Source organism: Notothenia rossii, assembly GCF_949606895.1.
Source record: "Notothenia rossii genome assembly, chromosome: 1".
NCBI classification, from domain to species: Eukaryota; Metazoa; Chordata; class Actinopteri; order Perciformes; family Nototheniidae; genus Notothenia; species Notothenia rossii.
The window spans coordinates 26,686,532-26,830,710 of record NC_136912.1 but is presented as its reverse complement, the minus strand read 5'-3'; the positions used below and the strand labels follow the sequence as shown (position 1 = coordinate 26,830,710).

General features: G+C 40.9%; 6 protein-coding genes and 1 long non-coding RNA gene across 15 annotated transcripts in view; 1 reads left to right on the top strand and 6 right to left on the bottom strand.

The window, feature by feature from the left end:
* Window positions 1-3,101, top strand: part of kpna7 (karyopherin alpha 7 (importin alpha 8)) — a 3,450-nt gene extending 349 nt beyond the window's left edge. The window contains exons 3-12 of the mRNA XM_079676363.1: window positions 77-162; window positions 572-740; window positions 905-1,004; window positions 1,197-1,279; window positions 1,402-1,488; window positions 1,624-1,800; window positions 2,012-2,245; window positions 2,371-2,553; window positions 2,635-2,781; window positions 2,960-3,101. Of these exons, the coding sequence (XP_079532489.1) occupies window positions 77-162; window positions 572-740; window positions 905-1,004; window positions 1,197-1,279; window positions 1,402-1,488; window positions 1,624-1,800; window positions 2,012-2,245; window positions 2,371-2,553; window positions 2,635-2,781; window positions 2,960-3,046 (1,353 nt within the window). The 3' untranslated portion in view covers window positions 3,047-3,101. The remainder of the gene's footprint in view (window positions 1-76; window positions 163-571; window positions 741-904; window positions 1,005-1,196; window positions 1,280-1,401; window positions 1,489-1,623; window positions 1,801-2,011; window positions 2,246-2,370; window positions 2,554-2,634; window positions 2,782-2,959) is intronic.
* On the bottom strand, window positions 3,055-4,321 carry LOC307036261. The gene is made up of 2 exons (XR_013807302.1): window positions 4,185-4,321; window positions 3,055-4,080 (listed from the first exon to the last, which is right to left on the bottom strand). It is a non-coding gene; the product is annotated as an uncharacterized lncRNA (long non-coding RNA).
* Window positions 4,322-5,141: 820 nt separating this feature from the next.
* Window positions 5,142-9,174, bottom strand: xpa (xeroderma pigmentosum, complementation group A). Its single transcript, XM_079676383.1, has 5 exons — window positions 8,782-9,174; window positions 8,582-8,687; window positions 7,871-8,036; window positions 6,742-6,859; window positions 5,142-6,448 (listed from the first exon to the last, which is right to left on the bottom strand). The coding sequence occupies exons 1-5, from the start codon at window positions 9,062-9,064 to the stop codon at window positions 6,294-6,296; spliced, it is 828 nt and encodes a 275-aa protein (XP_079532509.1). The 5' UTR covers window positions 9,065-9,174; the 3' UTR covers window positions 5,142-6,293.
* Window positions 9,175-10,123: 949 nt separating this feature from the next.
* slc24a2 (solute carrier family 24 member 2) lies at window positions 10,124-23,850 on the bottom strand (the record flags this gene model as incomplete). 5 transcript variants are annotated; one of them, XM_079666666.1, is made up of 9 exons in its annotated part: window positions 22,776-23,850; window positions 16,174-16,209; window positions 15,855-15,972; window positions 15,407-15,532; window positions 14,945-15,027; window positions 14,723-14,857; window positions 14,067-14,156; window positions 13,136-13,302; window positions 10,124-13,026 (listed from the first exon to the last, which is right to left on the bottom strand). In XM_079666666.1, the coding sequence occupies exons 1-9, from the start codon at window positions 23,694-23,696 to the stop codon at window positions 12,777-12,779; spliced, it is 1,926 nt and encodes a 641-aa protein (XP_079522792.1). In that variant the 5' UTR covers window positions 23,697-23,850. The 5 variants fall into 5 exon arrangements, with proteins under 5 accessions (XP_079522792.1, XP_079522794.1, XP_079522793.1 ...); XM_079666668.1 differs by having other exon boundaries at window positions 15,407-15,490; XM_079666667.1 differs by having other exon boundaries at window positions 15,861-15,972.
* Window positions 23,851-50,780: 26,930 nt separating this feature from the next.
* On the bottom strand, window positions 50,781-58,276 carry nansa (N-acetylneuraminic acid synthase a). The gene is made up of 6 exons (XM_079677529.1): window positions 58,039-58,276; window positions 57,227-57,442; window positions 57,044-57,143; window positions 56,557-56,711; window positions 53,068-53,334; window positions 50,781-51,651 (listed from the first exon to the last, which is right to left on the bottom strand). The coding sequence occupies exons 1-6, from the start codon at window positions 58,168-58,170 to the stop codon at window positions 51,442-51,444; spliced, it is 1,080 nt and encodes a 359-aa protein (XP_079533655.1). The 5' UTR covers window positions 58,171-58,276; the 3' UTR covers window positions 50,781-51,441.
* A 20,207-nt stretch (window positions 58,277-78,483) lies between these two features.
* clta (clathrin, light chain A) lies at window positions 78,484-89,600 on the bottom strand. 3 transcript variants are annotated; one of them, XM_079668913.1, is made up of 7 exons: window positions 89,331-89,600; window positions 88,652-88,680; window positions 87,983-88,100; window positions 86,110-86,221; window positions 83,158-83,211; window positions 81,075-81,110; window positions 78,484-79,576 (listed from the first exon to the last, which is right to left on the bottom strand). In XM_079668913.1, the coding sequence occupies exons 1-7, from the start codon at window positions 89,506-89,508 to the stop codon at window positions 79,405-79,407; spliced, it is 699 nt and encodes a 232-aa protein (XP_079525039.1). In that variant the 5' UTR covers window positions 89,509-89,600; the 3' UTR covers window positions 78,484-79,404. The 3 variants fall into 3 exon arrangements, with proteins under 3 accessions (XP_079525039.1, XP_079525040.1, XP_079525041.1); XM_079668914.1 differs by lacking the exon at window positions 81,075-81,110; XM_079668915.1 differs by lacking the exons at window positions 81,075-81,110; window positions 83,158-83,211 and having other exon boundaries at window positions 89,331-89,598.
* A 4,105-nt stretch (window positions 89,601-93,705) lies between these two features.
* On the bottom strand, window positions 93,706-140,045 carry gne (glucosamine (UDP-N-acetyl)-2-epimerase/N-acetylmannosamine kinase). Of its 3 annotated transcripts, XM_079679038.1 has the most exons (15): window positions 119,523-119,702; window positions 115,178-115,201; window positions 115,001-115,072; window positions 114,214-114,362; window positions 113,791-114,037; window positions 113,280-113,487; window positions 113,033-113,185; window positions 112,678-112,890; window positions 108,476-108,563; window positions 107,813-108,023; window positions 107,328-107,457; window positions 106,995-107,216; window positions 95,602-95,784; window positions 95,202-95,318; window positions 93,706-95,050 (listed from the first exon to the last, which is right to left on the bottom strand). In XM_079679038.1, the coding sequence occupies exons 1-15, from the start codon at window positions 119,559-119,561 to the stop codon at window positions 94,815-94,817; spliced, it is 2,292 nt and encodes a 763-aa protein (XP_079535164.1). In that variant the 5' UTR covers window positions 119,562-119,702; the 3' UTR covers window positions 93,706-94,814. The 3 variants fall into 3 exon arrangements, with proteins under 3 accessions (XP_079535164.1, XP_079535166.1, XP_079535165.1); XM_079679040.1 differs by lacking the exons at window positions 115,178-115,201; window positions 119,523-119,702 and adding an exon at window positions 139,879-140,045; XM_079679039.1 differs by lacking the exon at window positions 115,178-115,201.
* Window positions 140,046-144,179: the final 4,134 nt, after the last annotated feature.

The window sequence follows — 144,179 nt, the reverse complement described above, 5'->3', positions numbered from 1 at the left end:
TCAGTAGGCTACACAGAAAACCCTACAAGTATGTTAAAACTAGCAGAGCCTCTAACGGTGTTTCTTTCATTTATAGGTGGCCTCGTTAGTTATTGAGGATATCATTAAAGACGTGAACTCCAACTGCAGGGAGTCCCAAACCCGAGGGTGCCAGGCCGCCAGGTGAGGGATCACTTATAAATGTGTGTTGGAACCAGTGATCTGTCGCACAACACAATAGGGACACAATTAGTTTGCTAATCAGGTAGACACTTTTATGCAGATTTCCCCTGGGGCTTCTAATAAATTGTAACCCTAACCCACTATTATATACTTGCTGGGTTACTTGAATATCTGCCAGTCTTTCACCTATTTAAAGTAGGTGGGATGGGGAAAAACTAGAGCAGTGTTTCCCCAAAGCAAACTTTTAGATGCAAAATCAAACTACAATAAAGTATATTTGATGAGCATTTCTGACCCAAAAAAAAAACACTGGCTAAAAGGTCAATTAAATATAATTTTGGAACATTTCAAATGTATTCTTTAAACATATGCCTGGTAAGACGTATATATTTCCTCCATCCTTCCTCAGGAAGCTGCTGTCTCAAGAGCGTGACCCCCCTCTGAAGGAGATCATAGATGCAGGGCTGCTGGTGCGCTTTGTGTCATTCCTGAGTATGGCTGATGAGCCCAATCTGCAGTTTGAAGCAGCTTGGGCCCTTACAAACATCGCCTCTGGGACATCTTGGCATACTCAACAGGTGTGAACAGTGTTGAAATAGGAATGCTAAACTAATGTTAACAGTGCCATTTATCTAGAACAGGTTATCAGGATCCTTGATAAAATCTTGTGTTTAAAACAGACTTGATGTACTTAATAATATAAGTGGATTGAAAGTGTAACATAACTGTTTTTGTGTTTCAGGTGGTGGAACATGGAGCTGTACCATCCTTCATCACCTTGCTGGCTTCACCCATGTTGCACATCAGTGAACAGGCGGTCTGGGCTCTTGGAAACATTGCAGGTTAAATGCAAAATTAATGTTTTATATAGCTAATATCTTTGAGTTTGACATTGAATTAACACAACTGATACATGTTTAGAGTAAATGGTCAAATGTAATGGGGTTCTATCTCTTCACTGTCGAAAGGCTTAGTTTTTAAATGTAATTGTGGTGGTAAACTGAAACTCCATCACAAACTTAACTTCTCTACAGGTGACTGTGCAGCTTATCGAGACATCCTGATTGAGTACAATGTTGTCCCGGCCTTACTGGCACGAATCAGCCAGGACACACCAGTAAGTTGCAGGCTCAGATTATTCACTTGACGTGCATTTCCTTTTTTACCATTATACTTGAGTGGCAACTTCGTAAAGGCAGAACTGCTGCAGTGTTTGTCTAAATGCTTTGATTACTCCAGGTTGGCTACTTGCGTAACCTGACATGGACATTATCCAACCTGTGTCGGAATAAGAACCCGTTCCCACCCTTGTCTGCAGTCCTGCAAGTGAGTAAAATGCTGGATAATTTATTAACAGCCTTGCAGATTTATTGAAGCTCGGCTCAGAAGATCAACACACGGTCAAGATGGGTCCAGATTACTAGCGAGATGACTAATGTGCTGTAACTGTTGCCCCTTCAGATGCTTCCCTCTTTGATTCAGTTGCTCCATCTCAGTGATAAGGACATCTTGTCTGATGCATGCTGGGCAATCTCTTACCTCTCAGACGGCGACAATGACCGCATTGATATTGTTGTGAGAACTGGCATCGTCCCTCGGCTGGTGGAGCTCATGAGCCACGAGGAGACCGGTGTCATGGTAGTGTTCTTAAACTCACTATTCAACTCAATTTTAAAACTGGAATAAGATATTTAAGATCTGTTGCTGCACCATCAATGTGAGACAAGTCTCTTTCTGATCATGCAACACAAGTAGCACCTCAAATGTTAAAGTAAAGCTTTTGGTCAAACAATAATCTTACCTGCCACTAACTATGGTTCAGTCAATCAGTTTCTTGTCTGCTCTTCAGACCCCGGCTCTCCGCTCAATCGGGAACATAGTGAGTGGCTCGGACCTCCAGACCCAGGTGGCCGTTGATGCCGAAGTTCTAAAAGTCATACCTGTACTGATGAGGCACCAGAAGCCCAGTGTTCAGAAGGAGGCAGCGTGGGCGTTATCCAACATTGCTGCAGGACCATGTAGGCAAATCCAACAGCTGATCACATGTGGCCTGCTCCCTCCCCTGGTGGAACAGCTCAAAAATGTAAGATGAAGCGTGACCTTCTGATCCTTTTCCAGTCTAGACATCAGTGTGCACTGTAGTATTACTTGAAATTAGTAATTCTTCATGGTCTTGTAATGTAAACGGGGACTAATTGTTTTTCTTAGGGAGACTTTAAAACTCAAAGGGAGGCAGTGTGGGCAGTGACAAACTTCACCAGTGGGGGCACTGTGGAGCAGGTGGTCCATTTGGTGCAGAGTGGGGCCCTGGAGGCAATCATCAACCTGTTACAGGTCAAAGATGCTAAAGTCATCCTGGTCATACTGGAGGCCATCAACAACATCTTCATGGTGAGTGTGAAACTTGAACTTCTAATAGTTTTAAACTTTAGTTGGAGAGATGGTTTTGGTTACCTTGCATTGTCTTTTCAGGCAGCAGAGAAGCTCGGGGAGACTGAGAAACTGAGCCTTTTGGTTGAAGAGCTTGGAGGACTTGACCGTATTGAGATGCTGCAGAGCCATGACAATGAGTTGGTGTACCAGACTGCTCATACCCTCATAGAGAAGTACTTTGGTGATGTAAGTAGCCCATGATTTCAATATTTCCTACATTATTTGAGATGAGGATTAGTGAATGAACATTCTCAAAGTGTTCTTGTATTCTATGTTAATTTGTGAACTTCATTGAAAGTCTTTGAATTAATCTTATATGTCTGAAGGCATTTTCTAAATGTGACTTATTATTTATATCTCCTAGGGTGATGTCGTGGGAGTCAAAGTCGAGAGTACAGAGGAAGCATTTGTATTCAAGACTTCTGATGTGAAGAGAACTTTTGAATTTTAAACGTACTATTGTATGCTTTCTAATTCAAGTTGAAAAAATAAAGGTTGTATATTAACTGGTGAAGTATATTTGCTTTGATGAAGGTTGCATTGGGAATGCTTTTGAAACCTGTTTTTTTTAAAGGGCTATTAATTGATCCAGGGCAAAGTAATGGCCACTGTTATGGATAAAATGATCTGTTAAACTGACTTTCATTGACTTTATTCTAGCTGATTAAAAATAGTTTTAAAGTATTTAAGGGCATTCAATATATTCTTACAGAGGCACCATCATTGCTGATAAACATTTCATGAGCTAAGACTTGTGAAGCTAAAGAGTTAAGCAAGCAGTAAAAGGGACTTTTTATTTTTATTTTACCAGAAGTCAGGTTTCAGTTTACTTCACAAAACTTTTCCACTTGCAAGTAAAAAAGGAATGGCCTATGCTCACTCATAGCTAATTGGGGTAAAAACAGAGGTAGGTTTTTTTTTTATAATTTTTTTTTTTAAATGTTAACATTACCAAGTGTTTGATTTTACCACTGTCAAAACTGACTTTTAAAATGTGTGGAAACTTACATTTGAATGAATTAAGCACATGTTTTCAATGGCCTAAAAGTGTGTTGACATGCACATATAAAAGATTGTTGCATCAAATTTCAATACAGAGGCGAACAATGTATTTTGTGGTGATCAAAGCATTTAAAAATGACTTTTCTAAATGCCACGGTAACATCGACACACTGACATGTGAATCCGCCGCTGCGGTGTGAAGAGGAAACACCGGTACGTTTCAGGTTCTAGCTCCGAGTCGGCCCTGTAAACGCGTTGGTGTGAAAGGGGCAATAGAGACGCTTTTGAAAAGCTCTGATGTCCAAAAGGAGTGTTGCCTCACAGGAGGCTACACCGGACTCATCTTCAGAGTCTGAAGCACCTGTAAATGTTCAGAATACCTCCAATCAGGCTGCCATGCAGAAGACCACAAATGCCTCACTCACTCCATGTTGCCTCTGGTCTGTCTTTTCATCAGAATCCCCCTCAGCTTGTCTCTGGACTCTGTGGACGACATGTATTACGGCTGCTCCCACAAGATGCTGATCAAAGTAAAACATCACTACTTCCCTTGGAGCACAGGGGAAGGTCTGCACATGTACACAAACCTTTGTGCTGTTAAAGCCATGATGAATAAAGACAACTATGATCCGCTGTCTTTTAATCACTTCCGGGCTCTGTGTGCCTACACAGGTGGGTCGTATGGAGAGTTGAACCGAGCAGTCCGCAGGGGGAAGGCTTCCTATGGGACCTCGTTTGAATTCCACTGCCTCCACTTCCTGCTGTCTGATACCATCCGGCTCCTAAAACTCAACCAAAGAAGCTGCTTCACCACCTACAGGAGGAGCAAACTGCTCTTCAGTGGAGAACCTGGACAAACTATGCACTTCGGTTCATTCGCCTCCAGCTCTCTCAGCAAGGACCTACGACAGTTTGGAAAGGGGACCTGCTTTGAGATACGCACATGTTTCAGTGCCTACCTCAAGTCCTATTCAGAGTTTGATTCAAACGAGGATGAAGTATTAATTCCTCCGTATGAAATGTTCAATATTGTATCTGGACACTTCAGGACAGAACCATTTACACTGGAGACGGCCGGACTTTACAGCAGTCTCAACTGCCAGGCTGTGGAGCCTTTTAGAAGTTGAGACGGCCGGACTTTACAGCAGTCTCAACTGCCAGGCTGTGGAGCCTTTTAGAAGTTAACACTTTGTTTAATAAAGTTTAACTGTCACCAGATCAGCAGCCACATTTCTATTTTGCTTCACAATCTTGAGTTTATTAAAACAATGTCTTTCTTTTTTGTATTTATTATATATATTTATTATAAATATATATTTGTGCTGAAGACTTTTCCTTAAGTCCTACATTTTTATTTGACTGTTTTCATTATCTTTTGTTTGTATTTGACATTGTGGGAGGAGCCAGTGTTCTCAGTGAGATCTTAAAAACTCAATCCGAAGATCATTTTATAAACAGCCAGGGACATGCTGTCATGTTAAGCAAAAAATAGAAGCGCAAACCTGTCCCCGACTGAAGAAAAACAAGAAATAAAAAAGGACAAGTCTCAGTACAAATAATTATTCACTAATTTTGATGAATGGGATTCACATAAAGCCAAATCAAAACTAACTTACAGAACTCCTTAAGGCAATGTTTACATCACAACAAAAATCATTTAAAGGTCCCATGTCATGCTTTTCCGGTTATTACCCGTCCCCTGGTGTGTTATGCATGTAAACGGTCTGCAAAGTACAACCTGTAGCGAGTAAAACTCTAACGCAGCGTGCATTGAAGCTTGCCGGCGGGAGTGTCTGAAGCTCGAGCAACGACCAATCACATGAATCTCCCGCCTCGGACGCACAAGCACGCGGATTGATTGGCTATAGCTTGTACTGGCATGATTTGATTGGCTGACACTTCCGCCGAAGCTAAAGAAAACATTGCGCAACTTTTGAAGCGAGCAAAGTCTCTCTCTCTCGCTCTCGGCCACATGGCTCATGGGGGGGGGGGGGCAGGAGCTCTAACAAGCCTATACAGAGATGCTGTATGAGAAACCAATGTGATTTTGGAAAATTGCACAATATAAATCTATTTTAGTATACCTCAACAATGGAATTATGATCAGTAGAAATGGCCATGACATGGGACCTTTAACAAAAATGTAAACATGTTTTAAACATATGCAGTAATTGTGGTATGAACATCTGGACAATGTCAGTTATAGAGAATAGAGAGAGAACACTGATTATCTTTAAAAAATATATAAAACATGACCTGTGACCCAGTACGGGCAAGGTGAATAAAGCCACAAAGAGGATATTGAGTGAAGCTCAATTTTGACATGACAGTGAACACATAACAAAAAAACGAAATTCAATTTCTTCTCCAGTTGTATCAAGGTCTCCAAAACTTTACCCAAGACGGTATTTTCAAGTTCAATATTGTGTCTTTCCTGGTTGGTACATTGCCAGAGTAAATCTTCATATTCCACAAGAGAAACAGGAAGTGTTGCAATAGGCTGTGAACCAGAAAGGCAATTTGCTAAAAATATACAATTGTTCAAGGCAAGGTCAGCTGTTTAAAAAAGAAACCATTGCTGACACTGACCTGTTAGTGTCACACAAGAGAATGCATGTGTGGCTCCTTTGGTGTTTTATTAATATAAATAATACCCGTAACAATCAGTGTGTATGTGTTTATGTGTGTTTGAGCGTCTACATTTTCTCGTAGCTGAGTTCCTGTCCGCAGGTGGTGCAGGTTTTCTTGTAGAGGTCCTCCTCCTCATCCACTACCTCCTCCGGTCCGTATTGATGTTGGTGGACGCTGGTGTCTTTGGTCCACATGCTGCTCCTCACCGCCCGGCGCAGCTCTGACACACATCACACATGAACATTAAACATAAATACTATCGAGTTGATGCTCACAGATCATAATCTTTATGTGTCCACAGTCACTGGCCGTTTCTCAATCGCGAGTACACATGCTGCAGAGCAACTATTTCAAGTATACTACGTGATAGAGTGGCGCAGAATGCTGGGCATTTAAAATGCATTTAAACAGTCCTTCGGCGCCCCTCGATGAAGTAGTATACTCTAAATAGTTGCTCTGCAGCAGTTAGACTCGCGATTGAGAAACGGCCACTGACTCATACAGGAAACCGACCTTTGACTTTCTTGTTGAAGCGCTTTTGCTTCTGCACCTCTTTGTTCTCTTCTCTCGTCTCTTTAGCTTCCTCCAAGGCTTCCTCAGAGCCCCACACCTCCATACATCTCTTCTCCACCTGGGAAACAGAAATATACGAACTGTAGTTCATATAGACTCAGGAAAACATACATAAGGCATTATTTGTCATGTGACCAAAATGTTTGTGGCTTTGATTTAGGAATGCAACTAATGATTAACTGTATTATTGATCAGACTATCTATAATTTAGTTCTATATATATGTGTATTATTTTCCTGCTAAATAAATGTTTCATAGCCCAAGATTCAATATTCAGATTTATTGAAAAGTCATGCAATATAAAAAGAGTAAAGCTGACACAACAACAAATTCAACTAAAAATACTTTCAAAAGAGTTAATTAATTATGTGATGACTATTCGATCCTTTCAGTACTACTTTTCATCACAGCTTGATAATATTTTGTTATTTATAGATTGGTCTAAACATATTTTTTCTTCTTTTGGAAAATGTTGGGCAGTTCCCACATTTCCACTGACTTTACCAAGACAAATTTAATTGATATATTATTCTTAAATGATATGATTCATGATGTGATTTTGATCATAGTTGTAATGCAATATTTGCAATTAAAAATGTTAATGTATGTATAATGTATTATAGTTTTTATTTTCCAACTTGTTATGTAGACGTATTTACTTATTTAGAGCACTTAGAGCACAAGGAAAACACTGGATTCTTCCGGGTTCGTTCACAGAAAAAAAAATGATATCATTAAAATGATCAGAACATTGATATTGATAGAAAATGGACACATTTGCCCACCAACACACACACACACACACACACACACACACACACACACACACACACACACACACACACACACACACACACACACACACACACACACACACACACACACACACACACACACACACACACACACACACACACACACACACACACACACACACACACACACACACACACACACACACACACACACACACACACACACACACACACACACACACACACACACACACACACACACACACACACACACACACACACACACACACACACACACACACACCAGCAAGTACCTGTACTTTGAGGTACAGCTTCATGTCTCCCCAGGTTGGGTTGTGAGGGTTTTTCTTCAGGGTGAACCTGAGTGGAGGCTCTCTCTGGTCGAGGTCACAGTCCTTCAGCAGGTACTGCTTCTTCGCCTCAGTTCTGGAGATCAGCTTATGCTTCTCCTCGTTGTCTCTGAGGGCAAAAAGGAATCCACTGTTAATACCTGTGATCGGATTCAGTCAGGTGAGTTTAAATAAAAGTTACAATCTGAAGAAAAACTAGAATTAAATAAAAAAATAAAAAGCTGAGTACTTATTATCGGGGTACCTTGACAACATTTCAAAGACTATTGACAGTCAGGGGATGGTCACATCACAAATCCAACTGTTTTTATTTGTAAACGTTTCAATTGATTTCAGTCATTTCCACGTCACGACTTCAAATCAATTAAGTACTGTAACACGTCTTGTTTCAATAGCTTCTATATTATGTGAGGTAATCACTCTAAATGACTTTTGAATTGTAGTACTACACTGGACAAGAAGGAGTCACATCTATTTTATGTGATTAGAGGTTTTTTAAAGTTATTTTAACATTCTCGGGAATTCTGCAGGTTTTCTATCCTTATCCTAACACATCACCTGATATCAGTGCGGTGTGTGTGTGTGTGTGTGTGTGTGCGTGTGCGTGTGCGTGTGCGTGTGTGTGTGCGTGTGTGTGTGTGTGTGTGTGTGTACCTGCACTTGTCACAGACAGACAGGTCAAAGCTGTTGCTGAGGTATGAGTCCATAAAGGGTTTTAGACAGTCATCGCACAGCAGGTAGTCTGGCTCTATTACTGGAGCTGAAAACAAAACAACTCTTAATACACATATGAGTAATAAAAAAAGCATGCATGTACCCACTCAAGTCAACAAACAACACACAATCACACTCACCTGGCTGATGCACAACCTTCCTGACCCTCTGCTCTTCTTCTCCGTAACCCTCCTCCTCGATGAAGAAGCCGGCTCCAGAGTCGATGGTCTTGGAGACTTTGGCCGACGTTGCTCCCTCCACGGCGGACAAAGAGCGGCTCGCTAGTCGGGCTTGCCGGAGCATCAACGCCTGCTGTCGGTTCCTCTCGATCTTAGCCCGCATCGCTGCAGAAAGTTCGGGTTTGGGAGTGTGTGGAGAGGAGGGCCCCGGTGCACACACTCCCTCCGACTCTGACGGATCCATGCTGTTCTCTCAAACAGCGATCATCATTTAGAGATGTACAAACGGCGTGTTTTGTTACATTCAATTCAGCGTTAGTCTGTTTTTAAAGTTGCATGCTTCCGGTTGTGTCTTCTTCTTTTACATTTTGAAAGTTTTAAGAGCATTACCGCCACCTGCTGTTCAGGAATTAAAAAGACTAGAGACTTTAGAATATATGAAATTAAATTCCAACTTTAAAATGTTCTAATAGTTGTAGACGTTCCTGATTATTTACGCTGTGCCTGTCACTTTGAATGGAGGATTAATGGCTCGTAAAAACAGTTCTTTTTTTAATTAAAGGGTAGGCATACCTTCTTTTGTTCATCTTAAATATTTGTATTCAGATGCTAATGGGTGTATTCAAAACGTTTTCAGTTATAGCAGTGGTCCACAGAGCCACAAAGAAACCTTCATTACTTCTTTAAACAGTATAGACATTTTCATTCCGTGATGCAACTCATGCGCTATAATGCATACGTGCATTTTCAATGTAAGTGATTTGGGACAATATCCACAGCGTTTATTTTGTGTAGAGCTGACTAAAAACAGCGCAGCTGCTAAGCCTCGAATGGATTCATCATGTTCTTCTTCTTCCTTCCTGTGACACTAGAAAGCAGAGGTGAGTGAGTCCTGTATTTGTCATCCACAGGTGTTCAGTGAATCCCTGTTGCATCACGGTGATCATGGCTGAGTGCCACACTTGCTGCTGTGAGAGGCTTAATTGTGTCAAAGTAAAGCAGATCTTGATGATGACATTGCAAATCTGTGCGGTGTGGTGAGGGAGCTTAAGGTAAAGTGACCTGACTTTTAAAGTAGTGTGTTCGATTTAAAATGTTTAATGACCCAAGCATTGATTATATTGGGTATTTTTCTGTATTAAAGCAATAATATAATAATAATAAAAGCAGTATATCAAGATCTTTGAGGATACTTTAAATTATATATACATTCTGACGTTTAAAACCAACTCATGAAGGTGTAGCATTAACCTATCCCAAAATTCCCATGAACTCGAAATGGCAACAAAGAAAATTTGAGGTTTGATTTATTTGATCATTTAACACTTTATACAGAGTTGAATGATAAATGTTTTGTTTACAGTAGGCCTATAATATACAATTCAAGTAGTACATGAATGTTTTCCATACTTGCATATAGTACACGGAAATACAAAAGCATTTTACCATTTGTCATGGTATTCAAACGGGTCAAGGATGAATAATTCTATATATTTCTAAATGCATTCACTCATACATTCATTTCTCACATTCACAGGATCCATCAAAGCAAGGGAGATACTAAGTGTTGAGTGTGATAATAGAAGTTGTGTTGAGGTTAAACTATTTGTCAACTATGGTTAAACACAGAAGCATATAGTCTTAAATTACAGTTTACACATCCTTTATACACATAAACAAACAAAAAAACACAAATGTTTTACTTTGCAAGGTATATGGATTGTTTCGAGGAAATTCGATTGAGAATTTCACTTTCAATTGAAAAAGAATTAGTTAAAATAAACATGCAAATACAAAATGGATTTTGGCTAACACTGTGACACAACATTTTAGTGTTAACCCGTGGGATCCATTCATTTAAAAATGAAATAATTTGTTGGAGGAATCTGAAAATAAATATAATTAAATGTTTGCGTTGATAAGAGGTTGTACTGTTAACACCTGAAACTTTTAACATTGCTATGAGAAATAAAAAGCAGAGGAGGATGTTATTCAGAGATGACTACAGTACCTTTATTGACCATCAACTCCAAGGCTCATGGAACATGTTGAACATAGCTGGGAGAGTAAAATATTGCCTACATTCACATATGAGACAAAGAAAGCAGACAACATTAGAAAAACAATGATGTATTTTGATGCTTTTAGGAGGGCAATTAGTTCAACTGATTTGGGCAACGTTGATAGTACATTTGTTTGACAATGAGACCTTAAATTGGTCAGTAATAATACAGCCTCGGGTCAGTGAGAATGTTCCCCTTGTATGTTAAAAATAAAGAAAAAGAAAACCTCATGAAAAAATCCACCTACATTTAAAAAAACAAAGAGAGAAAAGAGGTAATGGAATCTGATTATTTGAATCACAGAAATGTTTTCATTCTGATATTCTTGAATTGTTTAATTTCTTTTGCAACCTCTTCAGTAAATGTGCATTTCGATTAGTGGTTTAATTTATTAGAGGTTGAGGGAAACACCCATTTTAATATAAAGATGCCTAGATGTCAACCTATCACCACAGCATTTGCTTTTTGCTCACCTTAAATCTAATAAAGAGGGAGTAGATGAGAACAAAATAGCCTGAATTTTTGCAACATGTTTTGTTTTACATAAGATATGCCTACTTGATGTTTCTTATAATAGTTGGATAAAAGAAAAATATTTCAGCCTCTATGCCACACACTGAACACATTATGTTCATGCTATGTGAACATAGCGGTGTAATATATTATACAGTACAAGTGTTGTTTTACATCAATCCAATACAGGACACATCCAGTGATACCTGGTGATATTGAACACGCATTTTTACAAATACATAATTAGAAGAAAAAAAACAAGAAAAAAAACGTTTGCGTTCATCAAGTAAAATTAAATGAGAAACACTAATCTTTAGTCAAACGCCTGTTGTCCACACTGCATCATCTACTGGTAAATGTGACACCAGACCTGGTACATTTCCATGAGGAAAATCCTCCTGTTTTAGTCAGGATACTGAAGTAATCTCTCTAAAGTGATGCATGTAAAGGCAAACAGAACAGAAGATATGATTAATTCTAATATAAAATTAGTTGGGCTGTGTTGAGCTTAATGGGTCCATGCTATCTATTTGGACCTATTATAGATTTTCATGATTGGGAAGTAATGTAAGCATTTATGCCAAACATTTGAATATACTGTGTTTTTCAATATATCATCTCAAATATACCGTGTTTAAACAGACTCATGTTATTAACCCGGGGTATATCTCTGTCAATCACATTGCAAAGTCATACTGGAGGTGAAATGAACACAGTTAAAATCTAAACGTTAACATTTCTAAGCAGCTATCACACTCATGAGTTGCCCCGGCCCTTTCTTCTTAGTTTTGCTCATGACAAACAGGATCTCTCCAGAGCTTTGCTCCCCATCGAAACCAAACCAAACCAAAACAAAAGGGTTTCTATAATCTCCCACATGAACAGTTCATCTGCATTGCTTGACTGGTTGCATGAGTAGCGAGGGTAGTTTTTATACTGCAACATGGTCCTCTATTTGAAGAAAACCCCAAAAACAATCTCTGGTGATCGTATGGAAATTCCCATCCCAGGTGGCGTTCACATAACTTGTTTGTCAGGTTCAACCAGAAAATGGAAAACTGAATGAAGTCACATGGAACAAACAGAGACGAGTCACTCATACTGGGCTGCATAAAGTGTGTCAATGACGTACAGGCTCGTTCTGTACGCCATTGCTGGATGGCTGTGATGCACCGGTGTGAATTTGCAGCCTTGATTTCAGTCAGTACCCCTGCCTAACTTGCGTGTGTTTGGATGTGTGAGTGTGTCTTCTATTATTTATGTGAGACAGATAGACAGTTTGTGTCTGTGCGTCCTTCCTCTCCTATAGTAAATCAGGGTAAACTTGAACCCCTTCGCTCTTAATTTCAGCTCTCTTGCGTTAGGTGGAAGTGGCTTCTCTCAGACGGTGATGGGGCAGGTAATGATTTTGTCCTCCAGCATGACGCTGAGGACCAGGAACACAACGTACAGCAGGAACATGAGAAGGCCCAGAAACTTGCTCATTCTCCATTTGCAAGCCGCGATGGAGATGATGACAAAGAGGAGCATGAGGAAGAGTAGGACGATGGCGCAGAACAGTCCGTTGCTGCTGACCTGGATCGGTTTGAAGTCGTTGATGATGTGGTAGATGAGCCAGGGGAATGGCAGACTAGAGGGAGATAAGGGAGTTTATTAAGTTAGGAGAGAAACATGTTAAAAACAGATATGACTTTGGACTATTACTCTGAATGTTTTTTCTTGTTGTTTTCTGGACTCACCCCACAGTGATATCAAAGATGTTAGAGCCGACAGAGCTGGACACGGCCATGTCACCTAGGCCTTTTCGCGCCACAATCACACTGGTGATAAGGTCCGGGATTGAAGTGCCGGCTGCTAGTATAGTCAGTCCCATTATCTCCTCCGTAATCCAGAACGTTTCTCCAACCTGAAAGGAAGAACAAGTTGCAGCTGCACAGTTACCAAAACTGCATCATTTTCATGTTGGTCCAAAGATTCTTGTTCTGTGTTGCTGGTTGCTGGTTTTTCCTGAAAAATGTCAGACTAGGCGGTTACCTCCGGGGTTGAAGAATGAACTTGGATGTGCTAAAAACTGAAGTTATAAAATGGGCACTTGAGGCTGATTCCAAAAGGGTGTCAGTTTCCACGGACCACTATGTTAAAATGCCCGACTTTGCAGCAGAAATTCAGATGTAAGCAGCTTGTTTAAAAAAACATATTTTGTGTTCTGGAGCTTATTGTCCCGTTCATGACAACTGTATTTATATCATAAATAAGGGCATCATCATGGAGTCTTAAACATTACTGTTAGTGATACATTTAATTAAATGTAACCTCATTATAAATAAGTTGACTATATCCAACAGATATTATATAGATATTATATATTATTATATATATATTATATTATATATATTATATACCGCGCTCTGCATTTATTGGCACAGAAATGGCACGTGCGTCTCCTCAGTGACCTTGCATACAACATTACCTTATGCTTCAGGCCTGTCTTTGCATCTGCGCTGTTAAAATAGAGCAGTACAGGTTGATCTGGCTATGGATCAAGGCGGATCAGCTGGGATTAGCTGCCGTGATCACACATTCAACACCCTGAATGCTGAACTGACTCATAAGAAAGGCCTCAGGAAAAGGAGAGAGTTGTTGTATGAGAGACAAATAGAGAGAACGTACCTGGTGAGCCCACCACACCATCAGGTAGGAGAAGAAAGCAATCCAAGAAATGGCACCGATGAAAGTGACAGGGAAGAATCTGGCCGAGGCCTGAGACAACAAGAAAAAAAAAAAGGTTCAGTTTATCTAGCGCACACTCAACAATTGCCCCCCCTCGATATACTTCACACTTAATATAAGGTCATAATAAAGCATTTGGATGCAAATGTATAGCCCAAGAGGTAAAGAAAAACGACAACAAAAAACATTACTGGAACCTGCTGTAGCTCTCATATTTATTGAGCAGGTCATGAATGTATGTAACTTAAATTAAAGTGGTTTTCTTATATAAAACATTTGTTTGTGTATATTGGTTTTGCCATCTTCATTTGGCCAAAATGACTTGGAAAATATTGGCATTTTGTCATGGTCAAACATTTGTAATCGTGCATTCCTACTAGATTAGTGTTTTTACATTTTCTCATGCTTCAAAATTAAACTAAATTGTCAACACAGCAGTGGAACAGTTCTGTATCCAAATTAACATTATGCAAGTATGTCGTGTGGATGTGAGATTTAAAATAAATTATTGCATCATGAGTTGCTCTTACATACGTGTACACACATAAACATGATTTTCATTGTTTGTTTGTGTGCTCATGTGTGAGTGGTGTCACCTCTCTCCTGACGTCGGGCAGTGTGAGCCACAGTGGCAGGATGATGGGCAGGAAAACCAGGTAGGTGATACGTTTCCTGTTGCTGTCGGGCCAGGCCAGGCTCAGAGGCTGTTCATCGCCATCATCTTCATCACCCTGAAGAAGGAGTTTGTTAATTCAGATCAACTGTGTTTATAGTTATTTAAATATTTAATCATATTTCAATATAACATTCAGCCATACGTCTTCTTCTCCTCCTGCAACACCGTTACTGGGCGGTGTGACTTCCACTGCAACGTTTGAACTGTTTGGGATGTCTTTATCGGCTGGAGGAAAGAAAAGGAAGAGAAAAAGGAACAGAGCTTAATTATCAGATAATTAATTGGGAGTACATGTGGTTTCTATTGACGGTATTTGACCATTTATATTGCATAAAATAATCCACAACTTTCTGTTAAAACATGAATACATGAGCAAATAACGGACAAAGATATAACTTTTGATGATAAAATGATACATTTTCAGTCAAAGCTATCTATTATTATATTCGGGCATGTTATACTACCACACTGATTAAATATATCGAAAATTTGTACCAAAATAAAAAGTGCAAGAGGAAATGATGCTGTAAGAACAGTCCTCTGACTGCTCAGTGTCCATTCATTCGGTCCGAGGAACACAGATTCATACGTCGCTGTTACTCACCCACACCGTTAGCAGTGACAGCATCTTCTTTACACTTCTGCTTGGCCATTTTGTGAAGTATTGATGCTTTCTCTTTGAAACGCCCTAATTCAATGGAAGGAGACTCAGTCAGTCCAGCTTGTTCTGCTGAACATTTAAAATATATTTTTAATTAATACATGCTTTGTGAAATGGTGGGTGTATTTCCACAGCTGGGACTATTTTTAATAGGAAAGAGGTAAAAGAAAAGTGAAAAGAGGTTAGACAAATGAAGACATTCCATAGACAGTATATTCCCTTCAACCGAACCTTGTCTTAATCATCATAATCTTTACTAAAGCTGTTTATTTATGAATACAATATCAATTCAATTGTAGCGCATCCTCTGATTTTGACATTTTATTTTTTTACAAGATATCATATTGCATTTCAGTATGTGTGTGTGTGTCGTGCTTTTTTCAAGTCTTACCCTTACCTTCGTCACTGAGAGGGTCGAGAGTGTGTATCATGAGCTGAAAGATACTATTCCTCATCAGTGAGTTGTGTAAAGAAGCACAGCTTCCCTCCCTCTGCAGCCTCGGTTTGGCCTGTACAAATACCAAAAATAATACAGAGAGAAACGATGAATATATATTCTGTGAATGACTGTAAAATATGTATATTTAAAAATATATCTAGAAACCGCTTTAAAATGTGTCATGACTGATTACGACACATTAATAACATTTACATAATATGACCCGAACCCGACATTACACAGAGAAGTTTAAACACAAACACAAACTCACCGTCAGCTTGTTCTCATCATTGACAGGTTCATTCACCTTTAAAGACACACAGAAAGAAAACAATATACAGTATAGGTTTTGTCACAAACAAGCGGGGAGGAGTGTGCAATACTTTAGGTTCAGCAGAAAATATCATAGCATAGATGTAAAAAATACAATAGTGGCAGTGCAGTTAAAGGTGGGGTAGGTAAGTTTGAGAAACGGCTCGAGATACACTTTTTGTTATATTCCATGGAATGCTCTTAACATCCCGATAGCAATGAATATCTTAAGTGCTTTGACAAAAAATCCATAAAAAGATGTCATCTGTGGAAGCCGTAGTACTGTAAAAAGCACGACCAATCATTTTAGCGGGTCCGGCTAAAATAACTGGATGGCCTACCTGCCTGTCAGCCTTCCATCAGTGCACAAACTTATCTCGTGCCCTCATTGGTCATGTGCGCGTTTGTGTGTGTCGGAGGAGAGGCTCTGTAAGGAAGTGGCAGATTTTTTCCAGCTGTGTATTTTCAAATTCTAGCCACTTGAGCTGGTTTCTCCAAAATGACCTACCCCACCTTTAAATGAACCAGAATAAACACAGATGTGTTAAGCTAACTTGAAACTGAATGTCTTCAACACCTGATCACTTGTCAGATGTTCAGCAAACAGTGATGGAACAACGAAAACACACATAAACTCCTTTTTAGGAACAGTATTATAACATTAAATCTAAAGGACCTCTTACTTACAGAGGGAGCGAAACAGTGCAAAAGGTATGGGGACTATGTCGGACACAAAAACTAGGATTCTACACAAGCACACACACATGTGAACACACACACACACACACACACACACACACACACACACACACACACACACACACACACACACACACACACACACACACACACACACACACACACACACACACACACACACACACACACACACACACACACACACACACACACACACACACACACACACACACACACACACACACACACACACACACACACACACACACAGGATGACTAAGATAATTTCAACCCAGCCATTTCTTCAGAGGACATATACAGCACAGTGGTGTCACCACGTACAGTGAAGAAACACACATACACACACAACACACACAGAGTCCACTGGCTGGGACAGGAGTCTGTGGTGGTGTTGTGTGAGAGCACAGAGGTGTCAGCATGGGGAGGGTCTGGTTTGGGAATCAGGGATTTGGAAATATTAAAAAAAACAGATGGGAACTTAAGACTGTGTGGGTAGATATCTTGTAATCAAAGGTTATTGTAATCTTTGTTTGAACAGTTCAATAAAGATGTTTGCATAAGCTGTTCTCTGTCACCGTACAACCATTCACCATGCAGGTGTCTTTCACCACATTGACATTCTGCCCTGGACAAATATATCATGTTGTTCTAAAGACACGCCCAGTAAAGAAGCTTTTATTCTATGTTAAGAAGGTCGTGAATCAAATATGAATGTTTGCTCCGTGAGAGAGGGGCAGGAGTACACTGTAACACGTAATCAATGAATCAACTCATACTTCTATTTTGATTATTTTACCATTGAGTCCAGACCATTTTTTTTTGACTGATGATCAGAGGTTATTTTCAATAAATATATTTTGCATTTATGTAATTACTGGACATAATCAAGAAAAGTAATGTCTTTGTTCTTATCCCAATAGGACAGGTTTGTATGGATATTTACAGTGCCAGATATTTTCAGATATCCAAAACTGCACTATTTATTCTGGGGTTATTCATCCTTGTGTGCCTTATATTTGCACTTATGTAGTGCTAAACTTGATACAGAGTTAGCTTACACAAATAAATACATCACACAGCAAATGCCACTGCTCCCTGTCTATTGATACACTGCCCAATTCCCATCATAAGGATACATGTCACATAAAGACAGCCAATACCTTAAGATGTAGCTGACCTGACTCTTTCAAAAGCACAAACACAAACAATGACCAACAACACGCGGAGGGAGGTGGAGGGTTTCGTTGTTGATGCGTTTTTCATGATGGAGGCCACAGAGTTTGAGCAGATAATCCCTTTAGCTTGCATCTGACAAGACACCTGCTGCTGTTACGGCAGCTAAAGCAAGGCTAAAGATAGTTTTCTTATAGTTTCACTTCTATAATGTGTTACATGTTAGTCCAATCCAGATTTGGCTGCTGTTCATGATTTTCGTTAAACACTCTATGCACATACTGTAGGATTCACCTTTTACACAAAACCAACTAAAACACATGAGAACATTTCTTAATCATTCTTTAAGCAACAACCTTAAAGTAAACCTGGTTTCTTTTCACAAAGATGAAGGAGTTGGTTTTCTTTATTAATATAATGAATAGAAACATATTGAGCAGTAAATAAGTCATTTAAAGGAAGAAGTTGGAGACACTTGTCTGTAATAATCATGTGATTGCTGAGGCCAGCATGGCATTAGTTGTGGTTGGTTAGTGCTCAAAGGGTTCCTTACAACCTCTGCATAACCTGCTGACATTGAAACTAGATTTAGTTTGGTGCTGTCTTTTGAAACAGGTTTTTATACTGCATGACATACTGTGTCCTATTTTGAGAAGCTGCTGATCTTTGTCACCTTTACCCTAAGTCACTCCGCTGCGGATGTGTTGTGTGACGTAACACCTCTCCGCATGTTTCCTACAGGATACAGCCACGATTAATCACCTAAAATGTTTAGGTTCTTGTAGCAGGTTGCAAGAATAAAGTCAAATACTGTGTAGGCCTACCTATGGTATAACCAGCCTGCAGCTAGTAAACTCGCCAGACCTGAACAGTAGATAACAATACACTAAACAGTATAGTTCCTGCAAGACTGCTAAAACATATTTTGCAAATACATTGCTCGTGTTTACAAATTGCATTGATTATGAAGCTGCGTGTAGTCATGTATCTATCAGTTATAGAGAATTATAATGTTTTGCTCCAGCTAGCATTTATATTTTGTACATATGTACACTTTATACCAGTTGTAGATTATGAGGCTTCATTACAATATTATCCGTTTAAATAATTAATTAAAACCTTCTCTTTTGGGTCATTTTGCATTATAGTCATCTAAACTATGTTAATTACTACTTAAGCATATCGTTTAAGCAGTTCAATCTATGAATCTGAGCAAGTAAAGAGTTACTGCATGCAGATCAGGGATTGTTCAAGTCATAAAGTATGGCTTTTGAGACCTAAAGATGATCTGTTAAGGAGAAGAAGAAGAACATGAAAGCCTCAAGCTTAGCTGATTTGTAACCTTTGACTGAGCTGCTATTTCAGTTCAGTGGTCTTATCCCAAGTCCAGACACTGAAAGAGTCGGAAATCCTAGAGATTTACACCAAACTTCACTTTAATCCTAATAGTCCCCCCTGGAAAGACTGAGGCACAATCAGATCACTACTCAAATTCACATTTTTCTTCCTGACTTGCTCTCTTTCCCTCTCTCAACACCACCACCCCCCCCACCTCCAGTGTACACCTGATTGTCCGAGCTGTAGGATTTAGCCAGGATTAATCACTACTTTTAGACTGGTACTTTTCAAGCCTGCGTGTGAAGTCCTGCACTAACCTTCACAAGTCACCATGCTGTTTAACATTTCTCCTCAGCCAGCAAATACCAACCATTTTGTTTGTTAAATATAAAAACTATTTAGCTACATGACTTCTCATTTAAAACATAAATTAGGGAGAAATTCTACTTGAATAAGTAAGCATGGCTCAACAGAACAACTCATCATTTATAGAAGCATTTTTATGCAAAAGTTTGAAAATCCATCTGATAAAACAATCTAAATTTTAAGCATTGAATATTAAAAAACCTTCACTCATGGGCAGCAATAAAGCTACACTTATAACATGAGAAGTATTAACTATTGATAATTACAGCATCCTTCTTTGGACAGATTCTTATGCAAGTAAATGTTAAGTTTTATTGATTATGAAGTTACAGATGCAGAGACTCAATGTTCTGGGCTGTATGTTTGCTGTCGTCACCGCAGGTAAGCAGTTAATAAGGGGATCAGAGGGGATTGTCCTCTTTAGTCCCATCACCAAGAAAAACCCTCCGACATTTTCTCTCTCTGTCTACTCAGACACACTCTATGTTTAAAAAACAAAAAACAATACATATATAACTTTGCTTAAACTGAAAACCAGACTACAGTTATGAGCACTACCGCAGGCTGAGGAGAGAGCCAGCAGTCGTTTTGCTCTCAGTGATCTGCTGATTCTTGCTCCCCCTGGGAGCATTTGACTATTATTGGCGGCTCTAATGGGATTAAAAGGCATTAACCTTGGGGGATTATTAAGCAGCTACCAACACATGAGGGCCGGACGGTAGAATGAGAAAAGCTGTTCTTGGGTTGAAGTGAGGAGGCCTGAAGTACAGCTGATTCCCAGAAGGGCACACATGTCAAACAGACCTTTAACAACACTGACGAGCACCCAAAAATACTATGCTCACGTTTAAGGAAAATCATCAAATAGAGAACTGGATAAAGATATTTCACAGTACAGATACTACTGAAAGCCAGGGGGAGAGGTGCTAAATTAGCTATTACCAATCTATTATAGAAAAAAGACTACAGAAGCCAAATATTCATATTATATATAAGTGACTGCTTGATATAAAAAAAAGTCATGGTTCTGGGGTAGCATTTTTTTTTTTACAGTGACCTAAGCATTTAACGGGAGGAGATTTAAATTAGATTGGACCATCTTGTGTCCTGGTGACCATAAGCTCATCTTTCCCTGAAAGCTTGAACTTCTCCTGGCCTGGATCCCTACCATTAAAATAGTTGTCCCCTTCTAAGAACTGTTTTCATCCAGTGTTGTAGAATTTGTTTCCGTCAACATTTCACTTCACACTATCTGAAATACATAATAATCTGTTGATAATGTTTCGGGACCAACAAAAGCCAGATAATGTGCACTCGCTGTATACGCCCCCGAAGAACTGGTGATGGGTGATGTCCGTCTACGCTAAGGGCAAGCTGCTCTAAGAACAGCCTACTGCAGTTTTTATTAATTTTGTCACCTGAGAGCCGTATGTGATAACAACATCAGAGAGCAACACATCTGCCTCCAACTGCACGCACAGACAGGAAAACACGGAGAGACAAATGTGAAAAACAAAAAACCTCTTCAGTTTATCTGTGGGTGTGTGAGATAAACCATTTTGTATCATCATTTCCCATCTCTTTCTTGAATCTGGAACAAACAGCCCAAAGTGCACTCCAAGCTATTCCCAAAGCACACTTTCCCGTCAAGTTATTGATTAAGTGATTGCACTGTGATCGATGTTTGTGTAAGTGTGTTGTCATTAGATCAACTTCCTGTAAGAATTAGTCAGCCTTTCAGAGAAAGAAACACTATGACATTGTTAATTAATTCAAATATATTTCTCATGGCTAATTCTTGCTGCCTATCATAAAACTGTGGTGGACTGCAGCTGTTATAAGATCCATGAGTAATCCATGTTTGGATACATAATCACTGGTGCTCTTCAAAAACATAATGATGTTTAATGAGCTGAAATAGGGGACACACAACAGCAACGACCTTCTTAAAGACTAAAGAGACCACTTCACTCTAATGTCAGGACAAAGTCAAGGGGAGCTGAAGGAGGGAGCTCACTGATGAGGTTTAAGAGATGCTACAAGGATTTCTGGACTAATTAGGCTGTTCCCTCTCCATACAGAATGTGCTCTGAGTTTAATCTCAACCCTCTCTCAAATGTCGGTCTATTTTATTAACTGTCTTGAATATATAGGGTATTATGAAAATATGTAATCTAACAATGTGTGTGATTGAATCTTGGACTAAAAAAGATGGACACAAAACCATAACTTGAAATGAATCAATCCTGGAAGTGAATTTAAAAACAAAAATAAATATGAGTGGGATTTTTGGCTATTTTGCATGGTTTTTTCCATGTTTAAAATTATAACCTACGTGCAACCTGCTTTCCTTTGCATGCTTTTTAATGTTCAATGGCATCGAAATGTGTCTGTGAAGATTGTGACAGAAGACTCAGAGGAAGAGTGGCCATCTTCACTTGATGGTTGATGGGAATAAGACTGAAAACTGGATCAAAACCCAGTTAAAGTCGGAACATTTAACAGACTGTTACATTAGTAATTATTATAATTATTAATATAAGTAGTGACAGTAGACGAGGCCTGTTCCTAGAATTAGTCAGCACCAAGATTCTGAATTCTGGTTCTGCATCTGGAACTGTCCAAGATGCACAGGTGGCAGGTTAATAGCAATCTTTAAATCCTTACAGAGGGGTAGTCTGTTCGACACCCTATTTGCTTCCCACAACAGGAGCACGTCTATTCCCAGTGTCAGCAGCCATGACTGGTTGACCTATTTTTCCCCAGGTATTGAAAAGATGCCCAGATTTCAGTAAAGAGAAACTGACAGAAAAACAGTAAGGTTTCTTCCTAAACATTTGTATAACCCTGTTGACTTAAAGAAACACTTGAAATATGGAGATTTCCTCCAGTAGATGTAGGGGTATCCAACACTAAGAATAGGGGAAGATGGATGGATGGATGGATGGATGGATTAAGGCTCACCTTTGGTGCAGTCTCAAGCTCATCCACCTGGTTGCTGCCCAGTAAATTCTTGATGAAAAGTTCTACATTGGCATTGAACTTCATGAATGTCACATAGCAGCTGTAGCACATCAGCAGACTGATACTTTCCCCCACTGTGATTTGATTATCCAAAAAGAAACAGATGAGCATAAGTAGGCCGATGATATAGAACGAGACGTCTCTAAACAGAGGCCACCAGGTGAGGTGCAGCACCTCTTTGGAAAACACGGCGCACATCCCGATCACAAACAGGATATTAAAGACGGCAGAGCCCACAATGGTACCGATACCCACGTTACTGTGGGAGACAAAGACTCCTATGACAGAAGTGAAGAGCTCTGGAGCTGAGCCACCTGCCGCCATGAAGGTGGCTCCTGCAACATCATCGGATATCTGCAGCTTTTCTGTGATGACAGTGAGCGCTGGAACAAAGAACTCATCACAGACAAGGGCTAATGCTATAAACATGTACAACATGCCAAACATATGAAAAGCCACATAGCCCTGGCGTCTGTCCTCCACGCTGAAGTAATCCGTTGGATAGTCCCCGTGATTCATATCTTCTGCAGATGACTGCATGGCAACCGGTGTGTCTTCTGGCTTGGCTGTGTGGTTGTGGTACTGAAGAAGAGTTCTTTGGGGCCCTGCCGTCTCTGCCGAGCCTTCAGCGGACGATTCTAGCTCTTTTGCCACGGTTGTGACCAGCGACAAGGCACTCCATGAACAGAATGTGCAGACCGCCACCATACTGATGATGAAGCCAAGAATCCGTCCGGGGCGCAGCTTTCTTTTGACACAATGGTATTGATGCCTGGTGCAGCTGCTGGGAGGGTCCAGAAGAGGCTCGTAGCCAGGGGAAGCCATCCTGTCTCGACTTCTCATGGGAAGCAGGAATTCCATGGTGTTTGGCGCAGGTTGTCCGGCAAAGCAGGAAGTGTATGGAATCCCCCCCCAAAGCCGGGTTGGTGTAGCTGGTTGCTACGAGGGCGGGGGTTTGACAGGCCTCGACACTCACCGATTTGTTCGCATGCTGCTTCCTGGTCTAAACACAATGGAAGCCCTGAAGTCTGATTCCAGGATCCAGCCCATTAAAAGGCTTCCTCATATTACGCGCTGCAAATCAGAGTAAAAAATACATTGTATTAATGCAAGGGGGCACAGTCAAATAATAAGAAAAAACTGTGCGTAAAATCAAAAACATTATTACATTACATTGTATATACACATTATGTTTGATGCTGCTGTCCGTTATATGGGAGATATTGTATTGTACTTTTTTGACACCACGAATGTGGCTGACTAATTACTTTATTGATAAAGGTTTCACATGCAAAACATATGATTCATAAGATGGTGTGTGTTATGTTGAACTAACGTGTATAAAGTAGTTCAAGGGAGCCCTCCCATGGATTGCTACAACAAAAAATGTGCTTCAGTAAAAATAAACCTTTTTAAATTATATTTGAAATGCCTATTTTATAGACAACTCGATATAATGCCACTGGGCTTAGGTGAACTGTGAGGTTTATATTTGTGTCTGCTGCTGTCATTCGAGGATTTTAATTTCATTTAATGTATGGTAAGGCTCCTAATCATTTCTGTTCAAGTTATTGTTGTTAGGCGGCAATAAATGTACTCTTGAATTGAATGAATTAAAGAAATATACCCTTTTTAAAAGCTAAAATTCTACTTAGTGAATTTGCAGTTTGAAGTGAATGTATTATAACAGTTGATAGCATCATTATTATTAGCAGCAATTATGTTAAATTGCTGTGGCCTTCTTGAGAACCAGCAGTGAGATCTCTCCTTTAAGAGACGCTTGGACATTAGTGAAAGCTCATTAGAAAGCTATTTAATCCCTGAGAAGATATACTTAGATTAGCCTCAGGACCTGCACACTGATGCTGTTGCACAAAGTCAAAAAGTAGACACCAACTAAATGATAAGGGAATATGAGAGACACAAATAAATGAAATGCTCACACAATTGCACTTGAACAAATCCCAATGATGAAACTATATCTAACAAATCCTAAACAATGCCCATTGTTATTATGCTATACAACACCAATTCACCAAGGTAAAACATGTAGTAAGCCTTTTCAAATGTTGCCTTTAAAGCAGCATTTAAGGGTTAATTTTGACTCCATAAGGACATAATACAGCATGCCATCATTAGAGCAAAGTCATAATACAGCAACACACAAAGAGCACATAGACACACATTTTTCTCATACCTCAATTGGAAATCTTCAGGCAGCAGGAAGGACTCCAGCAGGTAGTCAAGTCTCGGAGACTGTGAGGGAATTTTCCCATGAATTGAATCCCAGAGGAGAAAATCCCGAGAGCTCAGAGTTCAGTCTGAAGGTCCCAACACTAAATCCTCAGTGAGATTCTCTCCCTCAGCCCAGGTGGGGCTCCAACCTGCCAGATCAAAAGCCAAGGGACCAAGGGCTCCTCCCCCTCACAATGTTCCTCCCCCCTCTGATACTGCCTCTCTCCTGTCCTTCTTCAGGTTATCACCTCATCCACCTCTCCCCTCCTTGACTTCTCCCTCTCCTTTCCCAGAACGAGGGTATAGGCGCCATCTATCAGTTGTTTCCCCCCTCCCCCAAGCGTCAGGTATCCCATCCCCACACCCAAGTGAATGGGTATTACACAGCGAGCTAATAGCTAGATTGGGCTGAAGCCTTCAGTCCTATAGGATAATAGTGCTGTGCACAAAGTACTTGAAAACTATCCCAATTACTTTGTGACATACTAACAGACTACTGTACATTTCAGAGGGGATGCTGCATGATATTTGAATGTACTAGAACTGATACATTTTCAAACATGGTGTCAAACGGTTGAAAGAAAGAGGACATTTTTAAATGCACGTCCATGTTCTGTTTTTGTGCTTACATTTAATGGTAGCTGCACAGATTTTCTCTCATTATTTAAAGGTGGGATAGGTAAGTTTGAGAAACCGGCTCGAGATACACTTTTTGTTATATTCCTTGGAATGCTCTTAACATCCCGATAGCAATGAATATCATATAATAACATCGTGCTTTGACAAAAAATCCATAAAAAAAAATAATCTGTGAAAACCGTAGTACTGTAAAAAGCACGACCAATCATTTTAGCTGGCCCGGCTAAAGTAACTGGATGGCCTACCTACCTGTCAGCCTTCCATCTGTGCACAAACTTATCCAGTGCCCTCATTGGTCGTGTGTGTTGGAGGAGGGTTTCTGTAAGGAAGTGGAAGATTTTTTCCGGTTGTATATTTTCAAATTCTAGCCACTCGAGCTGGTTTCTCCAAAATTACCTACCCCACCTTTAAATTTGTATTTGTATTTACAAATATGAATTTTTTACAGGAAATGTCTTCTGTTACGTCCAATTATTTGAATCATTGTGCATTTCTTCTTAAAATAAATATAAGTCAATCGCCACACTTTCTATCATAATTTCCTGCAGGTCCCTAATGGGCTTTGGATGAAACACACGCTAAGGTCTCAATTGACTCATAAGTAACTCATAAAATAATGATTATTACTAATACTGAAACAATAATTATAACACTTTCTTTGACGCTAATGCTTATAATGTATTAAAAACATGTTTATAACACTGTATAATCATAGTAATAAACACTCAGATATATTCATAAGGCTTTATTTCAATAATCACAAGAAAAATATAATGCAATTTTTGTAATGACACATAAGATCAAGTATTATAGAACTTGAACAAAAAGTTGAGTGTGAGTGTGTGTCTGTGTGCGTGCACTTCAAGTCAGGTCAGGCTTTACACAAGACAACTGTAAGCTTCAGAATCCACCAGAAGGTGAGTTCAAATGAAGTGACTTATTCTGTTATGTAGCTGTTCCCAACATAAACCCCACATCTACAGGTGGAGAGCGTGCGTGTGCGTGTGTGTGTGTGTGTGTGTGTGTGTGTGTGTGTGTGTGTGTGTGTGTGTGTACGAGATAGCGAGAAGAGAGGGAGAGAGGATATATGCTACAAGTACATATACGACATACTTTTATAAAAGTCGAATGAGACAAAGAATTTTACTTCACTGGCGTATTATTTTAGTTTTAAATCCATCACCTAAGTCTACTGATAAACACCCTCACCGTAGCCCTACTTATTTAAAAAAAAAATTATGCATTCATAATACAGAAAAGGTAAGTAGCAAAGGGGAGAGTGGCCATGTAAACCAACGAATGCTGCTGGGCTGTAATCCGACCAGACCTACCTATCGGTTCTCACCTCCTCCTGTTCTTATCTTCTTACCTAATTAAACAGGAGCATACTTAATGGAGAGGGCCGCTAACTTTCCCTCACATGCAAAACGCTTACAGTAGGTTTGTTACTTTCTGATAACAGGAGGGTACATTGGTGTCTGGACTCTCTGGGACTATATTACAAAGATAAATATAAATGACAGAAGAGAAAATCCAAACTGTGCAAAAGTTACTTTGATTTGGTATTCTCACTAAAGAGGTACTGTCTTTATATTTGTACACTGTAAAATAATGAGGCAATGCCACGGTCTAAGCGACACTTGGTTTCGTACAGAGGTGTTTGACCTTCTGTATTCGGCTGTAGCTTCTATATTAAGGGCTAGGTAAATTCCTGACAAGGCTAAACTGATTACATAACCAACCAAGCCAACCTAACCCTCCTTCGGGTTAAGGTACATCGCCTGTAGAAAAATAAGTTCCTTTGCATGCAGAGGAACTCTTTGAAATCTGTTTCAGGTTAAGTTCATGATTCTCTTACAAAAAAAAGGATCTGATAGGGGGGAACATTTAGCAAGCTGGAGTACAAAAGATGTAGCCTAGATACTACAAAACACAAACATTTGCACGATTGGCTAGACAGGTATAGTTGAAAACAGATTTTGCATTAGACATCAATTTCCAATCTGTTATTTGATTTCTTTAGAGGCTCATTTTTTAAGTCATTTTCATTGGTGGGACCGGCAGCAAAAAGTGAAAGATATTCATGTTCCTCTGTGAAGATGGGATCAACAGCAGCTTACTGGCTAAAGCTTGTGCCTGAAATAGCTGCTAAATTATAAATCAGAGAGAGTCTGAGAGCGGGGAGGGCCCAGGTAATCGGTAAGATCTATATAATAAGTCTATGAATAGAAAAGAACAAAAATAATGTATCTAATTTATGCTAATCACTCCCGCTGTAGTTAATGTTGCTACACCTGTCCAGCATGCAGTTTACAGAGATAAGGGTGGCATATTTCAACCCTGTCTCCTAAAAATGACGTTCCCACAGAACTAAACTGCATTCTCAATTACGTTTAGCTAAAAATGTATTTTCTCCCACGTTACGTTCGTTATGAATGTATCTTAAATACGTTTATTTTCTACATATCGTTGCCATTTATTGTCTTGCTTATAATCAGGGCCGTTTCTAGCTTTTTGGGGGCCCTTTGCAAGATGCTGTTTGGGGGCCCTAGTTCTTTAACTACAATGGGGGGGATTCCGAAGCATTTAAGATGATCTGTGGAGATGCATCAATCTGTTACACTTTAATAGGAAAACAGGCTAATTTAACAAAAACCAAGCAATTGAAAATTACAAAAAATGATATTAAAAAGGTAAACAATAAGGCTCCTCTATGCCAATAAATGCAAGAGATGCAGCATGCTCTCAACAATGTTTAATTTACATTTTTCATCTTCCTCAGACGTCACTCATTGGCTGTAAGCCCAACGATGATTTTGACTTTATTACCCCAAAAACACAAGCCACAGCTTTGCTATCATTGCAGTTTAGTCGTGTTTATATCCTACATTGGATGTGTAAGCATATAATGCTTCACCGAACACAGGAAGGGGCTTGGCTGTCTACAAATAAAGACGGCTCATTTTAATTCTCCCCAAATATATTGAGGCTGAACCTGAACTTTGAATTCTTTGCTCCCATCCTAATCTTGGCAATCTTGTTAAAATTGTGAATGCAGAATTATAAATACTATGTAACTGGTTTGCAGTTAATAAATTATCCCTTAATGTGGCCAAAACAAATTACATGTTATTCAATACAAAGTCTGAGAGTAGAAATGACTGTTTAATACGGATTTGCAATACCGAGATAGAAAAAGTTGGTGCATGTACATTTTTAGGACTGCTTGTTGACAAAAAACTCAATTGGAAGCACCATATAAATTATGTACAGACTAAACTGTCAAAAACAATAGGTATTTTGTATCATACTAAGAACATTCTTGAAGAAAAAATACTCTTTATAACAGTCTATTTCTCCCTTACCTTTACTACTGCTCCGAAATATGGGGAAACACGTACTCAACAAATCTACAAAAATAATAACATCCCAAAAACAAGTATTACGAAAAGTCTGTGGTGTTGGTAAATATGAACACACAACTCCCATATTCAAAAAAACTCAATCTATTAAAATGTGTTGACATAGTACAGCTTAAAACAGTACTGATTATGCACAACATTTTCCATAACAAAATGCCTAATAACATTCAAAAGCAGTTCCAAACCACAGCGTGAACATATGAATGTAAAAAAGTCACTTGAAAATAAGTGTTCACAATGTTTTTGCAATTATGCATATATTATTATATGCATATATTATTATTATTATTATTATTCATTTGCCAAGTACATGTGTACATATTTATATATAGTACTTCCATTTCCAAAAAAAGATAGCGCTATTGACATGTGCAGAAAATGACCCTATATCTAGTTTTCGTATATATATGCATTTATTGTTTTCCTGCCCTAACTTTTATTACATTTTTTCTCCTGTTTTCTTTATTTCTTTGTACTCCTTCATTTCTATACGTTTTTGACGCAATAATGCCGATGTTCTCAATCAATCAATCAATCAATAGGATACGGCTGTAATAGGCCTAAGGCCTTTTAGTCACTCATAAATAAGTAGATCACTGTTCTTTATATACTATGGATGCTGGCAACAGTCACATAGTCCAAAGTGAAGGTGATGAAGGTGAAGAATTGCGATTCCGATTCTTTTTCAATCCTTTTCTTTTATTATTTTCATGATCAATAAAATTGTGTTTTCTTACAACATGGTCTCTTCTTTATACTTGAGTTTATGTGATTTCTTTGATAGTTAACTTTATATTTTATTAACATGTAATAGTACAGTAATATAAATAATGTACATTGCAGATGTTAGCCACATTGGTAAATTAGCTAAAAAGATAGTGTAGTGCCAGTAAGAAGGAGTCGGAGGTGGAGTATTTAAGATGGAATTCCACTCTTTATTTTCCATCAAGCCATAGAGATATCAAACATGTACTCAGTGATGAGAGTCAAGTTAGAGTGCCTTGCTAGCTCTAGCTTGGCAACCTAAATACTCGGTGTTACACTAAACAAGGTCCGTGTAGGAACTGTAACCCAAAAGTGAATTATGGTTAACTAGAGTCACCACACAAGCCCCCCCAGAATTCACAATGCCGACCCCCTCTACTCCTGAGTATGGGGGCAGGCAACACAACTCCTGAACGTGCGGTTCCCGGCAAAGTGGGAACCGGGACCACAGGACACAAACCTGTAGCGGGAATCGAAGACGGGGGTCGACCCCGTCGTGGTGGACGGGCCAACACCACCGGCTGCTCCAAGTCCAAATGAGCAGCCTTCACCCGGTCCACCGAGACGGTCTCCGCCTTGCCACCCATGTCGACCACCAGGTTCTTGTCCCCCTGCTCCAAAACCCGGAAAGGCCCATCGTAAGGGGGCTGTAGGGGGCCCCTGTGCGCGTCGTGGCGGATGAAAACGTGCCCAGCCGAACGTAGCTCTGCTGGCACCTGAGACCCCGGCGCGCCGTGCTGAGAAGTCGGAACCGGAACGAAAGCCTCCGCCGCATCTTGCAGGAAAACCCGTTGAGCCGTAGGAGACCAAGGAACTGCTGCCTTGGGTAGGAATTCCCCTGGGACTCTCAGGGGTTGACCGTAAACCATCTCCGCCGTGGAGCACTGCAGATCCTCCTTAGGCGCGGTCCTCAGGCCCAACATCAACCAGGGCAGCTTGTCGACCCAGTTACCGTCCGTAAGGCCGGCCTTAAGCGCCGCCTTCATAGAGCGATGGAAGCGCTCGCAGAGGCCGTTAGCCTGGGGGTGGTAAGCGGTAGTCCTGTGCAGTTTGACCCCCAAATTGTCTGCAACCGAGCCCCAGAGCCCTGAAGTGAACTGTGAGCCCCTGTCCGAGGAAATGTCTGACGGGGTGCCAAAACGACACACCCACGTCGCAATAAAAGCCCTAGCCACGTCAGCGGCTGAAGTCGACACAAGAGGAACCGCCTCCAGCCAACGGGTCGTCCTATCCACCATGGTGAGGAGGTAGGAAAAACCCTGAGAGGAGGGCAACGGACCTACCAGGTCGATGTTAACATGATCAAATCTCCTCTCTGGCACTAGGAACCGCTCCAAAGGGGCCTTCGTGTGGCGGTGCACCTTAGCGCGTTGGCAAGCCACGCACCCCCCGGCCCAAGCTCTTACATCCTTTTTCAGCCCACGCCAGACAAACTTCGCGGCCACCAAGCGCACCGAAGGTTTAACGCCAGGGTGAGACAAGCCGTGCACCGCCTCGAAAACAGGACGCCTCCAGTTGGCGGGGACGACCGGTCGTGACAGGCCCGTAGAGACGTCGCACAGAAGGGTGATGCCCGCGTCGCCGAACACCACGTCCTCCAGGCGCAGCCCAGCGCTCTCCGTCTTCAGATTCTGGACGCCGGAGTCGGTGACCTGGTCCGCCGCCATACGAGCATAATCCAGGCCCAGCGGGACGGCTCCGATGACGACCCTGGAGAGGCAATCGGCAACCAAGTTCGACTTGCCAGCCACGTGTTTAATGTCTGTGGTAAAGTCCGAAATGTAGGAGAGCTGCCGCTACTGACGTGCCGACCAAGGCTCCGCCACCTTTGACATGGCGAAGGTGAGCGGTTTGTGGTCTACAAACGCCGTGAACTCACGGCCTTCCAACAGAAAACGGCCACACAGCCAAATAAAGACCCAGGAGCTCCCGGTCAAAAGCGCTGTACTTGCGTTCCCTCGGCGTCAGCTGCCTGCTGAAAAAGGCGAGCAGTTGCCAAGCTCCGTCCAGCCACTGTTCGTGCACCACGCCGGCTGCGTAGTCCGAAGCATCCGTAGTAATGGAGATGGGAGCCCTGGATGAAGGGTGCGCCAGCAAAGCCGCTTGAGCCAGCGCGGCTTTAACTTCAGTGAAAGCGACTTCCGCCTCTGCTGTCCAGTCGATCGCCTGAACGGGGGTCTTGCCTTTCAGAGCCTCATACAATGGCCGCATGATGTGGGCGGCCCGGGGGATGAAACGGTGGTAGAAAGTCACCATCCCCAGGAACTCACGCAGCGACCGGGCTGTAAGCGGGCGAGGAAAAGCCGCAACAGCCTCCACCTTCGCCGGCAGGGGTGTTGCACCGTCCTTGGTGACGCGGTGCCCCGAACTGGCACTTTGCAGGATTGATGATCAATCCATGTTCGCTGAGCCGCGTGAACAGGGCCCGGAGGTGAGACAGGTGCTCCTCAACTGAAACGCTGGCGACGAGGATGTCGTCCAGGTACACGAACACGAACGGCAGGTCCCGCAAAACCGAATCCATCAGGCGCTGGAACGTCTGGGCGGCATTCATGAGCCCAAAAGGCATCCGCGGGAACTCAAAGAGTCCAAAAGGCGTTATTACTGCCGTTTTGGAAATGTCCAGGGGGTGCATGGGCACCTGGTGGTATCCACGCACCAGGTCCACCTTGGAGAAAACCTTCGTGCCGGCCAGATGGCCTGAAAAGTCCTGTATGTGCGGCACCGGGTAGCGGTCAGGTGTAGTGGCATCGTTGAGTCGGCGGTAATCCCCGCACGGGCGGAAACCGCCCTCGAATTCCGCCCTCGCTACGGCTAGCTTAGAAGGGTTCAACCGTCGGGCCCTGGCGTAGACTGGAGGCCCCTCGGTGGTGACGTGGTGCTCCACGCCATGTTTGGTGGTGAGCGCGGAGAAAGTGGGCAGCGACAGATCAGGAAACTCGGCCAAAAGTCTGAGAAAAATGTCCTCCCCCGACAGCAAGCCCGACAGCCCGTCGTACGCCGCGCTGCCGAGTGTGCACACGAGAGAAATAAACGTTAAGGCATCCACTAAACGTTTATTTTTAATGTCCACCAACAGCCCATGAGCACACAAAAACTCCGCCCCAAGAAGAGGAAAAGAAATGTCCGCTGTTACAAACTCCCAGCTGAAACGCTGTCCACCGATGCACAAACACATAAGCCGTAATCCGTACGTGCGAATGGGTCCGCCGTTAGCCGTTGTTAGCCGTTGGCCGTGCCCGCCTCGAGTGATGTCTTCTCTCGACGCGGGAACCACACTCCGCTGCGCACCCGTGTCGCAGAGAAACAGGTTCCCTGAAACACTGTCTTTGACGAAAAGGAGCCTGCCCGTGCCGCCGACACTCAGAGCCACTACTGAGCGTCGGCACCCCCGTTTCCCGGAGGCTTGTAGCTGCATGGAGCGATGCACCTCCTTGCCATCGTCCCGAAACGTGCATGGTAGAAGCACTCACCGGTATCTCTTCGCCGACTCGGCGCCGCCGTGTCCGGCCTCCGCCATGCTTTCTTGCCCGCCGAAGGGCCGCTGTGCGCCACAGCCAACGTCTCCGCACCAGACTGTCGTGTAGCCAGGAAGAAACGGTCCGCTTCTCCGGCCAGCGCGCGGGGCTCCGTGATGGGTGTGTTGGCCAACGCCGTCTGGACCCGGGGAGGTAAGTGTTGAAGAAACATCTCCATGAACAAAATATGGGTATCTTCCCCTCCTAGCAGGCTTAGCATCTTCTCCATTAACTGAGATGGCCTGCCATCTCCGAGGCCCTGAATGTCCATAATTTGGCGGGCTCTTTCTCTCGTCGATAAACCAAATGTCTTCAGGAGAAGAGCCTTGATAGCCTCGTATTTGCCGAGGCGTGGGGGTGCTGCGATGAAACCCACTAAGCTGGCTGAAGTAGAAACCCCCAGCGAAGCCACCACGTGGTAATATCTCAGCTCTTCGTCGTGGAGATGCTTGCAAGCGAAGTGAGCCTCCGCGTGTGCAGACCATGCCTCCGCGGCATGCTCCCAAAACTCCGGCAGCTTAACGAAAATATCTCGTTCAGCCATGTTCAAAAAAAAATCGGAAACTATCTCGAAAAATATAGGGTCACCAGTGTAGTGCCAGTAAGAAGGAGTCGGAGGCGGAGTATTTAAGATGGAATTCCACTCTTTATTTTCCATCAAGCCATAGAGATATCAAACATGTACTCAGTGATGAGAGTCAAATTAGAGTGCCTTGCTAGCTCTAGCTTGGCAACCTAAATACTCGGTGTTACACTAAACAAGGTCCGTGTAGGAACTGTAACCCAAAAGTGAATTATGGTTAACTAGAGTCACCACAATAGCCATATTAGACAGTTATCATTGCCATTAATTGCCTCGTCAAACTACGAAAACGTTTGTTTGTCACAAAATAAATTACACTTGTTTGACTTAGATTTGAGGGCATGGGTTTGAACATGATGTAATTATGTTATCTATCACATTCGCTAACCTGTCTGTCTTTAAATTCTTTAAACAGCTCTGGATGCCGGTCGGCGAGGTGCATAGCCACATTTGATGTGTTGGCTCCCTTGGTTTGCAGGGATCTAAAACATGTCTTACAGACAGGCCTCGTGGTGTTCGTAGGCCTGCCCTCACTGTCAGAGATATAGCAAAAATACTTCCACATTTCGCTTCTGGCGTCTTTTTTGTCAACAAGCCGAGGCGCAGCGGCAGTTGCACTCCCACTTGCAGCCATGCTTCTCGTTTTCTCACATGCTCTGGCAGCTAGCGCGTGCATGAGAGAGGGGAGGCACTTGAGCTTGCTTGAGAGGGGCGGGACTCCAGGCACAGCTACAGTGCAGGGAGTGGAAGCAGAGCGCTGAACACACACGGCTCTTATTAAAACAGCGCTTTCTCCCCGGAGTACTTTCCCCGTCATTCTTAAAGTACCGATACTAATGAAACGGAGGAATCGTAACGTTTTTAACGGCAGGGTATCGCGGTACCTTCCAAGTATCGGTACACCGTGCAACACTACGTCAGAGTCCAAATAAGTGTATGATCTGCGGATCATTGCTAGGATACCATTCACTTTGTTACTTGCCCGACGGATATGGTCACTAAATGTCAGGGTATTATCAACATTCGCACCAAGGTCCTTTTCATTCTGAGTCTTTCGGCCCGTCTACACTACAGGCATGAAAAAATCTTGAAGCTGGGCGTGTCTGAAGCTTGGCGATTTTTTGCGAGCAACCAATCACATGAATCTCCCGCCCCCGACATACAAAGCAATAGCAATGTTAAAACGAAGTAAACTGGATATAAACTCTCCAAACAGGCGAAAAAACTATCAGTTTCACCCACTGTCTCTGCCACCTCCCTCCATGCCTGGTTCCTCCGGTTTGTATCCCGGTAAATAGTTACGGTCGTAAAGAACCGGGTGATTTGCTACCGTAATATCTCGTTTGGAATATGAGGAAATGAACTGCGGTCTGGCTCTCTCAGCTTGCACGCGGTTTGATTGACTGCGCTTGCACTGGCGGGATTTGCATAAACGGGATTTCATTGGCTGATGCCAAGCATCGAGCCTCAAAAGTTGAACATTGTTCAAGGGTAGAACATTGTTCAACTTTTGATGCCGATAGATGCTCGTGATGCTTGCAAAGCCATGCCATGCTCCCCACAATGCAGTTCGGCGAAGATTACAAATCTTCTACGTCACCCCATTCAAGTGAGTGGGCGAAGCGTTGAAAGCATTTTTTGATGCCTGTAGTGTAGACGTACCGTTTGATAGGTTTATAGTGTTGTATTAGGATGATGCACGGGAGGGCTACTGTCCATAAACTATGCTTCAGCCCTCCTAATTCTACAAATTTTGTTCATCTTTGTGTGTATGAATTATACTTTTTGTGTTTTTTGGATGAATAATAAAAAAATGTTTTAACAAAGTACTTTCAGCTTGGGGGTCCCCTAGTGGCCGCGGGGGCCCTATGCATCTGCATAGTCCGCCTATTGGAAGAAACGGCCCTGCTTATAATAATGATAATAGTCATTTATAAATATCATTTTAGAGCACACATTTGAAATCAGTAGGCAAGGCTGTAATGTCGCCAGCTGTTACTCTCATGAGAGGCAGAAAATAACTTTTAACATGCCAAAAAGCTGCTGTGTCGTTTATTGCACCTCAAATATTAAAACAAATCCAGAGTTACGTGTTTCTGTACTTCCTCTAAGAAGAAAGGACAGTAACAGAAGATCTCTGTGACGCCAGATGTGGTGTTGTTAATGCGATATGATATCCGAAAAAAAAATCAGTTTAGGATAGCCGGAGACACTACACTACCCATAATCCCCAGCTATCGTTTGGGAATACAGTCCCGTTGACAAACCCCGTGATTAATCTTCAAGCTCTGGGATTGAATGTTGGAGTGGCAGTGCCCCAAGCGTCAAGCTCTTTGAAATGGAACGAAACCTACAGACTATTCAAAACTGGACGTGAACGCCCCCCCCAGAAATACACATGCTGGCTGTTGTGTTTCGCAACATGTTCTCTATGGCACGTCTCTACTGGGAATTGTAGTTTTAAAAGACGTTTTCGTTTTTCCCAAAATTAGAAGTTGACAGTATTAAACTGTGTACAGCCCTGGAGGTTTAGGCGATAGGAAACACATTGGTATGTACAAATGTAAAACATGTAATTACTAAATGGGTGAAAATTGCTTGTATCAATAATGGGCAGCATTAATATATACCCAAATGACAGCTCATTGTTACTTTGTAATTCTACTCCACTACAATTCAGAGGTTAACCTGGTATTTTTACTCCACTATATTTATTTTTGTTACTTTGCAGATTCTGATTAATGATGTGAAATATAAACAACCATTAAAGCAGACTTTAGTTACACCTGAGTAAAATTCAGCGAAGGTGATTGTCAAGTGCCAACAATCAGGAGAGATATTTGATTGTTGGTGCTTGAGAAGACTAAACATTTATCTGCAGATCTCTATAAAGTATATTAATTACTCGTTATTCTCTACTAGTAGTTAATTACAAACTGTAAATAATTGCTATTTTGAACATCCCTTTCAAGGTTTCAAGATTTTCTAAGGTTTATTGACATATCATATACACAACTACAGTGTAGTTATGCAATGAATGAAAAACTTGCGTCACAGATTCCTTAACAGTGCAATACAAGACATCTATCAATATGTGTGTATACCTCCACCATTAAACTGTCAAATTCTGCACATTTCTTATACTATCTACATACATCTTATAAGAGTATAATTAATGTGTATAATATCAGTTAAAATAAGTGCTTCAACATAGTTAACATCGCAGGAAATCAAAATAGACGTTAAGTACTTTGTCAGGCTTAATATTTATCTGTAGATAGATACCCCCAAAGCTTTTTTTCTTATTTGAAAGAAGACCTTAACCTAAAGTATTATTTAATGTTTGAATAAAGGTTAATTAGTTTGTCTGTTTTGCACATCCTCCTATTAATATCTTTGTACATCGTGCACTAAACGGTTTTATTGTAGAGATCACTTACAGTATCTTCTTGATTTTTTATATTCTATATTTCTATCATTGACCTTCTACTTTCCCCCTATGAAAGCATGTACTCTTAATATTTTTTTCATCAAATAACATTATTCAACAAAAATAACATATTCAACAACAATAATTCAATAACGTGCTTTAACCACTAGGCGGTGCACACAAGGTACACACAGCATCCTAATAATAACTTTGTATTATTAGTGTAGGACACTTATGTATGTATAACATCTGAAGATGTGTAGTTTTATTCATGTTTTTACATAATTGTACAGGATATTGCTATACTATTTCTCATGTTTTACTTCTACACATTAATATCTGATTTGTAAAACATCAGAGAAAGAAAGGCATATCCGTCATTTAATGGTAAGCTATTGAAATTGTGATTCCATAGATGTGTCTCCCATCACCCAAATCCCGTGACTATTCTCTCAACTCAGTATTTACATTCTTATATTCAAAGAAAATCATTAATATCTTTAAAAACTACAAGTCCTTTTCTATCAGCTGTGCACCGTTATGGTGTAAATAGAACCTATCTACCAATTGGATCAAATATAAAAGTCAGCCGAATTACTATTCTACCAATTGGATCAAATATAAAAGTCAGCCGAATTACTATTGATACTGCAAGGAGACATATTTTGTGATAAGAAATGCAAGATGTTGTTTAATTCTTGATATATTAATGATCCACGTCACATATTCAGTTTTGGCGGCAGTTCTTCAAGTTTGTCCAGAAGTCTTCTCATCAGGGCTCTATAAATAAAGAACTACGGCAGATGTGTAATATTTAATGCAGCCGAACCGTGTATTACAATGCCGTTATGTGATGACTTCCAAAGAGAAAAGCAAGCACACTCGGAATAAAGTATTGTTTTATTTTTATTTTATTTTTTTCGGATATCATATCGCATTAACGTCATATCCCAACATGCATTGCGGCTAAAACATCCAATCAACGGGCTTCAAGCTGAGGATCTTGGGTAATCTGTTCAGTGGGTTTGTGGTGTGTATCGCTCGAAATGTCCCTTATAGGCCTACGTCTGTTTCCGGTGACTTTATTTACGGCTAAAAAGCATGCTAAAAAGTACAGATGTAGCGATTCATTTCAGACAGTTTGAAACGCGAGGGCCGTGATTGGTACATGATATGCCCTCGCTCAAGGGAAAACCTCCAGCTTGACTTGAGACCGCCCCCGTGATAGATAAATGTAATGATAATGAAGCCAGCTGCAATGGATCATTGATCCACCAGGGGGTGCAGTGGGGTTCCACACTGGAGCTCATGTGAAATAAAGTGAGATACAGTATGCTGGATGTACAGCGGAACTTTGTTAAGATCCGTATGTCCCGGATATCATACTACTGTGCTAAATAAGAGACATGTAATCATTTACAAAACATCACCATGTTGTTATTTAACAAAATAATTTTGTTATTCGAAAAAAACGAACGGGAGGAAATGCAGCCCGGCTCTCGACTTGTAATCCTAATTTAATCATCATCTTCACCACGATCATTTATGTTTATGTTCGCCGAATTGACATGAAATCACTGACACATATGAATATACTGTATTCAACTTCATTAAAACGTTATTAACGTGTCTAAACTCAGTAATTCACCAAAAATATGTATATTTTAATGGAGCATCGTCGGTCGATCAGGATCCCAAAGTGTAGCGGAGGGATCCTCATCTGGATGAAGGGTGTTATTTTCCCCATAAGGAACAAGTCGCTGCAAATTATCCCGCTTATTACATGGCCACATTCTCAACAAAGTAACGACATGACTTCCAATATTAATTGAAATGCTTTTATGGATTTAGAAAATGTTTTTATTGATTTAAAAAATAGTTGTATGTATTGATTTAAATTGACATGCATCCGCTAAGAAAGATAGTCCGTTGTTACCGTTTTTTAAACAGTCTGAATGAAACGGCAGCTCTCAGCTGTGTATTTACACAACTAATGGCCCATCAACCACAGCTCTCTCCCCCCCTCCCCCCCTGATCTTTCTTCTCCAGCAGCTAAATTAACAGTAGGTTACTCTGAGTGACCATAGACTGTATGTGACGTAACAACACCATAAAAGCTGGTGGGTTGAAAGCAATACGGGAGGTAAAAATAACTAGAATAATTGTGATTTATTTATTGTGGCTTTTATGTTTTTAGGTATAAAATGTTATGTAATTCAGGCTTATAGTTCACCCTTCTCTAAAAGCCTTCAACAATGACAATATTCATTGTAATTTAATAAATCCTTCCAACACACATTGTAAAAAATAGCCTACTGTAAGTTAAGAAATCATTTCAATATGTACATCTTCTGATGTAACAACAATAACATTATAAATAGTAACATAGCTGAACATGGTATTGCACATTTAGCTTTGAGTGTTACTGACCTGAGATGTTTTTATTACATGAATTAAGGTGACTGAGGCTTTTTAACATACAGGGATGCAAACTCATCAGGTATGAAAAAGGTGACAAGGATCCGAGCCCCCGGCTCCCCCACCCCACGGAATGACAGAGGATTTTATCAGTCAGAACAACTAAAGCAGCAGTGTTAATAATAACAAAAATGCCAAAGAGTCACATCTAATAGAAATATATAAAAGCATTTATTTTAAATTGTGTAGCAGTCAGTTTATAATTTTGGCAGCACTGTTGAACATTTTGAAAATGTATTTTCGTGCCTCTGTGTAAGGCTTAAGTCTTTTTATCTTTATAGCCACATGGTGTAAAGTAACTAAGTTCATAAACTCAACAAGTACTATACTTGGGCACAATTTTGAGATACTTGTACTTTATTTAAGTATTTCAATGTTTTGCTACTTTGTTCTTCTACTCCACTACAGTTCAGAGGTACATGGTGTACTTTGACTCCACTACATGTATTTAATACCTTTAGTTACTTCACAGATCTGGATTAATTAAGTGAAATATAATCAAGTGTTAAATCAGACTTTAGTTCCACCTGGAGTAAATCCACAAGCTACCCTGCAGTATACAAAGTCATTCAAACTAGCTGCACCTTTACCAGCTTTGAGAACACTTTCATGATCAATCATTATAAAACATATCATATCTATTATTCTGAAATGGACCAATCTGCACAATGACTACTTTTACTGTCGCTACTTTCACTATATTTTGATGATAATACTTTTCTACTTTTACTTGAGTAACATTTTAAATGCAGGACTTTTACTGTAACAGAGTATTCCTACACTCTGGGACTATTACTTTTACTCAAGTACAAGATCTGAGTACTTCTACTTTTACTCAAGTACAAGACCTGAGTACTTCTACTTTTACTCTAGTACAAGATCTGTGTGCTTCTACTTTTACTCAAGTACAAGATTTGAGTACTTCTACTTTTACTCTAGTACAAGATCTGTGTGCTTCTACTTTTACTCAAGTACAAGATCTGAGTACTTCTACTTTTACTAAAGTACAAGACCTGAGTACTTCTATTTTTACTCAAGTACAAGATCTGAGTACTTCTACTTTTACTCAAGTACAATATATATATACTTATACCACCTCTGTTCATAGCCTAGCAAAAAAACTATTAGAAATAGAAGGCTAAAGCTAACGTTAGCATATAGTGACAATGTATGCTAGCTAGCTAGCTCAACGATTCCTTAAATAATTTTGCCACAGAAAAACTTTTCAGTTCACATCACGCTCTGCTGCTCCGACAGGGAGCTCTGCTCTGAACACCTGAACGGCCCGTTCTAACAGCTGTTCACCAGCGGTCCAGTCTGTGCCACAGTCATTCCGGACGCACAATTAATATTAACGAACGCACCCGTAGGTAATGTAGCTAGTGAAGCTAGACCATCATCTCGGAGCAGCAGAGCCTTATTATACATCCATGAGCAGAGCCGACAGGCAGGAAGACTCGAGCACACAGCTCGTATTTCATTATAATATATAAAAAAAGAACACCATGCGTGTCATGATGGCACATAACAGCTCACGGCCGCAGATTACTCCGGGTCCCAGCCCCCCCCATACCCCAAAAATATTTGTATTGCAGATCTACATGAATCACACAAATGACTTATTTTGGATTCAAAACGGCGAATTTCGCCGAAAGGTGACAAGTTTGCATCACTGAACATAGACAGAGCACAACTGAAACATAACATCTGAGATGTAACAACATAATACACTTTTCGGGGATGCTTGGGATGTGAGGAGTGAGGGACACCGCTTAGAACGGGCGTGTCGCCTGGCAGGACAGGAGAGTGTGTGCACCAGTCTGTCTTGATCTATGAATTCATGTGCGTGACACTCACTGCTGCCCACAGCTGTTTTATAGAAGGAAATTCCTTCACTTCATGAAAGTGTTTTAACCACACACACCTCTACACACACATGACGGGTGTTATTTTCCCCATAAGGAACAATTCGCTGCAAATTATCCCGCTTATTACACGGCCACATTCTCAACAAAGTAACGACATGACTCCCAATATTAATTGAAATGCTTTTATGGATTTAGAAAATGTTTTTATTGATTTAAAAAATAGTTGTATGTATTGATTTAAAAAATAGTTGTATGTATTGATTTAAATTGACATGCATCCGCTAAGAAAAATAGTCCGTTGTTACAGTTTTTTAAACAGTCTGAATGAAACGGCAGCTCTCAGCTGTGTATTTACACAACTAATGGCCCATCAACCACAGCTCTCTCCCCCCCTCCCCCCTTGATCTTTCTTCTCCAGCAGCTAAATTAACGGTAGGTTACTCTGAGTGACAAGCTTACAGTTAGACACAACAATGTCATTGCAAGTGAGCCTCAGTTAGTTGACTTTTATGTTCAACTGCTAAATTCGTTACTGATAAAAAAAGGGCTTCTACTGTACCTAATTACCTTAACACTAGAACCGCCAGAGGTTTTTCTATAGGCCTACCTAAACCCGTCAAATCCCGCTATTAGAATGCAATTTTTAACAACATAGGGTGCTACATAACACACTTTCAGGAAAAGTCACGGACTGGGAGACTTTAATATTTTATTGGAAAAAAAGTTACATTGCACACACACAACACACATCACACAAATTGACCCGATTGGCGGTTCTAGTGTTAAATAAACTCACTAATTAATGAAACCAGTTCAATACGCATTATTCTTATTCTTATCATTCTTTATGAGCGCAGAAATAGTCTTAAAATCAGATCTGTTTTTTAAATGAAATCTGACGGCAGACAGTTAGCTCTGATCACCTATGATAAATGCGTCGCACCTAATCGCTGGCCATTCAGCCACAGACACTGTTCGAAATGGGGGGGAGCTAGGGGGAGCTTGGCTCCCCCGAAGAGGGAGGGAGACTTTGAGATAAATAGGGGGAGCCCAAAACAATCGTGCATATTTGTGTCACACAGATTAGAAATGTTGAGTTTCTGTAAATAAGAGTTCTTGAAATAAATAATAGTAATTGTTCATTACAGTTTCTGAATATTTGTTTTATATTTGTGAATATGTCTGGTTGTTGCCATCTGTACGTGGCGGCGCTGCATTCTTACTTACGTTGCTATGGTTATGGCGGTGATGCCGGCGCGGTATTTGAAATGTTCATATTGATATTTTTTTAACTCTGGCTGTGTAATAAAAAAATATGGCAAAACGAAAACAGCCAAGCGTCACAGCTTTTGGATTCACAAGCAAAGAAGCGAATGAGTCTAAAAAGGACAACGTGAACGGAAAACAACTTTTAGTTGGCCGGCTGTAAGCGGCGTTAGGGTCGAGCTTGACAGCTCCACACCGAGGGAGAGGCCTGCCGATGCGGAGCCTGAAGAGGCTTCAACAACGGCCACATCCGCCGGCATAGTGACACCGTCTGTATTAGTAGAAGAGTGTTTTTATAGCAATTGATCGCATCCGCGCAGCTGCGCCAGTCAACAGAGCGTGCGTATCACATATTTAGTAGCAGGATGTGCTCTGAAAAATAGGGCTCCCCGAAAGCAAATGGGTAATTCGAAAACTGACAGAGCTCCCTCTATACAAATCAAACTGTAGACGGTGTGAAAGCACCTATTGTTTTAAATAATGGTCGGAATGTGACCTGTGAGCCTTCTGAATTACCATGGGACAGCACATTCTAAACTAAAATGTTCAATCAATAAAGTAACATCTTATCTTATCTTAATAATATCTTCATATTAATAATAATAATAAATCATACAGTATGTGTCCGAAAGGGAGCAGGAGGAAGCAAACACAAAAATATACTGCATATTAAAGCAAACGATTGTAAAGGTTAAAGTATGAGCATAACAAATAAAGAAGTGTAATGTAAACATTTACATTATGATTATTTAATATATAAAGACTATATATTATTGAATTACAAGATTAGATATACTTTAGTTGATCTAAAATATTGATGTGTTCAAATGCTCTTCAAAACACAACTGAAAGTCCATGAAACTTGTCTTTCTGTATTTGTGAATGAAGCGCCATCTCCTGGTTAAAACCTGAAATCAAAAATCTGGCAACGCCCTCTTGGAAAATAGTGGGAGGGCTTAACATTCCTCTATACTGGTCTTTGGCAGGTCGTAGGCAGGAAGCTGTAAGCTGGAGTCCAAAATTCAGTGCTACATCTGTAGGGATGCACCGAATATTCGGCCGCCGAAAATTATCGGCCGAAAATGGTTAAAAAGGCCCTTTCGGCCTAGCACCGAAGAAATATCACCGAATGTCAGAGAACAGGGTTACGTTGGTAAGCTAACGTGTTGTTGTGATGACTTAATCAAACGCGGCGACAAGCACGGCGCGCGACCATGCTCGCGGCTGGCTCACAGCCAACAAGTCTGCCGCTTGGAGATATTTAAAAATATCAGAGAAAGAGGCGCGGATTGCGATTTGTAAAACGTGTTCAGCTGACATTTCTCGAGGGGGTGCAACTGCAAAGACTTTCACCACTTCGGGATTACTCCACCACTTGAAATCAAAACACCCGGACAAATATGCGGAGTAAGATCAAATCACAAGCACTGACAGCGAGAGACTGTTCAGCGCTGCCTCTCATGTGCTTGATGAGAAGAGGAACAGACCTATGGCTGATAAAGCAGAGAAAGCTAATGTTCATTAAAAAGAACCTCCCACTTTTCCTTAATAAGTAGACAACGCTGGCTTATCATAAGCTTATCTAGTTCTACATGTCTACTCTATACCCACTTTCCTGAACAATTTTCATTGTGAGTTATAATTCACCATCTCAGGTTATCATTAGGGGGAAATGACAGCAGCACAGTGTTCAATATATTGTACTTTCGGTATCTAAATGATACAATGTTGTTTACATTGCTCATGAGGACAGACCACCTTATTTGCAGATTCTTGAAATTGTAATTTAATTTGTAATTGATTGTGGATTTTGTATCCAGTTTTTACTTTATGTATCTTTATACAATGTTTACTACTTTGCTTATGAGGACAGACAGCCTTATTTACAGATTCTTGAAATTCTATTGTAATTTCATTTGTAAATAGTTACATTCATGTGGATTTATCCAGTTTGCACATTTGTATGCATGCACTTATAGGAGCATTTGTTGTTGTTGAAGGCCTGGCTGTTACAGTCTTTATTTACACTATTTTGTTGTAGGCCTACTGGCCTAGATGTTTATGCAGTTTTAAAGCACCTTGGCTTTGTTCTGAATGCACTTTGTTGTAGTTATCCTACAGAGAAAAGAAAATGCACTTGACTTGGAATTAATGTACTGTATGCATTCAAAAGTGCTGAATAAATGTTTTATGGACCCATAATAGTGATTATTATTTAAGTTAAGTTTTGCCATAATCATTTATTTTTCCATAATCAGGCAGCTGAACAACATTGGTAAAAAATGTATACATTATATATATTTCTATTAATCATTTTCGGCCTTTCGGCATTCGGTTGTCGGCCAACTGTTTCCTATTTTCGGTATCGGTTTCGGCCAAGAATTTCCCATTCGGTGCACCCCTACTAAAAAGCATTATAAAAAGCCCAATATTATAGAATTAAACGAATAAATAAAAACAAGGATAATTGTGTGTTATTGTTGAGTAAATAACAGTGTGTTATTTAGAAAATAATAACAAATTAGAAGGAAAAAAAGATTTTCAAAAATACAGATTTCAGTATTTTGAGGCTCTAAGCCCCACTTCTTTTCCTCACAGATGGGAAAAAAAGTCAGACATTATACGATTTAAAATGAAAACAAATAAATAAAAAGATAAAACACTGGCATTTAATTTACGTTAGAATGAATAGAATGGTTTTGAATAATAGATGAGAGTAAAATCTACGTCCCTTTACAGCCCCGCCCACTTTTGGGGAAACCAACGCTGTCATTATAGCGGCGATCAAGCCTGAAGCCACAGAGATCTTCTGCTACTGTCCTTTCTTCTTAGAGGAAGTACAGAAACACGTAACTCTGGATTTGTTTTAATGTTTGAGGTTTATTGAATAAACGACACAGCAGCTTTTTGGCATGTTAAAACTATTATTTTCTGCCTCTCATGAGAGTAACAGCTGGTGAAATGACAGCCTCGCCTACTGATTCCAAATGTGTGCTCTAAAATGATATTTATAAATGACTATTATCATTATTATAAGCAAGACCATAAATGGCAAAGATATGTAGAAAATAAACTTATTTAAGATACTTTCATAAGAAACGTAACGTGGGAGAAAATATGTTTCTAGAAGATATGTAGAAAATAAATGTATTTGAGATACGTTCATAATGAACGTAACGTGGGAGAAAATACGTTTCTTGCTAAACGTAATTGAGAATGCAGTTTAGTTCTGTGGGAACGTCATTTTTAGGAGACAGGGTTGCATATTTAAAATTAAATCAATGTTTGCAATTGAATTCTTCATATATGCTGAGAGGTAAAATTATATTTATGGTATTATTTTCACATATTTCTCTCCATTCTTCCTTCTGCCATCGGTGTCGCAGTTTCTCGTCTCTCCCGTTTTTGTGCTTAGTGCGTACGCATGGTTCAGAGTTTGCGTGGAGGACCGCACATTTTCCCATCAAGTTTGTTTTTTATATATCGCAAACATTGCTTAGAAACTGGTGTACGCCATCTTTTGAAGGCCCTTTGCAAAGGCCCTTTTCACAGCAGCCATTTTGACATGTACTTGCAGTAAACAGGTGTAATTAATAACATTAATCAGGGCCTTGCTCCATTAAGATGGATGAGAGCGCTGTTATTGTGAATGCGTGTTCACTGTAACACTTATTACTCACGAAACAGAACTGGACTCTAATCTATTTGAAAATGTACACACTTTTATGAATTTGTTGTTTTGCGGCTGAGCTTATCACAAAAAACCGAGGTAAGTGTTTTGAACAGGGATCTTATTGCAGACAGTATTTTAGCATCCACATAACAATAGAAAAACACCAGATACCAAGGATGCTGGCTGATAAAGAAGTACAGATACATGTGGGCTCACTATTTGGCAAGCAACCGGTCAAAGTTGCCCTGTTTATCTCATGTCTTATAACAGCTTATTAATGATTTATAAAGTGTTCACAACCTAATTAATAAGTAAAGTGTAAAACACATTCCCATTCATTAATGAGTTACTACCATTTATAATTTCTTCAAGTTTTATTAAATGTCCCATGAGGGTTAGGGTTAGGCTTTTCCGGTTATTACCCGTCCCCTTGTGTGCTGTGACTTTGTGTGTGTTCAGGTTGAGTTTGGCTGTGTTTGGCTGTGTATCGCTAAACAAGGAAATCACACCTAACACAGTTTCTACACGGACCACTATTGCGGTAAGCATGTTGTAACTTCCGGTTGTTGTTGTCATCTCCGGGTATCCCGTTTGCCTGTTCTGTTGCTGATAGCTTATTATCTTAACTTAATCGATCGTTTTAAAACTCTTGATCACGGCAACTGCCTGACGTTGTAATCACACGTTACTACAGCTTAAGCACTCACAAACTCTCCTTCTCTTAGCGACTGTAACTCCACAGTTGCCTACACTCTTTTCGGGTTTGCTAACGGTAGCTACTTTAGCTTGATAGCTAGCCATGGCTCTTTCCCCACCCTCGGGTGCTATTTCCTGCTCTAACTGTCTCATGTTTGGTTACTCCCCTACCTCCTTTTCTGGTACCGATACATGTGTTAAATGTAGTATAGTTGTTAGGTTGGAGGCGGGAATCATAGCCATAGAAGCCCGGCTCCGCATCTTAGAAAATAACTCGGCTACAGTAAAGCCCATGTTAGCCGGTGCGGACAGGCAAAAAGGTAGCTCCTCTTAGCCGTCCCCCGGCAACTCCCGAGCAGCAGGGAGAATGGGTGACTGTTCAGAAGGGACATAACGCGAAACCCGCAGGTCCCCACCAACCCGTTCACGTATCTAACAGATATTCCCCATTCAGCGAGACACCCGCTGAGAAGCCAACTCTGGTTATTGGTAGCTCTATTATGAGACATGTGAATTTAGAGACCGAAGCGTCCACAGTCACATGCATTCCGGGGGCCAGAGCGGGCGACGTTGAGGCGCATCTTAGACTGCTGGCTAAAAATAAACGTAAATACAGTAGGATTGTTATTCACGTCGGTGGTAATGATGTTCGTTTACGCCAATCAGAATGCACCAAACTTAATGTGGCGTCGGTGTGTAGTTATGCTAAAACAATGTCGGACACCGTAATCTTCTCTGGTCCCTTCCCCAATCTGATCAATGATGACATGTATAGCCGCATGTCATCATTTCAGCGCTGGTTGTCTTGGTGGTGCCCAGCAAACAATGTGGGCTTCGTGAATAATTGGACAGCCTTCTGGGGAAAACCTGGTCTGATTAAGAGAGACAGCATTCATCCTACTTTGGAAGGTGCAAATCTCATTTCGGCAAACATTTCAGGGCTCTGTGGACTTAATCCATGACAAACTGGAGTTGAGACCAGGAGGCAGAGTCGCAGTCTTACACGCTTCTCTGCGCTCTCTCCTAGGCAGTCATCCATAGGAATCCCAAACCCAATAAAATACCCAATATTAACGGTGTGTGTGTCTGCCCAAGGACAATTTAAGGTAAAACCTAATAGAGGTGTCATACATAATAACCTAATAAAAGTAAATGTAACAACTACTACAGTGCAACAAAACAGGAAGATTAAATGTGGTCTCTTAAACATAAGATCTCTAGCATCTAAAGCAATACTGGTAAATGATTTAATATCAGATTATAATATTGATATATGCTGTCTCACTGAAACCTGGTTGAGACATGAAGAATATGTCAGCATAAATGAGGCCACTCCACCCAACCATATCAATACTCATAAATATTTACTTAATGTCTCTAAGTGACGATCTACTGCCAAATGAGCGAGATCTCAGGAAAAGTCACGTTCGCAACACTTGCAGTTACAGCTCATCGCCATAGTTGCCACAAAAGGGAACAAAAACGTTAAGGATATTTGAGTGATAACCTTCATTAATTGTTGAAACTACTTTCATTGGTATTGCTGAATATTTGAAAAACCCTCCTTGCTGCTTTCTTGAAATACAATACATTTGGCAATAGGAAATAAGTTTCACTTTAAGACTTTAACTTCTATGCACACAGAAGTGGATAAATTAGATTCTCAATCAAATTTGGTACAAAGAGAGCACAGCTGGCATAAACACTTTGCTGTTTTGGTTGTTTGTGTTCTAGGTTGAGCACCCAACTGAAGCTCAGTGAGGGGGATCACACCTGTTTCCTCTTAAGGCAGAACATTTTTTTAGTTGGATGGAGTAGATGGAGGAAGTGTTCCTCCACCAGCAGCTGGCGGTAAAAGTTTGGCGGACTGATGTCTCTCAGTTGCTGAAGTTTTAAGATCTACGGTTAATCTGTGTTGATGATCATCATAATCCACCCATGCAGACCATACAACCTTGAACGGCTTGAGAGACAACTTCTCATAATCTTGGAGACATCCTCTGATCCTTACATACAGAGAGCAGGATGACTCGCAGTCCAGCAGACATTAGTTCAGTGACTTGTTGCTAAACTGTCATTGGTTGTGAAAAGATGTGGAGCTATTCTTGTTATATTCGGGCATTAATTGACAGAATGACAGTTCCTTACAACACTTGCCAAATGGACTAACAAAACTTGGATCGTGTAACAGACGGGTTGAACATGTTGCTTTGGTAAATCCAACTTTCCAACAGCTCCATCTGGAGGTTCAAGGAGAACATTAACTAATTCGTGGTACAATTCGCAAGTTTGTAATGCATGACATATTAAAATGTTAACTTTGCTAGAGATATAAAACACATAGCAGTAGGTTACCATCCAGTATTTTGTGATTCTGTTGTCAGAGAAGCTTCAACTCAATACTTTAGTGTCATTCTTACCAACTAAGTTCGTAAACCAAGAGGCTGTTTGTTTGTAAGTAAAGCATCTAGCTCCTAAGAGAAGATGCTAGATTCTAGCATTGTTCAATTTGTGTTCGGTTTAATACAAAGTTTAGTATGTTTAACATTAACACCTGCAATAACAAACAGGCTCCTACATCTGCAGATGGTGTTTACACTACAACAGCATCAGACTCACTCGACTGATCCACATCCAGAACATCAGATTACAGGACTCTATTATTGTATTGGGGTGCCTCTGCTGAATCAGAACTTAGAGTTTTATAGACTTTGAAAGGTATAAAATATGGCTTATAGTTAATAATTGCTTTATTTCTACCTCGTTTAATGTTTATTGTGACCATTTCAGTGTTGTTGACCATAATGATGTTACTGGAATTACATTTCTTATCAGGGGTGATTTAACAGTAGGAACAGACCTTAATTTGTCAGATACTCTGAGAGAACACTGCAAGACTAGATCCAGATGTTGTTGTGCACCCTTAAAAAAAAATATTGCTTCTTGCAATTATTATTTATTTACTTACATTATTATCTTGAGAATATTTTGAATGCCGATGTATCTTAGAACATCATTTTGTGTGTACAGCTCTTTTAACAGATCCTCTGATCTATTAAATGCAAATACTTTTGTATTTATTTATTTAACGAGGGACAATGCACATTAATCAACATGAACACCGGAGTCAATCATTTAAATGTGCCAGATTAGCCATAGAGGCTAATTTACATCTGCAGTCCCTGTTCTAGATTTTAAAACACTTTGCACAATACACAAATTATAGCATGCTGTGCCAATTTCCAGATAATTACTTCACACCTATAAAAACAAACCTATCATGTCAAAGAGAGTACAATATGAATGTGGAACGCACAGAGCTGATCTGAGCATCAAAGCAACATTTGAAAGACAACCAAAGTGGAAAAGGTGGAAGTTCTGGCAACATTTATTTATTTTTTCTGCACATCATAGATCTCAGATTTTGTCAAGTAAAGTGTAAACATCCTACATCTTGCAACTGTGATTAGAGGAGTTGTTGGTGTCAGCATAAAGACGAAAGAAGCAAAAGAAGGTTCATATTGAGAGAAGAAATTCAGCCGTGTCCCGGATGTGTACATATTTCTTCTTTTGGTTTTGTTTAGTGTCTGGCTCCAGTAGTCTTACTTTAAAGAATGAGTACAAATACACACTTTGCTTGACATCACACAATTAAAATGACTGAGTTGTTACGAGAAAAATACACCAAATGTTTGGCAAACTGGGTCTTTGTTCATACTGTTGTGAAATGGGGAGCTTCGTGTGTTCGATCTTAATTTGATGTCTTCAGTGAGGGCTAAAACTATAGTGCAACATTTGTAAAATAACAGCCTGTTGAGCAAGATATATAGTATATTATATAAAGGCAGCTTTTAACAAATGTAAAAGCTTTAAAACTGTGTAATTATGCAGGTAGTTACTGATCGTCCATGACTTTAATGTCAGGAACCTCAGCAGCAATAAGCTAATTGACCATTGCACAAGCTCCTTTTGAATTAGCCCCAGATAAAATTGATTATATTGCCATTTTCAACCCACTTCAAATCTTCAATCCTCAGCACTTCCTCTTCTTGCAGTAACTCTCCACCACCTCTGGCAAGACGCTGTCGTCCTCCTCCATGTCCTCCGTCACGGTCTTACCGACCAGCTGGAAGATGTCCTCGGCAGCGACGCCCATAGGCTCGGCCACTTTCACCGTTAACATGTCCAGAGTTAGGACAGTTCCCCTGGGGATCTTTACCTTCGCCACCACAGACTTACCAAGCTGGAAGACAAGGAACAACACTCCTATGGTTATCATGGCCATGGTTGAAGAAAAATATGAAAAGTAACATCTCTGTGAGACTGACCATTGAGCGGCCCGACCAAGCAAAGAGGCAGAACGTCCAGAAATATAACCCGACGTGGGCATTTATTAAAACAATGTGCACAAAGTTCACACAGCCTCAATCCTGCTGCTGTTCACGCGAGCCCAGCCTGCAGCCACCAGGATCTCACACACATTTTTACCAAATTAAGTTTTCTGATATGTTCTTTTTAAATATGCAAATGAGGAATTATCTTTTCAAGAATTTACCTATTTGCATACATTTCCAGAGCACAAATCTAAAAATGTAATATAGCCCGTTACATTTCGTCGACATATAAGATGTTTTTTTTTTAACGGAGGACATTTGGGATATATCTTTTTATTACTCCATAAATCCGAAAATACTTCAATTTTCACGGTTTTTGGAAACGCATAAAACGATAACGATAAGGGGTCCCGAGGTGGGTAGATCTGCGAACGAAATGCCCTGGGGGGGCAAACGGCTCCGTGTTTACGCCTATACGATCATTTCCTGATAACGTTGAAGCAATAGCCCAGCCTCTCCCCACCTCTCCTGCTCAGAGATCAGCTGCTGGGCTGTCAGAAGAGGGGGATAAAAAGAGAAGCTCCGTTTTTTATTATTATATTATTAAAGAGTCGTTATCAATTTGTTTTAAAGCTCAATAAATAACAAAGAAGACCTCTGACCGGCACTTTTCTAATCTTGTCCGGAAGATTTAAACTTTAACGGAAATAGTGACCGGCGAAAAAAAAACTTTGAAACTCTGCCGCAAGGTCCCCTCGTCCCTTGGAAGAGGCGGAGAGGTGTGTGTTTTTCATCTGCTGGTGGACTACTGGAGAGATTTACTGCAGGAGCAAACGCTTGCCTCTGGGAGGGAGAAAAAGAGCCAGAGCGTCCACAGCGGAGAATAAATAGAAGGGCAACCATGGCAACCATGCGCGGGAAGTCTCCTTCGCTGCTTTTGTGGCAGGAGTACAGCGCCACTTAAGGCCCGGCATATGTACTACAGCGTCTCCAGCACTTTCGAGCGGTCTCGTGTGAACGGACAAGTTTCTGGTGCCTATTGCGTGTGGACGGAAGACTTTTTTGATATCGATTTCGGTCCGTTTGCGTTATCGTCCTTGTGTGGCTCCAGCCTTAGTGCAATTGAAGTTGAGATTTCTGCTTTGCGAAAAGGACAAAAGATGTTGTATCACTTTTATGAAATGCTATGTTAAATATAGAATTATGTCCTTATCTCATGCTAGCTTTTGGCTAATTTAAGTGAAATCTATGGTTGCAAATAGACAAAGTTAGTAAAATAAACACCTTAATGTGTATTTTGCGTGCTTTTCTTGACGATTACTCACCTTGTCGTGGCACGGCTTCTCACAGGGTAACATAGTCTTGATGCCGGTCCCCATGGCCCTCTCCACCAGTCGGATAGAACGCACCAGCTCGGTCAGCTCACTGGGCAACAGCGAGGCTTCATGGTCACTTCCTTTCCACGTCTTATCCAAAGTAACATGTCGCTCGACGACCTTTGCCCCCATAGCTACGGCCGCAAGTGTAATACTGATCCCAGACTCGTGGCCAGAATAACCAATGGGAATATCTGGAAATTCCTTCTGGTATTCCTGTGGTGAATGATACAAATGTCACTCATAAATCTTTGATCTTTGATTCTGGTTAACAAAAAAAATTGTTAGCTTAGCTTAGCATTAAGACTGGAAACAATGTTGTACAAATAGCATGACAGTGACAAGAAAAGTAAAAACATCTGCTTACCATCAGCTCAAGATCAATAATCAACCCTTTATACCCATTTTGTCAATACAAAAACCAAATATACATACAGATATGAGAGAGATCTTGAGGAATCTATCTTTTGGGAAAATAAATCATTTTTAAAGTAGTTCTTAAAGGTCCCATGTCATGCTTTTCCGGTTATTACCCGTCCCCTTGTGTGTTATGAAGGTTTTTATACATGTAAACAGAGTCAAAAACCCTCAAAGTACACCCTGTAGGGAGTAAAACTCTAACACAGAAAAGACCTCCCCAAAACGCCTCGTTGGAGATTTCTCCTTTTCCATTGTTTACTTTCTGGGTATCGTGATGTAGGGATACCCAGTAGCCACGCCCAGAGCTATGGCCGCACCCTCTGCCAGCCGAACATATATACTGTTGGAAGCTCAGGTTCAGTTCAAAACTGTATCCAGTCATGCCAACGAAGGTCTGTTTCCTGTCTTGTGAGGGGAAATCTTCAATATATGCCTTTCCGAGGGCAGAACCACGACGAAGTCAGTGGTTGACATTTCTTGTTAACACTGTTCCTTCAGATGTTCGAGCCGGTACTGTACTGTGTGCACGGCATTTCACGGTCCAAAGCTTCGCAAAAATTGCAGCGATTCATGCCGGATATGATTATGCACAGCGTAGGACACTGAAGGACGATGCTGTTCCTACTTTGTTTGGACCAGCGGGAGATTTGGGTACACAAGCTGTAAGTATCCATTGTTGTTTGTGTATTTATGACGTTTAAAACAAACAAGGTATCTACCACAACTGTTTAAATGGGTAAACGTTTTTCGGGCTGCTAAGTGCTAACTGGGCTAACTAAGTTGCTAGCGTTTCCATATATCAACTCCAATGTCAGCAGATGGCCTTACATGTATCTCATAGCAGGAGAATGTCTGCATTCACACACAAAATACTCATAGACAGTATACTCCGGGTGATTTACCGTATGGTCAGTAGTAATCAGTAGCGAACCGCTTCAACACGCGTATTTCGGTGTATTCACGGCATTCATTTTGTTATTCTACAGCAGGATTGCCCAACCAGTCGATCGCGATCGACCGGTTGATCGCGGGGAGATTCCCAGTCGATCGCGAGATGTGTCTAAAAATAGAACAACAATATTCAGTTTTATCGTTAATGTCCTATAACATAATCTTCCTGTGCCAGAATAATGCACTTGAATGCATCAACACTTTGTGATTGGCGTGACCCCTTGTATCGGGGCGTGGCTGGTTGCTAGTTTGCTGACGTTGTCCGTGACGACAGGAGTGACAGTCCGCACACACACAAGACCACAATTATGGCAGAAGCAAAAGATCCCAAAATATATCATTTTCCCTCCAAGTGGGAGGATGATTATTTTTGTATCTATTCCAATTCAAAGTCTATCTGTCTCATCTGCAATGCGAGCATGGCTTTATCGAAGAAGGGTAATTTAGGAGCGGCATTTCATAATAGACCACAAACGCTACGAGACGGAATTCCCTCCTAATTCTGCCCTACGCTCCCAAAAGGGGAGGGACCTGAAAGGACAGCTAAATGCACAGCAGTCCATTTTCACCAGGCCCAACAACAAGAGCAAGGCTGCTACCATAGCATCTTATCGTGTCAGTCACGTTCTTGCGAAACACATGAAGTCTTTCAAAGATGGCGAAGTTGGGAAAGAAGCATTCTTGGAGGCTGCCAACACGCTTTTTGGGGACAGTAAAAATAACAGTAGCATTTCAACAGGTTTTTGATATAATAAAGACTTATGTTAGATACCGTTATTAATTAGCTGTAAGTTTGAGTTTGTTTGAACTTATTCATTATAATTATTGTACAAAATGGTATAAGAATGCAAACATTAAGATCTGTTTAAATTGATTATAGTCTATTATCAATTCAGGTTAAGAAACTAGTGTTGTTTGAATCCTATTTTAAAAAAAGGCATTTCTTTTTATACTCTACTAAAATGCAAAAAAAAGAAAAGGGTTTGGTTTGATTCTATTAATTTTGTCTTTTTTATTGCAATTTGGCAGCAGAATGGCAAAGAAAGGGTTCAGAGTCTTCTCTTTTTTCCCTATGTCATATGTGGCAGCACTGTTCAATGTTTCTTGAAAACATTACCCAATGTTGTATGTGACGTGTGAATAAACTCCAACTCTGTATCAACAACACTGTTGTGTAGCTTCAGTTAAATACTTATATGTGCGTAGATTAGAAAGAGGTAAGATAAAGGATCTGCAGTATTTTATGAAGTATTAAATCGTACAAAGGTCAGTTTTATACAAGTAGAAGTGTGTATTTACCTGGTAGTAGGCTGTCAGTAATGGCTACGCCTCTCTATTTGGACTGGTAGATCTCGGCAGACTGGCAACTTTAAAAGTGGCTCTCGGTTCAAAAAAGGTTGGGCACCCCTGTTCTACAGTATTGTTGTTTTATAGTCATTTGTTAATGTAACCCAATTTGTGTTCTTTGAAATTGAAAAGGATATCGCATTGTGTTTGTTACTTTCGTTGCAGTTGTATATATCTTGTGTAATTTGGCTTTGCTTCCTATTTATGGACATGCTTTTATTTTGAAGGAGAGTTAGCGCAGTTGACAGGAAGTTGTTGTTGCTTTGGAAACAACGTGACGGAGATTAACGGAGAAAAGTTATTTCTACATATAAAGACGGAGAAAGTAAACAATAACGTTTATGGTTAAGTGTTTGCACCCCCCGAAGAGGCACAAGCTGTTACGTTGATATTGGAGTTTTCAATAAATTCAATTTGAAAAGAAAACGGGGATAAAACGAAAAAACAAAACGAAAAAGGAAATTGAAACCCTGAATAGTACTCCAACGAACGAATATTCGGATATTCGGGTACAGCCCTAGTATGTACAAATAAATACTAGTGACAGTGACGTGAGCAGTTATGTGGAGATGTGACATGCAACGGCCATGGCCATGACATGGGACCTTTAATGCAGTAATATAATCTGATCTGATTTAAAATATATTTAATAATGTGTTGTTTTGTGCCAAACTTTTCATAAAAGTAATACTATTAATAGTAAAAATCAATTCTTCTCACCGCTAGAACTCTGAGGTTGACATCTTCAGCCTCCAGAGGGTAGGCGCTGGTGCACTGCAGGATGGCAAAGTTAGGGTTGTGCTCCTTCACTGTTTGGTAGACCCGACGCATCGTCTCCATGCTCTGCATCCCACTGGACACTATCATGGGCCGTCCTGACACAAACAACATAAGCTTGGTAAACATCTTAGCTAACATGGGCCGTCCTGACACAGACAAAATAAGCTTGGTAAAAATCTTAGCTAACATGGGCAGAAGGCTAAATGCCTTCAGGAATCCCTGTAGTTCAGAACTCAAACTTGTTTCACTTTAATCCCAGTTTTAACTAATTTCTACAAAGATAGGCATTTGGACAAATGTTCAGTTTATCTAATCCTTTTAGATCTGGCTTACATGTAAGTTATTAAATGCACAGGTTTTTTTTGTATTCACCATTAAATACATCTCACATGTATTCATTTCCCGAGATATAAAGGTCCAGTCTCACCTTTCTCGGCAGTCGTCTTCAGATAGGGGAAGTTGTTGGTGTCTCCAGAGCCTACTTTAAAGAAAGGCACATTGATCTCATCGAGGAACTCCACTGCCATCTAAAGACAGAAAATAAAAGTCATTATTAAACTTAAACCTGATTAAAATGTCTTAAAGGCTTCATCAAAACTGTCTTTCTTACCTCGTCCATCCCTGAGGCAGTGAAAAAGATCCCCACCTCCTCTGCATACTTCTGCAGCTCCCTGTACTGCTCGTGGCTGAACTCCAGGTGGCGCTTGTGATCACCATAAGTTCTTCCCCAGGAGTTTTTGGAAGTGTAAAGGCGCTCCAAGGCTCGCTTGTTGAATTTGTGCTCCAATTCACTCTTCTGGAATTTGGCACAATCAGCACCACAGTCCTGTGAAGGTTGATACAATCGTGTTCAATTAATACACTTTCATTATTTAATCCTTTTTAATCAATTGCTGGTGTAACAATGAGATAAACATGCAAAAATGACGGTAATGTATCTTTCTAAAATAAAGCATAGTATTCCAATTTACATCAAAGTTGAAAACAAATCCCAATATATTAATAATGAACAAATAGGTTTCCTAGAATTGAAAAGGAACTGTTTCTTAATAAAAAAAAATCTCTGACAGCCAATAAAAAGTCAAGCCAAACCCCATTGACACATCTGTCAATTCAACATTCTACAATTAAACTATGTCTTTCTACAAACACCCTTTTGGAGATACTTGTACACTAGTCCATCCATTGCTACATTTCCTATGAACTATTAATACAAGTTTTACAATCTTAATACACGTAGGCCTACTGACTAAGTAAATATTCAATTCAAAGTAAAGATTCAGACCAGGAATTCGTGACGACCAAAAACTTAGCATCCTAAGTGCTGTTGGTTCAGATGCGTGTTTCCTGGCTGTTTAAGATAATAACACGTGAATAAAGTATGCATGTTCAGAATTTAGTGACACATTTCAATAGTCATACCTTTGCCATTTTTATCATTTTCTTGGCGATCTCAATGTCTCCCTGGTGGTTTTGTCCAATCTCAGCAATGATGAAGCAAGGGTTACTTCCTCCGATCATTCTACCGGGACACAGCTCGAACTTTAAAGGCATTTTGACCACAAAGAGGTAAAAACTAAACAACTGAAAGTAGCGTAGTAGTCTATTGGAGAGCAGGATGAGAGTTAGGCGGTTGCTGCCTGGGACCGGAGCTATTAAAGCGCTGCACCACCCGGATGTGGGAGGATTCCCGCATTGTGGACCAGCCGGATTATCTTTCAAAGTAAAAGCGTTCATTTATGCATATATTTGAAAAGGAGTTGAAGGAGTTAAGTAAGAAAATGAAGTCCTTTAGAAAACCTTACATGCCATTTCAGCCTATGGGCAATTGCTAAATGAATAAACACTTTAAAGCTACAAAAATGATCAACCTTAGATGGTTGACAAACTCTCGTGCCGAGTGAAACCTGAAGAAATGCCTCAAATATGGAATCATATGGGAACCTTTGATTCTGATCAACTGTGGCTGTCATGAACAAATTCGCTGAATTCACAGTAGACCATGTGACATCAGAAGCGACACCTAACAGGAAGATTATTTTACACAGCAAGATCTGATACCTGTCAGTATACTAATAATAATTAGGCATGCTCCGATCGATATCGGCCGATATTCACTCTGCCGATTGATCAGTGCTCTCTATAAATGCCGATCGGGAGAGCCGATCACATGACGTAAAATACATGACACTTTTCTCTGTGCGCGGCAAAACTATGGGATTAGTTTTGTATCATAAAGATAAAGCAACACTTTCTCTGAATAAAGCAAAACTATGAGTTTAAAAGGAAAAAAAACTGAGTCAAGCAAAATAAAATACATTTCAAAAATAAAACTCTAAGTTGCAAACAAATCATTTGTGTAATCATGTAAACTATAAGTATTTTTTCTTTGTTTTAAAGGTGACATGTCATGCTTTTCCGGTTATTACCCGTCCCCTTGTGTGTTATGAAGGTTTTTCTGTATGTAAACGGTGTGTAGAGTCAAAACCCTCAAAGTACACCCTGTAGCGAGTAAAACTCTAAAACAGAAAATACCTCCCCAAAACGCCTCGTTGGTGAAACGTTATCATGACGTCATCATCCATTTGATTCTTCCGGGTACGTGCTTACGAAAGCACGTACTGAACTAAATGGGCCAATCCGTGGAGCCGTTACGTTACGTCCGCGGAGCCATTACGTTAAACCCCCGCTGATTGGTCCAAATTGACCAATCCACACAAACACTCAGTGCAGGCAGCCCTACTGATTTCTGCTCCGTGCTGCAGGCTGATAACAGACAGTTGGGATCGCGCGAAATTCTCTCTGCAGACCCATTCTCACAGCGTTTATCAACCTATAAACATTTTTCTTACTCAATATCAAGCCACAATTATTGTTTTTATTTCTGCTGTGACTTTGTGTTTGTTCAGGTTGAGTTTGGCTGTGTTTGGCTGTGTATCGCTAAACAAGGAAATCAAGGAGGGGGGGGGGGAGCTGCAGCGAGCCGTTTAGTGGAGAAAGTGAATACTGCTGAATACACATACTTTACAGAGATGCTGTATGCGAAACCAATGTGAGTTTGGAAAATTGCACAGTATTTTTCTATTTTAGTATACCTCAACAATGGAATTATGATCATTGGAAATGGCCATGACACTTCTCCTTTAACATATCTTTTTGTTTTCAGTTCTTGTTTCTTCTTTCTCAATGATCAGACTTTTGCTCTCGCTGCAGCACTCTCATTTGCGCTCCTTCACTTTTTGTTTGAGATTCTGACACAAACCTCCCAGGTACGTGGGCGGGACTTTCAGGTGTGTGTCCCCATTGGCTACTCAGTTTTTGAGTGACAGCCCAGTCCTCCAGCGATTGTACAGTGCAGACAGCAACAACACCTCCTCCAGAAGAACCAGCATTTCAATTATTACAAGTGAACATATATATAAGTATTGATGATTTGTGTTGTTTGTGCTGTACTATACGGTCTGTTTCTTTATTGTGTTAAGTGAGAAGTAAAGCTGTGCTATGAAAGTTAGCTTTTGCTACCTTTAGATCCATAACAATGCAAGCTAAGTAGGCTCACAGTTAGCTACAAAGCTAGCAGTGAGTGAGCGTTCAGACACCGGCGCACACACTCAAACGGACTCGTGTGCCTGACTCTACCAACCGGCTTTCATGATTCTGTTTAGATATGCAAGTATAAGCCATGATAGTTTATTTTATTAACACGCTAATTTGATATGAAAATCAATGGAGGCTGAGTTAACTTTGTAGGAAAACCTACCGTCCATGACTGCCCCTGAGCTGTGTTTTATTTGTTAACTTCATATTTTTCATTTCCTAAAACATTTATGTTCCTCTCATATTAACAGTGTGGATCATTGAGACAGCGTGGTGTCCAGAGGTCTTATCCCATTTTCCCACTTCCTCTGAGGGGACAGCATTAGATCCTAGGAGGGGGGGCATGAAGAAAGACCTGCACCAGCTTCATCCACGCTGGGCGTAGCTGTTATCACTTGCTCAGTGTCATTTCATTTGACCAAATGTCTTTACATATACATTTAATAGATTGTATTATTATCCACCTTTTTGTTTTATGTCCTTTTATTTAAAACATTCTTTGAGAGTTCTTCTGGTTCAAATTTCAATACATGTCATTTGTATAATCACTCTTTTGTCTTTATTCTACATGAAAATGTTAGAGTTTCCATTCAAATATTTTGATTATTCATATCGTCCTCAGGCTAGGAATAGTATGTTGAGTTTCTAATGCTAAATGTATATCATTTTCTCAAAGGATATAGAATGAGACAACACAGTTTTGATCCATTGTGTATGAATGCTTCAGCTCTTCAGACCAACATAGTAAGATGTGAGCATGTTCCTAATTGTGTTGGTATGCAGCCTAGGGCTCTCGACTAAGTTTTTTCACCATCCTCCCAGAACCGTCCCGAAATACAATCTAAGCCGTCCCGAAATTAATGTGGACCGTCCCGAATTTAAAATATTAGTTTTTCTACATTATCATTAGTTAAAATCATTCAAAGTGACCTTTAACATAAATAAAACATCATACAAATCATTAGATGATAATTCATCAACCTTTTTATTTGAGTAAATCAGTCAATCACATGAACAAAGGCCAAATATATTTAAACAAACACACAAAAGAGAAAATTACTCTAATATTGAATCAAATCAAGTCCCATCCAATTAACAAAAAAATCCAACACTCTGTCCTGAAGACAGAACCCAGAGTAACCACTAACCAGGATGACAGTCTGTAACACAGTCGGGAGACCTTTACAAACTGCCCCGCCCCCTCGCACACAGACGGGAGAGAGAGATCTCATCTGGATTGGAAAGCTCGAAAATACATCATAAACGCATGTTGTAGTCTTATTGCATATTAGAAACGGAGTTGGCTAAACTAAAACTGCGATATAATGTTTATTTAGCAATAATACATACGATACGACATATATTTTTTAAATGTCTCCAGTACCGATAAAAAGTCAGATAACGTCGGAGCTTAACGTTACCACTGTCTTTAATAATTCCGGCCCGGGCGGAGCCCGTTTAATACCGGGGCTCGGTACCCAATCCATACATAGGGAGAGGCGCAGCTTATTGCTAAGGACTAAATACGATGGAGGGTTCTCATCTCAGCCTTATTACCCATAGGGGATGAAGAGGAGTAAGTAAATAAAGAGGCCGGCGCTCCCGGGTCTGGTTCTGCTGTGCGTTTTTGTGATGTAACGGTAAAACATTTCAGAATTCCTCCACGGTATACCATTGTCATTTTACATCACTCAACCCGCGAAATACACACACTCAGTACATAGCTAGACCCGCGAATTTGCGGGCCAGGAATTCGCGGGCACAGCCAGCTGCCAGCGGCACAGCTGTAGCTACGTACTGTGTGTGTGTGTGTGTGTGTGTGTGTGTGTGTGTGTGTGTGTGTGTGTGTGTGTGTGTGTGTGTGTGTGTGTGTGTGTGTGTGTGTGTGTGTGTGTATTTCGCGGGTTGCTAAATGTTTTTGTGCGTGTGTTTATGTTGACAAGGAGGTTTAATAACTGTGTGCTACACAAAACGTGCAGTCGGTTTCATTTTCATCGCCGTTTTTAGTAGAGTTAGCAGGGTATTTTTATTTTAACTCTCGTCCCAAATTCGTCCCGAAAATTATTTTTTATCCTCCCGACACTATTTTTTTCGGCCCCGGGACGACGACGTCCTTAAGCTCGAGCAAAGCAAATCTGCCACTTTTATATTGTAGAATTTGTTCAATTAAAGCAGTCTTTAATTGTTTGTCCTCAACATAGCAATATATGCTTTTGAAATGTCTTTGAAAAAATAATAGTATAGGCTACAGTTCATATTGTGTATCACATTTAGTTTGAAAATACATAGATGTGTTTTTTTCATCTATAACATAAATAAATAGACAGACAGACACTTTATCGATCCCAAATTGGGAAATTATTTAACAGCATTAGTGTGTTCAGGTATTCAAATATTTAAAGTTGGAATAAAGTATAAACTACACAACACAAGTATAATGCACAGCAATCCATAAAATAAGTCCGATATTTTCATGAAAACTCCCCAGAGGCCTGTACTACGAAGCAGGATTTTCGCTTAGCGGGCTAACTTCAGGGAAAACTCTGGCTTTCCGGTCCTACGACGCTGGTTCTCTTTTTAGCGGGCTAGATATCTATGGGAATTTATGCTGTGCGGCTAACCAGGGGGGTATACTACGAAGCAGGATTTTCGTTTAGGAAGATAACTTCTGGGATTTCCGGCCTACGAAGCTGGTTAACTTTTTAGCGGGCTAGATCTCCATGGTGACTTATCCTGGAACCTAGTATGTGCTCCGATGCAGCATAGGTTCCAGGATAAGAGAGCAACTCAGCGAAAACACCACTATATGGTCTAGCTGTGGCCGCGGACAGTACACAACCAGGGCTGCCAACATTTGAGTTCAGCTTGGAGTAATTTTTTTTCGGTGAACCGAAAAAAGAAACGTTCATGTGTACAGTGTTACAAACTAGGGAAGTTTTTTTTTTTTATATTAAAGTTAAATGCATCAATCTGGTGCACTTTGAGAGCAAAAGGAATGTATGGATACATCTCTCAACACCCATATGAAACAGAACTGTAAACAGATTTTCTTTTTCTTTATGGCTATTTTACAAATCAAATTACAAATCTTTTGAACTGTATTTTTGTTTTACTGTCATATAGTATTTCATAACTGTTTTTCATTTATTCTCATAAATGGTGACCAAAACGTTTGAGACCCACCGAGATAACTAGACTAAAGCTAAACACTCAGAGAGTCCCTTACCTCACTGAGCTGTAGTTATCTCTCTCAGTCTGACAGGACAGAGCTCTCCCTTTCCTTGTTTAGAAACAGCTTCTAATATCCATTAGCGCAGCTAGCTAACCAGATGCTAACAACAACAATGCAAATAGTGAGTTTGGTAGAAATATACTGTATAATAGTAAAGTTGTTTAAGATGATGCCATATTTATTGAAAATTGTACATTATAAATATTCCCTACAATTATTCAAAATGTATTCTTCCAAACTCCTTGCTGTAGTGTGATCAACAGGAGACTATTGATGTGTGTAGTGAGTTTGGTAGTAATAAGCTGTATAATAGTGATTGAATATTATTGTATTCTCTTTTTTCGGAGTTGCACTTTGCAGACGGTCCCTGAGCACTCGTTTCTCCTCCGGCTGCGGATAGAGACCAATGTAATGTGTCCAGCTCGGAGGACGGCGCGTATTGGCTTTTTTTTAAATCAAAATCTGATTGTAGTTCGTTGTCAATGTCAACCTTACCACGGTACTTAGGAGACGTAATTTGTGTCTGAGTAACGTTTTGTTTATGAGTTATTAATCCGTGAAATCAGAATCTCCCAATATCGTTCCAACTTTACTGAAATAAGCCAGAAGACCGTCTCATTTCGTAGACCGCTCGGTTTGCTGTTCCTTCCCTTTATTTTTATATTTATTTTGGACGAAAACTTAGCGTGAGGAAAGGCATGTGTGGCGTGAGTGCGTGAGATATGGGTTAATTGCGTGACTCTCACGGTCAATGCGTGAGTGTTGGCAGCCCTGACACACAACACTACACGACACTACACGACACGGCCACCTGACACGACACTACAGTGGCTGAGAAGGGTCTAGCTGCGGCCGCGGACAGTGGAGGTTGAACCAAGCCCCCAGGAAGTGCGCCGGAGTCTGATGAGAATATTCGTTGTGGCCAAACGGCGGTACTACACTTCCTTTAGGTTGCTGGGCCCGGAAACACTTCTTCCCATTGACTTACATTGGGAAAGAGTGGTCTGTAACTCGTTGGATAATTTTTTTTAAACTAAATAAACTACCAAGTATGAACGTTTGTATAGCCCTTATTAAAAACATTCGTTCCTCAAGTTGTAAAATGTGCTAATAACGTTATTCTGAGAGTTATGTCCCTCGGCATTATGAACGCGCATCTAACCCACGGGACCGCGCTGCCCGGTGTCGGTACCAGATGTGTTCGGGGTACCATATGTGTTCGGGGTCCGTCTCTTACCAGTGACGTCACGACGTAATGACGTCAATGACGTCACGCATTGTGATTGGCTGTACGGTAATTTACCCACGTTGTCTAGAGTATAGAGGGGTCTTTTGATCATTACATTACATTGCATTTAGCTGACGCTTAAATGCATTCGACCAACAAGATAAAAACTTGAAGAAATACAATAAAACTTGAAGAAAAACAAAGACGAATGAGGAGAAGAACAAGAGAAATCGAAGGTAAGAAGTATATAACGTAATATGGTAGGTAATATGTAATATGTTCAGTGCCGTTGGTACGTTAGTTCAAACAGTAACAGCGGACTATTTTTCTTAGCGTATGCATGTCAATTTAAATCAATACATACAACTATTTCACATGTACAATATTTTCTTAGCCCTAATACTTAATACTACTTATTTCGTTTTGATTGTTATATTTGATTATATTATATATTATCAATAAATTATATATTATATATCAATATGATAGTATACTTTTCTATATAATAGATTATCAAAAAAAGTATTTATTAAGTAAGGGATAATGTGCAGCAATCACAATCAAGTCCACAATCGAATCCATAAAGACAAAGTAAATCTGTTTACAGTTGTTTCATATGGATGTTGAGAGGTATCCATATATCTCTTCATTTTGCTCTCAAAGTGCACCAGATTGATGCATTTAACTTCAATATTTAAAAAAAATCACTCCAAAGGGAGTGCTTGTTTTCCCTTCTGTCTCTCTGTATCTGTGTATTCTCATGTTCCGATTAACCCAGCCAAATTGTTCTTCTTTTGTGTCTTGATGTGATCTTGAGTCGAGGCTGATCCTCTTGCTGTGGTCCCGCATCCTGGATCCTCTATCCTGAGTTCTGGATTAAGTCGTGGACTTCGGGTCGTGGCTGAACCTGTCTCTGCGGTCCCGCCTGGGTCTCGTCGTGCTGCCTCCCTGAAGGCTCCCACAGGATTGTTGACATCTTCGTGGATTCATCCTATTATTATAGACGCATGCATTTCCTAACATTCGGTCTACCTATGTTGTAAAATGTATTATCTTTTCGATTTACACACGGCATCTATTGCACGTCTGTCCGTCCTGGGAGAGGGATCCCTCCTCTGTTGCTCTCCCCGAGGTTTCTCCCATTTTTCCCTTTAAACTGTTTTCTCTTGAAGTTTTTCCTTGTACGATGTGAGGGTCTAAGGACAGAGGGTGTCGTTTTCTTCTCATACTGATATTCTGAACAAACTGCTGTTGTATTAGCTGTAAAATGTCTTTACTGTAGGGTATTTTTATTATTTGTACAGCACTTTGGCTCGACCAAAAATCGTTTATAAATGTGCTATATAAATAAAACTTGATTTGATTGATTTGATTTGAAAGGGTATGCGCCAAGGTTCCATATTAGGACCAATAATTTCACCATATACTGTATGTAAATAATCTCTAATAATTTTTCAAATGCTGCTTTCCATTTTTATGCAGATGATACTGTTATTTATTGTTCATCCTCTTCTATAGAGCAAAGTCTTGATTTCCTCCAGTCTGCCTTTGATGTTATTCCATCCCATTTATCTCAACTCAAGTTAGTATTAAATGCAGACAAATCCAAACTCATGATATTCTCAAATGGCAAAAAGTTAACTTATTTTCTCCCCAACATTTGTACTGTTCAAGGGACTGACATTGACATTGAAAGGGTCACTACATACACATATCTAGGTTTTATTATTGATCAGAACTTATCTTTCAAGTCACACACTGAAAATGTTGTTTTCAAATTAGGTTTCTCCTTTCAGACAAGGAAACATTTGATCTCTGCAACGTTTTTACCAGTATTGGATTCTGGTGATCTGCTTTACATTAATGCCTCTGACCAGTGCCTAAAGAGTTTGGATACTGTGTACCATTGTGCATTATGTTTTATTACATATATATATATATATATATATATATATATATATATATATATATATATATATATATATATATATATTGTGAGTTTGGAATAAATATGCACTTTATGAAAATGATTAGTTGGTTACTGTTAGTAAAAAACAGTAAGGTTAATACTGGATGTTTGTTACACTTGGATATGTTTTCTGTAACACTTGTAACATAATTATTCTCCAGTTTATGCATTTGAGTGACTTGCAGTTAATGCTCGACATACAATTCAAAACCTTTATTTATCCAGGTAAAATCCCATTAAGATCAATGATCTATTTTTCAAGGGAGACCTGCAGCAGTAGGTTCCACATGAAGACATACAAACATAAACAACAGAACAACAAAAGGACATCATACAGCAAAAATTACAGGGATTACAATTTAAATATCTATCCACATGTACAGGTACCAACAGCATCTGACTGTGGAGCATCCAACCGAGCTTTAAAAACATGTAGTGGTACCAGCTTGGTAATTTTACATTCTTTTTGCAGACTGTTCCAAGTTAGTGGAGCTGCACATCTAAAAGCTTTCTTCCCTAAGACAGTCCGAGCACTTGGCACATTTAATAAAACCACAGCATGAGATCTCAGGCAATAAGTACTTTCAATTTGCCGAGAGATCAGGGAGCAGATATAAGATGGTACTTTATCCAATATGGCTTTGTAAATGAAAATGTAGCAGTGACTGAGCCTCAGTACAGTAAGTGATGGCAAAACCGCCTTGGTTTACAGTGTACAGTGATGCGTAAGTGCTTTACAGTTTGTCACAAATCTCAGTGCACTGTGATAGTAAAACCTTATTGTGGTGTAATTATATATCCAAAGCAGTCAGAAGTCAGAAAATCATTAGTGATGTTTAACCACTCAGAAGACAGCCCATCAAAATGAACACATTGGGACCTTTCAGAGAGGTAGTTCATCTTCTACATATAATAACGGACAAAGTAAAGAATGAAGTGTAGGCTATGTTTAAATGTTCGGAATTTGACCGTGTATGATGGTCCTCTTGAGTTGCCGTACAGCCAATGGCGTACAGCCATTGCTCCGTTTTCATGTTTTTTTAACATGTTTTTCACAAACATTTTCACACGCTAGGAGCATAGGAATAATTCAATTCGGTTCGTCATGATCTGTAGATGTGATTTGCCCCCGAGCACCCCTGGGTAAATTACCGTACAGTCAATCACAATGCGTACAATGCGTGACGTCATTGGTAAGAGACGGACCCCGAACACATATGGTACCCCGAACACATCTGGTACCGACGAGACGGCCCCCGAACACATATGGTACCCCGAACACATCTGGTACCGACACCGGCACGTTCATGTTACGTGAACAGTACTACATGAGTTTCTCTTTACCCATGGATGCACAATAACAACGGACCATATCGCCTTACTGCCAGCCCACGGAGCTGTAATAATGGATATATTGCACAAGTTTGCTGTAATTCATCATTTGTAAAATATTATACTATTTGGGCTGTATGATGTAAATCTCGTCAATTCGCTTTTAACGGTAGTGCCGCTCAGCCACTGTCGTGTCAGGTGGGCGTGTCGTGTATCGTTGTGTACGGTCCGCGGCCGCAGCTTGACCCTTCTCAAGCACCACGCCTGCTGACCAATCAGAGCTCAGTGTGCAGAGGAAATACAGTTTAGGCCGGCCAAAATCACCGACTGTGTGAACGTGAAAATGAATAGAATATCACCTCCCATCTTCAGAGCAATCTGACTATTATAACATTAGCGTTAAGAAAGCTTACTTAAATATCTGCCACAACATAAGTAACCTGACCAGAGTAACATTAAGTACAGTCCGCGGCACTGTGAGTGCAGACGTCGATGTGTCCCACTCCCATTATCATTCATATCACATCATATATTTCCTTATATGAGTCAGCTTATTGAGCCGTATCTGGCCGTGCAACACTTACAGTGTCACATACTGTATGCAGAAGTATTATTTTAAGCAACACATTAAGTTGACGAAACACTCGAGTCAAATGTAATTAAAGTCAGATCGTATCTTAGACGGGGCATATCATAAACCTTAATGTACGCATTCAAACACTCTTCTACCAGCTGTATTCACCTTGCAGGTGCAGCTATGTGGCTTTTACCCTGGATAAAGTGTTTAAGTCATGGATGTTTAAAGTTTAGCTTCTTCATATTTGACTAATATTATAGTGGACTTTTCATTCAGGAAACATGACGCTGCGCTGTCAGTACGCTTCTCCATGTTTGTGATTGGTCGAATGCTCCAAATACCTCATGTGAACGCGCACCTAACTAGATAGGGTATATATAGGACCGCTTAGCGAGAGCGCGTATGTTTTGGGTTAGGCCAACCGGCTAACTTAAACATATCCAGGTTATGTTAAACTAAATTAATTCATTTATATATACAGTGTTAAACCGACTTCGTAGTATAGGCTCAGGACTCCGGAGTTTGCTGCATGAGTTGCACTGTATGTGTTATGCCCCTAATATGGGGAAAATATAAGACAAAGGAAACAGAGACGATGTTAGCTTGCTTCAAGTCTTATGTATTATGCCCGCCAACAACATGGTACACATAGCACGCTGTATAATACAGAACATGGATTCTTGATATAAAACAACCACTAACAATGCGCGTACTGCAAACATACATCCAATTTAACACACAAGATGTCACTTTTTAAATGCACAGTACAAACATACATATCCAAATTAACACCCAAACTCCCCTTCTTGGAGCTAAACTACACTATCATAGCTAGCTGCGCTAGCATAGCTAACGGCGCTCGCAAAGCTAGCATACACAGCTACAACAATTACAGAACCTAGAGAAACCCTCCAAAAATACCTCTAACAACTATCACTATTCACATTAATATTATACACAGTCAGTCTACATATATAACGTTTCTCACGGATGAACTCACCTAATATGGGGAAAATATAAGACAAAGGAAACGGAGACGATGTTAGCTTGCTTCAAGTCTTATGTATTATGCACCCGCGGCAAGCAACACGCGCCCTCTGCTGGACAGACCCGGAAGGTCATCAACCATGACTTATATCTATTACACACTCCCCTTCAAAACAGATGTCGTCCCGACATTCTAATCCACAATATTATGCCTACATGTCAGCAACATCTATAACATTTATTAAACACATACCACGCTCACTGTTCAGTCTGGCAAAAGTGCACACACTCAATTTACACATTTAAGCCCTTGGCTTAGTAGAAAGTCCATCATTGTATGACAAACATATGTTCACAAGCTCTCCGTTTGTTTTTGTTTTTTACAGTCCCTGAATGTATGTTGTGTGTGTGAGTGCTCTACTTCTTGCTGCATATGTGGCCAGAAGAAACGGTCTCGAATATGCATTATTTCAGGCTAAACATGTTTAGTACATTTACCTATAAAGTGCAATGTTACAGTCTGGAACTCTTTTCATACATTTTTTTTTTGACCTCCTTTGTCACACATAGTTTCAACATAGTCCGTTGCTACCTTGTTAACAGTTCTGCATGTGCAGCATGTCCAAGTGAACTACACTCCTTTAAAACAGGTGAGTGAGATATGATTGACTGTAACAGTGTCATGTAATGATATATTGTGTGAAAACACAGCCCATAAATGTATCTCATGTCAACAATCACTTTGAATGTGACCTCTGCCGTCCATTTTCCTTTTTATGTGTTCTTTGAGTGTAATGTATGTGCATTTACTCAGTTCAATGGTGTGCAATGTCACTACCCTCATATCCATAGTACTGCTGAAAGTGGTATGGCGGTACAGTGTGTGTCCATGGCACCTTTAAGTTTGTATGCAGAGGTGGTGCTTTTATGTTGTAGCAGGCTGGTGAGCCAAGCCTATCATATGTGAAGACCTTTGGTCGTCTGCATTGTCGTCGATGCCCTTGAAGCTCCTTACTACTGGGGTCACTTTGAGCAGGTGATGGGACAGCATTCTCCACAGGTAGATCCTCAACGTAGCTGTCATTCTCCACAGGTAGATCCTCAACGCAGCTGTTTTCAACGTAGCTGTCATTCTCCACAGGTAGATCCTCAACATAGCTGTCCTCAACGTAGCTGTCCTCCCCCTCCGGCAAGTACCCAACTTCGTGTGCCATTTCTTGTTCTTTCTCTGGCTCAGCTGACAGGTTTTCCTCAGAGTGTATGCATTCAAGCTCCACAGGTGTACTAGTGCACGCAGGATTCACTGTCTCAGGTGGGCATGGATGTGATTGCTGCTTAAGTGGTGCTAGATAATACTCATCATCCTCTTCCTCCTCCCCTGTTTGCTCCGCTTCCTCATTTCTCTCCACACTCTTTCTCTTTGCACGTGGCTGTACTTGAGTTTCCAGCGGCAGGTTGTCACATGGGAGGAGAAGATTACGATGTAAAACCCTTGATCTCCCTGTCCCTCTCTCAGGTCTGAGTTCATAAACAGGGATATCTTGACTCACTTGACGCACAACTGTGTGAATAGCATCTTCCCAGTGATTTCTCAGTTTGCCAGGACCACCGCGAGGTGTCATGTTCCTGATTAATACACGATCACCAGGCTGTAATACTGAGCTTCTCACCTTACTGCCATAATGTGTCTTGCTTCTCATAGCAGCTTTGTGAGCATTTTCTCTTGTGATCTCGTATGCCTCCTCCATGCCCTGCCTCCACTTTTCCATGTAACGATGATGATTACTGTCCCCTTGCTCCACGGTCAAGTCGAACAGCATATCAACTGGCAACCGTGGAGAGCGTCCGTACAACAGGTTGAAGGGTGAGAAACCTGTTACATCACTACGAGTACAGTTGTAGGAGTAAATCAGTTTATTTAGTGAGTCTTTCCAGTTAGTCTTTTGTCTCTCTGTGAGGGTCTTTAACATCTGGAGTAATGTTCGGTTAAACCGCTCGACCTGTCCGTTTCCTTGTGGGTGGTAGGGAGTGGTTCTCGACCCAGCAACTCCACAGTACTTTTTCAATTGTGTGAACAATTGGTTTTCAAATTCACCACCCTGATCATGGTGTATTCTTGTCGGAAAGCCGAATCTCAGCACATAGTCGTTAAAGATTTTTTCTGCAACTGTTTTTCCTGATTTGGAAGTCGTGGCGTAGGCCTGGGCAAAACGTGTAAAGTGGTCAACAATTACAAGAATATATTCATAACCACCCTTACATTTGTCAAGGTGCAAGAAATCAATTGAGACAAGCTCAAACGGTTGAGTGGTGACAATGTTCGTCAGTGGCGCTCTTGTCTGACGGCTTGGTTTCTTGTGCTTGAGGCACACACATCTCCTCATGACATAATCTTCGATTTCTCGTTGCATGTAGGGCCAGTAAAACCGGTCCCGTACCAAAGATGTAGTCCTGTCTGCACCTTGATGGCCCATTTCATCATGGAGCTCCTTTAATACTGTACTTTTGTGCTTTTCTGGAAGCACAAGCTGTGTTCTGTTTGAAGTTTTCCTGTACAACACTCCACTCTCATTCATCTCCAACTTGTCCCACTCTCTTAGCAGACATAAGATTTGTGAACTGAGTTGTTTGAGTTCTGAGCCTGATGGCTTCTTTTCTGCCAGCTTGTACTGAATCACTGCTCCAACATTGGGATCATTTCTTTGGTCATGTTTGATCTGTCCTATTGTCAATGGAATGATGGATGCGTCTACAGTTAATGCTGCACAACTTAATGAGACACCCATGGACCATGACACACTGGATTCATCCTGGTTCTCCACTGCTTGTGTAGCTGCTCCAATCACATCATATGACATTTCCTCTGTACACTCATCCATGAATACTTCCACGTCCAAAGGCATTCTGGACAGACTGTCAGCATCAATGTTTTCCTTACCAGGACGGTATTTAATTATGAAATGGAAGTCTGCCAGTTCTGCTACCCATCGACAACCTGTTGCATTCAGTTTGGCAGTGGACAGTACATATGTAAGTGGGTTATTGTCACTGTAGACGGTGAAGAATGGTGCATAGTATAGGTAATCACGGAATTTTTCTGTGATTGCCCATTTGAGGGCAAGAAACTCTAATTTGCCTGAGTGTAGATTGTAATTTTTCTCTGCTGTTGTTAAAGTACGTGAACCATAAGCAATCACACGAAGCTTTCCATTTTGCTTTTGGTACAATACTGCCCCCAATCCCTGGTTGGAAGCATCGGTATGGAGGACAAATGGCTGTGAAAACTCTGGGAAACCTAGAACAGGAGGCTGCGAGAGACAGTCTATCAACTGTTCCAATATTAACTGATGCATGTCAGTCCATTTGATGGGTGTGTTGGATGAAACTCCTCTACTGTTTCTTTTTGTTTTCGTTGTTTTCAGCATTTCAGTTTCTGTAGGTGCTTTAAGGAGGTCATACAAGGGACAGGCAATACGTGAAAAATCTTTGATATACTGCCTGTAATAACTTAATAGTCCCATTATTGCTCTTAACTCACCGATAGTTCCTGGGTGTTTGTTTTTCAGGGCCGTTACTGCAGCAGTATCGGCAGGGTCCACTCTATTTCCCTCAGCAGACACAATTCTTCCAAGGTAACGTACTTGTGTTTTAAACAGGTCACACTTTCTGGGCTTTAGTTTTATCCCATGCTCCCTCAGCCGTTGCAGCACCCTTCTGACAGCATTGATATGATCCTCAAATGTCCTGCTAAACACAAGAACATCATCAAGATATGGCACACATATTTCATCCCTTAAGCCCTCCAAGCACTCTTCCATGCAGCGCTGGAATGCTGCAGGGGCATTCATGAGTCCAAACGGGATTCGTACCCACTCATAAAGGCCCCAGGGGGTCACAAAGGCTGTTAGGTGTCTACTGTCTTTGGCCATGAAACCCTGGTGGTATGCCTTACCCTGGTCCAGCAGTGAAAAGAGTGTGTTTCCTCCCAGGTTATCCATAATGTCCTGTACTCTGGGGATGGGATGGCGATCTGAGTGGGTTTTCCTGTTGAGCTCCCTGTAGTCAATACATAAACGTAGAGTTCCGTCCTTTTTTCTTACGCAGACGATTGGAGAGGAGTAGGAAGACATGGACTTTTCAACCCACCCTTGTGCTATCAAGTCCAGTAAGTAATCTTTCATCTCCTTGTATAAGGGTTTTGGAACAGAGCGGTAGGCTCTTGACACTGGCTCAGCATCTTGTAGTGAAATCTTCATTTGCAAGTTTTCCACACAGCCTATGTCGTCATCAGACTTGGAAAATGAGTCTGATTCTTCTCTTAGCATCTGACTGACTATTTGTCTCTGGTGTTCATCAAGGTGAGTCAAATCCACAGGAGGATCCCACTGCTCATGCACAGGGGGGCTTTCACTGGAGATCTGGGCGTTGACATGGTGGATTGATGCAGCAGGTTTTTGGTCTGTTTTAAATATGTTTGCAGGATATACTGATCTGACTGACTGTACAGTTCCAATAATAGTTCTTGCTGCCATCGTAATGTCATGATTTGTTGTGTTTTGCACACTAACAATAATTCTTGGGACTGTATCTGCCTTCACGGACACAAGAGTATCACAAAACTCTAATCCTTCAGGCCATTGTGGGTTCTCATTTGGCTCAAAAACCAGAGTTTTATCCTCTTTGAAAAATGGAGCCTGTACTCGACACTCGAGTTGAATGGAGTTACGTTTAGGCACACTAACTCTCTCATTTGCTGTTCTTACGTTATAGTCACATGTCTGTCCTACACTCACAGCATTAATAAAGGCTTTTGCTTTGTTTTTTCGAAGATGAGGAAAGGCAATTTTTACTGCCTGTACAAGCTTCTCTTTATCCCCATGTCTTTTCTGGCCTGGCTGACTGGCTATCACAAGGTGCTCAATGACATTAAAGCCAATAATGGGACACTGCTGTTGGTTACCTTTTAGCACTAGCATGGGTATTAGCAACTCGGTATCACTTGCAGTAAGTTTAAAGGACACTTCAAGCCAACCAACATATGGCATTTCTGTACCATTGGCCGCTTCAATTTGTAAAGAGTCTATAGGGTCAATTAGCTCTGCTACATCTCTTAGCGGTACATCAGTTAGATGGCTTTCTTTCCATACCTCATCTATAGCACAAATTTGTGAGCCTGTATCCCAGAGGGCCTGAGTTTTCTGTTCGTGTAGGAAACACCTGATGAGGCACTTTTTCCCTACTAACTCTCTCACAGTAGCTGTTTTTTCTTTTGCAATATTTTGTTTGTGCTTGGATTTGTCATGTGACTGTGTCGCTTTCTTAATACCTGAACATGTGTATGTCTTACAATGCCTTTTGTGTGCAGGCCAATGGTTCTCCTGACATTCTTTAGAACAATACAGTGTAATTTTGCAAGTTGAACAGTATTGTAGTTCCCTACTCTTTTTCTCTTCATTGCAATTTGCACAAGATTGGGACTTATCTGTGTGGCCGGTTGCTGCATGTCCCATGGGAGCAACCCCTCTTAGTTTAAAGGGCTCCGCCTAGTGGGTCCCTCTACCCTCTGTGCCTTACAACCTGCTCTGAAATGTTCACTGCTTCCACACCTAAAGCAATGCTGACAGTACTCTTCGCCTGCATGAGTACAGGAAACACACCTAGGTCGGGGGCGTGGTGCTGGGTAGTATCGCTGCGGTGCATACCCTTGTTGAAACTGAGCCGTTTCTCTTACTCGTGCCGGGTGGAATGCCGGTCGGTACTCCTGCACTGCTGCTGGTGGCTGCCGGTGGTACACGCTGTTGGCATTGAATTCAGCCCTATAGGGAGAGGGTTGTTGGGGTGAAAACACAGGATAAGGGGTGGAAATATTAGCTGGTTCTCTGCTTGGTGAGGGATGCTGTGGGGGTGCAGATGTGGCCGTTTGGATCGTTTCTCTGATTTGGGAGACCTCAGCTCTCAGGGCTTGCAACAGCACCATGTCAGAGCGCATTCCTTTGATTTCTGACAGCAGATCAGTGGGCAGAGTAACTGTGTTTTGCTGGCTGGTGCTTTTCATTTCCACCGGAACTTCAGTGGACTTGACTGTATTCACATTTGTTACTCGTGATGGGGCAGCAAGTTTCTTTTTATCCTGTCTCTCTTTTTCATTGGTGTACGCAATGTTCACTTTCTCCAGCAGCAGCTCATCCGAAGTACTTATCTGCATGAGGAGAGGCTGCAGGTCACTTTTAATATTGTCATTCTGTAGACCAGTCAGGACAGTATGCATGAAGAGACTCTGGACTAGTGCTGGGTCATATTTTAGGTTTGACTCGGCTTCTTGAGAAGCAAACAGGATTTTCTGTCTCATGTCCATAGTTCTAATCAGGAAGTTTTGAGGCGTTTCTTTACTACTCTGAACCTCAGAGGTGAGTTGTTTGTATAACTCTGTGGCACCTTTCTCCTGGTAATGAGACCTGAGAATTCGGCGAAGGGCAGGCAGTGTAAGGTTTTCCTTCCCTTCAAGGTAACTCCGTAACTGCAGGCCTGGTGTGATGGCACGGATTACAGCATCAATGATCTCTGACTCTGGGTAGCCCTTACTAAAGCCATTTTCAATTTGTCTGGCCAGACTAGAAAATGTGAGCCTATCTTTTTGTCCTGGCTCGCCTATTTGGCCTGCGATCTTAAGATCTTTGCGCCACATAGAACTACTGGGGAGTACTTGGGCCAGATTTCTTTCTGGGGGGCTGAACCCGGCAGGGTGGTTCATGCTTGTGTTCATTAGGTCATGCATTGCATTTTCTTTTTCTTGTAATGACAACCTTAGTGCCTCTACCTCCTTCTGGAGATCTTCCCTTTTGACACTGTCATGTACATTTGTTGTAATTTTGGCTTTGTCTATGATATCCTGCACATTAAGAAGTTCGGACATGCCTTCATCCTCTAGCTCGGCCATTTCTTCACGTTCATTATGCTCTGTGACATGAGAAATTAATTGACTGCGAGATTTACCAGTCACATGCACATTATCCGGTCCTGAAATCTCCAGTTCATTGCACACTTTAATCAGTTGTTCTACAGTCAGTGTATACAATGCACCTGTAATGTCCAGCTGCAGCTTCTCCAATTCAGCCTCCATTGTATCAGAGAAGTGGGCAGAAATAGCAAATGAGGGTTTATCTTACTTAATTAGGTTGTTTTGCTGCTCCCTAGTGGTGACTTTTCACACTTCAGGATGCAGGTTACCAACGTTGTCTGAAAACGACCTCGACTGCCTTTCCAAGCTCCTTTCTCCGATGACTGGGTTGTTTAAGGGGATAATTGATCAGAGGATTCCACTAACAACTCAGGGATGGTCCTCAAATCAAATCTCCCAGCAGCGCCTCCAAATGTTATGCCCCTAATATGGGGAAAATATAAGACAAAGGAAACAGAGACGATGTTAGCTTGCTTCAAGTCTTATGTATTATGCCCGCCAACAACATGGTACACATAGCACGCTGTATAATACAGAACATGGATTCTTGATATAAAACAACCACTAACAATGCGCGTACTGCAAACATACATCCAATTTAACACACAAGATGTCACTTTTTAAATGCACAGTACAAACATACATATCCAAATTAACACCCAAACTCCCCTTCTTGGAGCTAAACTACACTATCATAGCTAGCTGCGCTAGCATAGCTAACGGCGCTCGCAAAGCTAGCATACACAGCTACAACAATTACAGAACCTAGAGAAACCCTCCAAAAATACCTCTAACAACTATCACTATTCACATTAATATTATACACAGTCAGTCTACATATATAACGTTTCTCACGGATGAACTCACCTAATATGGGGAAAATATAAGACAAAGGAAACAGAGACGATGTTAGCTTGCTTCAAGTCTTATGTATTATGCACCCGCGGCAAGCAACACGCGCCCTCTGCTGGACAGACCCGGAAGGTCATCAACCATGACTTATATCTATTACATATGATCTGTGGTGTAGTGGGCTGATGTGTTTTTGACTTTGCAGCGTTTTTTTTGTTGCGTTTCTTTTCTGGGTTTGTGTGTTGTATTTAGTTTGCATAATTTATGTAAATGCAGCGTTTTTCTGTTGTATTTGTTTTCAGGGTTTGTTTGTTTTTCATTTCATTATTTGCAGCCGTTTCCTGCTTATGTATGCGTTTTGGGCCGTTGTGCAGCGTTTGCACCTGCCGGCCACCTTAGATATAAGCATGAAGATACAATGACATAACCTTTAAAATAATCCTTTCCTTGCGCACTCGAGCTGGTTTCTCCAATTACCTACCCCACCTTTAAGTCTCAAAGAATGTTTTAAATAAGACATAAAACCAAAAGGTGGATAATAATAAAATCTATGAAATGTATATCTAAAGACATTTGGTCAAATGAAATGACACTGAGCCAGTGACAACAGCTACGCACAGCGTGGATGAAGCTGGTGCAGGTCTTTCTTCATGCCCCCCTCCCCCTCTCCTCAGAGGAAGTGGGGAAAATGAATAAGACCTCTGGAGACCACGCTGTCTCAATAATCCACAGTTTGAGGAAAATAAATGTTTTAGGAAATGACAAAAAATAAAGTTAACTATCAAAAGGGCTCCATATAGAAAAAAACAAATTAACTGTGCCATTAATTCAACATTTATTTTTAGATGGAATTGGAAATGAATAGGAAGAGAGCTTGGATCTGATATCCTTAATATGAGAAGCCCATGTGTAGCAACGTGTTGCTTGATCTTAATGGTACAAACCTGATTCCATACTTAACTTATACTCACTGTAAGTGATCCTGTTGGCTTCAGTTCACTCCCTGTGGTACAATCATTTATCTATTAAAGTACTCCCACAGGCCAAAGTATGTTTACTTTAATATGTACAGGATCCACAAGCACTGTGATACCTATAATTTAAGTCGTCAGAATAACAATAATACATCCAGTCGAAGAATGACCACTTTTTATTCACTTTTTACTGATATTTGAAATCAAATGGACAATGCACACGATGGTTAAACAACAGCTGGCTAATATCTAATTATCTTTATAATAACTGTCAAACTTCAGTGACATAAATGTTTTATATACTGTATATATTGCCTTCTGTATATGTACACGCATAGAGTACATACACACACATACCCACCTTTGAGGTTTACACACACACACACATACGAGCCATATTTATTGTAATGGGTGGAGTTCCTGACTTGGGAAGGGAGAGGCTTTTCAAAAGGAAATGCATAGATTGGAAATCTAACATAATTTGCCACAAGCAAGCTCAACACACAGTTGAAAGTACACACACTGTATTTTGAGTTTTGTCTTAAGAGTTTGGTCCTTAAATATACGATGAAGAAAAATAAGAATGGGAAACATTGGGATGAATACAACCATTGAACATCAATCAACCCTGGTAGGTCAGAGAGGGATTTAGGGGAATGACAGGTAAAGCTATAAGAGCACAGCATCATGGGAATGATATTAATAATGTTTGGGGTCCGATTGTAGTCTGTTGTAGTGTAGCTGTAGGCCCAAACATCAAGCCTTCCCTTTTAGTGTTCCAACTCAGTGTTACATCAAACCACAGACCAACAGGCCTTAATCTTTGTGTGTGAAACAACAAGGAAGAGGAATACGCGGTTATGATTGGTCCGTGGAGGAGGTTCACACGGGTAAAACCATGGAGAAAATGCTAGGTGTAGATAGGACCACTGGCTATACTTCCAGGGGGGAAGAGAGCTGTCCATGGCAAACCTATGTCGAGTTCACCTTGTCTTCAGAATAGAGATTGTGGTCGTTGGGTTGGTGGGTGTGTGGCGATAATAGAGGATGATATGGAATGACGTCCTGAGTCGATCGGCTGCCTAGCGGACCAGCGGGGATTGCTTCAGGGAGATGAGGACGGAGCGCATGCGGGACACGTCTTTGGCCTGCTTGCTGGACTTGGGGTTGAAGTCGCAGAGGCGAGCCACCCGCTCCCACTCTGTGCCGGGGTTATTCTCATCCAGATCTGAAATCATGGCCTCCTCAGCCGCCCTGCACCAGGGAAGAAGAAAAAGGAGATGGAATAGAAAACAATCAGTGGAGGAAGAAGTTGAATACACCAAAAGTACACGTACGGCTCTTAGGAAGTCCTCTGCTGATCACTGACACACACGAGTTCAGGAAGGAAACTCACCCAGGACTCTAGCATTACATTTTGGGGATTTAGTTAGTGAGCATTGAAAATGTGCTTTTCATGATATTTCACCTTTAAAAGTTGAAATGTATGTTTCGCATCAAGATTTGAGAAACACTCCTAAAATCAATTGAGCAAAAGCAATCTCGTTTTATGGCTCAGTGCGACTTTGATGGTTCAGCAGAGTCTAACTCAGAGCAGGACAGTCCAATCACAACACATATATTATTTACATCTATTTGTTTTCTGTTACACAAAAAGGAACAAGCTAAAACACTTTCATTACTCATCACATGCCCTCAACACTGCTTACACATAACAGTATAATCACCAGTTTTAGTTTTAACTCAACACAACAGTTAAGTGAAGTACATTTAAAACACTGATGGAAAATCCAAAGAAAACAAACCAACCAAAGTAATTGTAAGGTCTGATAAGCATCTTTGGTTGGTTAAAAATGCAGTTCCTGGAAGAACTGTGGGAGTGGAGTTTCCCAAACCTGTACTCTAACTTGCCTTGTGCATACATATTTACAATAAAACTTGTTTCCTCAGAAAGACCGAGGTATAAGGATGTAAGCTCATCTTTATGCTGGTCCTTGATTTGAAATGAACGATAATGGCAAGTGTTTTACTTTTTAACCATGTCCAAAAGAACTAAAAGCACTGCTGGGCTTTAGCCATGCATTGCACTGCGGCTGAAAAGCAGGCTATTTGGAGGTGTGGCAAAGAATGCGTTTACTTTGCATGTGTCTAATTGTGGAACAAATCAATTACTGTCTTTTTGTAAAAGTTTGATGCTTTTATCATCTTTCAAATAAACATAAAAAACCATTATAAACTCCAGAGCTTGAAATTAAAACACAAGAGTGAAAAAAAGAAGTAAAAGACAAAAACTAAAAACTGAAAATGGATCAGTGCCACTTTCACAAGACATTTGGAGATGCAAGCCACAGATTAGGGCTAAACAAATGTAACAATCATCCCAAACCACCAACCCATAAAAACTGTAATTTTCCACTGCCGTAATACTTCTGTATATCCCCCACCCAACCTGCAAGCACTAACATCTAACTACACACAGTACACAAAGCAAAATGGGGATGAGAAGCCAATGAACAATCACCGTCACAACCAATTACAAATACACAAAGGGGACTAAAAAGGGCCACAACATCACAGAAGGGACATTATTAACAAACCTCTAACTAGGCAGTGGATCTAACCGCTGGGAAAGTAAACGGGATATTTGTGCAACATACACATTTCTAACACACATACACACAGGACTGCATCTATCCCCTCTGAGAAAATATAAAGTATTTGAAGGTTGTGGGGTTTCATATTTTTACTTAACTGGTCTAGGCGGTAGCAAGGATGGTTAATGTGTGTGCTTTAAGGTGCATAGGAAAAGAAAACAAAGAGAAACAGTTTCACAAGTCAGAATATAGAAGAGAGAGAGAGGGGACGAAATGAAAGACAGCAAAAATGAGTTCAATGCAGATGTGAAAAGCAAGCGTGCAAAAGCGACAACTCTCTTTTGTGATTTCTGTTTTTCAAAACTGTTGGAATGTACCAAATGTGCAACCTTTGGTTTTGGCGAGAAGGAAATACATTTGTGCCTCAGTTAGGCAGCAAAGGACATTATAGCCTGGGGTCTCATTTATAAGGCTGTGTTCGAGATAATATTTGTACATACAATCTCTGGTATTCATTCAAGACCATTTTTTCCAACTGTATGCCTATACAGGAGGCCCCTGGAGTCCCTCATGGTCTCACACCAACAAGATGAAGAAGGAGGAAGTGGTGGGATTCAGTGTCCTTCTGTACAGATGAGATCAGAATATTCTGCAAAAACTATTGATTTGTGATCATTAAAACACTGCCAACTATGAAAACAAGCAAAGGAAATTCTTCATTTCCAAGACAAATGCATTTGACCCTGGGCAGTAAAAAAAAACATGAGGATGAGTACGTCGATATTACGTTTTAAATACGTGGACATTTAATAAAGGAAATAAGCCTGGCACAACAATAAACCAAAAATAATTTAATGTTAACCTATTTTTTATGCACTAACTAACTTTCAGCTTTGCATTTCTTAACTAATGCCGACCGGCCTAGTTGCAGTTTACAACCATCGTATCAAAGATATCAGAACTTCCTAATTTTATCCTTTAGAGTTATGGACAAAAATGTGTTTTACAGTCAGTGACTTTGACCTCTACCAAAACATAATCCTTTCATCATTCAATCATGGTGGCCGTATCCCAAATTTGATAAGAAAATAGGATGAACTGACTGCTATGCTGCTACCGGTTAGTCTTTCCTCTACATTGGAAATCAAAGCTGATAGTACCAATGATAGGCGAAAGAAACGCATACTCCACAAGGCAGGCCAATGTGCACTCCAAATAAATTGATAGCAAAACCAAAGGCTGCACAGCTCAGCATATTGGATAGCTTGTCTGGCAAATTAGCATCTCATCATGTCGGACATCAGCAGCTACAGAGCAGCTAGCATTCAAACGCATGAATACAGGTCAGTTTGAAGCAGTTGTGTTGCCGGTATTGATTAGTGGCGTTATTGAGACTTTGAGGCAGAAGATAGTGGAAATGATGGAAACAAACCTGTATTTTGGGAAGAGGAGATTATAACAAAATTGATAAATTAGCTAAAAGTCCAAGGAAAGACATACAACTTGACCTTAATGCAGTTTGGCACTTTCCTATTCTGCACATAGCTCTAGCTTTTACATAAGTGAGTAGCTAAGGCTAGGAATACAGGAAGTTGGAGACTTAAAAAGTTTGACTTGTAGAAGAAGTCCAATTATAAACACACAATTGCTTCAAACAAATCTATATGTATCCCACTGAATAATATATTGAAGTTTAATTAAAAAAAAGAATATAAAAAGATATTAAGTACAACACAAGGCATTTTCCATTACGAGTAAATACAATTCATGTAAGCATGTTTTAAATCGTTGGAAATTCATGTTTTTGCTAAATGTTTTTTTCTGAAATGGAGGAGGAAGACAGTATGAAGGTGACTAATGGATTAAAAGCAGTTGTGAAATAATTCATTTGATGTTCATGGATGTTAGTAAGTTGCGTAGCAGTGCGTGTATTGGCATGCAGTCATTTTTTACTGAAATCTGACCGGCATCTGCTCACAAATGACATGCGGACATTTCGGGTGGAAATTATTACTGCACATGAGAAAGAGAAAAAAAAGCTACATGACAGGTGTAACAATTCGAAGTAGTTAAAACATGTAACAACTAAAAGATGGAACTAAACCAAGGCAACAGAAAGGGAAGTAAGTAATTGCCTAATAAATGATGATTTTAGTGGTAGGATGCTGGGAGTCGATGAAAATGGAGGGGGGACAAAAGCAAAAAGGATGTAAAGGAAGGATGTTAGTTGGAGCAACATACACATAACCAATGAGCTCAGAGAAGGGCTGCTTGTAGAAGTCTTCATCCAGAACCCTGGACAAACATCCGCCAAACGACAGAGCAGCAAGAAGGTAGGAGAGAAGAGAGACAGCGATAAAAGGGAGAAGAGGATGGAAACACAAGCATTATCGGTTACCACACAATATCACCTGAGGCATATCATAAAGGTCTCAGTGTCAGAGGGTCTCAAAGGCCCAGAGAGGCCTGCAGCCGATTCCTGAAATCTTTAATTATACATCTCTGGTGATCCTCCAAACACGGTCAGCTCTGAACATCGAAGTAATCCCAGAAGTTAGAGAGTAATACTATCAAATTATAACTATTCCGCCTTCTGAGGCAATTAACTTAATCCTCAAGACTGTATAGCTTATGCAAGTCATCATCAGAACGTGATAAAATAGTTACTAGCTACAGCTGCTTTAAAAAAAAGGACTAATTTACTGATTTTAAAATATGTAAAACTTCTGGATTTTATTTGGCTGAAATTGTATAAATGGTCAAATATGTTCTATACATTGACAAGTAAACCAAGTGATTAGTTTGGAAAAGAAGAAATAGATGAAGAAGAAATTATGAAAATTATTTTTGTTGGCAGTCCTAATTCTTTGACATTGGAATGACAGTTAATAGAAAAAGACGGTCCATATGAAAAAGTGTAAAACTTTTCCCCCAGACGTACGGTTAATAGATGAGTAGGGAGCCATGTCTGCCAGCAGTTTATTATTAATGGGGTAACACAGCTAAATTACAGCAGAGGAGAATCTGAGACAGAAACATAATTAATTTAACTGCAAGAAGATGAGATACTAAATACGTCAAAATAGTCTGATGATTTTCTTTTGCATGAAACAGTTATTGGATTCTTCTTTTGAAACACTGTGCTACACCAAAATATCAGGAAGCCATTCCCCCAGTGATTTAAAGCAGCCCCGAGGACCCTCTCTCACATGGGGTACGACCAATGTAAAGATAATTTGTTGTGGGGTCAACTCATGAAATGCTACACCATTATAGAAATTGTATTTCCTCATATACTGCATCATCTCAGGTTGCCTCCAAGGAAGAAGGCTTGCCTTCACATTATTTCCCATGAATTAGGGCTGGGCGATATATCGAGTTTACACGATACATCGTGGATTGCACTCCATGCGATGTCGTAAATGACCACATCGTGAACATCGAGTATTATGTTGTCAAATCAATTTCCCGCCGCGGCCAAAATCAGCTTTCCTTTCTCCCTCATAGACACAGTCACACACGCAGGCACACACGCAGGCCCCGTCTAACTTGCACACAAACATTACACACATGCACAGTGACAGAGAGCAGGGCTCGACATTATAAATGGCCCGCTGGCTCGGAAGCACTATTTAGACACCCCGGGCCAGCATAACGTACTTTCCACTTGCCCGCTCGGGCCACTAAAAATATTGCTTAAAAAAAATAAAATTGTCCAGTGGTATAGGTACTTTGACAAGCAATTTTGTTAAATTGTTTCGTTTATTAACGCTACAACATAGCGTTTCGTGAGGCGGTTGTCGTTGTTGGGTGAAAGGCAAACGGGAGCCTGCTCGCGCTGTCTCCGCAGCAGCTGTTTGCTGCAGAGCCAGCGCGAGCAGGCTCCCGTTTGCCCGTGAGCGCCGGGCAAAAAACTATCTTCAAATAAAATAAAGTCACCGGAGGAGTTAAAGGAGAGTGACAGGGAGCATGAGAAGAAGAGGGAGAGAAAGTTTCAGCCAGCTTGATCGATGGAGTTGGCTTCTAGTGGTGCAGCGATGCGTCCTAAAACCCTTTTATAATCTATCGATTAGATTTATGATTCGAAAATTATAAAAGTAGGGTAGACATGTGGAGATTATCCGGCTGAAAAAAACGTGCATTTATCAAACAGGTTTGTTTTCCACAGACCTTATTTCCAGCTATTTTCCAAAACCCTGTGGAGAAATCCCATTGCTTTTTTGTCGAGGGAACCAGCAGCTTCCTTCCTGGTTTAGGACGCGTCACTGCACCTCTCAATATGATGCCAATATAAACAAGGTCTTCTGTCGGCTCTGTACATCAATGCCGACCTATGCTGACAAGTAAGTGAAGAGTAGAAAATATAAAAGGTATTGGCTATAGGGAAATGTCCCAGCAGTTTAGGAGAATGAAGGTTATAATCTAATCTAATACATAGCCATTACATGTCTAATTCCTGATAATGACAGGAAGACAGAAAGCGCATTATACTAATAATAATAATAATACTACTCATAATAATAGCAGACATTTTTGAACAATGACCACAATATCATTATTTTCATAAACCAAATATGAACAATTGAGGAAAATGAGGAAGAACTGATGATTCAAATGTTGTAGTACAAGTAGTAATGTAGTTAGTGCATAAATTACTATTGCAACAAATGTGTTCATTTTCTTCATTATTAGTCGATTTTTTTTTAATGCAGACATATGTTGCAGGGACTACTAGAATCATCATACTGGCGTGACTGTAAACATCAGGGGGTTAAATACAATTTTTTTATTTTTAGAGGACATTTCAGAATATCGCGATATATATCGTAAATCGCGATATAGTCAGTAAATATCGCGATATCATTTTGAGACCATATCGCCCAGCCCTACCATGAATACGAGGAAAACCAAGCTGATACCTAAAGGGTTCTGGCTAGCTAAGGTTAGAAACATTTCGTACTGGAACAGAAGCCCATTATCTTTCTGGAACCCCTAGGCTAAGGTGGACCCATCTCTTGAGCCAACCCTTAGTGTTTGGCTTAATGCCGGAATCCAAGATTGCTGCTCTTGTTTAGGAAGTATAATTTTTATGAGAAACATTTTGCGGATTCCCCATATCACTTTCTATTCATGGTAAGATGAGCCCGTTTTATTCCCTTTGTTCCTTGGGTCAACGCACTATGAAGCCAGTACCTGTTATTGGTTTTGGTTTTCTCCAGCTGCTCGTCCTGCCTGGCGTGCCACTCCTCCAGCTCCACCTTGGCTTTTTCCTTCCACTCAGACTCCTGCTTGATAGAGTTTTCATCTGGGGAGGGAAAACAGTGAGGAGAGGGTCAATATAAAGTAAAGTCTCAGGAATGATAATAATTTTACCCACAGCCCAAACTGCTAGGTTTGAATGTTTAGCACTTTGCTTGGAGATCATAATGTCTTGATTGTGATTACTTTGATTATATGTTAAAGGTCACCTATCATGTTATTTTAAAGGCAATAGCATAGGTCTCAGATATATAAAAAATATATAAAAAACATGTCTATGAAGTGTTTTGGTCAAAAAACCAAACAGATCACCCATTCTAGCCATGCCTCATATCTCTCTATTTCTCTTCCGGTCTCAAAAGTGCTGATTCTGGGTATAAACAGGTCTCTCTTGAGAATGAGACCCTGTGTCTCAATGAAAAAAATAAGAGGGGGTGGAGCAGGGCCGGCCCTTGGCATAGACAGTATAGGCGAATGCTAAGGGCGCATCAATCAATGGGGGGTGCCAAAAATTAAAAAATTAATTAAAAAAAGTTAGAATCTTTTTATTTTTTATTTCATAACAACACAATTTCCCAATTTTGGATCAACAAAGTACATCTTATTATCTTATACTAACAGAACTGGGCGAATGCTGTAAACAGCATTCGCACTATTTAAGTACATTTAAATGATAGCACCTAATAAATGTTAACTAAAGTAATGGGTTGACCTACAAACTGAAAAGCTAGTAAAATGTACCTGGACAATGAAGAAATGTGAGTAAAGGTGGGCGACGCCCCCGGTCAGAGGAATTTGAGCACAGTACATACATTTGAACAAAAGCAGACTGTTCCAGTTGAAGAGAGCATGGACCCTCGTCTAACGTGAATACTTGTGGATTTGGAATCATGTAAGTATATTTATGTACTTAATTAACTCTGCACGTGCCTGTTAGCTTGTCAGCTTAATGTTGATATCAAACGCACGTTAGCTAACGTAAGTATTTCAGCTTAGCAACTAAGCTAGTTGTGGGATTTTGAGGTACTTGTTCTTGATTTTTTACTATAGGGGGCTTTTACGTGTAAGACTCAAACAGAATTTAGCTAATTATAAATTGTATTTAAGTAGCATTTTCATTACCAGAATTTCACTTGAAATAGAGTATTCTTACAGTGTGGTATTAATATTTATACTTCAGTAAAGGGCCTGCTACTTATTCGACCTCTGAGTGACAGTATATCAATGTGTTTCTGTGCCTGCTTTGTTAAGTTTAACTGATGTGCAGTATTTGTTAAAATCATTCTAAAGTGTAGCTTAATCATGGCTTATAGCTGACAAAAGAACAAAAATAAATGTGTTGTTTAAAAGTGGCTACTGTTTCATATGTTGTATAGTCTTAGTGTAAAACTGTTTTATTGAATATAAATTGCATTTGATGTTACAATTAGAATAAATTACATTTAAATATTACCTACCTACAGATTTATGAAATAAAAAAGGTTAAGAATAGCAAGTAAAAACAAACTAAAAAACAAACATTTTTACTGGAGATTTGTAATAAGATGCATATTTAATCTTAAATCAAATCTACTATGCAATAGTAAGTAAAATGTATTTACAAAAACTGAAATTTGACACTAAAGTTGACTTGATTGCCTTTAGTAACAAACACTTCTTAACTGTAAGTAAAGGCTACTTGAAATATACGCTGTTAAATTGACTTGCACGTCTTTACCTAGATTTTCCTGAGTAAATCTTACCCCCCATTTTGTTCAGTGTAGACAGCAGTAGACCATCCTGTAAAAACACACCGGTAAATGCTTACCTAGCAACTGCAGGCGCTCGCTTTGCTCCTCTCTCCACTTGCGAAGACTTTCAGGTTCAGCCTGCAGCCGGTCAGCACTGGAGATCGCTGCGTAGGCATCGGATGGACCGTTGCTTTCCTGAGAACAAGGGGGTTGATGATATGCAGAGATACAGTGTGAAGATATTTGATCAAGGTCAAATATAGAAATATGAAAAATTATTCATCTTGTTTCCCTATCATCTGGAAGTTCTGGTCCTGCTTTTAATTTGCAAGTTACAGTTTGTGGGGAATACAACTTTGAGTTTCATCATTGAGTCAGTGCCAAAAGGAAGTCCTGACAATGCAAAAGGCAGCAATTTGCAATAACAGCACAGGAAAAGGAAGTTGGAGTGAATCGTCCAGATATTTAAACCTCTGCGGTCAGCACTGAACTATCATTACTCAAGGGAAATAAGTATTTTTCACAACTTGCATACAAAAAAATAAAATGCATTTTAGTTGTATAATAATAATAATAGTTGATGCACAAAGAAATATGTTTGATTTGGGAAAAGTGTTGTGTACTTGGTGAGCATGAATAAGATATCAAACTCTCCTTATGCAAACACAAAACACATGAACAAACCTTATGAGAGAAGACTTGGGAAATGTTACAATTTGATTGCGAAATTGTGAAAAAAGTATTACCGCATGAATATCTCCGTTGACAGCACCATCTGCAAAAACATAATGTAAAATAGTTGTAAGAAATGAACGGCATACAACAAATCCAGACATTATTAAATATATATATTTCCTAACAAAACAACCACAAATCTACAATAACAACCTTGGCTAGCTGGCTTGACTCTAGCTGGATCCTCGTGATTTGCACTTCTGATCAACTGCTACTGGAACAATGCAGTCATGGAGGCCAAAGGTCGGCCAGCTCCATCAATTTGCTCTTAAGGCTGTAAGGTGAGCTGGTTGTTGGGATATGAAGCAATGAATGACACGCCCTATAACGGTAGTTACTGGTTTTATCAGACAACTTCCTTGATTTTCAGAAATTCTTAACTTTCACGTAACAAACATTATATATATATATATATATATATATATATATATATATATATATATATATATATATATATATATATATATATATTCCGAGTTTAAGCGTTGAGGTTCATGAAAACGCTAGGTACACTTAATAAGCTAATATAGCTAAGCTAACATTAGCAAACTGGGATCCGTTTCAGAGTCCAATTAGGACTACATAACGGGAGTAATAGTTGACACCAGGTATAACACCCTAATGTTAAAGCTAACTAGACAGACATTGATAACATTAAACTGCCTCTGCTCGACCACAGCAGCCACCCACCGCTGGAGTCTCCCAGCGAAGAGGGCACCTCTCCGCTATCCAGGATGCTGAAGCCTTCGTCGTTTTCAATCCCCGCGATTTCGCTCTCCTGTTGGGCCAAGAAAGCGGCAGCGGGGTCCTCATCCGAGCCCACTCCGTTTCCAGCGGCAGGCGCGTTCAGCATGTCAAAATCATCCATGTTGTGAGTAGGGAGGATTAATAACGGAATGAGCAGGTGTAGCGGTGGACTAGAACCGATTAGCTCAACGGGAAATAGGACGACAATAAAAAAAAAAAGGAGAAGCGGAAACGGAACATAACCAATCACAAAGCAGAATGAGTGACTGACTAAACAGAACACCAATCATATTACAGCTGCTTCAAAAGGGAACCAATCACATCGTTATACGCTACTGCAGAGGGGTCCCATGACCTGCTACGTGCTGTCAGTGCTGTGAGAAAAATCCGCTGTCAGAGATTAAACGAGAAACCCCCATATCTAACGTCATATTGTGTTTTGCTAAAATATAAATATATATATTTAAAAGGCTCTGATCTGAAAGAACGGTGGAGCCCCCTGATCTTCTTGATTTATTGCAGACCCAAGCGGGCTTTTGAATTATTTGTTCCTAAAATATTAGACCATAGAACCTTTTGCAACATTTGATGGTCTTCTTCTGTCAAATATCATTGAGGGTTTTCTCGTTGCCACTGCTATAACACTGGTGATCTGGTAACATGTGTCGTGTTCAGCCTGAGCAGCACAATGTCATGATGTTAATAATTAACAACTCTGACAGTCTCAAAGGGCTCAGGTGACAAGCAGGCACTCACCTGACCCAGGGCATGTGGAAGAGAATGTATTGCTTTTATAAACAGGAACATTTCAGCGTGACTCCAACACTGGGATTTATTGTTAACATGTCTAATCTATAATTTACCACAATTAAAAACTAGAAAGTCTAGCCTATCTCCAATTAGAAAACCTGTGTTGTTGTCTGTTACACTAAGGAACATAAAGATGCATCTGGTTGTTCCTTAATTCAAAGGGGCCATGAAACCTGGAACTTGACCATGATAGCAGTCGGGACAATTTAAATTCAACTGTTGGCACTCAGCAGGATTAGAATGGGTGGAGGACACCATGAGTTGACTGTATGGCCACTGGCAACTGTTCCTATGAAAAAGACCAATTTACAGTATTTGTATGACAGGCTATTTCAGTCAGTTTATAAACTTAACACAAAAAGTAAGGAGATTTGTGTTTGGTAGATGATTTCCTTGTTGTTAAAATACTTCTTCGCAAATATACAGTTGGGAAGCCTGTTTCCTTACCTTTCAAATGGTGCCATATTTGTGAGAACATGCATTTGTGGGATGAGCAGCAGAGCTGAGTATGTGGTGCACCCATTATAAATGTTACCAATCTCCTCTGCCAATGCCAAACAGCTTTTTTTTAGTTGCGTTTGGTGGATTGGATGATTGAAGTCTGATGAAACAAATACATTTTATTCACAATGTATTCATTTAACAAGCAGCCTCAGTAGCGTGTGGAAGAACCAAACACAGCCACAACAGCCTCTCCTCCTCATGCTGGTCACCAGCAGGGGCGTAGTTAGGACCTTGAAACATTGTGTTGGTCATTCTGGACAGCACGCCCAAACTGATTCCACAAGTGTTCAATGGGGTTGAGGTCAGGACATCAGGGAGGCCATTCCATCCTCTCCTAAATTCTGGAGGAAGTCTCTGATAATCCTCGCTCTGTGGGGGCGAGCGTTGTCATCTTGGAGGATGGAGTTTGGTCCCAGACTGTTGAGATGTTGGACTGACAATCAGCGAGCACCTGTGGGTACCAGAAGCTCAAAACAAAAGTTAAAAGCAACAGCAAAAAAAAGCGGTTTGGCATTGGCAGAGGAGATTTGTCAGATTTGTCATGGGCACACCATACAGTGGGGCAAAAAAGTATTTAGTTAGCCACCAATTGTGCAAGTTCTCCCACTTAAAAAGATGAGAGAGGCCTGTCATTTTCATCTTAGGTATACCTCAACTATGAGAGACGAAATGAGAAAAAAAAAATTCAGAAAATCACATTGTCTGATTTTTAAAGACTTTATTTGCAAATTATGGTGGAAAATAAGTATTTGGTCAATAACAAAAGTTCATCTCAATACTTTGTTGACAGAGGTCAAACGTTTTCTGTAAGTCTTCACAAGGTTTTAACACACTGTTGCTGGTATTTTTGGCCCATTCTTCCATGCAGATCTCCTCTAGAGCAGTGATGTTTTGGGGCTGTTGCTGGGCAACACGGACTTTCAACTCCCTCCAAAGATTTTCTATGGGGTTGAGATCTGGAGACTGGCTAGGCCACTCCAGGACCTTGAAATGCTTCTTACGAAGCCACTCCTTCGTTGCCCGGGCGGTGTGTTTGGGTTTCATCTTCAATGCCCTTGCTGATGGAAGAAGGTTGTCACTCAAAATCTCACGATACATGGCCCCATTCATTCTTTCCTTTACACGGATCAGTCGTCCTGGTCCCTTTGCAGAAAAAAAGCCCCAAAGCATGATGTTTCCACCCCCATGTTTCACAGTAGATATGGTGTTCTTTGGATGAAACTCAGCATTATTTCTCCTCCAAACACGTCTAGTTGAGTTTTTACCAGAGTTATATTTTGGTTTCATCTGACCATATGACATTCTCCCAATCCTCTTCTGGATCATCTAAATGCTCTCTAGCAAACTTCAGACAGGCCTGGACATGTACTGGCTTAAGCAGGGGGACACGTCTGGCACTGCAGGATTTGAGTCCCTGGCGGCGTAGTGTGTTACTGATGGTAGCCTTTGTTACTTTGGTCCCAGCTCTCTGCAGGTAATTGACTAGGTCCCCCCGTGTGGTTCTGGGATTTTTGCTCACCGTTCTTGTGATCATTTTGACTCCACGGGGTGAGATCTTGCGTGGAGCCCCAGATCGAGGGAGATTATCAGTGGTCTTCTATGTCTTGCATTTTCTAATAATTGCTCCCACAGTTGATTTCTTCACACCAAGCTGCTTACCTATTGCAGATTCAGTCTTCCCAGCCTGGTGCAGGTCTACAATTTTGTTTCTGGTGTCCTTTGACAGCTCTTTGGTCTTGGCCATAGTGGAGTTTGGAGTGTGACTGTTTGAGGTTGTGGACAGGTGTATTTTATACTGATAACGAGTTTCAAACAGGTGCCATTAATACAGTTAACAAGTGGTGGACAGAGGAGGCTCTTAAAGAAGTTACAGGTCTGTGAGAGACAGAAATCTTGTTTGTTTGTGGGTGACCAAATACTTATTTTCCACCATAATTTGCAAATAAATTCTTTAAAAATCAGACAATGTGATTTTCTGGGTTTTCTTTTTCTCCTTTTGTCTCTCATAGTTGAGGTATACCTAGAATGAAAATTACAGGCCTCTCTCATCTTTGCAAGTGGGAGAACTTGCACAATTGGTGGCTGACTAAATACTTTTTTGCCCCACTGTACATACTCGGCTCTGCTGCTCATCCCACAAATGTTTGTTTGTCATAAATGTGGCACCATTTGAAAGGTAACTTAACAGGCTTTCCAACGGTATAATCCTGAGTCCTGGATCCTGACTCCTGGATTTCGAGTCGTGGCTGAACCTGTCACTGTGGTCCTGCCTGACTCATCATACTACTTCCCTGATGGCTCCCACAGGATTGTTGACATCCTCATGGTTTCATCTTCTTATTATAGACACACGCATTTCCAAACATTTGTACTACCTATGTTGTAAATGTATTATCTTTTCAATTTACACACGGCATCTATTGCACGTCTGTCCGTCCTGGGAGAGGGATCCCTCCTCTGTTGCTCTCCCTGAGGTTTCTCCCATTTTTCCCTTTAAACTGTGGGTTTCTCCGGAAGGTTTTCCTTGTACGATGTGAGGGTCCAAGGACAGAGGGTGTCGTATTGTCATACTGATATTCTGTACAAACTGTGAAGTCCACTGAGACAAATGTAACATTTGTGATATTGGGCTATATAAATAAACATTGATTGATTGATTGATATAAGATTCATTGCCAAAAAGCATTGTTACAACAAAGAAATAATCAAACACAAATGTCCTTACTTTTTGTGTTAAGTTTATATCTATCATATGATAGAACATTGAGCAATGTTTAAGTAACTTTTAAAAGGTAAAGCACTGTTTTTTTAGCATCAACTGCTTTACTGGCCCACCAGATAATCATATTCATTGTTATTTTTCTTTACTTGCTTGCAAAGTGCTTTGAGCACCAGGAAAAGCGCTATATAAATAAAATGTATTATTATTATTGCCTATACATCATAAATCTAGTCTTGTCATTATTTTAAATTATACTTTCCTTACAAATGTAAAATGCATTACTCTTATTTGGCTTTTTTATTTATTTCATTATTTAACACAAAACATGTTTAAATGTAGCCTTTTTTCTGTGTAGAAATAAAAATGTAAATCACTTAAGAGATCACCCATATTGTGTACTGGACTTCTGAAAAAAGTTTAAACAGGATTTGAACAACACAACAATGTCTACCTTGCTTTCTTCACTTAAATAGTACTTTTGTTTGGGCATTAACCCAAAGAAAATTACAAATACATTTAAATCAGCATGTAATGCACAACACAGTATGTTATAACATACAAACGCAAACATTTTTGCAATAAAATATATTATCTTCTAAAAGGCATGGAAAACTTCTAAATCTGTGAAAATCTTCATTAGGTCAGTGATCATGAAAAGTATATAAAACTTCACCTGATTCAGGAAATATCATTCTGTAGTAGCTTTTATAGCAGTTGATACCTTTATTATAGTATTCCAACCAATTTTTTCATTAACCATTTCTTAACCTGTAAGGCTTCAAGCTCATCCACTAGCCGAACCACCATCTTTAAATAGTTGATTTCCCCAAAATGATAATATGTAATAAAACATGGAAATGTAACATATCAACTTGACTGCAACCCTTCTCTTAAATACCGAACATATTTAAAGTGAAAACTCCAACCGATTCATAAAAAACGTGAGATGGCAAGAAATCAAGGAGAATTGAGAGGAAGCTACAGGAGAATGTTTCAGCAATATTTTGGTCACATCTGATACACGCTTTCTATAATGACAGACTTTTCCATTAACCCACTTCACAGTACGAGTCTTTCCCAGTATGGGTAATTTTGTATTGAAGATGACTTTGCTGTTTACCAAAAGGCTGATGCTTGATTGCTGAAAAAAAAAAAGCCCCTTCATTTAACCTTGCCTAGACACAAAAGGAGTTTCTGGTCCGTGCAATTTAACACATGACGTATCAAGACTGATTTGGCCAACATCTAGGCTGATTGTGAAGTTATTATTTTCACAGGCTCGAGAATTTCTATTTTTGCAGGCAAAACTTCATCAAGGCAGTACATGAATTTATTTCAGTTTTGCAGTCCTTCTGTTGGTTGCGATCCTTGGTAAATTAGGACCATATCCTTCAAAGTGATCTCCTGGTCGTATAGTCTAACACCATGCTAGCTGCTCCAAGTAAAGCAGGTTCCTCCAGCTCTGATGTCAGGACCTTGATGTTCTGGGCAGATTGGAGCGCTCTCTGGGAAATGATGTGCTGCACCGGGGCATGGTAGTAAGAGGCCAAAACTCCAGACAGAATCACCAGCGTGGGGTTCACTATGTGGAGGATGTTCACGATGCCCATGCCTAAAGCTGTGGAGGCTGGAGACGGGAGGAAGACGGGTAGAAATTAGATGTTTCTTTTGTTTTAATAGCAGCTTTTATTAACTGTGATATATAAGTGAGTGATTTACATTTGCTCAACAATGTAAAGCATTTGAAATTCCTGTATATTGCTGGTTTGTGCTCTGACCTTTGTTCAGAACAGCGTTAGCGCTGTTATTCCCCAGTCTGGCTGCATTGATGAGGTGAATAGCAGTGATCGATTCCGCTTGCTTTATATTCAGCCCCTCCACCTTCAGCAGGTCCTCTGAGAGACACACCAACACACAGGTCATATGTATGCATGTAAACTTATTACATTTAATTAAGTTAACAAATACTTCGGATCCTAGATTGCAGCATCATGTATCTTAGACAAATTCAAAGACTTGAATTCCTTCAAGCAACTAATATTTATGACTACATGAAATTTGTATTGGTGAGCTGTCCTTTCAGGTTTACAGGAAACAGGTTTCTCAGCTACTCTACTGGGCGGTATGGAGTCCCGGCACATTTCTCAAAGCTATACATGAACAAAAACAAACACTCACCGTCTTGTAGCCTTTTGGCCTCTCTCTGCAGAGCGTTGCCCGACGCGTAGGCCTCGATGCATCCTCTACTGCCACAGGAACACTCTGGTCCCTCTAATGAAACTATGATGTGGCCCAGCTCTGCAGCGCAGAAGGTAGTGCCGTGAATCAGCTCGTTGTTTTGGATGATGCCTCCACCAATACCTACACACACGGACAATATATTTACTCCCTTGGTAGCAGAATGCAATGAGCTCATCAGTATTTTAAAATACGCCTTTAATGATCACAATCTGCTTCATGTACGGGACGCACAGTTTTGATAATGTCACATCACATTTAGTAGAAAGTTCCTTGTTTATTAGGACTTAGGCACTCAACTTAAGAACAATACCTGCCTTGATAGATCTATTTTATGTTGGACAAATGTTCCGTAACTCTTTTGCTATAGTTGGCAAATTCCCTAATCAAAAATGGTGAATTATTGATTCCATTCTTCCTGCTTCTTACAGTGCAGACGCTTTTCTGCTTGCTCTTGCCTCTGCTTACTTTTTTTTGCTTATTTTCCTATTTTTCTTTTCTGATAACTTTGAGCGGCGGCTCCTGGACATTAACGTATCACTGGGACAGTTATTCTTCGTAAATAGATGGAGGGCTTCAGCCATATTTCAATATTTTTACGACGACCTCACTCCTACAGTAGCGTGGCCTAGCAACAGCTAAAGCCTGGTACTGCATGCTATTTAGCTAGTTAGCAGCAAAATGCCTTCGTTCTCTACAGATGACTTCCACAAAATTCTACAGAAGATGGCAGTGTTGGAAATGAAAATGCAACGGTTGGAAGTTAACGTGGAAGTCAATGGACTAGGTTGGAATGACACAACTTTACCAGTGCTGCAAAAGGGTATGCTAACTCAAAGCTAGTTCGCAGCTACAAGGATTCCAAGGAACTGGAATGTTCTGGCTGTGTACCGGGTTATACATCTACAAGTGGCAGTCCTCCCTGGAACTCTCTGGGTGCAAAGCCTAAGAGTAAATCATTTCCATGGGATTTGGGAGGACGAATAACATACAGAGCCCAGCGCTCTGAAATCTGTGATGCGACCGGCTGGCCTGCGTTGTTATCACCCAGGAAGAACGCCTCTTCAACCCCTGTTCCTACTAGGAAACAGCCGTGGACAGCTGCTAAAGGGAGAACTACAAACAATCCTCCTAAACCACCAATCGTGCCAATTCAGAACAGATACGCTCCGCTGACCCAGAACCGGAGATCTCTTTCCGATGACCTGGATAACCTGTCCTCTTCACACAGCAGCAAGAGCAATAGCAATAGCTACTCCAAAAGTAAAAGGCTAGAGGGAAAGCTAACGACTGGGCCTGAAACTCTGATTGTGGGTGACTCTGCCGTAAGAGATGTAAAAAGTCTGTGTAGTAAGAACAACACCAAGGTACTCTGTTTTCCCAAGGATATGGTCTCCGACTTGGCTGAGAAGATCCTGCATATTGGGGCTGAACATCCGACTGTGAAGAATGTGGTACTGCACATTGGCACAAATTATGTTGTTAAACAAGAGTCAGAAGGGCTGAAAAAAGACTATAAATGTCTGTTGGAAACTGTCAGCTCTCTAAATGCGGAGGTGTTCATCAGTGGCCCTCTACCGCCAGTCAGAAGAGGAGTGGAGAGATTCAGCAGATTGTTTGCACTGAACACGTGGCTTTCCACTGCCTGCACAGACCATTCTGTCCATTTTATTGACAATTTTAACTTTTTACTGGGACCGCAGACATCTTTTTAAGGCAGATGGAATTTGCCTGAACAAGTCAGGAGTAAAATTGTTTATCTCTAACATATTCAACTGCCTATCAATCTGTTCCCTCTGCCAAGGACAAGCAACAAGAGCAATCAAAACAAGAGAAAGACACAACACATCACACAGAAAACCTTGAAGAAGTATCACTGCACCCGCCTGAGGAATGTTTGATTATGGGAGACCTATGACACAAATGGAGGAGTGTCCAACGCCATTCACCCCCCCTGTCAACACCTTTGGGGATACTCTTCCTTCACATCCCAGCTGTCTCTACTCTCCGCTCACCCTTTCACCTGGAGTTTGATGAGCAGATGAAGGTGATACTGAGGGTTGGCACCAAGTCCTAGTAGTAGTAGTATTCGTTTATTTGTCCCCGAGGGGAAAATGGGTTGCAGCACATCACAAAGGCATTTAAAAAGATAAGACAATACGTCTCTGACAACAACAGAGACACAGATTAAAACGAACAGACATAAGAAAAACATATCGACAGACATGACAAGGGGCCTAGGCCCTCATTTGCGAAATAGGGGAGACAGGGCCAGACCAGCTGGGTAAACAGTGCATCCTAGCCATCATTGATTCAGGAGTTTGATGGCTTGTGGGATGAAAGACAGCCTAGATCTGTTCTTTTTGAACAGAGGGGCACAATATCTACGCCCGGAACAGTTCAAAATAAGAGGCAAGTGGGTGCCTCAGGTCATTCACAATATTGTGTGCCAATTTTAAAACTCTGTCCTTGTATAAGCATTCTATATTAGCAAATGAGATTCCTGTCAATTTACTGGACAATGTTATGGCCCTCCTGACTGACTTTTTCTGTGCCTCAGTGGCGTTGCTGAACCAGCATATAAAGCCGAAGGAGAGCACACTTTCAATAAAAGCATGATAAAACATCTTAACCTTTCTGTTGCCGACATTAAAAGACAATCATTTACGTAAAAAAAACATTCTTTGTTGAGACTTGGCATTTATCTTCTCAGACCAAACATCCCATCTGAGCTTGTGGTCAAGCACGACACCAAGATATTTGTACTCAGTATCACATTGAATGGGCTCGCTATTTAAAAGAGTAGGGTTGGGCGATTGTGCTATTCTAAAATCAATTTCCATCTCTTTTGTTTTTGAGGTGTTTAGAAGCAGGTTTGACTTCTCACACCAGTTAATAAAGAAGTCAAGGACAGGCCCATGCTCCTCTTCCTCATCAAATAGGAGGCTGACCAGGGCCGTATCATCTGCATACTTAATAAAGTGCCTATTGGGAAAAGTGCTAATGCAGGAGTTGGTATATAAAATAAACAAAAGAGAGAATAAGACACATCCCTGGGGTGAGCCTATCCAGGTAGTTGGAGTGCCATGCCTATTTTGACCTGCTGAGTTCTACAGCTGAGGAAGTCAACAATCCAGGAGATCAGACCAGGTTTCAATTGATAAATTCTTCAGTTAAAATATTTGCTAAAATACTTGGCTTGATAATGTTAAAAGCCGATGAGAAATCGGCAAATAGAATCTTAACATGGGATTTTGGCTTCTCGAGGTGAGTGTGCAGAAGATGCAAGAGGGTTGCGATAGCATCTTCCACCCCTCTAGATGCCTGATATGCAAATTGCATGGGATCTAAGAGGTGCTGCGTTTGTGAGATTAAATACATCTTAACTAAACGCTCAAAACTTTTCATTACCAGTGACGTGAGTGTTATAGGCCGAAAGTCATTGGGCTCACTGGCCCTGGGGATTCTAGGCACTGGAATAATTGTGGGTGCTTTCCAAATAGAATGGACTTTTTGCAGATTAAGGGAGGACCTAAAAAGTTGTTCTGCACAGTGTTTTAAAACAGCTCCTGAAGAGATGGATGACTTCTGACTTCTCAATAGTCATACTAGAGGGGTGGGGGGGGAATGGAGGGGAATGACAGTGTCAGCCTATATACTGTTGTTACTCTCAAACCGGCAGAAGAAGGTGTTCAAATGATTTGCCGTCTCCCTTCCCTCACCACTGCTCAAGACAGGAGACGGTTTTCCCCTGCCCTTATGTGGAGCATTCGTCATGTTTTTAATTCCTTGCCATGCTTCTCTGGGATTACCAGAGGCCAGAGCTGCCTCCAACTTCTCCTTATAGCAACACTTGCCTAACTCTATTTATCTTATAATACCTCTCTGTATGTCTCTCCTAGCAGACTCATCCTGGTTTTTTAAAGCTTTTTTCTTCAGAATAATCAGCTTCTTTAAACTGTGAGACACACAGGGTTTGTCATTAGAATATATTTTTGAAAGACTAAATCAATATAACTAGACACTGTCCCAACCCGTTCATTAATATCGGGGGTATCGAATGTTTCCCACTGTGTGCAGTCGAAGCATCCCTGCAGAGCCATAATGCCACAATGCTGTCCTTATTCCACATTTTGACAGTCTTAACTTGAGGTTTCTCCCTCTCAAGTAGCCTCCAATAGACAGGGCGTAGGTGGACTACACTGTGGTCAGATGTCCCAAGTGGTGGAAGCGGGGATGCAGTGTAAGCGCCCTTAACAGTTCCAAAGCACATATCCAGTGTCTTTTCCTTCCTAGTGTGGCAGTCAACATACTGGTAGTAGGTATGCAGGGATTTTTTAACGGGACAGTTATTAAAATCTCCTAGAAATAATTTTGGCACGTCAGGAGGAAGTGATTCAAGTCTCTGAGATTAAAAATGATTTTGGTGGCTTTGTTAAAATTTGCTTTGGGGTGTATGTACACCACAGTGAAGAATAATTGAGGAAAGTCCCTGGGAAGATAGAATGGTCTTAGAGACACACAGCAGTTCTGTGTCCGGAGTGCACAATTGCTCTCTTATCACCACTGCCCGACACCACTCGTCTCTGATGAGAAGACAGGCTCCGCCCCCGCGTACCTTCTCTGTGATGATCGGGTCTCGGTCGGTTCTAAATGCAGAGAACCCGGAAGGCTCCACTACACTGGACTCAATGTTGTTATCCAGCCATGCCTCAGTGATTGCTAAGACACATGCATCCCGATATTCAAGCAGGTAGCGGGTGTTGGCTGACAGGTCGTCCGTCTTTGCTCTCAGGGACTGCGCATTAATGAGTAGAGCGGTAGGCAGAGGGAGTTTATTTCCTAACCTTGTCAGCCGGTGACGGGTGGCGCCTTTGTATCCACGTTTTCGCTTTGTGCGATAGGTAGAAGGGTCCTTTTTAAAACAGTTTGGTAGCGATCTGGTTAAGAACTGGTTAAGAACTCCTGTGACAGATCCGGGGATGTGTTGCGCAGCAGCAGCAACGTTTCTCTGCTGTAATGTAATGATATATGCTGGGTCCAGGCTCAAGGGCGTATGGCACTCTCAACTCTTTTCAGGACATGCCGGGGCCCTGCCTGCCAGTAGCTTTGCCGATATCTGTGTTGATAGGTAATAGATTTAGAGCGGTGAATCAGCTTAGACACAGGGAGTGCTCAAAGGTTTGTGTGAGTTTATCACATTTAGCATTGATTCCATGTCAGCCACAGCTTGCCACAAAAAAATCTGACTGATAGTGTATTCAACAAACTTAAACTAGCTTTATTAAATGTCAGGTCTTTGGCAGGTAAAACATTTGTAATCAATGATTTTATCACTGAGCACAATTCTTGATTTTATGTTTTTAACGGAAACATGGATTGAACAAAATAACAGTGCAGCTGTTCATATCTAATCCACCCCTCCCAACTTTAGTTTTATGAGTCAGGAAAGAATGCATAAGAAAGGGGGTGGAGTTGTTATTTTGTTAAATTATTCCCTTCAATGCAGGAAGACATCTTATGGGAACTTTGCTTCTTTTGAATATGTGGCCCTTCAGCTGAAATGCTCCTCTCGAGCTCTGTTCCTAAATATCTATAGACCACCCAAATACTGTGCCAGCTTTTTTGATGACTTTACTGAACTGCTGTCTATAGTGTGTATTGACTTTGACCGTCTTGTCATTGTTGGTGATTTTAACATCCATGTTGACAACCCCCAGGACAGAGGGGCTAAAGAACTGTTTTGTGTTGTTGATAACTATGGACTGACTCAGCATGTGACGGGTCCGACGCACAATAAGGGGCACACTCTGGACTTAATCATCTCAAAGGGTCTGAATATCTCAAAGGTTGTGGTGACTGATGTTGCACTCTCTGATCATTCCTGTGTTTTCTTTGAGAGTTCTATTTCTGTTCACAAAAATGTTCAAAAAGAGGTAACCACAAAGCGATATTTAACTGAAAATACTAGGGAACTGTTACATTTTTCTTCCACACTTGCGCCTGCTAACACAGTGACTGGGAAGAAAATATCTCCATGGAGAAAGGCCATGACCGTGAGAACAGAGAAGAAAGAGTGTTGAAAAGCTGAACGCAGGTGGCGAAAAACAAATCTCCAGGTTCACTTTGAAATCTATAAAGAGAGACTAGGCCTTTATAATTTGGAATTGAAATTTGCCCGACAGTCTTTCTTCTCTGATATCATTGCCAAAAACAAAAACAACGCACGTGCCTTGTTTGCTGCCGTCGACAGACTAACTAACCCCCCAGTGTCAATAGCCTCTGAATTTCTATCCGCCAGGGCGTGCAATGAATTTGCCTCCTTCTTCACTGACAAAATTCAGAAAATCAGACAAGCAGTCTGTATCAGGTACAGCAAATGTTTTGTCTCTGTGTCCACTTAAAATCAATTCAAACACCATGACACAATTCCATCAGATTAATGATAAAAACCTAGAAGACATTATACAACTTCTGAAATCCTCCTCCTGCTGCCTTGATATTATTCCAACAGGGTTTTTCAAAAATGTTTTTCCTTGCATGGCCTCAGGTCTACTTCATATAGTAAACAAGTCTCTTCACTCAGGTGTTTTTCCACAGGCCCTGAAAACTGCAGTCATTAAACCGCTCTTAAAAAAGCATAATCTAGACACTTCAGTAATGAACAATTACAGGCCAATATCAAACCTCCCATTTCTAGGTAAAATCATAGAAAAAGTTGTTTTTCAACAGTTGAGTAATTTCTTACATTTAGATGACTGTTTCGATGTGTTCCAGTCAGGATTTCGTCCAAACCACAGCACTGAGACTGCTCTTGTAAAGGTCTTCAATGACATCCACTTAAACACAGACAGTCGCAGAACTTCAGTGTTAGTATTATTAGATCTCAGTGCTGTGTTTGACACTGTTGACCACAACATATTACTAGACCGACTGGAAAACCGGGTGGGACTTTCATCAACAGTTCTAAATTGGTTTGAATCCTACTTAAAAGGACAGAAACAACTTTGTTTCTATTAGGTAAATACAAATAAATCTGAGTGTACACATATGACACGTGGGGTTCCTCAAGGCTCCATCTTGGGGCCTCTTAACATGTAAATGCTAACACTGGCTCAGATAATAAAAAACAACAAAATAAGTTACCATAGCTATGCGGATGACACACAAATTTACGTAACAATTTCACCAGGAGACTATGCTCCAATTCAAACACTGAGTAAGTGCATTGAACAAATCAATGACTGGATGTGTCAGAACTTTCTCCAATTAAACAAAGATAAAACTGAGGTAATGGTTTTTGGAGCCAAGGCAGAACGTATAAAAATTAGCGCTGAGCTTCAGTCTGCAATGTTCAAAACAAAAGATACAGCTAGAAATCTAGGCGTAGTCATGGACTCTGACCTGAGTTTCAACAGTCACATTAAAACAGTTACTAAAGCCTACTATCACCTAAAGAATATATCTAGGATTAAAAGACTAATGTCACAGCAGGATTTGGAAAAACTTGTCCATGCTTTTATCTTCAGTAGACTGGACTACTGCAATGGTGTCTTCACAGGTCTCACTAAAAAATCTATTAGAAAGCTGCAGCTGATTCAGAAAGCCGCTGCTCGAGTCCTCACTGACACTAAGAAAGTGGATCACATCACTCCTGTTCTGAAGTCTTTACACTGGCTTCCTGTGTGTCAAATAATAGATTTCAAAAGTACTGCTGCTGGTTTATAAAGCACTGAATGGTTTAGGCACAAAATACATTTCTGATACTGCTAAATGATGAACCATCCAGATCTCTCAGGTCTTCAGGGACTGGTCAGCTTTCTGTCCCCAGAGTCAGAACTAAACATGGTAAAGCAGCGTTCAGTTATTATGCTCCAAATATCTGGAACAAACTCCCAGAAACCTGCAGGTCCGCTGCAACTCCTACTACTTTTAAATCCAGGCTGAAGACTTATCTTTTTGTCGCTGCTTTTAATTGAAACTGAGCAGTTGTGTTTTGTTTTTGGTTAATGAACATTTGGGGCTAGTATCCCCAGGGAATCAGTGTCTGGGGACTTTGTCCTGGCTGGTTTTCTCTGTGTATGCTGCTCGTATGTGCCATACAAGCGTACACAGCTCATGTTCGGAGAACCCTTAAAGCAGGGGTGTCAAATTCAAACTTACTGAGGGCCATTCTGACGGTTGTGAATAAAATCAGGGGCCATGACATTCATTACAGTGATTCTTGTTATGGTTACAACTCATATACATGACTCAGAGATAACGTCAATGCAGCCAAACTGGCGTGTTTATTCACAATCAAACCAAACACATGACTGGCGAGAACCTGCCAGGAGAGGGCTCATGGATGACAGGACCATAACAAATATGTTTAGAACTAGGCTAGCAGGTGGATTAAATTAAATAAAAATAGTGTGTTCCCCCTTCATATTTGTGGATAATTCTTTATATCAGCAAAATAAGATGAAAGTGCTGTCAATAGCATCAAGTGCAAAACCAATGCTGTTTTTAAAGATAATAATAATTTTAAAAAAAAGAGAAGTGCACAATTAAACAAACTACATTAGCAGTCTAGCCTACAGTAGGTTCAGTTTATAACAAAATAGTTCACAATTAAACAAAACCATTAGGACTACTACTGTATCTTTCAACACAACAAATGTTTTCTGTGATAACACAAAATAGTCAGTGCAACAAGGCCTATCTGAAATGCATTGTAGTTTAACTTTTACCAGACACTCTGCACCTTTTCTTACAGATGATCTCATCTATTCTAGGCTTAATGTCCTTTGCTGTGGCCACTTTCAATACCGACGTCAGATGCTGGTCAGTGATCCGGGATCTGTGGGATGTCTTATTCAAGTTCATTATAGAGAACATCTGTTCGCACGAGTAAGTGCTTCCGAACATGGACATGATGTGTGCAGCATGAAGACGCAACTCTGGCACAGATTCAGGGAGGAGAGGTGCAAACTCAGCAGCCCCGACTGACTGGTACTGGGTCTTCAGAGCGCTGTTACATTGCAGTTCAATGAGTTCCAATTGCAGGTGCTCAGGGGCAGTGTCGACATCAATTGCAAAAGGATTTGCGAACAGGTCAATGTTGAATTTCTGTGATTCAAAATCAGCAAACCTCCTGCTGAATTCCTCTTTGAGTGTGTTCAGTTTGTCAGCATACACTTGGGTCGGGAGTGGAATGGTGACGGTGGCGCTTATTGTTTGACAGGTAGGAAAGTGGGTCAAATTACCTCTACGCATCTGCCCCTCCCACACACGCAGTTTCAGTTCAAATGCCTTCACGGAGTCCCGCATCTCTGTGATCAGCTGCTTTCTTCCCTGGAGTTTCACATTCAGTGAATTGAGGTGCTCAGTAATGTCACACATAAACGCCAAGTCGCCCAGCCACTTTTCATCCTCAAGCTCGGGGACGGGCCTCTGTTTGCTTTCCATGAAACGAGCGATCTCAGCGCGGGTGTCGTAAAACCTCCTCAGCACTTTCCCCCGACTCAACCAGCGCACCTCTGTGTGATAGGGCAGATCCTCTTGCACGGAGTTCTCCTCCTCTAAAAGAGCCCTAAACTGCCGATGATTCAAGCCCCGTACACGAATAAAGTTCACAGTTTTAGTCACAACAGTCATGACATGTTCCATGCCCAACACCTTACCGCAGAGGGCTTCTTGGTGGATGATGCAGTGGTAAACTACCAAGTTTTCTCCTGTGTCACCCATCGCCTTTCGGGTCAAACCGACCAAACCCCGAACTTCCCCGCACATCGCCGGTGCACCATCCGTTGTCAGTCCAACAAGTTTACTCCAGGGTAGCTCCATCTTGTTCACGCTCTGCTCCACTTGGGTGAAAATATCCTTTCCCGTTGTTGTCCCGTGAATCGGTTTCACGTCTAAAAGTTCCTCAGTGACGGACAGCTGACTGTCAACCCCGCGGATGAATATGGACAGCTGGGCTGTGTCCGTCCTGTCTGTACTCTCATCTACAGCTAGTGAATATGAAATAAAGTCCTTGGCTTTTGTTTTTAGCTGGCTCTCTACATCGGAGGCCAGTTCATCAACGCGACTAGCCACAGTATTACGGGACAGGCTGATGTTTGAAAATGCCTGCTTCTTGTCAGGGCATACAACGCTGCACACTTTTTCAAGGCAGTCTTTAATAAACTCTCCCTCGCTAAACGGCTTGCTAGCCTTTGCGATTTCCTCTGCAATAATAAAACTTGCCTTGGTAGCAGCCTCACTTTCACTACTGATGCGGGTGAACATGCTTTGCTGATGTTGAAGGTTGCGTTTCAAGTCTTTGGCTTTCTGCAGCCGCTGCTCCATGGACATGTTAGCATATTGCTCGCCATGTTTCGTTTCGAAGTGTCTGCGGATGTTATACTCTTTGAACACTGCCAGCGACTCTTGACATACGAGACACACTGGCTTTTGTTTTAATTCACAAAACAGGTATTCAGCTTCCCACCTCTCCTGAAAATGTCGATAATCTTTGTCTACTTTTTGTTTTTTCGCCATCGTTTGTTTATGCTAGCTTTCAATCTCCTTTGCAAAGCGTACCTTCAGAGAAGGTTACTCGGCCGTTACTGACGTAGTGAGACGTGCGACAGCGCCCTCTTGTGTTTCAGCGTTGCATTGTCACAGACACAAGCTCGCGGGCCACATTAAATTGATGACCAGGATTGACAGGAGGGCCAGATTCAATATTGCAGAGGGCCATGTTTGGCCCACGGGCCTTGTTATTGACACATGTGCCTTAAAGAAAGGCATCAGTAAAGTGGAACTTCTGTGTGAACTATTCATATCTTAAACTGCAGTGTAACTTTTTATTCATGTACTTTTCATGTACAAAAAGTTAATTTATTTTTTCTTTTAATGTTTCTTTTATTATCTTTTCTTTTTAATGACTGTTTTGCCTTTGTCTGAATGTCTTTATATTTCTGAATATTTCAGTGTTTACCTAGTTACTTTGTCCAGTACAAGCATATAGTACATTTTTGTATAAAAATATATATTGCCACAATATCTAGTTGCATTTCTACTTTTTCATATTCTACAACATACAATTCAAATAAAGCTACATTTTGAATTTGCAATTTGATGCAATGTGAAAATGTACAATGATTTAATTAAATACAAAAATGATGTCAACTGCAGGAACATTTAGAAACTGATAATGCCCCTTTCTTCCAAAATACAGTTGTTATTTAAAAAAAAAAACGAAAATGATGACTAATAATTTCAATGAACATGGTTATTTATACTTACCCCGTATGAACTGATAGGAATCACCAGACGTTGGAACAAATGAAAACATCCAGACTAACCTGTTCCTGTGATGACGGTGACGAAGTTCTCCACACCCTTTCCGTGACCAAATTTCTTCTCCGCCAACGCAGCACAGTTGCCGTCATTGTCCACCCAGACAGGCAGGTGCAGGGCATCAGAGAGCGGTGTCCTCAGGTCGACTGAGGACCACTCCTGGATCAGCTTTGTGGAATGCAGCACCACGCCTTCTTGTGGGTTCACACGCCCGCCAGTGGACACTCCTAAAATGTAGAACGTTGATAAGAGAAATTTAATGATGGTTCTAATAATGTTTTTGTCAGCATCCAAGCAGATTTTCCTTTCTGAATGTGAGTGAGCGTTTTTTTCCATACCAACACCGAGTATTCTACAGTTTAAGCTGACGGCATCCCGTGTGGCATCTGCACACATCTTCAACATGAGCTGCATCCTGGCCTCGAAGGTCTTTGGATTGGGCTGAGTGTACTTCTTTACAATCTTACCCTGGACAGAGAGGGGGGAGGGAAAGAGTTGTGATGCAAAAAGATAAACGAAGAAGAGCAGGCTTTATAACAGATAGAAAAAATAAGGTAAAATTGAATCACAGTAAGGACCCAGCATCTGTAAGAATTAGTGTGTATAAATATTATATACCGTAGCAACATCTTCTACCTTTTTAGGTTTCATGTTTTTATTTTGGATCATAACTGTTTCTTTAACATCATTTTGAAAAGACCTCCATAAGGCCATAGAGACACATACAGTAACTCCATGAGCAGTGACACCTACTATCATGATAAATAATTTCAACTCATCAAAATGTAGAAAATGCTATGTTAAAGGTTGACTTGCAACTTACCCTCATCCCGACGATGGCCACCCTGAGGTTGGTCCCACCCAGGTCTACAGCCAGAGCGCTCTGGGTCTCCAGGATGTGATCGATGTCCTGGGAAATGCATTCTTTCACCGAAGGAAAACAGAAAGTCTTCTGGAGGGGCTCATTTAAGCCAATGGTCCGTAAAAACTTGAGAATACGAGGAACTGCATTGCCATCACCGTAAATCTTGGAGCTGATGGGAAACAGAAATGCACCTTTGTTCATATCTTTCTACTTATAACAGTTGCGGTAAAAGAAAAGTCACATTTTATGACCTGAAAAGTGTAAACACAGTGAAATGGTTATTTCACAGTTATTAATGTTGAAGTAGAAACTTTTTTTCTGTCAGCATGGCGTAGTTTGCACAGTTTACTCTCATATGACCCAAATTGACCCTGTGTGTTGGTTAGGGAAAGTGGGCTAATTAGGAACATCTGCAAGACAGGTGATTTTTGGATCGTTGTGTCGGGGCTAAGTAAATAAAAAAAGATATACATTAAAACAGTCTGACAGGAGTGGGATGAAGAATAGTGGTTACTCCAACTTTAAATGTTGGTTTGATGTAGTTGCCCTTTAGAATATCCAGCAAAATGTTAAAAAGGAGACAAAGACCTAGTGAGACAGACAGATAGACATTGGTCCTACCAGGGGTATCTCTTTCCAAACTGCAGCTCCAAAGCATGGTAGATCTTATCTTGAGTGTCGGCATCTCTGACATGAAGAACATTCTCACCTATGGGAGAGTGAATTGTCATCAACAGAGTTGTAAAGAGCTGAGGCAGATCCAATGGTGCTTTTATTTGGGTCACCGATAATACTTAAGCAGCATGTTTCTCTTCCACAACTGCTACAACCTTCTTATACTCGGAACAACAATAACTTGTGTCGGATGACAAAATGTCTTTATTAAAACATTTTGCTTCAAAATGGATTTCAACTAAATGTATAATATTTTTTTCAGTTCTGCAATGCTTCACTAGTGATCTAATCACACACAGTTCAGTAAACATTGAGACTTTATTTGATCATTTCAGTAAAAAAGTAACATTCATATTTCTTAATAAACACCGTAACTTTCATGATATGCGTTTCCGTGAATGGCCGAATGTTGTGTCACGGTAAATGTTGCGGCCGCATGGTATTGTGGGACAGCATGTTCTCCTTTCCTTTCGTAAAGGAAGGTCCAGTGTTTCCTAAGATAAAGGAGGTAATAAGTAAGAAGTTTCAAACCTCCTTTCCTATCATCTAGAGCAGTGGTTCCCAAACGGTGTGCCGCGGCACACTGGTGTGCCGTGAGGCAAGTCCAGGTGTGCCGTGGGATTTTGTGACAAACATACGTTATTATTGCAATATACAACTACACAAAAATAATTATTTTTTTATTTACTATATCAGTACTTTGTATGCACACATTTCATAATACAGAGGCAAACTCTATACCTAAAAACGATTATTTAAAAAATAATCCTCACAGAACCCCGTATTCCGCTGTTAACGCAGTTGCGCAGGTGGGATTTATAAGACTGTGACACATCAAAGGCTGAAGGACAATATTAAAACTGAGAAACAAGCAAGTGGGAAAATGGAGCGCTTTCTTGTGCGGAGCAAACCAGCAACCACCAGTGTAGAGACTGCCGACAACCCACCACCGAAAGAGAAGAGGAAAAAAATTGTCAGCAGACAGTACCATGACAGTTATCTGTCTTATGGCTTCATTTGGACCGGGGATGTGAACAATCCTCAGCCCGAGTGCGTCGTCTGTCGGGAGAAGTTAGCTAATGCTAACATGGTTCCAAGCAAGCTGAAGAGGCACTTGGAAACCAAACATCCCGCCCATGTTCACAGTAACTTGGACTACTTCAGAAGAGCGCGGGATCTGAACCAGAGGCAGCAAGGACGTTTGTTGGATTCTGTGAAAGTGTCTGATAAGGCAATGGAGGCGAGTTACATGCTAGCGGAGCTCATTGCAAAGCAGAAGAAGCCTCACACAATAGCGGAGACACTCATCCTCCCTGCTTGCAAAATACTTGCAGGTGTCATGCTGGGTCCAGATGCCGCAAATGAGCTATCGAAAGTGCCGTCGTCTGATAATACGATCAAAAGAAGAATCGACGACATGTCCGAAGACATTGAGGAACATTTGGCAGAGAAACTGCAGGCGAGCGGCAGATTTTCCCTCCAAATAGATGAATCTACGGACATCAGTGGGGCTGCCCAACTTCTGGCAAACGTCAGATATGTTGATGCTGACTCCATCAAAGAGACATTTTTATTCTGCAAAGAAATGGAAAGCCACACCACGGGAGAGGAAATATTCAGGGTAACTAATGACTATTTTAAAGAGAACAGTCTGACCTGGAATATGTGCGTCGGTCTTTGCACAGATGGTGCGGCGAGCATGACGGGGAGAGTGAAAGGATTCATTGCTAAGGTGAGGGCACAAAACCCACATATCGTGACAAACCACTGCATTCTGCACCGAGAGGCATTGGTTGCCAAAACCATGCCCCCGGAGTTGACTGAGGTGCTGAATCAGGCCGTGCAGATGGTGAATTACATAAAATCAAGGCCCCTGAAATCTCGCCTCTTCTCCCAGCTGTGCGCCGAGATGGGAGCCGACCACCAAAGCCTGATCCTGCACACAGAGGTACGTTGGCTGTCACGGGGGAAAGTCCTATCCCGTCTTTATGAGCTTCGGGAACAGCTTTTGGAGTTTTCAGGTGAAAACGCTGTCCCACATAAAGACAAGCTCGCGGATGAGAGGTGGTGCGCCAGGCTGGCTTACCTCGCAGACATATTTGGGCATCTGAACGAGTTGAACGCCAAGCTTCAGGGAAGGAATGAAAACATTTTATCGTCCACAGATAAGATTCGGGGGTTTATGGGCAAACTTCTCCTGTGGCAGGAGGCTTTGGAGCAGGGCTCCATGGACATGTTCCCGCTGACATCAGCTGCGCCGCAGGCAGCTAAGGAGCGCGCTGTGTATGCGGAACACCTTCAGACCTTAAAAGAGAGGTTTGAGCAGTATTTTCCACGTGTGGCTGACATCGAGGGCTATGACTGGATCCAAGACCCATTCCACCAGGAATCCTCCACAGAGAAGCTCTCCATGAAAGAGAGAGAGGAGTGTGCAGAGCTCCGTGTGGACCGCACACTGAAACTCAAATTCAGTGAGCTCCCACTGGATCAGTTTTGGTTGGCTTCTGCATCGGAGTACCCAAGCATCTCCCACCACGCGATTGAGCAACTACTTCATTTTCCCACTACCTACCTGTGTGAGCTGGCGTTCTCTACTCTGACTTATATGAAGAACAACAGCAGGTCACGGCTGTCTGTTGAACAGGACTTGCGAGTTGCCCTCTCTTCAGTGCCACCGAGGATTAAACAAATCTGCGCGCCCCGACAGGCACATGTATCCCATTAATCTGTAAATAGGCAAATTTTAAAATAGCACATGTTTCAATGCTGATTGGTGAAATGTTATATTCATAATTTGTAGTTCAGGACCATGTTTCCTTGCATTGACAGTTCTCTGTGCTGAGTTTCTGCTGAGTTTCCGTTGCCTCATTTTTAATTTTGTGACCTGTCTGGTTTAAATGAGTGTGTTGCTGCTTTGATGAAGCCTAATTTGCTAAAGTTTAATAAATTATATAATATATATATTATATATATAATATATATATATATATTTATATTTATAAATTAATTTAAAAAAAAATTCGTTAATAAATATTTCATGAGTAATATAGTTGTCTTTGTCACATTTTATTTGCCATTAGTAAATAAGTATGCACATTTACAGATATTTTACATGATATGAGTGATAACACGTGTTATAAGGGCTATTTTAGGGTAGGTGTGCCTTGAGATTTTTACTTGTCCTTTGGTGTGCCTTGGGCCCAAAAAGTTTGGGAACCACTGATCTAGAGCAGTGGATCCCAACCTGGGGGGTTCGCCACAGAGGATTTGAGGCCAAATATCATATTTAGACTTTTTTTAAATTTAGAAACATTCTCCTGCAGCTTCCTCGCAATAAATGATTGTCGCTAAAAGCCTTGTCTCTAAATTACAATAACATATAAAACATAATTGATTAATTAATTTTAATAACATTTCAAGTTAGTAGCTAATAAAGGCATAAAAAGACAGAAATGTATAATTTTTTCTTTAATAGAAATGTTTCTTCTGCCCGTAAAGTGTCCAAACCAGGCATGTCTGGATAAGCACATTTTAAAAAACATAGTCATTGTCCATGCCGGTTTCAGTTGTATTATTTGTCACAGTTGCTCCGATCAGATCGGTCTCCTCCATTTTGTAGATTATTTACGACTTTTGAATCCACATAAACACATCGGCAAAATCCGGCTTACTTTAAGCATGTGTTTTAAACAGTTTAATCTCTTTGTGAATTGTTTCCACTTGCGCCGTCCTTTAATTTCTTCATACAGGGGGAATCCAAATGAATTAATCCTGAGTCCAATAACCATCAAAGTCACTCCAATAGTGCTCCTTAATTACGCTTTCATCCTCCTTTAACAAAATACTTCACATTCATCCAGTTTGTGACAGTAGTTTTGGCATTTTTTGGACTTTTAAACTTGAATTACCGCTGTTGGGAGGGCTCTTGGGAAAAAAGGCTGGGAACCCCTGATCTAGAGAATTCGAAAGGCTCTTATCATGGATGCCACTGAGGTACTTCCAGGTCATTTCCCTCCGTTAGGGAAGGTTCCTAAGCTAAACTGACAATTTGACTGTAACCTTGACCTTCCTCTGTCAGGGGGCAAATCAGGACCATAGTCATGGCAGCTTCAGCAGCTAACTATGATCTTGTTTTTTGTTATGCGTACCTGTTTCTCTGCCAGTTTGCCTTGATCCCAGGTTAATGACCGGCGTGCCGAAGGCCCCTGCCTCTCGTACCCCGCAGCTGCTGTTCCCGATCATGCAGCCGGCGTGGCTTACCATCTGGATGAAATGGTCGAAGGGAATGTGCTTCACCGCCTTGAAGTTAGGGTGCTGCTCAATGCCCTTCTTTCGCATCACACGCACCATCTCCTTACTTCCTGTTTACACAGAAAGATGCGGGTCATTTATTTGAAAACATTTGAAAGAGGGAAACAATCTCCACTCCAAGCACGCTTGAATCATTTCATAATACAGTCACAAATAGAAGAAAACATAAAATAACAAGTGGGTGGAACTAACCGGCATCAATGTTAGGGAAGAGGATGAGGGTCTTTTTGTTGAACGATATCAGGGCGTCCAGCATCAGCCCGTAGATCTTAATGGAGTTCTGGATGTCAGTGGTAACCGGGTGCTGCAGAGCCACTATGTAGTCTGACTCCTGCACTTTGTCCCCTGCAAAATGAATTAACACCCCACACATGACATTCAAACATACTCTAAATGTCAATTATTATATTTCCTTCCCATGACCGTGTCACCCACGTACCGAGCCAGCTCCTGATGATATCCATGTAGTCGTCTCTGTGATTATTTGACAGCAGCTTATCGTAGGAAGGGCAGCCAGCCAGCAGGATGCGAGAGTGGTCCTCACACATGGCAATGAGGTGCTGCTCTGCCCTGCGTGTGCAGCAGGCGTGGTAATGGGCCAGTTTAGTGATGGCGTGACGGATTGAGTCATCAATTGTACCACTCACCTAGGCAAACAAAGGGAAGACAGAGATGTAGTTTGTCATTTGGGAACAATTAATACAGCTTTGCACACACAAATATCATAAAAACATGGGATAAAAGATTGTAAACAAAGCAAAAAGCATCGATTTGTGATTGATTTAATTAGTTCTATGAATCTATGGTTGTATTCTGTACTTTTAGATAGGTAACAAAAAGTATTACTGAATTATAAAAGGACTGTGTCTAGTGCAACAAAAATAATATACATTACTGGATTATTTAAAGTTAAACTTCCCTTTTATTTTCTCGAAGCCCTGCCTCCTCACCTCTCCTCCCTCCACGTGAAGTATCCTAATGTTCATCAGCGCCGCAGCAGTTGCGAGGGCCAGCGCGTCAAAGCGGTCGCCATGGACGACCAGGATGTCAGGGCTCAGCCTCTGTAGCACATCGGGGAGCTTCACAAGTGCCAGCCCGACACTCTCCACCATGGCTGCCTCATCCTCTCCTCTCACTATGGTGTGGAGCTTGGAGCCGATGTCAAAGTCGTCCTGCTCGATCATACGGAAAGTGTTTCTGTGGAGCGGGAGATAGGGAAGGACAAATTAAGGAAAAACAACAAGACATGTGGGATATTATGGACTGTTATGTTGGCTACTGCATTCCATTAAAGAAATATACACACTTTTTCTGCTTCCGGACGTCAACAGTAAGCATATTTAGTAGGAAGCCATTGTGGCAGTTTGTCATACCCGTAATCATCGATGAGATGAGAGCCCAGCACTACAACCTCCAGTTCAAACTCCTCAGGGTTGTTTTTGATCCCAAACATGATGGGGGCCAGCTTGGAGTAGTCCGCTCTGTTGCATGTTGCTACACACACCCTCACCTTCCTCTTACACTACACAACACAACACACATGGCATTAGTTGTTTTGAATAGAAACAAACCCCTCCCTCTACAATAAATGTTTAATTATTCAAATACAAATGACTACAAAATAACTATTTCACTATTGGGTTCTGCAAGTGTAGGAATATTAGTATGGTTATGTGTTGGGAAAATACTAAATGTACTCTTTCAGTGACAGAGGTGGACATGATATCATCAGGACACACTCTTTCAGGCATATGATAGCTACAGTATGTGACAACGATTAACATGATGATTCAGCCTCTATGGAGATAGGCATATGACAAGCATGATCATTTCGGACCCGGGCCTAAGTTAATCCAAACTAAACATTGTATACTGCTTTGAACCGGTATTCCTGCATCTTGTGACTGTGTAACTCCCTCTCTTGTATATAAGCATGTGAAGGATACTGTTCAGGAACTGGTTGTACCATATGCTCTGTATGCGATGACTACTTCCATTCTTGTTGTCTCAAGGATGATAAATACATGTATCCCGTTTTGAAACGCGAGCCGGTGGTGAGTGAGATTTTTCTAATAGTATGTATAATGGCTTTGTATAGTGATGGATAATGTTATAAATAAACTCTCATTTTCACATGGAGCCAAAGACACAAACCCATACCTGATTAATTTCTGCTGTGTTTTTCCTCTCCATCGTTTCTCTGCACCTTTGCATTGTCAGATAGTATATTTCCTAGAAAACAAAGACAAAAGGGGGAGTCAGATCTAGTAATGAGTTTGTAAAGCAAAATAAAATCCATTATTTTCAACACAAAACCCACCCACAGGTTATACTCACTTGGGCCTTCCGAATATTCAGATGCTGTAGCATGGAAAACACAACAAAACTACACTAAAGATGTTTCACATTTTCCACACATAACACATGCCGACACATTTTTTCTAGAGATGGGAAACATGCTGTGGGACAGTGCTTTGGGTGTCAAGATGAAGGTCACACAGAAAGGGCAGGACTATGTCGTCAAGAAGCCTACAGTACCTCGTCATCTTAACAACTTGTTTCACTGAGTAGACCTACAACAATCTTTGGTATGATTATGATTTTAGCTGATAATGTTGCCCATAGGACACAAAACTGAACGGACAGGTTGGTGTCAGCCACAGACTTTTAAGACCTTTTTCCCAGCACACATTTTTAAAACAGTTTTTACTGATTATATACAATGGTTGTATTTATTTTCACTTATTTACAATTGTGTTTTTCTTACTATGACATGTCAAAATAATATTGTTATTTATTCTGTTTTCATAGCCGTCAACAGTTTGAACTAGGGCTGCACGATATTGAAAAAAACTGACATTGCCATTTCCCCCCCCCCCCTGCGATATATATTACGATATGAAAACATACAGGAATTGAAGAAAACATACAGGAATTGAAGGAATTACCGTTTTGTTTTTTCCGCAAGAAATCTACCCTCGTGGGGGCGCGCTCATGTGATTGGCTTAGAATTGAGGAGACATATGATTGGCTATAGATAGAAAAAATTACAAGTACGAATCGGGTGAGCGTCAGGGGAGTCTCAAAAAAATCCACACACGAATGCACAGCGATCCGTGCACAGAAAGCGGTTTGTGTTTGCAGGTTCAGGGGATTGAAACGGAAAAAAATATGTGAGGATCAAAAATACATATGTAAAAGTTTTTCTGTATTTGGATTTTATTTACGGAACACATTTGTGTGTGCATTGAAAAACACAAGTGTGAATCCTTTTGCGGATCATGAAATACAAGTGTGAATCCTTCTGTGTGCATGTGTGTATTATGAGACTGTTCTGAGCCCATAAGTTTGAACCATGTCCCGATAAGTCTCATACAGGCCCTCTTAAGTACATTTGACAATGTTAAACTTTAAAATGAGAGGGAACCCTTATTTTAATATACTTGCTGCCATCTGCTTCCGAGAATGCATTATGACAGTTTCTCCATTCGGCATTTAAAATCTCAATCTTGAATTTAATCAAAACCAATCTTCATGTTAAAGGAAATATACAGAGTTACTGAATACATTCAAGCCAATATGAAGAATCACAGGGACCTCAAATTCCAAAGCAGATTGAGTGCTTGGAATTGACCAACTCCGGAGGTTAGATTTAAGCACTGGCAGAGCTGCTTTGTACTCCTTTGGACTTCTGGGAATAGGAATGGAGGGGTCATTGACATCAGAACAAGCAAATAAAGTATATATATAAAAAAATTGAAAAGAGGGTTCCCACTGCGGCACAAATGTTAAATCCCACCATGTTTTCCATGGCTTGATCCGTTGCTTACCACAAAACCCTGATGCTCTCAATTTTGTCGACATTTAGAAATTAGGGCACTCAAAAACAAAGAATAACAATTATGTTTAAATATAATAAAGCCCTTTATCAAAGAAGAGCAAAGAACATCTGAACTCTGTAAATAAAAAAAACCCTGTTTAAAAGGACCCAATATGTCATGTGAGTGCAGCTGTTAAAGAATGCAGCCATACACAACATGTAGACCCTCCAGAAAAACACGATTCTCCGATCGCAGAATTTCCCGCATAATCAGCAAAATGCCGCAGATTTTTAAAAGTCCGCATATTTATCAAAAGGCCGCATAATCCCGGCATTTTTCCACACAAAGTTGAGAAAAATAAATAAAAAAGTTAACTCGTCTTGACGAGTAATGATGATGACGCAACGTCATCAGCCCGCGCATCACAGAAGGCAAACACCGTCGTGTGAAGGTGTGGAATTCACACACCAAGATGAACAAATCGAATCCATCACATTTACCCACGGACATTTCAGCTAAAGACCGGGCAAAGCAGTACCCCAATGTCTTGCACGAAAGTGGGGGGAAACTGTTCTGTACCCCGTGCAACTGTGTGTAGGAGCATAAAAGGAAATCGACTGTGAATACCCACTTCGATTCGCTCAAACATTCAAAAATGGTTTCTGCTGCGGACAAGAAAGCCAAGCAACTCACGCTCACAGAGGCTTCAACCTCCAAAACCCTTTCGAGGGTTGCAAGAAACGAGGTGAGTAGCCTACAATATTGAAGCTGGTCAGATAACGAACGAGTAAATGAAAACAGAATGAGGAGGAGGTGTGTGTGTGTGTGTGTGTGTGTGTGTGTGTGTGTGTGTGTGTGTGTGTGTGTGTGTGTGTGTGTGTGTGTGTGTGTGTGTGTGTGTGTGTGTGTGTGTGTGTGTGTGTGTCTTTCTGTGATGTAGCTTGCTTCTAGTATGCTTGTTTATCATAGCAACTCTTTAAAAGTGCTCCCTTTCATTCAGTAGTAGCCTAGTAACAGGGTGCGGGAGAACAATCACCTTTTTTCCGCTTCCCGCATATTTCACAACTGTTCGCATATTTCGCAACTTTCCGCATATTTCGCAACTTTCCGCATATTTCGCAACTTTCCGCATATTACGCAACTTCCCGCAATTTCCCCGCATAAAATCACATAAAAACCCCGCATTTTTATCGCATAATCAAGGATTTTAGCCCGCATAATCAATGATTTTAGCCCGCATAATTAAGGATTTTGGCCCGCGTTTTTCTGGAGGGTCTAAACATGACATAGTTAAGCACCCTGTGTCAACTTCAAAAGGTCACAACACAGTAACCCAGTGTTTTTCAAGTTTAAAGCTTCTCCCAGGAGCACTACCACTACTCTTGCTCTTTGGCTAATGCCTCCTTCTCCTTGTACATGTTTGAACGCAAAGTATTTATTGTGTTACCTCTTGGTGGTGCTACCAAACCAACATCCTTCAGGTTAGAAAGCACACTGCTAACTTCATTTTACAGATCCTTATCACTCATTTGGTTAGTCAGCTGAAGCACATTAATTGCTCAAAGAGCTGTGGAATTTTCTTTGAAACACTAGTTTACACTTAGTGACTGTCACCAAAACACAATATGTGTAATTCTGAGCCTAAATAAACATGTTTAATTATTTCCTTCGTCAAAAGAATGTACTGCAAACTCCCCACAAAGCACTAGTAGGCATTACTTGCCGTGTTATAATAAAAATGATTGCACTGGCAGTTTAGCGATGTTTTGCATTATGTACAGGTGAAATAACCCACTCAATCACTTACTGAAATGGTGTAAAAATTGAATTTGACCCAGAGAACAAACGCAAAATGTACCCAGAAAAGCTAGCAAGCAATCAGTGGCACATCACAAGCAGACATCCTGGTTTTTAGTGGCATGCTGCTCATAAACTGAAAAATTACATAAAAAGAAATATTATATACCATGGAGCCCAGTATGGTTTTGGTGATTTGCAGGTGAGCTGGCAATGCACATAGCTCTCTTTTCAAAACTGGACAATCTATATATTAAATGTCCTTGTTTTTTTGTTCAACCTTCACTCTGGATCCCTCTAAACCTTTTCTAACAAAACATTGTCCTTTGTTGAGGAGCATTTACCAGTAGACGTTCGTTTACATAAAATCTCATCGTACAACTTAACTCAGCTACCAGCCCGAACACAATAGACAATACATATTATTTACCTATTCTTTTTTCTTCTTCCAGTCAGTCATTAGACTAGATATTCAGTGCTGGTGTTTCTGATGATGTTCTATTAATGCCTTAAAGAACACACTGCTCTTAATTTTGTCTTCTGTGAGCTCATTCATTTTGTTGATAGTCTTGGTTGAATGCAAATGTTATGTTGTCAAGTAATATTGTCTAGTTCTGCTAATAATCCCAGTAATAAGCAGACATGAATCCTCAGAAATAAGGGTCAAAAGGTTAAGTTTATGTTAGGTTACCACACCTTCAATTGCAAATGTAAGAATGCCACCTTAAACACAGGCTATTTCAGTATAACTGTGACGTTTTCAATGTAACAAAAGCACCTTTACTTGGTGTGGAAAAAAAAAACCTCCGGGACTAAATACTATGCTTTACTCTGACTCTTATGTAGCACACCGGTGACTTCTATTCAAGCATCACAAGACAGCATCAGCAGCCAATGTTACGGTACGGGGGCAGGGACACATGCAGAGAGCAAAGGCAATAATGGCAAAGCAACAGAGACAGCAAGACAGACAGTATACACAGAAATAAAATAGAGGTAAGGATGGACAATGATACAGGAAGGAAGAGTGGGAAGATTAATAGAGAAAATATGAGAGCACTTACATGTGGGTTTTGGCAAAAAGAAATCAGTTTCTTTTCCATAGTGCCTCTGAGATTCTCAGCTAATAATACATCCGGCTCCTCTTCAAATCCCTCTTATCTTTTTGTTCTCCCTTTAGCTCAGACGCATGAGCAAATAAATTGCAGTGCATATGCGAGCCAGCAAGCAAGCGGAAGAGAGGAAGAGAGGAGGAGAGAGGGATAGGGTGGCACAGCCATACAGCTGGGGGAGGGGCTGCTCCAGATATGGCTGAAAAGCTTGTGATTGGTTGAATAGAGAGAAGAATGAACATATGGCATCCTGCCAGATATCCAGCATACCATTCAAAGACAATATTACGTTTATATATATTTATATATATATAAATATATTATAATATAACAGCTTCCATTCTTCTGGGGAGTGTTTATGTGCATTTGCCAAACCCAGACTTGCCAGATGGAGAAGCGTGATTCTTCACTCCACAGAACACATTTCCACTGCTCCAGAGTCAAGTGGGGGCGTGCCTTTACACGACTCAGTGAGAATCCATTCTTTCACAAATGTTTGTAAAGGTGACTGCTTGGCTAGGTTTTTTATGTTGAAACACCAGTGGCAATGGGACTGAATTAGATACCTGAATTCAATGATTAACCGGTTAAGCACCAAGACTGTTTTTCAGGTCTCAGGCTTGAAAATGACATTCCCAGAACAAATGACTATATCTTCACTTCTAAAGAGGGGTCAATTAATAATATTTTTTCTCAAAGCAATGATAAACCTGTGAGTTGGATGTAGAAAAGTCAGAATCAATATAGATTTTTTTATTCTAAAAGTAAATTCAGATTGAACATAGTAAAAAAAATTAAATTATAGTGTCCGTCCAAAAAAAATACATTACTTTAGTGAAAACCACCCTTGAATGATGGGTTAGTAGACTAAAAGCTTTAGGAATCCAAACTATAACATATAATAAGTACCCTGTATCAAGATTGGAAGAAGAAGGTCATTTGGGTGTATTTGCCATATCTCTGGAACCCATCGGTCGATGTTGGTGATTGACACCTGTTTTGAACCATTAGAGCAAATAGAATCGAGGGGAAGTTCCTAAATCCATCTAAACATTACCATTGGTGAAGAGTGATGCGCAGCCAGCATGCCCAAAACTGGAAGCTGGGTTACAGCTCTATGAACTCTATATGAAAACTCAGTTTTTGACAAAAATGTTATGACGGATAATCATTGATAATTTCAAAGCGAAACAGAGACATTGGATTAACCTGCAGCAGTGTTATTATGCGTTTTAATGCCATTGAACAAAACTTTTGATCAGAAAACAGCAAAGGTAAGACATATTTGTCTTTTATGGACCTTGGACAAATGGTTGTGTGAATATGCAATGGATAGGCCTGAAAAAAAGATGTTGGATTGCCTTGAGTTAAAACATCTACTATTTTTACAGTTTTGATTTTACCCTTGCAGTATTCATGTATCTCAGCCCCCCTCCGCAACAGTCCCTGTTTGTGTGATCCTCCAGTGTGCATTATACAGTGTTTTCTCATATAGAGATGAATGGAGGTGTGTTACTACTTATTCTCCTTTGAATGCACATTGTTCATTAGTACATGAACTTTGTTTGAGCACTTGGATTGTTACATGATCACTATAAAGCCCTAGGACTAACGTATTATTCATGCAATGTTAATAAAAGACTCTTGACCATAATACTTTTATTGGCTGAGTAAATGGCCCTCCAACAGTTACAGTTACGATCAGTCCTTCCAGAGCTGCACACTGGCATCGACCAATACAGATAAGCCTACAAGGAGTAACTAATCGTTACTTGCAGACTGCACCATCTGCATGCCTTTACCTTATTGGTTATTCCCTAGCAACACTACATTTCCTACATTGATTAGACACAGCGGTGTACAGAGGTCAAATAATGAATAAGCCATAAAACTGATGCATCCTACTGCAGTCTGCCACGTCTTTGATGCACAGGGGTGTCCACTCACTCACTATTACTAACGTTCTATATTTATTTAAGAAGTTCAGAGACACATAGGCTTTGCCAAGAGTCATTTTCTGGCATTTTACAAGAGAAAAATGTAAGCAGGTGAATCAAAAAATATAATCATTTATTGCAGCTACAGCTACGAAAGGGCAGAACAAATCTGGACCAGCACTACATGGACCAACCTTGTTTCTTTCAGACAAAGGATGATTAAAAAAACACACATTTTCAAAACAATATAAGATTGTAATTTTTTTTACAAACTTTACAAAGTCTTTTCAGTGCAGTAACAGTCCTATCTGACACAATTTAGGGAACACATGCCTTCCCTTAAATGTTCATCAAACCAAAAAAAGATATCGCTAATGCCATGTAGTGCCAATAGAGATTGTGTAACATTTATCCCCAAAAATGAAAGGCAGGAGTTGGGTGTGGGAAATGATCAACTAGATCAGGGGTGTCCAAAGTACGGCCCGCGGGCCAACTGCGGCCCGGGATCCATTTTTTATTGGCCCGCAGCAAATTATAAAAATAGAATAGAATGTGGCCCACACATGAAACTTGCACTTGACTGTATTGTAGTTCTTAGTTTGACCAGTAGGTGGAGCTACTCATTAGCTGCAGTCCTAATGCAGCTTCTCCACAAAAAAAGTTTCAAATAAAAGAAATCCGCGACGACAAAATGGCAGAACCAAAGAAACGCAAGATAGCAAGTGAATGCAGAAAATGTCAAACACAGTGGGAAAATGAATATTTCTTCAAAGAAGTCAGGGGGAAATGTGTCTGTTTGATTTGCAATGAAACGGTTGCAGTGATGAAAGAGTACAATGTACGACGACACTACGAAACCAAGCATCCGACCTTCACGTCCTACACTGCTGCTGAGCGAGAGGAGAAAGTCAAGCAAATGGTAGCTAACCTGCAGGCTCAACAACAGTACTTTTACCGTGCTAACAAAACACAAGAAAATGCTACAATAGCTAGCTATGAGGTAGCTCAACTCATAGCGCGCCACGGGAAAGCTTTCTCAGACGGTGACTTCGTTAAACAGTGCCTCATTAAAGTCGCTGGAATAATGTGCCCGGAAAAGATGCAGGAATTCAACAACGTGAGCATGTCCAGAAACACAATTGTGCGGCGAATCGAAGACTTGTCAGCTAACATACAAAATCAAGTGTCACATAAAGCTTGTGCTTTTGACTTTTACTCGATTGCATGTGATGAAAGCACAGATGCCACAGACACCGCACAACTGTTCATTTTTTTGCGGGGAGTTGACGATAACTTTTGCATTACGGAGGAGCTGCTTGATCTTCGGAGTCTAAAGGGCACAACAACGGGTAAGGACATTTTTGAAGCCGTGTCAGGTGCAATTAACAAGATGCAACTTAAATGGGACAAGCTGTGTGGAGTTGCAACGGACGGGGCTCCCGCTATGACAGGCGAGCGCAAAGGAATGGCATCTATGGTGTGCGCCAAGGTGCGAGAGAGTGGAGGCGAGGCTGTAAAATTGCACTGTATCATCCACCAAGAAGCTCTCTGTGCCAAGACAGTCCAGCTTGGCGATGTGATGACCACAGTTGAAACCATTCTGTGCGAAGCTTCGTCTTTTTGAGACACAACTACGCAACTTCAACCTTGCGCACTTCCCTACGCTGTCCGAAATCAAATGTGCTCATCCAAAGGCCGACCTCTCTGCTAAAAAGGGGAAATATGTGTCTGTGATCACAACTCTTATGACAGAATTCAATCAGCGCTTCCAAGATTTTTCTGTCATTGAGAAAGAAATCAAGCTGTTCTCAACTCCCTTCCTGATGGATGCAGAAGAAGTGGAAGAGAGTCTGCAATTAGAACTCATCGAAATGCAGTGTGATGATTCTCTGAAGAATCAACATCAGCTCCTCTCCCTATCCGACTTCTACCAGAGCTTGGAAAAGGCCAAGTTTCCTCTGATGCGACACCACGCAAAAAGAATGACGAGTCTGTTTGGCACAACATACATATGCGAGCAAACATTTTCTCTGTTAACTCTGAACAAAAGCAGATTGAGAACCAAAATGACCGACAGCCATCTCTGTGATGTCCTTCGAATCTCAACCACCAAACTTACTCCTGACCTGCCAGCCATCCTTCAGTCCAGAGCGCAGCATCACTGCTCCCATTAAGTGCAACGCTGTTCCCATTGTAGGTGAGTTAAAATATATTACACAGTATTCATGTGTTCAAAAGCCCAATTACTTAATAAATTCAGTCAATTAAAGTTGATAACATTTTTCTAAAAAACGTTAGCTGATGTGTTAACAACCACAATAAATTATTTGCATAACTAGGTTAAATAAAGCCTACCCTTTCCCTTGTCCTGTTATTTTTCCCTCTTTATACAGGGCTGTGAAGGGGGTCCCCATCCTGACAAAGAAGCAATCTGAGGCTGCAGTTTTGAGAATGAGCTGCCAACCCTTTTTGTAAAAAAAATTAAAACCCATACATAGAAAGATGTGATGTATAAAGTTTTTTCTTTAAGTATAATAAATTATCAAGAATAATTTACCTACATTTGATTGATTTTATTTGAAAATAGATAAATGAATACCCATACATAGAAAGATGTGATGTATAAAGTTTTTTCTTTAAGTATAATAAATTATCAAGAATGATTTACCTACATTTGATTGATTGATTTTTATTACTGTTAATACACTAGAGGTGAGGCGATATACCTTAACTTTAGTGAGTGGCCCAACCTTTCGCATATTTTTCTGTATGTGGCCCTCAGTGAAAAAAGTTTGGACACCCCTGCCCTAGATGTAATGTTTTGAGCGAACCTGAACCGATTAGCCCTTGTTCTAGAAAATAACCAGGAGATGCACCGTTCGATATTGTGGATATTTTTCCAAACATTATACCCCAGCAAAGACATAATGACAGTCACTTGATATAAAGCTATTTTTTTTCCTGCATTGGACAGGGAATTCAATGACGGCACAGTGCCAAGAAGCCAGTTGTTATTTAAAGGGGACCTATCATGCAAAATGCACTTTTGTACATCTTTTATACATGAATATGTGTCCCCGGTGTGTCAGGGAACTCACCAAGTGTCACCAAGTGTGTGAAAACACAACCCTCTCTTTTCCTCCATACCCAAATCTCTAAAATTGGGGCTGCAACGGATCTGATACAGACTGATATAGATTTGAAAGTTCTCTGACGTCAGAAACGAGGAGCTCCGCCTATATGGCCGACTCTCCACCTATCAGGGGAATGAGCATGGATGTATAATAAGAACTGGATACAGCGTGGGAGGCGGGGCCTCATTCATTCCTATGAGAGTTGCTCATTGGCGCATGATGATAAAATGGCCCAACTTTTGAGAGAGCGAAACGTCACGGATTACCCGCCATGCCTGACAAGTACCCGTATTTGCGGTCATAGCGCATGCGCAACTTTAACCAAAATGCTCGTTCACATCAAGCACGTCAATTTGCGTACAAACCGCACGTTCATGACAGCATGGTAATGATGATTATTATTATGGATTTGATATTAACGAGGCGGCAGTTAGCAGCTAGCTAGTAATTATGCTAATGTACACATCAATCGCTATGTACTTATATTACGCTGTAACAGGATCTAGTGATATCCAAGCAACAGAGCTTCATTTAGCATGAAAGAATTATTGCACTGTATATACAGTTGCAAGAAAAGATGTGAACCCTTTGGAATTACCTGGATTTCTGCATAAGTTGGTCATAAAATGTGTTCTGATCTGCACGTTTGAAGTTTGCAAAAGAGCACCTGGATGTTCCACAGCACTACTGGCAAAATATTTTGTGGACAGATGAAACCAAAGTTGAGTTGTTTGGAAGGAACACACAACGCTATGTGTAGAGAAAAAAAAGGCAAAGCACACCAACATCAAAACCTCATCCCAACTGTGAAGTATGGTGGAGGGAGCATCATGGTTTGGGGCTGCTTTGCTGCCTCAGGGCCTGGATAGATTGCCATCATCGACGGAAAAATGAATTCTCAAGTTTATCAAGACATTTTGCTGGAGAACTTAAGTCCATCTGTCCAACAATTGAAGCTCAACAGAAGATGGTTGATGCAACAGGACAACGACCCAAAGCACAGAAGTAAATCAACAACAGAATGGCTTCAACAGATTTATGCAGAAATCCAGGTAGTTCCAAAGGGTTCACATACTTTTTCTTGCAACTCTGTATATGTAAATATATACACACAAACACACATACACATACAGTGCAATAAGCTTCTAAGTGCAATACGAAGCTACAGGGACGTTAATAACGTCGGTAATATTAACTTTATTTAATACAACATTTACGGTACAAGATTTAATCATACAGCCCATGTAGTAGCCGATAAAAATGAATTACAGCAAACATGTGCAATATATCCATTATTACAGCTCCGTGGGATGGCAGTAAGACGATATGGGTCCGTTCTTATTGTGCATCCATGGGTAAAGATAAACGCAACTCACATTGGTTTCTCAAACAGCATCTCTGTAAACTACGTGTAATCACTGAATTTCACTCTCTGCCTTTAAAGGCTCGTTGTAGCTCCAATAGCTCCAGCCCCCACCCTCCCTGTGAGCCCAGTGTGCTTTGATTGGTCGGGACCATGCTGAACACGTAACATGAACGTGCCGGGCGGCGCAGTCCCGTGGGTTAGATGCGCGTTCATAATGCAGAGGGAAATAACTCTCAGAATAACGTTATTAGCACATTTTTACAACTTGAGGAACGAATGTTTTTAATAAGGGCTATACAAGTGTTCATATTTGGTAGTTTATTTAGTTTTAAAAAAATTATCCAACGATTTACAGACCACTTTTTCCCCATGTAAGTCAATGGGAAAAAGTGTTTCCGGGCCTGGCAACCAAACGGAAGTGTAGTACCGCCGTTTGGCCACCCCGAATATTTTCATCTGAGTCCGGCGCACTTCCTGGGGGCTTGGGAATGAGAGGTTGGGCCATGGCCGGCCATTGCCGCTCGAAAGCGCTGGAGACGCTGTAGTACATATGCCAGGCCTGTAAGTGGCACTGTAGTCTGCCACAAAATCAGCGAAGAAGACTTCCCGCGGTTGCCATTCTGTTTATTCTCCGCTGTGGCTCTTTGTCTCCCTCCCCGAGGCAAGCGTTTGCTCCTGTTGCTGTTATTCAATGCAATCCCTCCCTCACTGTAATTCTCTCCGGTTAGTGCACCAGCAGATGACAAACACCCACCTCTCCGCCTCTTCCAAGGAACGAGGGGACCGTGAGGCAGAGTTTCAGTTAGATTTTTTTTCGCCAATCAACATGTCCGTTAAAGTTTAAATCTTCCGGACAAAATTAGAAAAGTGCCGGTCAAAGGTAGTAGTCATCAGGCGCCAACACCAAGGCTTGACAAACACGTTTTTTTTCTTGCTTGTACTTATCTTAGACTCTGGCGCACGTTCAGATATGAATTCATAAATGTAAACATATTGAAACTTGAACACATTGAGATCAATTAATTTTACACAAACTGTACATAATGTTCACTTCCTGAAAAACTAGGGCCAGTTTTCCAGTGATCTGCTTAATCCTTATTGTTCTCAAATCTCAATAAGCAATATACATCTCAATACATTTGAATATCGTGGAAAAGTTTATTAATTTCGGTAATTCTATTTAAAAGTGAAACTCATATCATATAGATTCATTTCACACAAAGTGAATTATATCAAGTGTTTATTTGTTTTAATTTTGATGATTACGGCTTACTGCTAGCAAAAAGATGTTGTCAGTTGTCCAGAAGACAGTCATTGACACCATCCACAAGAAGCGTAAGCCTCAAAAGGTCACTGCTCAAAAAGCTGGCTGTTCATACAGTGCTGTATCCAAGAATATTCATAGAAAGTTGAGTGGAAGGAAAAAGTGTGGTAGGAAAAGGTGCACAAGCAACAGAGATGACCGCAGACTTGATAGGATTGTCAAGCAAAAGCCAACCAAAAAGCTGGGGGAGCTTCACAAGGTGTGGACTGAGGCTGGGGTCAGTGCATCAAGAGCAACCACACACAGACGTATTCCAGGACATGCGCTACAACTGTCGCATTCCTCGTGTCAAGCCACTCCTGAACCAGAGACAACTTCAGAAGCGTTTTACCTGGGCCAAGGAGGAGAGGAACTGGTGTGTTGCTCAGTGGTCCAAAATCCTCTTTTCAGATTAAAGTAAATGTTGCATTTCATTTGCCGTGTCATCTGCTGGTGTTGTAGCACTGTGTTTTATCAAGTCCAAAGGGAACGCAGCCATCTACCAGGAGCACTTCATGCCTGCTTCTTCTGAAAAGCTTTATGGACTCGCCTGACCTGAACCCCATAGAGAATCCAGCAGAACATATTCAAAGTAATGATTACAAAAAATTGCAAAAAATAAATAAAAGTTTTTATAAAATATATTTCAAGATCATGTTTAATCATCTGATTCGTCTGTACATTGCTGTTTTAGTCTGTGTTCTTCTAATTAGTGTCTACGGTGTGTGCCTATTGAGCTGTTTAGAGCCATGTGGGACAAAACCCGATCATGCCCCTACCTCTCACTGTCTAAGTCAGAGGTGCCCAGTACGTCGACCGTGGTCGACCGGTCGACCGCGGGGGCAATGCTGGTAGATCGCGAGTCATTGATAAAAACAAAAAATCCAGCTCCGTTAAAATAGACAAAACAGATCACTCCTCCCGTGGCCTCCCTGCCACTTAAATCAGGAGTTTACTTGATTGACAGAAAAAGTGACCTATCGCTTTCCATTACATTACATTACATTGCATTTAGCTGACGCTTTTATCCAAAGCGACTTACAATAAGTGCATTCGACCAGGAAGATGCAACCTTGAAGAAAACAGAATCATATAAGTCCATCAGGTTTCATAGAGCCAAACATTTCAAGTGCTACTCAACTGGCTTTAGAAAGCCAGCCCTTTATTAGTATATAAGTGCTTTGTTAGTAATTCAATCGCTCGAAGTGGAGTCCAAAGAGATGAGTTTTCAGTTTGCGCCGGAAGATGTGTAAGCTTTCTGCTGTCCTGATTTCAATGGGGAGCTCATTCCACCATTTTGGAGCCAGGATAGCAAACCCACGTGTTTTTGCTGACGGGAACTTGGGTCCCCCTCGCTGTGCGGGTGCAGCGAGCTGTTTGGCCGATGCAGAGCGGAGTGCACGTGCTGGGGTGTACGGTTTAACCATGTCCTGGATGTAGGAAGGGCCAGATCCATTCGCAGCATGGTACGCAAGTACCAGTGTCTTGAAGTGGATTCTAGCAGTTACTGGAAGCCAGTGAAGGGAGCGGAGGAACGGCGTGGTGTGGGAGAATTTAGGAAGGTTGAAGACCAGATGAGCCGCTGCATTCTGGATGAGCTGCAGAGGTCGGATGGCACATGCAGGTAGACCAGCCAGGAGGGAGTTGCAGTAGTCTAGGCGTGAGATGACGAGGGCCTGGACCAGAACCTGCGCTGATGTCTGGGTCAGCTGGGGACGTATCCTCCTGATGTTGTAAAGCGTGTATCTGCAGCAGCGGATTGTCGCAGCAATGTTTGCAGTGAAGGACCGTTTGTTATCTAGGACCACACCCAGATTCCTTGCAGTCTGAGTCGGGGAAACAACAGAGGTGCCGATGTTGATTGTTTGGTCAAGAGTGGGACAATCTTTTCCCGGAAGGAAAAGCAGTTCAGTCTTGTCAAGGTTGAGCTTGAGGTGATGAGCAGACATCCACTGAGAGATGTCTGCTAGGCAAGCAGAGATGCGTGCGACGACCTGGGTCACCTGAGCGGGGAAAGGACAGAATTAGTTGGGTGTCGTCAGCGTAGCAGTGGTATGAAAAACCATGCGGGCTAATAACAGACCCGAGCGAGTTTGTGTACAAGGAGAAGAGAAGGGGACCAAGAACAGAGCCCTGAGGGATCCCTGTAGTTAATATACAAGGGTTGGACTCAGACCCTCTCCAAGTAACCCTGTAGGTGCGGTCTTTGAGGTATGAGGTGAGGAGGGAAAGTGCAGAGCCTGAAACTCCAAGTTCTTGGAGATTGCGAAGGAGGATCTGATGGTTCACCGTGTCGAATGCAGCAGACAGGTCCAGAAGGATGATGACAGAGGAGAGGGAGGCTGCTCTAGCAGTGTGCAGTTCCTCTGAGACAGCAAGGAGGGCAGTTTCTGTTGAGTGACCTGCCTTGAAACCAGACTGGTGCGGATCCAGAAGGTTGTTCTGATGGAGATAACAGGAGAGTTGTTTAAAGACAGCGCGTTCAAGTGTTTTAGACAGGAACGGGAGGAGAAAGACAGGCCTGTAGTTTATAACATCAGACGGGTTGAGAGTGGGTTTCTTTAGGAGAGGGTTTACTCTTGCCTCCTTGAGACTGTTTGGAAAGTGACCAGAAGTTAGAGAAGTGTTGATGAAATGGGTGAGAAACGGTAGAATATCAGGAGCGATAGTCTGAAGGAGGTTTGAGGGGATAGGGTCCAGAGGACAGGTGGTAGGACGGGCAGAGGTAATGAGGGTAAGAACCTCACTTGGAGAGAGAGGGGAGAAGGAGGTCAGTGTGTGGGTGAAAGGTGGGTCTGGTGATCCAGCGGTGAGTAAAGGTGAGTCAGAAAAAGAAGAGCGAATATCGTCAACCTTTTTTCAAAGCGGTTAACAAAGTTGTTTGACAGAAGGGGGGAGGGGGGAGGGGCTTTGGGGGGGTCCAAGAGGGTGGAGAAGATAGAAAATAGTTTTTTGGGATTGGAATAGGAAGATTGGATCTTATCTTGAAAGAAAGTGCTTTTTGCCTGAGAGATGGAAGCAGAGAAAGAGGAGAGGAGAGCCTGATAGGTTAGGAGGTTGTCATGGTGTTTGGATTTCCACCACTTCCGCTCTGCTGCCCGAAGGATGGTTCTATTAGCACGCAGTGCGTCATTTAGCCAGGGAGCAGGAGGGGACTGACGAGCCAGTCTGTTAACCCAGAATGCAAAGCGATACAAAATCAGTCAAGTGCCGGGAAAACTCAAATTAAGTTAAAGAGACAAACAAGAGACAAACAACAAAATTAGTGTGGGACCGAGCAAAAAGCTAAAGACATACCACTTCCACCCAGAATGGGAGGAAGAATATTTAATATATATAAGAGGCATTATCAGAGTGTTCACAAGGCATATGACAGCGACTTCCCTCCGAGTAGCGAGTTGAGAAAGAGAAAGGTCATGTATTATTGCTACAAAAACCTTATCTCGCAGTCTTAGTGTTGCCAACTCGTTTCTAACATGCAAAAAGACAAACAAATGTGTCTATGGTCGGTGTATTTTCGACCTTTTCAATCCAGACCAGATCTCTCTCTCCCGTCTGTGTGCGAGGGGGTGGGGCAGGTTACACATACACGCGGCCGCTACATGCAGCAACACACGCAGGAGATGGCTGAGAGAAGCGCTCCAAGGTGTGGTTAAATGTTACCCGTTTTGAGGTGGACAATGCTCCTTGCCAAGAGTGTTTAGCATGTAAGGGCGGTAACATGAGCAATTTGTCTAAACATTTTGCAAAAGTGCACCACATTCAGACGGAGGAATGCACCGGGTTCGACTGTCTTTCTAGTAGCGCTGTAGCCCCCCCCCCCATCCACGAGTAACGTTTCCACGTCAGGTGTTATGTATGTTAACAGCAACGCTCGGAGTTAACTCAATTATTCAAACATGGGTGATTAGATTAGATGGGAGGATTAGAGGTAACAGAGTTACTCTTTATTTTGTTAAAGTTTCAGCTATTCTGTTTACAGTTCTGTCATCAGATTATTTAATACGACTTGTTAAAACATTGTTGTTTCTTTTGATGTGAAATATTATTTATTTTATTTAAATAAAAAGCAATGTTAATTTTGTTCACAATTTGTTTAGTTAATTTAATAATATATGTATTTTTCAATCAAGTATTCAACTTTATTGTCTTCATTGTTAGTTTCCACATGCCTAAAACAACCTCAAGCTAAATCAGTGGTTCTCAAAATGGGGGGCGCTCCCCCCCCCCCCCCCCCCCCAGGGGGGCGCAGAGGCATGACAGGGGGGGCGCGAGAGAGCAGGAGGAAAAATTGTTATTACATTTTTTTTAAATAAATTTTAAAAAACATATTTTGAAAAATTATTGATTCGAAAATAATATGATACAGTACTATTACCTATGGGTCTCTGTGTTTCATTAAAGCTTGGCTGTGTGTGTGTGTGTGTGTGTGTGTGTGTGTGTGTGTGTGTGTGTGTGTGTGTGTGTGTGTGTGTGTGTGTGTGTGTGGAACGAGCCATTTTGTGTGGGTGCGAGAGAGAGAGCGCACTGGTACCGGAGATCATTGTTGTTAGCTTCTGGTGCTAGCGAGCTACGCTAACGGATATAAGGAGTTTTTTCAACAACAAGGTGGAGGAGAGTCCTCTCCTGTCAGACTGAGAGACTCAGTGAGCTAAAGGACTCTCAGTGTTATCTCAGTGGGTCTCAAACGTTTTGATCACCATTAATGTAAACAATTATTTCCGTTGCACACCTATATATTATCATTATAGTTATAAGAAAATAAGAGAATAAATTAAAAACAGGTATGAAATACTATATGACATTAAAAAAAGAATAAAGTTTAAAAGGGAGTGCTTTGTAAAATATCCATAAAGAAAAAGTAAATCTGCTGACAGTTCTGTTTCAAATGGGTGTTGAGAGATGTATCCATAGATCTCTTCATTTTGCTCTCAAAGTGCACCAGATTGATGCTTTTAACTTCAATATTTAAAAATCTTCCCGGGGGAGCTTGACTCCGGACCCCCCTATGTAAGGTCCACACACCACCTATAAAAATAGAACTTTACCCCTGCTTACACCTATATGCCGTGAGCTGATTATCGAGCCTTCATTGTAACAGTCGCGGGTACATTGTGTATATGCGTGGGGATTGTTGCAGTAGAAAATTCTACTGTAGCGCCCGGTACATTAATGGGAAACCCTAAATGTTTGAGCACCTTCTATGAAACGTCAAGCTACCCCACAGCACCCCCAAAATAAATCTCTGGCGCCGCCACTGAGCCTGACTATTTGTGTTGGGGGGGCCCGACTTTTTTTTTTCTCCAAAGGGGGGGCCTGACAGAAAAAGTTTGAGAACCACTGAGCTAAATCTAAAGGTTGATGGCTAAATAAGTGCATTTGAGAAATTGTTCAAGGCAGTAATAGTCCGAATAGTCCATTAATCGTTTCATTAATCGATAGACTCATCGAATATCAAATTAGTCGTTTGTTGCAGGCAGCCCTATTGTAGTTATCCCATGTATAAATAAAACGTGTTATTCAGCAACCCTTGCAATTTGGGATTTTATTTTTGGTTGGTAGACCTCGGTGAGCTGGTCATTTCAAAAGTAGCTCACCAGCCAAAAAGGTGTGGGCACCCCTGGTCTAAGTGAACGGTGACTGTAAAAACTATACACTGCGCATGCTCAGAGTATTGTCGTCCTATTTAATGTGTGTGGCAAAAATATAATGACCATAGGGGCACTGAGCTGCCATCCCCACCATACGTCATCTCACATAATTCAGAGCTGATTGGCTGTAAGTACGTGTGCCGCGAAAAGTGTGGTGTGTGAAGAGGAGACAAGAGAGAGTTGCAGTTATGCGTCCTAAAACCCGGAAGTAAGCTGCGCATGGGTTCCCTCCACAAAAAAATAATAATATTTCTCCATAGGATTTTAGAAAATAGCTCAAAATAAGATCTGTGGGAAACGTACCTGTTAGATAAATGCAAGTTTTGTTCAGCTGGATAATATCCACATGTCTACCCTACTTTTATAATTTTTGAACCATAAATCTATCGATTAGATTTACGATAGACTTTTGAAACTACAAGAAGATAAGGAGGACTTGTACAAAAAAGTAATAGAGATTTTTGTCCAGAAGGATAGGCAAATGGACTTCATCTTCAAGTCAAGGTAAGAACACCATTTTATTGAAAATAGGATCTTACTAAGAGAGAACAATTCAATATTTAAATGGTAATGTTACATTTTTTGGGTATCCTTTTGTTGAACTGTCTGTTTAAAATTAATCGAAGCATCAGACAAAAAAAGCTTTTGAAAATAATATTATATTTTGATTTAGGTCAAAATATTATATTTGTTTTGTTTGCTTCTGCTGCTGTGGAGGCCCGCTTTCACCTATCGTGTGCTGAGGTGCGGAGGACGATTCGCCGCGGAGGAGCTCCCACGGCTGAAGGCCCGCCATCCACCTGTCTTGGTTCCGCTGTTGGAGGCCTGCTCCCACCTGTCGCTGCTGTACGGGGGAGGATCTGCCACGGCTGTTTCTGCTTCTGCTGGTGCGGAGGCCTGATCTGGGGATACCGTGGAGAAACCGGAGCCCTGCCACACTGCTGCCTCGCCTGTTCCTTGCTGCTGTCCTGACGTGGATTTTGCCCCAGGAACATCGCGGATACTGTGTGCTGGACCGGGAAAATGGCCCATATCGTGATTCTGCTGTACCTATTGACTGTGTTGGACAATGAGAACATCGCTAGTCATCCTGAGAAGTCTACTGGATTCAGGTCTGTTCTACCGCCCGCAGTGGACATCCCCTGTACGGTTTCGGATGTGTTACACAAACAATTACTGGTCGCCTTGTCGCGGACATTCATTTCGACAAATGTTTGTCTTTCTCACTTGCCTGCTATGATGGTTCTTCAGAACTGTTTTTTTACTCTAATCTCACTTTCGCGGAGTTTGCTGGTGACTCTAAAACAGTTGACAATGTATGTGTGTTGGTTAAGAGAAAAAGGTGCTTGGTATTTTTATTATTGTTACTATCAGGGAATGTGCAACCAAACCCTGGTCCACCCAGTAGTAGCAGTTTGCTACTCCTGCTGATTTTATTTCTAGGTCTGGGTTGGGATTAATTCACTTAAATGTGCGCAGTCTGTTACCTAAATTAGATTTTGTCCGTATTTGGGCGAGCTCGACTGATGCTGATGTCATTGTCTTATCAGAAACGTGGCTAGATAAATCCATTTTGGCCTCTGACATTTACATAAATGGTTATAGTGTATATCGCACCGACCGTTCTAAAAAAGGTGGTGGCGTTAACATTTATGTGAAAAATAAGTTTTGTGTAACCAAGATTGTTTCCAAATCTATTAGTAAACAACTAGAATTTTTAGCCGTGAATATCGAAGTAACAAAGGGTCAACAGGTCATGGTGGTGGGCTGCTACAGACCCCCCTCAGCTGTCAAGGACTCTTTATCTTCATTTTCAAAACTTTTATCTCAACTTGCCTACAAGGGAATAGTGCTGCTTGGTGATTTTAATTGGGACTGGTTAACTTCTGTGTCAGAGGATTTTAAAAACCTGTGTACCTCTTTGAATATTACTCAGATTATCAATAGTCCTACTTGCCCAAATATTAAGTCCCCAAATAAATCCTCCTTAATTGATCTCATTTTAACAAATGTTCCACATAAATACTCATCTGTGGGAGTATTTGCTAATGATGTAAGTGACCACTGTGTTGTAGCCACAATTAGGGACACTAAGGTCCAAAAGGTTCAACCTCGTATCATCCTAAAAAGAGACAAAAAACACTTTGTGGAGCAGGGTTTTGTACATGATCTGTTTGATTTTGATTGGGGTAAAATGAATCTGTGTGCTGATATAGAAACTGCATGGTCTTATTTTTATCTTGGTTTTATGGAAATTATAGATAGACATGCACCTCTGCGCAAATTTAGAGTGAAGGGACGAGACAATCCTTGGTTTTCTGCTGAACTGTCCAGTCTCCTTCATGAGAGAAACAATGCCTGGGCAAAGGTTAGGAAATCAGGCTCAGAGGTATAATGGCTACGCTTTAGGCAGCTAAGAAATAGCTTCACATCGCAAATAAAAAGTGCTAAGTCAAAGTACTATTTGTCAGTTACCACAGAAAACCTAAATAATCCTAGGAAATTTTGGAAAGCCATACAATTGATTTCCACTGGTGATATCCCAAATGAGCTACCTCCGTGCCTCACCACAGAATCTGGCATTATATCAGACAGGGCTACTATGCTAAATTGCTTTAATAAGCATTTTGTGTCTTGTGGCTCTCTGTTTGATTCTGTCACTGACTGTGCTTCTGCTTTTGTGAACACTCCAATCCCTGACTCTGAACAATGTGGTCTGGAAAACCCTTTCAGTTTTACTCCTTTTACTGTTGGTGTTGTTCATGAAGCATTTTCCAAGTTAGATCCTAGGAAACCGGCTGGCCCGGAAAACATAGAACCCTTCTTTTTAAAGATAGCTGCAGATTTTATTGCTCTTCCTCTCACTACTCTTTTTAACCTCTCCCTCAACACAAATACAATTCCAAAAGTATGGAAGTCTGCTTATGTCTTGCCTTTACTGAAAGGAGGGGAGGCAACTATTTTAAATAAATATAGGCCAATCTCTAAATTGTCAGTTCTGGCTAAAGTACTCGAACGACTAGTGAGTGAGCAAGTAAAGGAGTTTTTATGTAAAAATGATATCTAAAGATGTCTAAACATCAGTCAGGCTTCAGAAAGAAACACAGCACCATCACTGCGACAATGAAAGTGGTGAATGACATTACTAGTATTTTAGATAATAAGCAGAGTTGTGCAGCTCTGTTTATTGACCTTTCCAAAGCATTTGACACCGTTGATCATCGCATCTTAAAGCAGAGGCTACTCAGTATTGGCATATCCAGCCATGCAGTGGGGTGGTTTGTGAACTCTCTGAAAGGTCCCAATGTGTTCATTTTGATGGGCTGTCTTCTGAGTGGTTAAACATTTCTGATGGTGTACCACAAGGTTCTGTTTTAGGTCCACTTTTACTCTCCATATATATCAACAGCTTAGGTGATAATGTGGATGAAGCTACTTTACATTTGTATGCGGATGATACCGTGATGTATTGTGCAGATACCTCCATTAAGGAGGCGGTTGTTGAATTACAGGTTGTTTTTAACACTGTTCAGACTCAGCTCTCTGAACTAAAGCTTCTTTTAAATGTGGATAAAACCAAGGTAATGCTCTTTTCAAAAGCTAAAAAGACACCAGAGCCTGTTTTAGATATTGTAACTACGCAACGGAAAAAACTTGAAGTGGTAACCTTTTACAAATATATTGGTATCTGGCTTGATGACTGTCTCTCTTTTAAACTGCATGTCAATAACCTGCTAAAAAAACTGAGGGTTAGGCTAGGTTTCTTTTACAGAAACAAGTCCTGTTTCTCACTTGAGGCCAGGAAAAGGCTAGTCACTGTGACCTTTTTACCTGTGCCTATGGTGATCTGTTTTATATGAATGCAAAGGCCAATTACCTGATCAAGTTAGATGCCGCCTATCACAGTGCACTGAGATTTGGGACAAACTGTAAAGCATTAACCCATCATTGTACCCTGTATGCAAGGGCAGGTTTGCTTTCACTAACTGTACGGCGGCTCAATCACTGGTATCTTTTTATTTACAAAGCAATGTTAGGGAAACTTCCATCCTACATCTGCTCCCTGATCTCACGGCGTATTGTAAATGGCTACTGCCTGAGATCGAATGCTGTGGTTATATTAAATGTGCCAACTGCTAGGACTGTCTTAGGGAATACAGCTTTTAGATGCACAGCTCCGCTATCTTGGAACAGTCTGCAAAAGGAATGGAAGTTGAGCAGTTTGGTTCCATTACATGTTTTTAAAGCAAGGATAGATGCTATCCAATCAGAAACTGTTGGTATCTGTAAATGCTACTAGCTATACAAACTGTAGTCAATGTAAATATGCCATATGATGTCCTCTTTGTTTTTCTGTCATGTTTGTATGCATGTTGGAACCTACTTGCAGCAGGTCACCATTGAAAAAGAGGTCAATGATCTCAATGGGTTTTCGCCTGAATAAATAAAGGTTCTGAATTGAATTGAATTGTAAACCTGAAGAGTCAGGGCCAGTGCCTGCCATGAACCTCACTGCACGTAATTGCAGAAGCTTACATATAGACATCTAAGTTTTTTGTACATATAAAAACGCCACTGATCACACCTCAGCAGTGCCACAGGCTGATCTCCACGACACGCCGTATGGATGCAGTATTTCGTGCAAAAGTAGACCCAACCAAGTACTGAGAGCAGAAATATGAACATACTTCTCAGAAGGCCAGCATTTCTGTATTTAAAATCCTTTATTAATTGGTCTTGTGTAACATTCAAATTTTCTGAGAAACTGAATTTGGGGTTTTCTACGGAGCCCTGGAGGGTTCATAGAGAGAAAAATAAATAAAACGTGGCCACGTTTTACTAAAGCGTGCGCACGAGTTACTAAAGCGTGCGCACGAGTTACTAAAGCGTGCGCACGAGTTACTAAAGCGTGCGCACGATTTAATAACTAAAGCGTGCGCACGATTTAATAACTAAAGCGTGCGCACGATTTAATAAAGCGTGCGCACGAGTTAATAAAGCTTGGCCTTGTTTTATTTATATTGAGGGATTCCTGTCCGTGACTCACAGTATCTGCTGCCCACAGCTGTTTTATAGAAGGAAAACCTCCTTCACTTTATGAAATCTCTGCGGCACCAGTGGCCTGTGCTACGAAGCAGGATTCGCTATTTACACTATTCATTCATGAAGTATGACACTGCGCTGTCAGCACGCGTCTCCATGTTTGTGATTGGTCAAATGTTGCTAACCCCGTCCCTTTCACGTGAACGCGCTCTCAGCCGGTCAGAGAAACCCTGGTTGATTTACTGAGTTGATAACCAGCTTCGCAGGACCGCTTATCGACATTGCGTTTGTTAGGGCTAGTTAAGCCGGGTAAATCGAACATATCCAGGGTCTGTTGAACTGGCTCCGTAGTACAGGGCTCTGGAGGCAGTAACGTGTAACTCAGCAGAATCTGAGAAGAGCAGCACCAGCTGCAAAGAGCTGTGCCTTTTACTGTTTACTTCACTGTGTTTCCCTTCATTAGAACCGCTTAATAGAGATCGAGGCTGCTACGTTTAACCACACACACCTCTACACACATCGAACTACCAGAGTATTCCGCCTCGTTTTATGAAGGAGATGTCCTGTCACCGGGGCGCATGGTGTGTGTGTGTGTGTGTGTGTGTGTGTGTGTGTGTGTGTGTGTGTGTGTGTGTGTGTGTGTGTGTGTGTGTGTGTGTGTGTGTGTGCACGCTCAGCTCCGCTCTGTGTGCGTGCTCGGTGTGTTTGTGTGTGTCCGACACCACCGGCATTTGTTTTCAAATGACCACGAACAGTAATTTACACAAATCTGGTTCTCCATAGTTATATGTGTATTCCCAAGTGAAAGAAATTCGTTTAATCTTAATCTCGATGTGATAGTCCTGCCGGAGTACACCGGAACGAACGATACTATCATAAACAAATGCCGCCCCCCACCCAAACGCCCCTCACACAAACACACACACGTGTGCGCGCACACACACAAAACGAGGCCACGCTTTATTAAATCGTGCGCACGCTTTAGTTATTAAATCGTGCGCACGCTTTAGTAACTCGTGCGCACGCTTTAGTAACTCGTGGCCACGCTTTAGTAACTCGTGGCCACGCTTTAGTAACTCGTGCGCACGCTTTAGTAAAACGTGGCCACGTTTTATTTATTTTTCTCTCTATGAACCCTCCAGGGCTCCGTAGTTTTCAGTAGCTGTAAGCCCTAATCATGAATCTCTAAAATAATTCACTTTGTGTTTATTGAATCTATACAATATATGGGTTTCACTTTTTAAATAGAAATACTTAAATTAATCAACTTTTCCAAGATATTCGAATTGCTATGATGGGCTGGGTGAGATTCCAGGGCTGATTTTTAGTCCCAGTCCACCCCTGCACACTATTGCCTGCATGCGGGCTGCGGCTATGAAAAACCCCAAACTTCCTGACCTTTTTTCTTTACGACACGTTTGCCAAGTTTCCGGGTGAATCTCTCCATAATGCGCATAAAGTTTAAAATGTTAATTAAGTTCCATGTCGCCTGTGGAAAGCCACAATGCATTGCGAAACAATTTGCTTGTCATATAAAGAATGTAGGAGGGCCAACTTTACATCGCTCCGCCTTTTTGTCTTTGCCGTATGTTACTGCATCTTATTATACATCCATCTGACTTTAGCTACAAACTTCTGCTAGGAAGCGTTAGCCTGTAAACAAGACCAGCCAACAACAAAACCATTGTTGAAACCATCAACGTCAATGAAGTGTTGGATCAACAAAAGTTGATGAACGTTGTCCAACACATCCTCACATACTGTCTGAAATTGGTGTAGAAGTGACGTTAGCTGCTAACCTCTAGTTAGCAGAAGTTATCACGCCTTTCCCTCCGTTCACACAGTACTGTGGTTTCCCAAATTATGACAATTACCTTGAACTATTCAGGGAGCATGTCTTCATTTCATGCAGAAACCCCGCTCCGTGGTGCTTATGTCTTCTCTTCTCCTTCTGCTTATCGTTTCCAGCGGTTACTAGCCAACTTTAACGGAGCATCACGAAACGGGTACTGGGGGGTAGCATCATCAAATACGGAGGGACCGCAAGGATGAAACCGGAAGTGCGTGGTTGGGACCTTCATAATAAAACCAATGGAAACTTATATTATATAATGTATCATTAGAAAATACATATAAGAGGTTTTTTTAACGTTGTAATTCGTCAATACGGAGCATATTTTTGGAAAATACGGAATACGAAAGGTTGTGTTAAAAATAAATCATATAAACACATTAATGTATGTAAAAAAATCAATACAAGTGTCTTATAAATGAAAAGCAGTAAAAGTGCAACATTTCCCTCTTTTAAGTGAAGTAGAAGTACCAACACATTGAAATATTCAAGTATAGTACAAGTACCCCAACATTAAGTAGGCTACATTACTTGAGTAAATGTAGCCTACTCAATTACATTCCATCACTGCCTTATGCCAGCCAAGAAATCATTTAGACTACTAGAGCATAACATAATGCATGCAATACATTCTGCTGCTAGGCAAGGCTGGATTTACTGATAGTGCCTGGGGTAAAAAATGATTAATTAGCAATTATTCCTCCCAGTCGACATTATTTCTGAAATACAAACTAAACCTAGGTGAGAGGTAATGAGGCTAAACCCAAGTTGATTTAGAAATACCAATAACATGCCACGTTTCTGTTCCTAATACTTGGTAACCTAGCGTTAATAAAGTAAGTATATTAAAGTATATGTATTTATTTTGTGTATTTACATTTTATAAATTTATACCCTGCTATATTTGCGATGCAAATAATAATAATAATAATAATAATAATAATGTAATTTACTCAATTGTGCCATATACTCATTTTGATTTTTGTAATACTGCCGATTGTTATTCTATATTTGGTTCTTTTTTATTCCATTCCATATATGTAAACACTGTTATATGTTACTATATTTTTTATATTTTTCTAGTTCTCTATCTGTGTTTTACATTTTTGTTTTACTTTTATGTAGGCACCACGACATCAAGTCAAATTCCTCGTACGTGTCAACCTACCTGGTAATAAACCTGTTTCTGATTCTGATTCTGATATGTTACAGATTCAGATTTTTTTAAATAAAACATTCTTATGAGTTTAAAAAATATGAAATGAAGTAACTGCTTCCATGTTATTGAGTTATTGATTTATGTTCTTGAACCTTGGACAAAAGTGGTTTTGCTTTATTTTGGCAAGCTTTTCTCTGCTACACACACACACCCAGCTTTTTCAGATAACCTGTCAACAACATGTAATGCACACCTGGCAACACTGAAATGCATATACACATAGACTTTATACACAAATTGGTTGAGGGCAGATTCTGATAGTTGAGGCAGTAAAAAAGGAACCTTATGTATAACCACAAGTGAGGAGTTAACCATTTTTCTTCTTACTGAGTAAGCCATGTCCGTATGGTCTGATGTGTATGATATGAATGTCAAAAAACAGTTATTCCAGGTTACACTGATTGAACCTTAAGGGGTTAAAGAAGCACTTAAACACACATCTCTCTGTTGGGGCATCAAGCCAGCATGCAAAGATAAACACTCACAAACCAATGGTCAAAAAGAGTGTTTCACAGCAGCACCAGTGCAGAGCAGTACACCACATAGACGTGGTGGAAGTGGCAGCATCTTCTCTCAGTTGCAGCCCCCATAGCGGCTGCAGCTATTTAAACTGTGCTGCATTGCAGGGCTGTTCCCCCCACAACCATGGCTGAGATTACATAAAATCTGACGGCATCATGGTGGTTTGGATAATCTCTGAAAGGGAGATTGGTAGGATTCGCCCAGGAAAAAGGAAAAGTTAAGAGAGAATGAGACAAGTTCAGGAGGATTAAGAGCCGAATGGAAAGGCAGAAAGAATGAAATAGAGATGGGAGCAGCAGATAGCCGCCCTGACAGATTGATTGTTGGGTGTGTGTGGAGGTTGCGTAGAGATGGGGTAAGGGGGATGGCCTGAGAGTCAAAGTGAAGAAGTTATTTGTGTGTGTGTGTGTGTGTGTGTGTGTGTGTGTGTGTGTGTGTGTGTGTGCGCGCGCGCAGGGGCGCCGGGTGAAAAGTTAGGACGATTCTAAGGGCCCGTGAATGACAGGGGCCCCAAAGAATTTTAGAACATCAGAAAAAAATATTTAAGTAACCTTTCATCAATCATCAATAATTAACCTTAATATAACATCATATTGATAATGTACTCACTAAACTTACAATTCCTTTAAATTATTTTCTTCCAAAAGTTAATTATCCAAAGCCTCTGAACACCCCCCTCTATTTACATGTATTGGTTTGGTCCTGCCTCCAGACGCTGTGCGGCACCGCACTTTCTAGCAGAGAGTGGCGGTTTCTCAATCGCGAGGATACTGGCTTGGTAGTCGCATACTTCCAAGTCACTTCCTTCAGAAACGAAGCAAGTATACTTCCAAGCCATGGCTTCGGAAAACAAAGAAGAATGGAACAGGCTAACAAGTGTGCCACTCTCTCTAACAGTTTCAACATAAACTGTACCGAAAATAAATACCTCACGATGTCTATCTAATTATATGAGCTTGCTTTACTTTCACGGAACACATTTTTGGCGATAACAAATGCAACAAAGTAACATATTTACCAACACATGTTCTACGCCACTACATACTTACATTTAAATGTGTGCTGTGCTGCGTTGGTTCAGCCATTATCCGCAAGGGTTTTTGAAATGGTCCATGCGCAAAGCATTGTGGGGATTTGAAGGACGCGAAGTCGACCCATGTGCAGCCTCGAAATTACCCCCAAACCAAGGACGTGGCCTCGGTGGAATTCCAAGTATGCTGGAGATTGGAACAGTCCTCCGGCGACACTCGATGACGTAGTATCCTTGAAATATTGGCTTGGAAGCCAGTTTCCTTGCGATTGAGAAACGGCCAGTGAGGAGCCCTCATTGGTCATGTGCGCGTTCGTGTGTGTTGGAGGAGGGGCTCTGTAAGGAAGTGGCAGATTTTTTCCGGTCGTGTATTTTCAAATTCTGGCGATCTCGAGCTGGTTCCTCAAACTTACATACCCTACTTTTAAGAGGTCATGTATATTTAAGTTATATTTATTTAGATTTTTCAATGTTCCAATCCAAAAATGATATGAAAAATTCATGTACACCATAAAAGATGACTATTGAGGTCTATTGTCAGGAATGTTAGTGTTATATCAAACAGTGAATTCTACTGCAGCAGAATGTTGCAGTAGAATGTTGCACATCTGCACAGTGTTATATGTTCACCGCTCAGTGTCAGTAAATATTGTGCAGTTAGTATTGGACTACAAGATCGATGCAAGCCTGTACAGGTAGAGTTATTTAAAGCATAAATGAGTCGGTTGGGTTCTGGAGGTGTGGTTACAGCATTGTGCTTGGTTGGCGTGGCCTGTGCCTGGTGGTGGGGCCCAACGTGATATATTTTCATGGGGCCCAAAAACCCTGGCGGTGCCCCTGTGTGTGTGTGTGTGTGTGTGTGTGTGTGTGTGTGTGTGTGTGTGTGTGTGTGTGTGTGTGTGTGTGTGTGTGTGTGTGTGTGTGTGTGTGTGTGTGTGTGTGTGTGTGTGTGTGTGTGTGTATTTGTGTATTTCTTGAGAAATGCTCTTGGCCCCTATGGTATACTTCGTCACAGCTTGTATACAAAATATTGCACTACAGGTTTTAGAAGGTGGGTTGGGTAAAAATAACAACCTAACACATTGTAAAGGAACTATTTTCAACCGTCTATGAGCCCTAATTCCCTCAGAAGTATGAGCGGTTATGCTTGTCTGTGCTGATTGGTTTCTCGTATTGCTGCCAGGTTTTTCCATTTGTTCTTAGAATCTATAGGTGATCTTGAACGTATGGTGTTGCACTATCCTTATCTTATTCCCACCACTGTGTATATCATTTTACCCTTCAATAGACGCAACTGTACAGTTATCCTTCTAAAGGTGCTCAATAAAACTGCACAGTGCTATCTTCATGAATGAAGCACGGCCTTCTTTACCCTTACATGCCTAAAGTCAGTTTCACAGCAGCTGTGGAGGGACAGAGAAGGAACTGAGCCATTTTATGTGATGCATTTAAACAGAAAATGTATCCAGGGCTTGGCTGCACTGAAAGGGCTGCACTCCACTGCAGTCACTGTGTCTGAAATGCAGTTACTATTAATCAACCAATTAAATGG

What these genes read in the sequence shown, in the direction of transcription:
- xpa (XM_079676383.1), bottom strand. Translation starts at nt 9,064, where the DNA reads ATGGATCCGTCAGAGTCGGAGGGAGTGTGTGCACCGGGGCCCTCCTCT. An exon ending in GAAGGTTGTGCATCAGCCAG is followed by an intron (nt 8,688 to 8,781) that starts GTGAGTGTGATT and finishes TTTTGTTTTCAG; the next exon opens with CTCCAGTAATAGAGCCAGAC. An exon ending in AGCTGTACCTCAAAGTACAG is followed by an intron (nt 6,860 to 7,870) that starts GTACTTGCTGGT and finishes TCTGTTTCCCAG; the next exon opens with GTGGAGAAGAGATGTATGGA.
- nansa (XM_079677529.1), bottom strand. Translation starts at nt 58,170, where the DNA reads ATGCCTTTAAAGTTCGAGCTGTGTCCCGGTAGAATGATCGGAGGAAGT. An exon ending in GAAGACGACTGCCGAGAAAG is followed by an intron (nt 56,712 to 57,043) that starts GTGAGACTGGAC and finishes TGTTTGTGTCAG; the next exon opens with GACGGCCCATGATAGTGTCC. An exon ending in TCAACCTCAGAGTTCTAGCG is followed by an intron (nt 53,335 to 56,556) that starts GTGAGAAGAATT and finishes CATTCACCACAG; the next exon opens with GAATACCAGAAGGAATTTCC.
- clta (XM_079668913.1), bottom strand. Translation starts at nt 89,508, where the DNA reads ATGGATGATTTTGACATGCTGAACGCGCCTGCCGCTGGAAACGGAGTG. An exon ending in TCAACGGAGATATTCATGCG is followed by an intron (nt 88,101 to 88,651) that starts GTAATACTTTTT and finishes CCTTGTTCTCAG; the next exon opens with GAAAGCAACGGTCCATCCGA. An exon ending in AAAACCAAAACCAATAACAG is followed by an intron (nt 83,212 to 86,109) that starts GTACTGGCTTCA and finishes ATGTTTGTCCAG; the next exon opens with GGTTCTGGATGAAGACTTCT.
- gne (XM_079679038.1), bottom strand. Translation starts at nt 119,561, where the DNA reads ATGGAAAAGAAACTGATTTCTTTTTGCCAAAACCCACAT. An exon ending in GCAAACTGGCAGAGAAACAG is followed by an intron (nt 108,564 to 112,677) that starts GTACGCATAACA and finishes ACTCTCCCATAG; the next exon opens with GTGAGAATGTTCTTCATGTC. An exon ending in TGGCCATCGTCGGGATGAGG is followed by an intron (nt 107,458 to 107,812) that starts GTAAGTTGCAAG and finishes CTCTCTGTCCAG; the next exon opens with GGTAAGATTGTAAAGAAGTA.